Source organism: Rhineura floridana, chromosome 19 (genome assembly GCF_030035675.1).
Source record: "Rhineura floridana isolate rRhiFlo1 chromosome 19, rRhiFlo1.hap2, whole genome shotgun sequence".
NCBI lineage: Eukaryota > Metazoa > Chordata > Lepidosauria > Squamata > Rhineuridae > Rhineura > Rhineura floridana.
This window is the reverse complement of record NC_084498.1, coordinates 20724096-20834287: the sequence shown is the minus strand read 5'-3', so window position 1 is coordinate 20834287 and position 110192 is coordinate 20724096. Positions and strand designations below refer to the sequence as shown.

The 110192-nt window shown below is 46.6% G+C and overlaps 5 protein-coding genes and 2 non-coding genes across 14 annotated transcripts; 3 read left to right on the top strand and 4 right to left on the bottom strand.

Annotated features, from left to right (window-relative positions):
• Positions 1-6280: 6280 nt before the first annotated feature.
• Positions 6281-7339, top strand: LOC133373279 (testis-specific serine/threonine-protein kinase 1-like). The gene has a single exon (XM_061602806.1). The coding sequence runs from the start codon at positions 6281-6283 to the stop codon at positions 7337-7339; it is 1059 nt and encodes a 352-aa protein (XP_061458790.1).
• A 3587-nt stretch (positions 7340-10926) lies between these two features.
• On the bottom strand, positions 10927-28959 carry ESS2 (ess-2 splicing factor homolog). The gene is made up of 10 exons (XM_061602805.1): positions 28614-28959; positions 22378-22546; positions 21520-21615; positions 20925-21094; positions 20170-20290; positions 18278-18411; positions 16156-16258; positions 15372-15481; positions 14038-14153; positions 10927-11573 (listed from the first exon to the last, which is right to left on the bottom strand). Exons 1-10 carry the CDS (start codon positions 28767-28769, stop codon positions 11300-11302), a joined length of 1449 nt encoding a protein of 482 aa, XP_061458789.1. The 5' UTR covers positions 28770-28959; the 3' UTR covers positions 10927-11299.
• Positions 28960-31457: 2498 nt separating this feature from the next.
• TRNAA-UGC (transfer RNA alanine (anticodon UGC)) lies at positions 31458-31537 on the bottom strand. Its single transcript has one exon. It is a non-coding gene; the product is annotated as a tRNA-Ala (tRNA).
• Positions 31538-31629: 92 nt separating this feature from the next.
• On the bottom strand, positions 31630-49317 carry GSC2 (goosecoid homeobox 2). 2 transcript variants are annotated; one of them, XM_061602610.1, is made up of 3 exons: positions 49137-49317; positions 33052-33302; positions 31630-31881 (listed from the first exon to the last, which is right to left on the bottom strand). In XM_061602610.1, the coding sequence occupies exons 1-3, from the start codon at positions 49195-49197 to the stop codon at positions 31783-31785; spliced, it is 411 nt and encodes a 136-aa protein (XP_061458594.1). In that variant the 5' UTR covers positions 49198-49317; the 3' UTR covers positions 31630-31782. The 2 variants fall into 2 exon arrangements, with proteins under 2 accessions (XP_061458594.1, XP_061458593.1); XM_061602609.1 differs by lacking the exon at positions 49137-49317 and adding an exon at positions 38706-39103.
• LOC133373197 (tRNA (32-2'-O)-methyltransferase regulator THADA-like) lies at positions 49078-96782 on the top strand. 7 transcript variants are annotated; one of them, XR_009759624.1, is made up of 31 exons: positions 49078-49323; positions 52558-52735; positions 54073-54159; positions 55282-55309; positions 56841-56989; positions 58755-58877; positions 61337-61508; positions 62949-63091; positions 64978-65053; positions 67181-67317; positions 68761-68958; positions 69675-70386; positions 71136-71288; positions 71676-71785; positions 73567-73727; positions 74926-75092; positions 75824-76009; positions 77195-77343; positions 78155-78298; positions 79638-79742; positions 81252-81452; positions 82221-82371; positions 83149-83401; positions 84815-85051; positions 85835-86060; positions 87535-87741; positions 88468-88709; positions 90170-90346; positions 91603-91881; positions 93173-93290; positions 95434-95517. XR_009759624.1 is itself a non-coding variant. In XM_061602602.1 (31 exons), the coding sequence occupies exons 1-31, from the start codon at positions 49196-49198 to the stop codon at positions 95676-95678; spliced, it is 5727 nt and encodes a 1908-aa protein (XP_061458586.1). In that variant the 5' UTR covers positions 49078-49195; the 3' UTR covers positions 95679-96782. The 7 variants fall into 7 exon arrangements, 6 of the variants coding, with proteins under 6 accessions (XP_061458586.1, XP_061458585.1, XP_061458587.1 ...); XM_061602602.1 differs by having other exon boundaries at positions 77198-77343; positions 93085-93290; positions 95434-96782; XM_061602601.1 differs by having other exon boundaries at positions 93085-93290; positions 95434-96782.
• Positions 90664-90782, bottom strand: LOC133373611 (5S ribosomal RNA). The gene has a single exon (XR_009759714.1). It is a non-coding gene; the product is annotated as a 5S ribosomal RNA (ribosomal RNA).
• A 1354-nt stretch (positions 96783-98136) lies between the features above and the next one.
• LOC133373198 (uncharacterized) lies at positions 98137-106991 on the top strand. Its single transcript, XM_061602608.1, has 3 exons — positions 98137-98521; positions 101360-102310; positions 104699-106991. Exons 2-3 carry the CDS (start codon positions 101371-101373, stop codon positions 104902-104904), a joined length of 1146 nt encoding a protein of 381 aa, XP_061458592.1. The 5' UTR covers positions 98137-98521; positions 101360-101370; the 3' UTR covers positions 104905-106991.
• Positions 106992-110192: the final 3201 nt, after the last annotated feature.

The window sequence follows — 110192 nt, the reverse complement described above, 5'->3', positions numbered from 1 at the left end:
AACTATAATCTAAAACTGTGCATGCATTTGGTTTTTTGTTTGTTTAAACAGATTCCTTATTCAGTGTGGGCAGGAATTACAGCTAAATGACTCAGGCCTGGCATCAACATCCAACCCCATCACCAAGTATCCCTGGGCAGCCTGCTGGGGGCCCAACCCCTGGAAGAGCCCACTGGCACTCACACCTGCCTCTCAAACAGAGAGCCATCCACCTAGAATATTTTGCCCACCTAGAAATATATTTTGGACCGGTACCAGCCAAGATATTGTCTGTGCCCCTCCCCGCAACACACCAACCCCCCTGGGACAGAAGGAAAGGAGATCCCATCCATGTTTTACTCAGAAGTAAATCTCTCTCTTTTTTCCAATTGAGCTTACTGCCCAGCAAGCAGGCATACTATGGCAGCCCCAGAGGCAGAAATGTGACAGCAGCCCCTACATTACTTTCCAAAGCTGGAAGTCACTAAAAGGCTCTAGAACCTGTAGCCCTCCAGATGTTGCTGAACTATAACTTCCATCATCCCTGGCCATTGGCCAGCCTTGCTGGAGCTGGTGGGAGTTGGAGTTCAGCAACATCTGGAGGGCCACAGGTTCCCCACACCTGCTCTAAGATTTATTTATTTGCCTACATAGTTCCATCCGTGTGCATGTCACTATACAGAGTAGAAGGGAAAAGGTACCTTGCCCTGAGGAGCTTACAGTCTTACATTTCACACAGGGGAAATGGGGGATGAGGAAGAAGGAAATGGATTCCAGTATTGAGCAGGGGGTTGCAGTTGATGGCCTTATAGGCCCAACTCTACAATTCTATGATTCTGTGGAAGTGGGGAGACAGAATCTAGCAACAAAAGTGATTGGAAATGGCTCCCTAGACCTTTGGCTGTTTATTTCTTTCAGTTAATTATCAGTAGTACTCATAAATACATCATTAAAAGCATATATATCTTTCCTTGTCATTTTAATTTCCAGCAGAGTTCCTGGTTTGTTCCATAGTCCTGATTTGATATTTGGTAGGAAGTTAGAAAGCTGCCTTATACCGAATCAGACAGTGGGTCCATCTAGCTCAGTGAGGCCTACTCTGACAGGCAGTGGCTCTCCAGGGATCCAGATAACGGTTTCTCCCAGTCCCAGCCCTACCTGGAGATTGAACGTGGGACCTTCTGCATTCAAAACAGATGCTCTACCACTGGGCTACGGCCCTTTCCCATCTAGACTTCTTGGCCATTCCTGACTCGCATCAGACCACCGCCCGTGGCCCCAGAACAAGGGATGGGTGAGAAACTTGATCCAGTTCACATTTAAAAGCTACCCTACCTAATCCGCACTTTCCAAAACAATACACAGACCAAAATACAGCTATCCTTTGACATTTGCATTTCTTCAATTTTTGTAGTATAGTTATTGAGCCAAGTAATGTATACAAAAGTGCACATATTTGGAGAAAGGGTGATTAAAGATGCATATATATTAGTGAAAATAACGACACAAAATGCATTATTTGAGGGAAAATTGCTTTGCAAAAATGGGTGTATTGGGGAAACTTGCATACAACAGCGTTTCAGTGCAAATTTTGCTCCATGAACAGTACACATTTCTGCAGGCCGTTTCTCACACTGTAAAGCATTTTTGTACGTAACTGTCACAAATATATTCGTCCTTGTGCACGCTTTCCCCCAATATAATCAATTTTTGTAAAACATTGCTTGGTTGAAGGACTGTGTTGCAAGATTCGTATAAGTGTGAATTTTGGAGGACGGCTGTGCTTTGGTTCTCAGATTGTTTCAAAAAGGGCTAATTCAATAAAGTCAGCTTTAAATGTGAACCAAATTGAAATTCTCGCCCATCCCTAGCTCCCAATGCATATGCACATTTTTACCATGCACTTACACTCATTCACGGATAACACATTGTGGGCAGGGGACTACTGGTGGCCCCACTTCCAACATTCGCATATTTAGCGCTAATGGGAGAAAGGGGTCTATGTATGCATAGTTGTATACATGTAGGGCTCCATGCAGTAGGGAGCCCTTGGATGAAGAGGGTTTCCACTCACGTAGAGGAGCTCCACACACATATGGCCCCTCTAGATGTCACTCCAGGGCAGAAGCGCAGGGTCCCTTCATGATAGTCGCTCCATGCCCCCTCACAGTCATGCCCCCTTTTCCACCTTCCCTTGTCTCCCTTGCTCTTCATGTCGTCTCCGGGTCCACCAGACTCCAACAGATGTCCCTAGGAGCCCGTCAGCGCCCACAGCCTTAGCTACTGAGTAGAGTCTTCTCTGTTGCTGACTAACCTCCTTTTACTCTGATTGGCTCCAATCTGCATGAAAATGGCTAACATGCTCCCCTTTCATGATGATTGGCTCATACATAGAAACCTGGCTGGGACCCTGTTCCCCCAAAAGTAAAGGGTCAATGACCCCCTGTGACCCCGGATGACTACACTATTGCTCCAGGGCAGTCACGAAGCCTCTGAGCACTCCCCCATCTCACTGCACGCTCGGTCTTGAGGTGAGAGTGGCTTCCTTTTTATCCCTTGAGGAGTACATACAGCTGAAGGAGGAAATTGGAAAAGTGACATTCTTGCCCACTTCCTCTTTCTACTCTATGTGCTTTTCAATGCTCAGATTAATCCTACTGGATCCAACTTTTACCCAGATCACTTAGGAAAGTGAAACGAGTGGGGGCCAGAGCTCTGTTTCTCTGTGGGAGGAGGCTGAGTCAGCAGGGTGGAATGAGAAGTGGGCCATTCCCATGGCACTCACTCAAAAACCCAAATGTCCCCATGGGCTGAAAACGGTTGGTGATCCCTGCCTGAAGCCTATCAGGGTAGGCATCAGGGACAACGTTCCAGAGTTGGAGAGAAGCCACCTTATCCCTGGTGGCCACCCAACTCACCTCCAACGCCGAGGAGCAACCATAGGTCTCCGACAATGTTCTTGACAAGCAGGAAGGTTCCAAACTAGAGGAAGGGTCATAGCTCAGTGGCAGATCATCTGCTTTGCATGCAGAAGGTCCCAGGTTCAATCCCTGACATCTCCAGGTTGGGCTGAGAGACTCCCGCCTGAAACCCTGGAAAGCTGTTGGCAGTCAGTGTAGACAATACAGAGCCAGATGGACCCAATGGTGTGATTTGGTTAAGGGCCGCCTCCCATGTTCCCCGCCCCGTAGTCTCAAGGCTGCTCAAACTTCCCAGTGGTTGCGCACATGCACATTATTTATTTGAGGAAGGGCCATCTCTCACCAATAGAGCATCTGCTTTGCGTGCAGAAGGTCCCAGGTTCAATCCCTGTAATCTCCAGGTAGGGCTGGGAGAGAATCCCTGGAGAGCCACCACCAGTCAGTGTAGATGAGCTAGATGGACCAACGGTCTGCGGAAGGAGACGGTACTCTCATTGCCTACCTGAATTTCTGGACTGGTGGATTCACACAACTGTTCGGCCAGATCAGGCCACGGGTTGATGTTATCTCATGCGCTCATCCAAATGCTTCGCCACAGAAACGAAGGAGGCGAGTCGGACGTCAAGGCTTCAGACAGGCTCGCTCATGAACTGCGAACCGAGTTTACAGAAGGCGTCATTACAAACGATGGCGGGATTGCTGTCTTGCAATAAAGGGTAAAAAGGGCGCACTAAAGAGCCAAGGTCAGCCCCTGATATCTCCAGTTAGAAAGATCAGATAAGCACAGGGGTGGTGAACCTTTTTGTAGCCAGAGGGCCACATTCCCTTCAGGGCGATCTTCTGGGGGCCATATGTCTTTGGTGGGTGGGACCAGAAGCAAAGCTGGACACAACACCCAATGTGAAGGTTCCCCTTTCCATGCACACGTCCTTCTCTGTCTTCCAGCAAGGCAGGCAAGAAGCGTGATCAGAGTTTGAGGAGACATTCTAGCCAGGCGAAAACACTCAAGGGGGGTGCAAAGCAGGGCTGCTGAGGAGTGTGGCTCAGGAGGGGGTGCAGCCTGGAAAGAGTCCTAAGGGCTAATTAAAGAGGCCCGAAGACTGTGTTTAGTCCCTGGACCTGAGGCTCCCCATCCCTAGGACAACAGGTGACAACAGAAAAGATCTCAGGAGCCTGCTAGTTAATTTTAATATATAGAACAGCAGGGGTGTAGTGGTCCAGGGTTTTGGGGGGGTCTCAGACCCTTTACATTTTGGGGAGCAGGGTCCCAGCAGGGTCCTTATGTCTTCAGCATCCTATGAGACAATGGAATGGGAGTGTGTTAGCCACTGAGAAGAGTCTTCTAACATGCTTCCTTGTTCTTTCCTGCTGACGGTAGCCACTCAGAGCGAAAGGAGGTGAATCAGTCATTGGGAAGACTCTTCTCAGCAGCTAACACTCTCCCCTTTCATGCCAATTGGCTCCTAGGGATATCTGTTGTTGTGGGAGAAGGTATTAACAAGGATCTCATTCTCAACCCAGCAGCAAAAGTGGGGGGGGGCATGGCTGTGACTAACATGAAGGGACCCTGCACGTCTGAATTTACCACCATGCTACTGTATAACAGTCATCTTAATATGTCCATTGATTTTGGTTACCTCAAAACATGGAATTTGATTTCACTCTTCTATGTGTCAAATTTAATGAGATACAGAATTCCGAAAATGACGTTGTATGTGCCCTCTGCATCTCCAATGCATTATGGGAATCTTTTGAGAAGCTGACTTAGCAAGGACAACTTACCTCATCCATTAACAGGGCGTTTCACGTTGAACCATTGTATTGGCTACGTGGGTGGCCACCTACAGGGAAATTATCATTCAAACGCCAATGAAGTTTTCTGTACTTAGCGTGGATGTATTCCATAGATTCCCCTTGGGACTGTTCACTTTCACCAGCAATTCAAACACATGCTTGAGAAACGAATCCAATGTCTGAGCACCGGTAGAGGAATTTTGAGGGGTTGCTTGCCGGTATCATGAAGAAAACATCAAACGCTGCTGTACCTATAAACCAATCTGCAAAACCCAAGAGTTTCCCTTCCATGCAAGAGTTTCCCTTCTTCCTTCTTCCTGTAAGGCAAGAGCAGAGATTGGTTGGTGATTTTAAAAAAAAGTAATGCCTCATCTCAAAAGATAATTTCTCTTGATTATTCCTACTAGCTACTAGTTACCATATACAGTAATATCTCAGTTAATGAATCCTCCAGGAAATTTTAAGGAAGGCTTTTCTGAAGGTGAAACTGACCAGTTTTGCTATGCTGTGGATGTTTCAAGCCTGTGCCCCTGCTTTAAGGTGAAACTGACAGGTCTGTGTCTTTGCTTTGCTATGGATAATCTTTCAAGCCTATGCCTGTGCTTTAAGGTGAAACTGGCGCAGCCTGTGTCTTTGCTTTGCTATGGATAACAGCCTATGCCTGTGCTTTAAGGTGAAACTGGCGCAGCCTGTGTCTTTGCTTTGCTATGGATAACAGCCTATGCCTGTGCTTTAAGGTGAAACTGGCCAGCCTGTGTCTTTGCTTTGCTATGGATAACAGCCTATGCCTTTGCTTTAAGGTGAAACTGGCCAGTCTGTGTCTTTGCTTTGCTATGGATAACAGCCTATGCCTTTGCTTTAAGGTGAAACTGGCCAGCCTGTGTCTTTGCTTTGCTATGGATAACAGCCTATGCCTTTGCTTTAAGGTGAAACTGGCCAGCCTGTGTCTTTGCTTTGCTATGGATAACAGCCTATGCCTTTGCTTTAAGGTGAAACTGACCAGCCTGTGTCTTTGCTTTGCTATGGATAAACTTTCAAGCCTGTGGCTTTGTTTTGCTAGGGAGAAACTGACAGGCCCGTATGTTTGCTTTGCATTAAAGAGATCTCTGGCTTTCTCCCAGGGCTGGGGAGGGAAGGATCCAGTATGATTCAGAGGAGGAGGGGAGGGGAAAGGACTGGGAGTGGGTGGGTGCTGGGTAGGCACCCCTGAAAGCCCTTACTGAAGCTAGCCCCACTATCTATGAGTGGGTGTAGGAACCTATCCATGTTCTTTCCATGTTATTCCTACCTCTGGTACCAAGTTTCTGTTAAAGAAGTAATGTCCAGGAACTCATCTGCTTTGTTAACTGAGGTGTTGCTGTACAAGAGATGAACAAGGCACATTAATTCACTAACTACTCCTCTTACCTCCGCTTTGTGACATCACATGGAGACATCACCCATTAAACAATGCTCAGAGTTCCATGTCATCCAGCTTCCAAGAACCAGGCAATCCCCTGATGACCCAGCATGGAATACACACTAAGTGGCTGGAAGCATATGTCAACCATGTGACCGAACTTATCTTTACTGCTGCCTATAGCATCATGGACGATGCCGCCGTCCTTAAAAAAAGAGGCTATGCCATGGGGGCAAATTTAGGAGAAGGGTCTTACGCAAAGGTGAAATCTGCCTTCTCTGAACGATTGAGATTTGATGTTGCGGTAAAAATCATAGACCGAAGAAAAGCTCCTCCAGATTTCCTGGAGAGGTTTCTTCCAAGAGAAATAGACATCTTAGCCAAAGTGAATCACCGATCCATCATCAAAACCTATGAAATCTTTGAAACGTCAGATGGCAAGGTTTACATTGTGATGGAGCTGGGTGCCCAAGGGGATCTACTGGAATTCATCAAGACCAAAGGGGCGATGCCTGAAGACATCGCACGGAAGATGTTCCGTCAATTATGCGCTGCCATTAAGTACTGCCATGATGCCGACATTGTCCACCGGGACTTGAAATGTGAAAACCTGCTTCTGGATAAGGATTATCACATCAAGCTTTCGGACTTTGGCTTCTCCAAACGCTTGACTCGCGATGAAGAAGGCAAAATTGTCCACAGCAAAACCTTCTGTGGCTCTGCAGCTTATGCCGCCCCGGAAGTGCTACAAGGCATCCCCTACGAGCCCAAGGTTTACGACATGTGGAGCCTTGGCATCATTCTGTACATCATGGTCTGTGGCTCCATGCCTTACGACGACTCAAACATTCGGAAAATGCTGCGGCTACAAAAGGAACACAGAGTGCATTTCCCCAAGTCCAAAAACCTGACGGTGGAATGCAAAGATCTGGTTTATCGCATGCTCCAGCCCGATGTTAACCGTCGGCTTCGCATCGAAGAGGTCTTGAGCCACGTCTGGATGCAGCCTCTTAGAGCCAGGGCTGTTTCGACAACTTCTGTTGCAAAAAACGGAGAGTGCTCCCGGACTGTGGGTGAGCAGAAGTCAGACCACAAAACAGAAATGGAAGCCAGCAATAAATCCGAGTCCAAATTGGTCACACCAGCCCGCCTGGAAGCAGTAGAAGAAGTAGAGGAACAGTTTGAGAAGGAACAGCAAGACAACATGGAAGAGATGCTGGCCCAGTTTCAGGACACAGACATCTAACACCCCCGGGAACCAGCGGATGGATGCTCATCAACTCTGGGAGTAGACAATAGGTACCCCGAACATCCAGTCAAATGGACAAGGTGGTTTTGGTGGTGGTGGTGGGGAACATAAGAGATTAATGGAGGAAGCGATTAGAAAAAGAGACTAAAATGAAAAGAAACTTCTTTATAAGCACTTTTATATATAGAAGAAAGCAATGCTATTAAATACTTTTCTACATTGATAAATATTTTACTGTAATTGTCAGCTGCCTGTGAACCCCAAAGACCCATACTTCTGAAAAGGGCAGTGTTTTCAAAGCACCTTGGAATTCCCTCAGGTGCCTTTGAAAATGATGCGCTTGCATTCTCAGAGAGCTAAGAGAACCTCAAAGCCTTTCCCAGAATCCGTTTCACCTTAGTTTGTGTACCAACAGAAGCCCTTTTTTGACTCAACCCTGGCCAAACAGAAAACAGTACAATCTATATATTTTTTTAAAGAAAAGATAGATGTCAATGGGGAACCCCACATTTTAAGAGGGGTCAGCTTTCTTAATATGACTCCTGTTGGAAAGCCTTAAACCAGTCAGAGGCCTCTCTATTCCCATCTCTAAACTGGGATAATCATTGCTTGCTAAGCTGCCCCAGTTTGATTTGCTTGTTTCAGGTGTGGAGAATTTTTGGTCCTCCAGATGTCGTTGAACTACAGCTCCCATCATCCTTGGCCATTGGCTATGCTTGTCCGGGCTGATGGGAGTTGTAGTTCAGCAACATCTGGAGGGCAAATGGTTCTGCAACCCTGGGTTATTTTGATGTAGGAAATTTGGGGCTTACTGTGTTACAGTTTCAGCTCCCCAATCCAAGCTAATTAAGGTGTCCCTGTCCCAAAGGATGTTGTACAGCAGGGGCAAGCAATCTGTGCTGTTGGACTACCTCATCCCTATGTCCTTGCTGGCTGGGGCCGACGGGAGTTGGAGCCCAACAACATCTGGAAGCCCACATGTTCCCAATCCCTGCTCTAAAGCTTTGTGATGGAGAGGAATTCAATCCAGTAAGGTTGCTCTGGTCCACAGCAGCCAGATGAAGAGATGCCCCAACAGAGCCTTACATGGAATGGAAAAAGAAAGCCATGGAGACTTGCCAGTTAGAGTCAGAGCCACTCCACATCACACAGTTTTATCTCATGTTTTGGAATGGTGATGGGATTGCATTTTTGCCTTTTCAAACAAGATGCACTCACATGGCAGAACCTCCAGCCATTTCCCATCGCTGTTTCTTAGAAAACATTTGCTGCTGGACTGGCAAATTTGCCAAGGTTGCTTAGTTGCATCTGTCATTTTTCCAAGTGCAGAGACAACTTAGGTTTGGGGGTTTTTTTTACTGACCCCCAGTAATAGCCAGGAAGGTTGATTTGGCAATGCTTTGCCTATTCAAACTTACCATCCTTGCCCCACTGAGGTCTACATGAAGAAACAAATGCAAAAAGTATGTACAGTAGTAATGCAGGAACAGTATCTCAACGAATCCTGACCTGCTCAGATCTTTTGCATTGCCCACAGCCATTTTTCCCAGGTATTTCTCCACTGAGAATAAGCCCATCAACTAGGGCTTGGGAACCTGTGGTCCTCCAGACATAGCTGGATCACAACTCCCATTAGCTTCAACCAGCGCTGCCAACAGCCTGGGATGATGGGAGTCTAACAACCTCTGGAGGGCCACAGGTTCCCACATCTCTGCCATAGACTTCTTGGTTTAAAGTAGGTGTGGGGAACCTTTGGCCCTCCAGATGTTGCTGAACTACAACATGCTTGCTCAGGCTGATAGAGTTAGAGTTGAATTCCAACAGAAGGAGGAAGTCGAATCTCCGGTAAAAGGGGTCGAGGTCCACTCAGCCTTCCATCCATCCGTGGTCGGTAAAATGAGTACCCGGCATATGCTGGGGGGTAAAGAAAGGCCAGGGAAGGAACTGGCAATCCCACCCCATACATACGGTCTACCTAGTAAACGTCACAAGACGTCACCCTAAGAGTCGGAAACGACTCGCACTACAAGTGCGGGGACACCTTTACCTTTAGTTCCCCTGATGGACCTCCCAAATGTGTCATTTGCTAGGTTGGCCATTAAGAATCATCATGCTTTAAGGAGACCAGGCCTGGAAATGTTATAAACATTCTCAGTTCTCCCCTCTTCCTATACTGCCTACAAAAACAAAGCCGATTTAAGTGACAGATCAGAGATACCTTTGCCTTACTGTCTTTATTCTGTTTATCATGACAATACATGATGTGTAACTAATCCTTTTGCCTGTTTTTATTTTACAAGAATCAAAGCTAGGATGAAGGCAAAATTGAGTGCTGCTATCCTGAGTTAATAACCCATGCTTTATAAGATCATGGGGTCACATTATACCTTTGGATATAGGCAAGTGATATGCACGTGCGGTGAATTCTAAACACCACCTATCTCAGCACACCGGCAATCATGAACACATTGTTATCTTATTGGCTCACAGCAGGTGTGGGGAACCTTTGACCCTCTGATGTTGCTCAGTTACAACTCCCATCATACCAGGCCATTGGCCATGCTTGCTGGGGTGGATTTGTAGTTTGGCAACATCTGGTCATAAACCAAGAAAGTCACGGCTGTTTTGGTTTTGCAATATTTTTTAGTAAAGCCAACCCTGCTCAGTTTCCAGGATATCACACCTGAGCCGTTGTATAAATCTATGGTGCAGCCACATTTGGAATACTGTGTACAGTTCTGGTCGCCTCATCTCAAAAAGGATATTATAGAGTTGGAAAAGGTTCAGAAGAGGGCAACCAGAAGGATCAAGGGGATGGAGCGACTCCCTTACAAGGAAAGGTTGCAGCATTTAGGGCTTTTTAGTTTAGAGAAAAGGCAGGTCAAAGGATACATGATAGAAGTGTATAAAATTATGCATGGGATTCAGAAAGTGGATAGAGAAAAGTTTTTCTCCCTCTCTCATAATACTAGAACTTGTGGACATTCAAAGAAGCTGAATGTTGGAAAATTCAGGACAGACAAAAGGAAGTACTTCCTTACTCAGCGCATAGTTAAACTATGGAATTTGCTCCCACAAGATGCAGTAATGGCCACCAGCTTGGATGGCTTTAAAAGAAGATTAGACAAATTCATGGAGGACAGGGCTATCAATGGCTACTAGCCGTGATGGCTGTGCTCTGCCACCCTAGTCAGAGGCAGCATGCTTCTGAAAACCAGTTGCCGGAAGCCTCAGGAGGGGAGAGTGTTCCTGCACTCGGGTCCTGCTTGCGGGCTTCCCCCAGGCACCTGGTTGGCCACTGTGAGAACAGGATGCTGGACTAGATGGGCCACTGGCCTGTTCCAGCAGGCTCTTCTTATGTTCTTATGAGCATCCCATAACCTAGCCAGGCTTCTCATAGGCATGCGAGGGCAAACATCTGACCTTCCCATGCAGAGATGTGCATTGCCCATGTGCCATTAATAAAATGTAACTGAGAAGCAACCTGAAAGTCATTCCATTGATGAATATAAAGCGGGAAACTAGTTCTCATTTATTCATCAGAATTTCTCCTTCAGCAATGACTAGATTAGCATACCCACCAATTCAAATGTGCGCCACGCCTTTATTGAAAGGCTTTCGGTGTTCAATAAATAAAAAAACACTCCTGTACAGAGAGAATGAGGGACACCCAAACACAACCAGCAGTCCCCTTTGTAGAACCATCCCAAATACATTACAAGGGCTCATGCCGCATATGCTATTTTGTCCTTGGGTCCCAGGCTCAACTGGCACGGAAGATTACAGCAGGACATTTTTTGCTCAGCAAAAAGGCTTATTCCACTCTTGCTGCCTGCTAAGTGCTGGAGCAATGCGGGATTACAGGGTAGAAACAATCCTAAAATCCAGGCAGCCCTCCTTGTCAATACTGCACATATTTCACCATCAACGGCCTGTAGGCAAAAGAGAGAACAGTCTTCAGAAAAAATCCGACGCTTTGCGTCTTTTAGGGAGCTGCAGCAGATTGTCCGTGATCGAGGTAGGGTCCTGGGCCACTGGTGTCCTGGAGGTTGGGGTGACGGTGGGTGTATTCACCCCCCCTGCCGGAGTCTTGTAGCCAGGTGTGCCCAGGTGTGCAGGGGATGGGGTGTAGCTGGCTCGGAGGGCTTTGTCTGTGAATTTGCTGGCAGTCCTGTTTACTAAGCGCTGCATGGCTGGAGACATCGCTGGGTTTAGTCCTTTCGGGGTAAGGCTAGAAAAGACAGGCATTTTTAAAAAAGAATTTCAGATGAGAGACGACGGCATTGGTTTGCTAGAGGCGCGAGACTAGATAGGAGCCCATCTGCACTATATAATATACAAAGCGCTGTCATGGCAGTCCCCAAAGAATCCTGGGGGGAAACGTAGCTGGTTAAGGTGCTGAAAGTTGTTAGGAGATGCCTACCACAGAGCTCTAATTCCTCAAATTCCCTGGGAAGGGGGATTGATTGTTAAACTGCTCAGAAAATTGTGCCTCTGGGAGGGGAATAGGGGTCTCCTAACAACTCCTGGCATACTTCACAAACTAGTCCCCAGGATTCTCTGGGGGAAGCCATGACTGCTTAAAGTGGTACAACAGCACTAAATATGGATAGTGCAGATGGGGCCTAACTTGAAGGGCCATTTCTAGGGCTGAAGGTCTCGGTAACAGCCTAAACACAGAGGTCAGGTTTGGCTCAGAACCACAGTGTCCCTACACAGGATGGAAGGTGAGACCTGAACGTTCATGATTCACCCAGTTTCCGTTATCCTTCCACCTAAAAAAGGATGGAAATGAATGCAGGAATATAGCATATGTACCAGGACAGGTGTACAAGCGAATCAAACTTCATTTTATTGATAATTATTATATTTCACTTCTGCAAATCCTAATGGGAGACTGTTTTACTGGCTAGGAGCGGAGTAGAAATTTTAGAACTAATAAATCACTTCCTATCCTCACAGTCTGAAGACCAAAGCCCAAGTCTCACTGTACGTAATTTCTAGTCATATCTATGCTACATGTGCATAGAGGTAATTGTGTCCAATCTCTTGTTCTATGAAAGCTCTACAGTGCAGGATGCAGGTACAACATCTGGCCCTATATCTCCAAGTAAGGAGCAGAGCTAGGAGATGTCAGCAAATTCACCTGCTCACCCTTCCCTAACAGTCCTACTGACCGTAAGACCTAAGAGTCCTGGCAGAATTGGGAGAATTGTGGCTCACTGAATGACTTTCAGCCCACAGATCTTGGAGTGAGATCCCGATTCTTTCCTCTGAAGTTGGGTCATCCAACATCATGGTGACACCAGGTGGCTGGATTAACTGCTCATACTCTCTTATGCTTATCTTCATATTTAGCCGAAATATGCTTCCCTGCAATTTCCACCCACTGGTTCTATCTAGTCATTGCTGTTGTTATTAATTAAATTTATATTCTGCCCTTCCTCCCAGCAGGAGCCCAGAGTAGCAAACAAAAACACTAAAAGCACTCTAAACCATTTTAAAAAAAAGACTTTAAAAACATTAAAACATCTTTAAAAACATCTCTTTCAAAAAGCTTTAAAACCATCCTTAGGAAGCAATTCCAACACAGACGCAGACTGGGATAAGGTCTCTACTTAACAGATTTGTTGAAAGAGGAAGGTTTTCAGGAGGCACCAAAAAGCTAACAGAGTTATTTAAGGGGAGGGAATTCCAAAGTCTCAGTGCCTCAAGACTAAAGGCCCACTTCCTATGTTGGCAGAACGGACCTCCAGATAAGACGGTATCTGCAGGAGGCCCTCAACTGCAGAGCTCAATGATCGACTGGGAATATAAGGGGTAAGACGATCTTTCAGGTATCTTGGTCCCAAGCTGCATAGGTCCGAAAACCAGAACCTTGAACCCAGTAGGTAATGGGCAGCCAGGGCAATTTTTTCAGCAGCAGGGTAACATGTTGGTGATACCCTGCCCCAGTGAGCAGTTGTGCCACTGCAATTTTCACCAGCTGCAGCTTCCGGTCCAACCACAAGGGCAGCCCCACATACGAATGCATTACAAAAATCCAGCTTCGAGTCATGTCCCCTGGAACAACAGAGAACAAGTCTCCCCCAGGATACGTGATGAAAGCGTGGCTTGAAATAGAAAAAAAAAACAGACTATTGCTGAGCCTGCTGCACTGGAGCTGCATCTGCAATTATGAATCATAGTTCAGTGGGAAGAGCAAATGCTTTATGTGCAGAAGGTCCCAGTTTGATCTCCAGCATCCTTCGAGCTCAGGGAGCGGGGCTGAGAAAGTCCTCTGCTTAAAAGCCAGGGTGTGGCCACCAGTTTAAGAGCAGATGCTACTGGACTAGACAGCCCAATGGTCTGACTCAATGTAAGGATGCTTCATATGCTTATGTGCCTGTTCGGTGCAAAAAAACCCTAGCATTCTGAGCACAGAACATGTACCCCTGATTACACCCTTTACCTTCAAGACGTAGCCTGGTTCGCTCCTAAAGGTGCAGGAAGTTCATCTCCTTCCACAGCCAGCCAGAAGAAGAGAGAAACAGCACCAAGACATCCAATGTCTATTGCCCAAACCCAGGGCAGCCGCCCCAGCTCTCCAAAAATGGCAAAAGTCTTCCCGTTCTCCCACACTGTGTTTTTCCTCCCTCTAGCGCGCTGCAATTTAATTCCAGGGGAAAAGCCCCCTGAAGTTAGAGATGGCTCACCTGGCGAGGTTCTCCGTGACTCTTCTTAAAGCTTCCTGCTTCTTGGCACGGTTTTTAGCGGCCGCCTCGTTGGCCATCTTCAGCCCGAGCCTCTCCCTGCGGCCAGGCTCCAGGATCTGGGGAAAAGCAGCCAAGGCGGTTACCAGTGCCACATCTGCCCAGCCACAGTTGCACTTCTCCCTGACGCTTTTGCCAGGAACACAATTAAACCAGAGGAGGGGCAGCTATGGAACATGCTGGATTCCAAACCTCATCCCGGCATTAGGCACTACCAGGACAACACTGAAGCTCTACAACAAGGGTGGGCAACCTCAGGCCTGGGGGCCGAATGCAGCCCACTCTGTCTTGCCCTCGGAACTCTCCCCAGGCTGCACCCCTGGGGGCCCTTTTCACACCCTGAGAGTTTTTGCCCGAGTGGAATGTGTCCTTGAACTCTGATAATGTCTCTTGTCTGGATGGAGGATGGAGAAAGGGTTGTGTAGAAACTAGCCTTCTATACAAAAGTACAATTTATGTCTATTGTTGCTCCCCGCCCACTTTTGCCTCTGGCCCACCCATGACTGCCATGTGGCCCTTGGAAGGCTGTCCAGAAGGGAATGCAGCCCTTGGGATAAAAAAAGGTTCCCTGCCCCTGCTCTGATGGGAGTTCGGCTCCAGCAACATCTGGGGGGCACCACATTGGCTAGAGTGTCACTCTGTGAGGGGAATAGGGGTCTCCTAACAACGCTCAGCACTCTGTAACAAAACTGCAGTTTTCAAGATTCTCTGGGGGAAGCCAAGCCTGCTAAAATGGTATGATACTGCTTTAAATGTATAGCGCACACGGGGCCTTTGACTGTTTGACGACACACTTTTCCTCTCCGCCTTTGTCCCACTTATCGCAGCAAAGACAGAAGAGCTCTAAGCCTTTGGGGCCCAAATGGCTCCGCAATGGATGATGGGACTGAAAAGGCGGCAAAAAGATTCCCTATTTACATCATACAAAAAAGAGTCCCATGGTTAGAACAGAGCTAACTGCCTGCATGAAGTGATAGCTGCAGGTAACAGGCACACTTTGTTCCCTGTGCCGCCCCCCTCCCCCCAGCGACCAGCACACCTGGGGTGCAGAGAGACAGCAATTCACGTCTGGGCTTTGATCCACCCCAGAGTGGGCTAACACAGCAAGCGTTTCAGATTCTAGGGCAGCAACTTGCCAAACATGGCGTGCTATTTAAACCTATTTTTGCCCAGTCAAAAGCTAGAGAGTTACAACCACACTTGTGCACATCTGGATTCTGTAGAGTTTACACGACACACGATGTTGAGAGTCCCAGTTTCATGCTTCGAGTAAATACCTTGAAGGCCGGGCCAGGGGTCCTGTCCACATACGGTGTGTCTGAGCCTTCTAACCGCAAAGGGGTGCTTTCTATCTCACCCCATGTCATGAGAGGGGAGTCGTTCACACCTAGGAAGGTAGTTTCACAAGTTAGTCTGACAGGATGGACAAACAGCAGGCTCTTTGCTTAAGTTTCGCCAGTCAGTGCTTGAACTGTGGTTGTGGTGCGAAGGGAGGGAGGCCCTAAATGAAATCCATGAATCCTACTTCCCTGCCCTCAAAATGTGAGCCAAATCACAGCTCCCCACGTAGCCTTCTGAAAAAAGTAGGTAAGCAGGTCAGTAACAAAGATTTAAGGAGTTAGGCACCCTCTGCCCCCACGCCAGTAATTCTAGTAAGGCTGCAGTGTCCCAGGTGCTTAAGGCCCCAAAAACGCTTATGGCAAAGCCTCTTCAACACTCATTACATCATCAGTTCAGTTGTGTGGTTGAATGTGTGCGATTTCTCTCGACTATGTCCTCAGTATTACTACAGCATGACTTGAATCACTAGGTAAATATTTACTCCATAAGTCATCCCTCTGCTTCATTCTGTTGGGAGCCATAGCTATGTTTTCTTTCCCTAGACCTGAAGAATTAACTCCTATATCTGTAAATGTAATTTCCCAATGAAGAATTTTTCTCACCTTGTTTGCGCACTAGGGGCTAAGCATTTAGCCACATTTGCTAACAAAAGATCATTTCTGCCTTGTTGCTAGTTTACAAAACAATGCTCAGTGTTTTTTGCTTGTTTTTTCCTCTTACCAGGAGCAGGGGAAGGCGTGGCCACGAATCCGTATCCGTTAACCTTTGGAGATTCCTGGGGGATAAGTTCCTTCCCATCAGGGCCTACTTTACCCTGCTTGTACTAGATTTCAGAAAGAGAAAATGGCATTTAGTAACCATCACTTACACAGCACTTTAAAAGGTTATTATTTATTTACTTCATTTGTTGGTAGCCTCGTACCCAATGGTCTCTAGGCAACTTACAGCAGTTAGCATTTTATAACCACTTTTTAAAAACTTTTTAAATATTTATACCTCCCTATCTGAAGGGGCTTGCACTTTTAAAAGCCCACTGTTAAAAACAATGAAAATCAATAGAGGCAGCAGAGGGGTTGGACTCGATGGCCTTCTAGACCACTTCCAACTCTACAATTCTACATAATCCACTCCAATCAGAGAAGAGCTGCTGCAGAAATATAGATCACCCACGAAAACCCTGGAAGAATTAAAAAAATAACCTGCCATCTAATAAGTTGGTGCTTCATGAATCTTAGGGACCGCACAGGGGGCACCAAATGTTAGTGATAGAGATTTGCATGCAGAAGGTTTCAAGTTCCGTTTCCAACATCTCCCATTTACAAGGATCAGGTAGAACAAGGGTGGCAAACAGACGTTGCTGGACTACATCTCCTGTCCAATGGTGGGGCTGGCTGGAGCTAGTGGAGTTCATGAATATCTGAAGGGCCAAAGGTTCCCCAGCCCTGAAGTAGAAAGTGGTGAGAACGGCCTCTCTGCCTGAGACTCTGAAGAGCTGCTGCCAGTCAGAGAAGGCAATACCAGGCTAGATGGACAAACCGTCTGTCCTGTCCTATGTTTCCATGGGTTTCAGTGAGGGGGCATTAGCTCATTAGTAGAACATAGACTTTGCAAACGGGCGGCCCGAGGTTCAGTCCCCAGCATCTCCAGGTAGAAAGATCAGTAAGTAAGTGATGAGACACTCTTCTCTGCCAGACACCATGAAGAGCTGCTACAATCAGAGCAGACAATCATGGGCTAGAAAGACCATTGGTCTGACCTGACAGAAGACAGCTTCCTAGAGTTGTACCTGCCTGATGATATTTTGGCATACAGTGTGCAACAACTGGAAGCCCCCTCTCCATCATCACAACTCACTTATCTCCAAAACCAGGAAGCTGAAACCAGATCTTAGAGATTGGGAGGATTCATATGACAGGAAGTGGTCCTTCTATTTTTTATTTTTTTTACTGTTCCCTGTACCTCTCAGAGGCAGACCATTATTAATCCCCGCTAGAGAGATGTGGAACTTGCAACTCAGTGAGTTCAGAACTGAGCAGAGAATGTCTAGAAGTAAATGGGCTTTCACTCAACTTGCTTAAATTGCTCTAAGGCAGACCACACATCAAGTTTTTTAAAAAAAATCTGCTGGGGTGGGTGGGGTTTGTTTTGGTCTAGTTCGTAAACTGAAACGTCTGTTTGATTGTTTTATGTTTGGCCAAACACCTAATTGGAAGTGTTCATTGGCCATATTTGCATGTCATGCTAAAATCACGATTTAGCGCTGCCCCTCTCCTGCCGCTGGATGGCTGAGAGAACAGTCTGACCTTGCTATAAACTAGCTTATTTTGTCACCCAGACGAGGGGCTGTGGTTTAAGAGTAATTCAGTGTTAAGTTGGCTTGTTTGAAACTGAGCACGATCCCCAGTCTGGATGACATGGAAAGGCATGATTAAAAGAGGGGAGAAGTAAAAGTTTCCGAAGTTGTCCTCCCAGCTGCAGAAGGAGGGGGGCATTTGCATCAGGGGCTCGCTGCGGCTCCCTCCTGCTCATTCACCATGGTTTGGTGCAAATGCAGTCACTAACAACGAAGCGGAGTGAAATCTTCTGCAGCAGACTCTCTCCACTGGAACTGACCGCACAGGCTTCTCTTTCCTATATATGTTGCGTTTAATTGACAGAATAATTTTTAAGAGGCTTTGCTTTCAAGCTAGTACGGTTTGATTTTCTTCTCTCACGCCCGCGTGCATCGGGAGAAAATGTACAGCTTCTTTTTATCAGTTTGTAAGCTTGGGGAATCTGGGAGCACCCCCCTATTTTAAAACCAATAAAAAGGATGTGGAAAAAGTTAACTCGACTCTCCAACCTGAGCATTGAGGGCTGCCGCTTGCTGGAGCTGGGATTTGCTCAAGGCTTGGCTGAATGGATCCTTCAGGAAACGGGTGTTTCTGTGGACAACTTCCCGTGGCTTTTTAAACACATTCTCCTCATCGGGAACACCTGGAAAAAGCAAGATTTTGGCATGAGGCCGAGGCTGGCTATCAGACTGGTCAGCACAAGTCCTGCCATTTTCAGATTTAAAAAGGACAACATACCCCTTTATTAGCTCAGAAAACGATAAATGAACACTGAAAATGAAGAAAGGAACATACGCCTTCCCACAATTCCAGTTTCATCCTCCTTCAGTTCTTACACCATGGTGTGGACAAAGTGGATCCAAAGATTCTTCCTGTAATATTAGAACTGACTGGAACTGATTGGTAGGAGATTCAGGACCAACACAGGAAAAAGAACTTCTTCACATAGCGCATTATTAACCTATGGAATTCGCTGCCACAAGGTCTGACAAGGGCCACTGACTTAAGATGGCTTGAACAGGGGGTTAGAGAAGTGTAGAGAGCAGATCTATCTACAGCTACTATCCATGATATCTATATGGAACCTTGGGGTTAAAGGCAGCATAACCCCCCAATACAGGATCCTGGCTGAAGGCTCCACAAAAGCATCTCATTGGTCAGCGTGTGTAATAAGACACTTGACTAGGGAGAACTTCAGCCTGACGCAGCAGGCCTCTTCTTATGCTTTCACTGGCTGCATTTCACTCATAATTCAGCCAGCCTTTCTGGCTCATTGTGGTTTATCAGGTACAAGCAGTGGGCTTGTACGTGCAACCTCATCACTCCCATTTTGCTCCTCCCTTGGTGTGAGGAGGATAAAGAAACCAAGAAGCCTTGGCTTCATGTTGTGGTCCAAGCAAGGGATCAGGGTTTGCTGCTCCCTGATAAGCCGCAATCAGCAAGCCAACAACAAACCAGGGCTTCAGGTTTGGTAGCAATCGTGGCTTGCTAGACAAAGTTGCCGGAGATGGAAAGAGGAAGCGACTACTGAAAAGTCTGCACAATAAATAAAATATTAGATGTAAGGCTCTCCCTATTGGTCCTCATTTTATAGAAATCAGGGAGGAATGTGCCATAACTCATAAGAATGGAAGCAGAGCCTTGCTGGATCAGGCCAATGGCCCATGAAGCCTAGCATCCTGTTCTCACAGAGGCCAACCAGATACCTCTGGGAAGCCTGAAAAAAAGGACCTTTCATTATGTTTTCCTCGCATTATCCATTACATTGTTCAGTTTTTACACAAAAAAGGAGCATCCCCAAGCAAAGACAAGAAAGGTCAGAAATTTACACACAGAATAGGAAGGACCTGAGACATGCCAGCTAAGACCTGATAGGGATATTCAAGTTCATTCTTTGCGCATCTGCCCTCTCTGCATTTAAAGCGGGGCCAGGGCCCCCAAGTTATTTAATCTATACCCCATGTTTCAGCCAAGAGTGGCTTCCAAAGCAGCAATAGCCAAGATGGCAGAGTGGATGATGAAGGGTAGTAGGTTAAAACGGTGTATGTTTTATTAGATTGGTTTTAATTGTGTATCTTAATTTAATTGTACCCACTCTGAAATCATCTTAAAATAAAGGGTGGGATTGCAAATGTTATAAATAAATCTCTTTCTTTGGCCACAAACATTCTTCCTGCGTCTGGGTAGGAGAAAGTATGAAAAGTAGCTGCCAAGCACAGGGTTACCCAAATGGGCGGCTAGTACCAGTTACGCACACACACAAAATTAATATTGAAAAGGTACTGCAAGATAAGATGTACAGGGCAAGAGCTCTAGGGAACCCAACCCTGTGTTCTTACAGCGATCAGTCCATTTGGATGTCTCCATTTGCTGGAGACAAATGTGACATCACCTGCCTCACCTGGTGGATAATACATGAGGGAATTCTTAGCTTTATATTCCCACGTCTCCACCCCAGCTTTCCCGTTAGCCAGGGCCTGCTGCTCTTCTGCTGACGGAAGCATCAGCTGCTCCTGGTGCCGCTGAAAGAGAATTTTAAAAGATCTTCAATGAGCAGGGGCACAAGCGGGAGTACAGAAGGTTAAATGGTGCAAAATAAATGGGCCTGCAATTTTCTTGGGGAGTACAGAATTATTTTACATTATTTTGGTGCAGAGAATGCACATCCCCAATTATGTATTAATTACATTTCTATTATTATTTACTAGTTTAGATACTGCTTAAAGCCAAAAGAGGCTTCTATCCCAACTTCCTTCAAAAGAACTTAAGACAATGTACGTGGGGTATACACCGGTTCATCTACAACAGGTGTGGGGAACTTTTGGCCCTCCAGATGTTGAACTACAACTCCCATCAGCCCCAACAAGCATGACCAATGGCCAGGGATGATGGGAGTGGTAGTTAAGCAACCTCTGTAGGGCCAGAGGCCCCCACGCCTGCTCTACAGGTTCCAGGCAGTCCCCCACCACCAGACATACTTAGCTTCAGTGAGATTGCCGCAAAAGCTTCAGGCCACCACTCCTTATAGATGGGATCACAATCTAAAACCCCTCTGGCTTAAGAGAGGGCCATGTTGGTCCCCTCTGGCCAACAAAAGGCAAGCTTTCTACATCAAGCCATTAAATTTTTTTAGAAACATGAAACTCCTTCCCCCACCTGGGCAAATTCGTCTTCTGCTTCGTAGAGCCACGAATGCCTGGCTCTCTCTTTCTCTTCGGCAACATCCATGATCTGCTCAAATGAAGCGTTATCCTCACTGGTGTGTTTTGCCAAGAAGCTGTCCAGGCTGGGCAGAGCATCTTTGCTCTCTTCTTCTTCCGGTTCACCTGCAGGAAACAGGGAGGCAAACACAGACAGACTTCTCAGTCCTGACTTCATTCTTCAAAGAGTGGACTTCCCCATGCCTTTAAACAAGGCAGTGATGAGGGTACCAGAAGCTATGACATGAGGTGACAGCAGTTGTTACTAGAGGGAAGTTTCCCCAGGACTGGCCTTCACTGAGGCACTGGGATGTAGCTGTGGGCTTGACACAATTCTGGCAACTCCTTTTTAAAAAGTGATTTTTTTTTAAATAGTAAGCCCTCGTGGTTGCGAGTTTAGATTGGAACGTGAATAAACTTGGGATCTTTCGGCATGTAAACCATGTCCTCTTCTTATCCATGAACTGTAGAGATACTGGAAAGAATCACTCCATATTCTTCTGACGCTGAACCCAAATGGCACCCACACAAACAAAATTAGAATTGCTTACCTTCCTCCGGAGTTTTCACTGGGAGCTTGGGTTTATTCAACATGGAGGAGTCACCAGGACGAACCTCAGGTGTTTCAAAAGTGGCAGGAGTAACATCTATTCAAAAGAGGGGGGGGAAGGTGATTTATAAGTTTCAGGAAATCATTGCTGGGTAGTGTAGCACTAGGCTCAGGTTCAAATCTCAGCTGGGCCATGAAGCACACTTGGGCTATGCATCCTCTAGCCAGGCAACTACAGGGTTGCTGCGATCATAGAAGGGGGAGACCAGATACGCTGCTTTAAGCGCCTGAGAAAGAAAAATAATGAAACGCAAAACAAAAAAAGTCTGCTGCCACTTCAAAAGCTAACTTCTTCCATAAGAACAAAAAACATAGGCCTGACCAGGGACCTTTTATATTAGGGCTGGAGAATCCGTGGCCTTCAGCTCCAGCCAACATGGCTAAAGGCCAGGGGTGATGGGAGTTGGGAGTCCAGCAACATCTAAAAGGCCACAGATTCCCCGGTCCTGTTCTATACACAAAGGATATGCTCTGTCACTGAGCTAACAGTCTCTCCCTCCTAAAAGTAAACCATTGGGGGGGGGGAATGTCTGCTATTGGCATAAGCTTTCCATGCCACCAAAGAGATGGAAATGTAACAAAGATGATTCCAAAATGAGAACGTTTCCAGTGGGAATTGTTCCTCCTAAGGAACAGCATTACACACAAGATTTGGCGCTGTGTATAAAAATGCTCTATCAGGCATTCTCTGAAAATCATAAAAAAAAAAACCACACTCACCAAATGGCAAAACAACATGTTCAGAATTCTACGATAAACATCAACACAAAAGAGTTCAAGTGCCCAAAGAAATTCTTACACGGTGCAGGGGTGTCCTTGGAAGATCTCCCCAAGGATGAGCCAAATTTTATGGCTATTTGTCTCATTTTCTCCAGGTCACCACTTTCTTCAGCATCTAGATAGTCCTTCTGAGCACGTAGCTTCTCAACATCAGGGAAAAAATCCCTTTGGATGATTTTCTCCAGACTCTGTAATACACCAAATTTACAATAATGTTTCTCATACAATTTTTTTTGGGAGGGGAGGAAGGGGGGGTGCAGAGAGATAAAGATTTAAAGCAGTATATAATTGTGGTTTGCATTGCAGGATCCTGATAAAATGACTTAAGTGCAGCAGCTTGTTAACCCAAGGCCTGTTAAGTCTTCAACCCATGTGCTATATGCATCGCCATGATGAAGCTTTACATCTTACAAGGTATCCAAGAAATGCCTTGTTTGTACCCAAGGAAAAAGTTTTGCCCAAATGCTTTTAGCCCAGAGGGCAACTGGCCTCCATCATTCTGTCTCCAACAGTGAAGGGAAAACATAGCCATTCCGACTACAGCCTTACAACCTCAGTCAGTCTGATCGCTCTCACAGTGCAGATGAAGAAAGGACTAGTACAGGGAGAAAGCAGCTTGATTTAGCCCACTGTTTATTTATTAATTAAATTCATTACCAGCCCTTCACCCTGAGGTCCCACGTCGGGTTACAAAAAATTTAAAATATATCCTTAAAAACAATTTAGTTGAGTTCATGTCAAGAAATCCAAGTTCAAATCCCCGTTCAGCTATGAAGGTTACACTAGGCTACTCAAATGAACTTTCTGCCTAGCCTACTTTGCAAGGTTGTTGTGAGGATAAAAGGTGGGGTAGAAAAGAAGAATGTATACAGGCTTGAGCTCCTCAGAGCAGAGCAGGGGTGGGCAGACTTCGGACTTGTCAGATCCACTTTGATTTTTTACTAGAACCCCAAGATCTACCAATCAGAGCCAGGTCCAAAAGACATGAAGGTAGAATTAAAGGAACTGTGCCTTTCAGCAAACTCCGAGCCTAGAATTTTTTCCCCCAACATTGTAACTGAATGAAGCTCACAGTCCTTTCACACAGTTAGCTTTCTTCCTTTCAGCTGTCTGACTTAGGTGGGAAAAGCCATTTTGCTGTTGCTGCTGTTAAAACAATTGGGAGTCAGAAACGCTTGCCAATCTACTGCAGATCATCTAGGGTGGTATTCAATGCTAGTCTTACTCAAAGCAGACCCACTGAAATTAACACACATAACTAACTTAGGTTCATCAATTCCAATGAGTTTACTCCGAGTAAGACTTTGATGACTCCTGATCTACCTTCTACCCTCGCCTCCCTTGCAGAAAATTAAGTTTCCTGTACTGATTTTGAAAGCTTTACCAATTTATCTGCATTTCAACATTGATGACTTAAGGCAGGGGTAGCTAATGCACTGCCATCTAGATATTGTTGGACTCCACCTTCCATCAGGCCCAGCATGTCCAACAGTCAGGGATTAAGGCAGCTGTAGTCCAGCAGCATCTAGAGGGCACCACACTGGCAACCTCTGATTTCAGGCATGTCTGTTTTTAAATTGTTTTGTAGATTTTAGGTGTGTTTTTATTTACAATGTTATTTATACACTGCTTAGAGAGCTCTCTGATTAAGCAGTTTATAAATCTTCTAAATAAACAAATGCAGGATACAAAGTCCCTATAACAAACAAATATCCAAAGGTTCAAGTTGGGGGCATTCCACTTCAAAGCCTGGCAGTCTAGCCGCTCCACACCACCACCTTTCTATTCCCCACTTCAATGTATTTCTTTATTTTCATGGTGTTAACATCCTACCCTCCTTCCAGCACCTCCCAACTCAGGGTGGCTTGCCTGGATTCTTTGCCTCACACACACACACCCAACTGTATCCCCATGCCATAATTTTGTTGCAAGAAGCCCAGGAGACTGAGCTGAGAAAAGGCGAGTCAGAGGCAACACGGAAGTATATAAACTTATGCATGGCATGGAGAAAGTGGATAGAGAGAAGGTTTTCCTTGCTCTCCCGTAACACTGGACATCCAATGAAGCTGAATGGTGGAACATTCAGGCCAGGCAAAAGAAACAACTCCTTCACACAGCACATAGTTAAACTATGGAGTATGCTCCCATAAGAGGCAGTGATGGCCACCAATTTGGATGGCTTTAATAGAAGATTAAACAAATTCATGGAGGATAAGGCTATCAACGGCTACTAGCCACGATGGCTGTGGTCTGGCACCACAGAGGCAGCATGCTTCTGAAAACCAATTTCTGGAAACTGCAGGAGGGAAGCATGCTCTTGCACTCCGGTCCTGCTTGTGGGCACCTGGTTGGCCACTGTGAAAATGCTAGACTAGATGGGCCAATAGCCTGGTCCAAAGGGCTCTTCTTATGCTCTTATGTAACGGGTGGTATATAAATGGAATAAACAACATGACAACCACCCTGCAAGGTAGGCTGTACTGAGAAATATCCAGTGGCTGGCCCAAAGACTTTCTTGTTTCTTCTTCTTCTCCTTACTCCCTCACTGTAATCTTGTTGCAAAAAAAAAAAAAAAAGCCTAGGAGGCTGAGTTAACAGGGCGGGATCTGTAAATGTAACAAATAAAATAACAACAACCCTGAGAGGTAGGGTCGGCTGAGGGGAGGAGCCACACACAGCGACGTCATCCAGCGAGTTTTGTGGCTGAGGAGGACAGCTCTGAATAGCGATGCCAGGTCTCCGGCAAACAGCCGGAGACTCCGGCCCCGCCCCTGCTTTTCTCACCTCCGGCCAGAATTGCCCCCATGTTGTTTAATCTCCGGCTATTGTGGACTCCCAGGAGCGAGGAGCCAGTCATGCAGACGCCAATTTTCCCCTTGCTTCTTCTATCTGCTTTGCCTCCTCTCTCTCTCTCTCTCTCTCTCTCCTTTGCATGCAGACGTGCACACCTCAGGGGAAGGACTCCATTTGCCTTCCCAAGCACCACCTCTCATTCTCATTCGCTGCCCCTGAGGCCCAATGAGAGCCGAACCCAGGCTTCTTCCGTGGCGTGGAGCAAATTGGAGCAAGTAGGAGGTGAGTTGGCTGGCCGGCAAATGCCCCGGCTTTGAGGGTTTTAGGGAGTTCTAGCTGCTCTAGAGCTGATGAGCAGCTGTGGCCGGGGAGCAGTGGCATTCCAAGTGCAGGCAATAAGAGGATGACACATCGGGCGCTGCCTCTTTTCCAGCTCCAGCTCACCCAGGATAGCGTCCCACCTTCCCCCCCCCCGCATTTAGAGGCATCCTCTCTCCCTGTCCTTGACTTCCCTCCCCTTTCTCCCCTCCCCCTTTGATTTCTTTGTCTGTTTATTTATTTATTTTTATTTTGCGTGAGAAACATTGGTATTTCTCTCCCTCCCCCTTCTCTATCCCCCCTTCCGCTTCTTTCCCTCACTGATCCCAGGGCTCCCTCACCTCTTCTCTTGCATGCTTGGGAGCCTTTTTCTCCCAAGCACCAGCAGCCTGTAGCAGACTCACTCTCTGCTCGGGGTGGAGATACATGGGCTGGTGAAACCAGAAATTGCTCTCCACCCTTTCTTTCTTTCTTTCTTTCTTTCTTTCTTTCTTTCTTTCTTTCTTTCTTTCTTTCTCTGTAAGTGTTCATTTACTCAGAAAAACTTGCTGCAGCCTTGTGCCCCCTTTGGGAACCTCCTATGATAGTTACTTCCAAGAAAGCATGTTCTTCCTCCAGGATGAAGACTGCAATCCTAAACACGCTTGGGTGGGAGAAAGCCCACTGAATTTTGTGAGGATTGCTTTGGAGTAACTAGGCTTGGGATGGGCTTTAGAGTCTTTTCCTCTAAAATGAATTGGGTCAACCAGAAGAAAGACTTCATCTTATTTTTCTGTTCTAAACATCTCAGGGCAGAGACCCGTCTTTTTTGCTTGCTATAAACTGCATTAATTATTATTTATAATAATCTGCAATCGCTAGGGGCATTATCAGGGGAGGTTGAGCCCTGGGTCTTTTCTGCTAGACCCAGATCTGCTACTCCCCACTTTTTAAAAACACATGTTTATTTTTATTTTGCTCATAGGGCAGCAAACTACAGTGCCAGTGAGATCCCAGGCTGCATACACACCGTACATTTAAAGTGTGTGGCTTCCCACAAAGAATTGTGGAAATGTAGTTTACCCCTCACAGCTAAAATTTCAAGCACCCTTAACAAATAACAGTTCCCAGGATTCTTTGGGGAAGGAGAAACATGCTTTAAATATATTGTGTGTACACACACTATTTTAATTTGCCCAGAAGCACTGTATACATTTATGCAGATTGTTGCCCGGAGTTTTTCAAGAACTTAGCAACAAGGGTGTAGTCGTCCAGGGTCTCGGGGAGTCTTAGATGCCTTACTTTTTTGGGAGCAGGGTCTCAGCAGAATCCCTGTGTTTCCAGCATTCTATGAGCCAATCAACATGACTGGGGAGTGTGTTAGCCACTTAGAAGAGTCTTCTAACATGCATCCTTGTCCTTTCCTGCTGATTGGAGCAAATCAGAGTAAAAGGAGGTAAGTCACTGAGCAGACTCTTCTCAGTAGCTAATAAACTCCCCTTTCATGCCTATAGGCTCCTAGGGACCTCTGTTGTGGAAGAATGCATTAGCAAGGATCTCATTCTCAACCCAACAGCAGAAGAGGGAAAGGTGGGAGGGGTGTGGCTGTGACTTTCATGAAGGGACCCTGCACTCCTGAATTTGCCACTGCACTGCTGCTAGCAACACCCTTGGCCATTATACAGCAGATGCAAGTAACAGTCTCCCAGCCCTTTTGGCTAAAGGGTGGGGTATAAATGCCTTAAATAAATAAACACAAAAAGCAGCTACTCAGAGGAAAATTCAGCAGAGGATTAAGGGTTGTTTTCACCACTGCCATCCAATATAATCATCCCCCACTTCTTACTACAAACCAATACATGTCTACTCAGAACTAAGCTCCATTGGGTTCAATGGTACTTACTCCCAGGTAAGTGTGTATTGGATTGTAACTTAGTTACAAGCTTTGAACTAACTTCAGCTATTTAATTGTTTACACATGATCAGGTGTGTAGGTGTATAAATTCCTTTAAAATGTTGTGGGTTTGGCTCTGGTAAGTTTACCACTGGCAACCTTATGTTCTTTTATTTCAATTTTTTTTAAAAAGGGGGGGGCTTTGCTTGTTTTGTTTTTTTAGGCCTTCTGGATGGCTCTGAATTGCAACTCCCCAGGACCAGAGGCATAACTGGAAGTCCTATGGTTCCCTATGCCTGGTGTATTCCTTCCATGTGTTAATTTTTATTTTTTTGTTTTGGTATTGGGGCCCTACTTGTTAGCTTCTAGAGGAAACTAAAGCAGCTCACAACAAGAAATAATGCACATCCAACTCACATTTAAAGTGCATGACTTCCCCCAAAGAATCCTTGGAAGTGTAGTTTCCCCCTCGCAGTTAGAGTTCCCGCCACCCATGACAAACTACAGCATCCATCTGTGCTCCCATCTAACATCTCTGCAACACTAAGCTCCTTTCTTCCTATAATGGCCTGGCCTGAGGGCACGTAAACCCTTCTTGCCAGAAGCAAGTAAGCTAGATTAAATGTTCCCTGAAAGTGTTGAACTATGGCTTGGCAGACCAGGGTTTGAATCCTCAGACAGCCATGAAGCTGACTGGGTGACCTTGGACCAGTCACTGCCTCTCAGCCTCAGAGGAAGGCAATAGTAAACCACCTCTGAATACCACTTACCATGAAAACCCTATTCGGGACCGACGAAGGCAGTCCATTTCCATTTTGCATCCATGCTCCCTAAGCTTGTGAGAAGGAATGACCTTGTCACTTCAGCTGGACTTGGGAACACCCTCTTTTAGGTAAGATTTCTATTTTAATTTCCAATCAGAGAATTTTTTTTTTAATTGTATGCTCCAAGCAACTGTGGTTGATACTTAATGTATCATGCTTAATGGCATAATTAGGGCCCACCCATGACATCACTAGGGCCCACCCCGTGATGTCACTAGAGCCCGCCCCATGACATCACCAGGGCCCGCCCCATGATGTCACTAGGGCCCACCCCGTGACATTACTAGGGCCCGCCCCCGTTTTCTCAGATTTTTGGATGGTTCCGACCTGGCAACCCTAGCTCTGAACCGGGTATAGTCCGCCACTCTAACCACTACACCACACCAGCTCTCTCTACTCACCCACAACAAGCCAGGTCCCCCGCCGGACCCTCCCGTGTTCGCTCACCTGGATGTAGCTGTCCTCGTCCAGGACCCTCTTACGGCTCTTGGGGGCTTCCTGGGCCGCCTCCTTCGCCACAGCCACGGCGCGTGCCTCGGCCTGGACAGGCACCAGCGCCCGGGCCGAGGCGACGGAGCCTGCCACGGGAGCCGGCTCCTCCATCTCTCCCTGGACCCAGAAATCCCCCGTCGCCCCTGGCAACGGGGAGATAGAGGCTCCTTCCTTCGCCGTACACGCAAGGCCTTGGCGAGCGACGCGACGCCACTTCCGGAAACAGCGACGCAGACGCCAGGAAGTTGATAGCTTACTCCCGCCCTTCCTTTCTCAGCGCGCCTCACGCAAAGGGCGCGCGAAAAGGCTTAGGGGATTTGTAGTCTTGAGCGTGTAGTCACGAAACAACCCCGCCCCCGGGGTCGTGTCACGCCAGCCACAACCATAGAGACGGACCAAAATAAACGTTACAAAGGACCGATAACTTCCGGGTATGTTTGGAACCCTCCATGAGACCAATGTAGTTGCATATCGATACGTGAGCGGCGAAGGAGTTCAGTTTGAACCGCCTGGTCTAGATTTTAAAAAAGATTCCTCACATCTGCAAATAATAGTGACAGTAGTGAATCAAGATTTGGTTAAAAGAAATAGGGATTTTAGGTCTTGTGTGGATCATTGCTATTTTCATGGAAATGAACCCTATTAATGTGTAGACTTTTACAGACAGTGGCGGCTGATGGCTCCATGTCAGTAGGGCAGTGGAATCCGCTCCAGGTTTTAGTCCGAACTTTCAAGGAGCTGTCCAAGGTTTCAGCAACTTGGAAGTTCTTTGAAAGTTCAGACTAAAAGCTGGAGTGGATTCCACTGCCCTACTGACATGGAGCCACTAGCCGCCACACTTTCTAGAGCTTTGTCCTTGTGTCTTCTCTCCACTGGTGTTAAGTTCCATTGTGCTCTTTGGGGTTTATTCGCCAGGTAAGCATATATATAAGATTGCAGCCTTGGGATTCTCTCCCAGATCTTTGTCACTCCCCATCGCCATTGTGTGTTGCCCATTATTAGAGAAGGAAGAATCCGTCAAACAGGAGGTAGTGGCCACCAACCTGGATGGCTTCAAAAGCGGATTAGACAAATCCATGGAGGATGTGGGTATCTTCGGCTACTAGCCATGATGCCTATGTTCTGCCTCCACAGAGGCAGTATTTTTCTGAATACCAGTTGATGGGAATTGCAGGTGGGGAAAGAGCTACCGAACTCAGATGCTGCTTGTGGGCAGTGATGGCTGGTGGTTCCATGTCAGCAGGGCAGTGGAATTCCCCTCCGGGTTTTAGTCTGAACTTTCTAGGAGCTATCCAAGGAGCTGAAACCAATTCCCAAAGTAGGTTCAGCACCGTGGGCAGCTCCTTGAAAGTTCGGATTAAAACCAGAGTGGATTCCGCTGGCATGGAGTCACCAGCCGCCGCTGTTTGTCGGCTTCCCTTTGGGACATCTGGTTGGCCATTGTGAGTACAGGATGATGGAGTAGAAGGACCTTTGGCCTGATCCAGCAGGCCCTTATGTTCTTACGTCTGCATGAAAATTCCTGAATTTCCACGCACATTTCTCATACATATGTATATGTATATATGCATATGTAATAGAATGCCTTTTTGTATTGCATTTTTCACTAACATGCATGTTTTTGTACATAGTCTTTGGTTGGAGAACTGTACTGCAAAGTTCAGAGAAGTGGAAATTTCAAACGAGACCTCTGTTTACACATCGCTTCGGGAAATGCAAATTTGGAAAGTTCTCATTAAAACACAAAATAAACAAATTTCTCCCCCCATCTCTAGGTATTTTAATTTTTACATTCTTGTGGACCATGTACCTATAATGTGTGCTAAAAGTGAAAACATGTAAGATGTGCCAAACAGCCGTGTTTTAAAATTTTAACTGTAGACGGAAACATTTACTTTCCAAAACTTTCCTAGTGACAAATTTTCTTCTGGGCATCTCCAGTTTTGGTTGCTGGCAAATGAGCTAATTCGGACACTTTGTCAGTCCCAAGGACCAAACTACATGTTATGTTAGTCACACTTTTTTCATATAAAAATGCGGTCAAACCATCTGCTACTATTTCAAAGAAAAACAGCTAGAGGAACCTAATCCAGAATATGCTCCTAATCCAGACCAGACGAGTTTCCTACTGAAACCGCCCCCCCATGTTATTTCGCCTCAAAGGTGCTGTTGAATGCAAGCAACAGCCAGAGCATAGGCATTATAATGTGTAGATTGGCCCTGAGTCTAGATAGATCAGACTGAAAGTCTTGCAAAATTTGCTTACTGGACCTTGGATCTGATCTGTCTTGGAGGCTAAGGTTTAGGTAACTATTATGAGAGCTGCAAAGCTTGCCTCAATGTGGAAATGCATTTTGCTTTCATTTAGCAAGCTCAGTTTAGTCCCTGGACTGTTTACCTTCATTGTCAATAACTCAGGTGAAGAAGCCTTTTGACAAAGAAGAAACGGACCAGAATGTGATGGAACGTGAAAAATTACCTCTCGAGAGAAGATAAACCTTAAGAACTGAGTGTTCCTCACGCAAACAGGAGTAATTAGATGTGGCTGCTAAATTAAAGAGATTTTACTAGCTTCTCCTCTATGCGGTTTGTATTACCTTTCACACAGACATGCCCACACACACTTTGGACAGCTAAATGCATACTTGCAGGCTCCCCTTGTCTTCTTAAATTCTTATGCCAGATTCCTGCCGGCCTTTCCTGCATAGGACTGATCCCCTATTTCAGGCAGGCTGTCCACCAGACAACTGAAGTCATCTCATTCGTTGCTGCTCCTCAAGACGAACTCCCAGCCCTACCTGGAGAGACCAGGGATTGAACCTGGGACCTTATGCATGCAAGGCAGATGCTCTACCACTGAGCTACCACCCTTCCTCTCCCTTGCTATATACCTTCAAGAATCAAACAGGACTTAGGGATCATTTATTTTTATTCATCCTACAATGGGATAAAGCATTACATTTTTTCTTGAAAATATACCATCTTTTATTTTGCCTCTTAATAAATCCTCCCTGTTTTGCATCACTGTTCCATTTCTCCTCACTCTCTCCCGTTGAGATGCGCGGAAACCAAAGGGCCACCATCGCTCGCCAAATTCAGCCCAGGCAGACTTCACTCCCAATCATCAGCAGTTTCCCTCGGAAGGCTTCTTGGCCCCTTGAAGGACCAGCGCTGAAGCTCTCTTCTGGTGCCGCCATTTGGCTCGGCGGTTTTTAAACCAAACCTGTACATTTTGTAAAAAAAATATATATGTAAATGTATTGCCTTCAAGTCGATTCTGATTTATGGCGACCCTATGAATAGCGTTTTCATGAGGCTGAGAGGCAGTGACTGGCCCAAGGTCACCCAGTGAGCTTCATGGCTGTGCGTGGATTCGAACCCTGGTCTCCCAGGTTGTAGTCCAACAGGACCCCCCAAAAAAGAGAGGAACAGTTGGTCCATAATCCAACAGAGGATTAAAAAAAAAGTTATTCCAAAATCCAAGTTACAAATAGTCAAGATATACTAAATACTATGACAAATGTACAATCTGGCATCTCTGCCTAGAAAAACAAAAGGCTCATCTGCACTATACATTCAAAGCTGTATCATGCCACATTTATTATTATTATTATTGTTATTGTTATTGTTATTGTTACTATTATTATTATTCGCTTGTCCCCTGAAGGTCTCTAGGCCAACTTACAACATTAAAAACAAAAGTAAATATAAAAACAAAACAACAGAGTAACAACCCCCACATAGCCGCAGAAAACGTTGGCAGCACCATTCAGTTCTGTCCTACTCATCACAACCCAGGGTCAGCAAGAATCTTACCTCCGGTGGTGGCTGGAAGACTATCCATGAGAAAATGTGGCTCTTGGGCTGGATAAGACTCCTCGCCCCTGATTTAAGGGGTAAAAAAAACCTGCTGGCTGTTATCCAGTGGTGGCTGGTGTCCCTTGGGACTGGTGGGGCAGAAGGCAGAGAGCCCAACAGTAGGTGGAGCCAGAGCCAATGAGGGGCGGAGCCAACTCATTCTAGTTTTGTCCCCATCCTCCTCCCTGCTGAGTTCTAAAAGGGCAACACTGAGATTAAGAAGGAGGAAGCTGGCAGCCAGGGCCATCTCTTAGATATGCTGTAAGCGAGGAGATAGGCAGGTAGGAGCGGTGCTTTTTTTGTGATGGTACTCGCCAGTACAGAGTACTGGCAGCTCTTTTTTGTTGTTGTTGCCAACAACAATCATTTTGTGCCGGTGCACATGGCACTTTTATCAAGGTATGAGTACTGGCACCTCATGTTTTTACACCTACCCATAGAAAAGCACTGGGTAGGGGGATTGGCTGAGGGAAGACTGAGGTTGGTGGTGGGTTGCTGCTCTACTCACCCTAATGGACTAGCCTCCATGGCTTACCTCTACCCTCTCTTCTTTCAAGTGGATGCGGTTGGCCAGGTGCTCTCTGGTGATGACGTCTGGATATTGGTTCTGGTGGAAGAGGGCTTCCAGGGCCTGCAGTTGGTCTTCAGTGAAGATAGTGCGGTGACGGCGGGTCCGTCGCTGGATCTGGTGGAAAGTTTGCAGCTCGCTCTGGCTCCCCCGAGTGTTCTTGCATGGCCTGCCGACGGGATGGAAAACCCGCATGGGCCACGGAAACCTTGTGTCTGCTAAAGGGAAAAATTGGGATTCACTGGGTTTGCCTTTTGTGCAAAAGCAATGAAAAATAAAATAAAATAAAAATGACCCATCCACACTGTCACACTTATGCCAGGCTTTGCAGCGATACAGGGCTTGCCTGGGCTTGGTTCCCTTTGAAAGGAGGACACTGGAGGCCTATTGGCATTTTGTAATATTGCCTTTATTTACAAATAGACAGCTTGCACACAGGTGGAGGAACACTGCTGAAACACTTCAGCAAGACAGCCAAACCCTGCTGCTCCCACATCAGATCTCTAGGGTAGCAACAGGGAGCCTTTGGCTCTTCAAATGTTGTTGGACTACAGTTCCCATTGTCCCTATGCTGGTTGGGGCTAATGTGAATTGGCATTCAACAATGTCTGGAGGACCACTGGTTCCCCATCCCCACACTACAGAGTGAGGGCTTGTTCATACAGTAGCTAGTAAACACACAGCTTTTGCCATTGCGATACATTTACAAGGTTCACACATCCTACCTTCAAATCCGCTGTTTTCCGTTCACACTAGTCGGGTGTTCCTCTGGGAAGGATTGGTGTTGCTGTTTCATGCCCCCACCCCAAAATTTACATGTTTACTCCCTCTGCTGTATCACTATTGCTAAGGAAGGGGAAGGTGTTTTTTTGTCAGTGTTTCTTGTCAATTGCACACCTCTCCCTGCTGAAGTCCACAGCTTCCGGGTGCAATTGACACCATGGTGGTTAGAGGGGGGAGATGGTTTTTCTTTGGCTGTTTCATTGTTTCTTCTTGTCAATGGTATGCCTCTCCCAGCTGAAGCCCAGAGTGTTGGGGTGCAATTGATATGAAACTGATTAAGGGGGGGAAGGAAGGCTATAACAAATTCTGACATAGGAGAGGGAGGCGGAAGTGTCTTGTTAAGCAGCCGGAAACAAAATGGAATTCATGGACAGTTTAGTGGGCAGAGAAAGGGGAGTATCTGAAAGCGAGGATCTACCCACCCAGCAAAAAACATCAAAGCAAAGTGCCTACATGGAGGAACGCAGCAAAGCAAAGATGGTTTTTCCTTCACTTTTCGCATTTTCAGCGCATTAGGTTAATATGGATTTAAAGGCGGAAAACTGCATGATAGCTTCTGCTTGCCTGCAACGTCATGTGAACCATGCGAATTAAACGGGGATGAAAGTAGCATCAATCTCACAGTAAGCCACCATGCGTACAGGCCCTCAGCCAGAATCCTAAGATGCTTACAGCAACTAAACTGAGCTCTCTGGCTATCCTCCTGTCTTTATCAAACTGCAGTTCCTCCTCATTTGCAGATACTGGGCACTTCCAGACTGTCATTCTTTTCGGGTGGGATTCAGTCCCATACTGGCAAATTCAGGTTGCACAATTACAGTTGGCTGGGAGATCTTCTTGTGCAACAGATCCACTTCCCCAAAAGATCAGACTTTTTGCAACAAGCAAAGTGACGAGAAAACGCACGGAAAGTGTGGGATAACACTTGCTTTGATGCAACGTCGTTTAACCTCTCTGCAATCAAATCAGGAGGGATGCTCATTAAATAGCCAATGCCGTCTAATGTCCTTGCAAACAAATTAGGATCAGTGCTCAAGAAACAGGCCATCTGGAAAGTGGCCTCTGTCTGAAGAGCATTTTTCATCCTTTAACCTTCCCCTTTCCAAAAAAACTCCACACATTTGGGAATGGCTTTTATTTTATTTTTTGCATTTCTTAAAACAATTTCTTGGGGAGGGGGGTGAGATGATATTGTCAGTTTCACAACTACCCCTTATCTGTTTGCCAGTGAAACTGACAATGTGTTATTTGGCAGCAGTTTCCAACCTTGCCAGTTTTACCAGAGAGCAGAGGGAAAGCTTAGAATAACAGTGAGGTATTATCAGAGTGTAATCAGTGGTGTAGTGGCAAATGCAGAAGTCCCTTCATAATAGTCACAGCCACACCCCGTTCTAAGATTATAGAATAACCGGTCCGGGTTTGAATATTGCTTTGTGCTTCTCTATCACTGTCAGTGTTTGACTGTCCTTTCTCACTGTCAGAGATATTGCTTGAACGACTGGATTCGGTGTCTACACGTTTATCTCTTGCTGCATGTAGATGGGATGCTACCACCAGGTTCACTGTCTCTTCCGCAATTACTCTCCACAACTTGGCTTTCTTAAGCAGGAACTAACAGGAACTCCTTTCGCTCTGATTGGCTCCAGTCAGCGGGAAGGGACAAGGAAGCAACTAAGAAGACTCTTCTCAGTGGCTAACACAGTCCCCTTTCATTCTGTTTATTTATTTATTTATTTATTTATTATTAAATTTGTTAGTCGCCCATCTGGCTGGTTGTCCATCTGGCTGGTTGTTTGGCTCATATGATACTGGAAGCATAGGGAGCCTGCTGGGACCTGGCTCCCACAAAGGTAAGGGGTCTAAGACCCCCCTGAGACGTTGCATGACTACCCTCCCCTGTGTAATATGGGCATGTGAACGTGCAGCGGATTTGTGGTGACATTTAAAAGCATGAACTTGTGAACAGCAGTAAAGTGCATTGCCTGAAGCTGGGAAAGGGTGTTTAAAGTGCATTAAAAATCCCTATTGAGTGATGGATTAGTTCATTTATCTTTGTCTGTCCCCTTACCCATGACACTTAGGCACCGTCTGCACTGTGCATTTAAGGCAGTATCATTTTGTTTAAAGCAGTATGATGCTGCAGTGTGAATGCCTGGTGTGGACGTGCCCCAAATATGGTGTGCACATGTCAAGTAAGTTTATTTTACATTCAGTTGTTGCTAGCACATGTCCACAACCATGCGATATATTGGAATTGCAAAGGTTCGGCATGGTGTAAATGTGCAAGTTCGTTACACATTTCTCCCAAGGCTTTTTTTTTTTTTTTTTTTACAGAAAGTACATTCTAGGAAGACAGCAATAGGTCAAGCCCCAATCACGACTCTTTCCCAGGAGAGTCTGGTTACGCCAGCTTAAGACCTACCTACGTGGCCATAGAAAATCAGATGGCAATTCAGGAGCAAGGGAAATTTAGATAATCAAAACAGATTGCACTGCAAGCAGTCAAACCAGGCAAAGTCTGAAGACACACGTTGCAGCCACCTTGCTGAAGTTAAGCGGGTCTGGGTCTGGATGGGAGACCCCTAGGCAACCACATCTACTGCCTTGGGTTCCATGGAACAAAGGCAGGATGTAAGTGAAATAAATGCCTAAAAAAAAAGAAGTGAAGTGAGCATCCTCTGCTGCCCTTGAACAACATTGAACCATAGGAAGCTGCCTGGGTGTATTCTAACATGCAGCTAGACACATTTTGTGCAGTGTCGGGAAAAAATTGTGCAGTGTGAAATACTTTTTTGCGCAGTTGAGCCTATGGGATTTAATAAGGAGCTGAGAAGTTTCTAAAAAAAGAAATAGATGAGAAAAGATGAAAAGAAACTGAAGATATAAACTGGTTTCTTTCAAATCTTCATAATCTTATACTACTTGTTAGTGCTTTTTTTTCTGGTAAAAAATGAGGTGCCGGTAATCGTGTCTTGATAAAAGCACTGTGGATGCTCACAGAAAATGGCTGGCATGGGCAGCAAAAAAAAAAAAAAGAGGTGCAGGTACTCTCTACTGATGAGTATTGTCACCCAAGAAAAGTCCGGCTCATAGTACATCATGGGACAAATGACTTGACTAATTGGCGGCGGGCAGTGTGCTGGCTGCTTGTGCAGTAGGAATAAAAGCCTAGAATAAACCCTGGAAGCTGCATTAGAGTCAGACCCTTGGTCCATCCAGCTCGGTATTGCCTACACTGACTGGCAGCAGCTCTCTAGGATTTCGGACCGGGATCTCTTCCAGCCCTACCTGGAGATGCTGGGGGTTGAATCGGGGTCCTTCTGCATTCAAGGCAGATGAGTTACCACTGAGCTACAGTGCTCAGCATCTGCCCCAACCTTGTTGAGAAACACACAAGGCAATGAGTTACAACAGGGATGACCCTCCAAATGTCACTGGACTCCAACTCCCATCAGCCCCAGCCAGTATGGCCAATGATTAGGGGTGATGGGGGTTGTAGTCTAGCAACGTCTGGGTCCAAATTCCTGTGTTATATAGTCCAAGGGCCATAACACTATATAGCTTCCTAGCTGTGCTGAAGGCAGCTACACAATGAAACTCTCCGCCATGAGGTCCATCACACAGTGACATCATAAAACAAAAAGGTGGTGTAGACAGTGACATCATCACCTTTTTGTTTTATAAAGGTTAGAGTGTTGGACTAAGACCCGGGAGACCATGGTTCAAATCTCCACGCAGCTATAAAGCTTGTTGGGTGATCTTGAGCCAGTCACAGTCTCTCAGCCTATCCTACCTCACAGGGCTGTTGGGAGGATAAGATGGAAGGGGAGACTCATGCACCTTTGATTCACTTGGAACATAGAAAACTGCATTCTACTGAGTCAGACTCTTGGTCCATCTAGCTCAGTATAGCCTACACTGATGGGCAGCACCTCTCCAGGATTTCAGACAGGGTTCCCTTCCAGCCCTACCTGGAGATTCCAGGGATTGAACCTGGGACCTTCTGTATGCAAAGCAGATGCTCTACCCACCGAGCTACATCCCTTCCCCTACAGGTGAGATTTAAATGTAATTGTCGAGTCCAGCTTGTTCTGGAATCTCCCCCGGATGAAAGCAGCCAACTTATGAGTGCTGTCAGAGCCCCAAAACCTCATCTTTCCTTCAGAGAGGTCTCCGTGAGTCCCTGGCTCATCGTTTAGGAGGGTTGGGACTCTTCTCATCACCAAGTTCTCCTTGGGGTTACTGGGTAAAGTTCTTCCTTCTCTCTCCCTGGATACCTGCTCCTGGAAGGAGTTTACTTCCCTGGCTTGCCACTGGGTTTTAAAAAAAAAGTCCTCATGAGATGTCATCTGCACATTAAGTGTGCATTTCTCTGAATATACCCAGGTTTGTATGCAGTTTTGCCTAACAGAGACGTTTCTGCCAAGCAATTCCCCCTCATATAATGCATTTCTGGATGTTATTTTTCACAACCACGTGCCTTTCTGTGCACCCTTTACACCCAGCATTTTGTAAGCATTACTTGGATGGAGAACTATATGGGAAAATTCAGGGAAGGGCAAATTTCGAAGGATCGCTGTGTTTCGGTTCGGTTTTGTTTCAGAAAGTGCGGATTCGGTAGATTCTCAAACTGAATCACATTGCCCACCCCCCACCCCATCCCTCACTGCTCCTATTGCCTCTAGCTCCGGACAGCAGGCAGAGGAGGGAAAGCACATCCCACACAGCTGTGGGGCTCTGCAGAGGCAAGGTTCAGCTGGGTCAGAGCCTCTGACCATTCCCAGCTTGCAGGCGGCCTCTATCAGTAAGAACAAACAAGCAAACATGAGGATACTCACCGAGCCAGTTTGTAGCCTCTTGCCATGAATAGGTGCTGTTATGAAAGCAGCAGCAACAGCCACATTGCCCAAGGTCCATCTCTACCTCTTCCACCTCTTCCTCATCCTGCAGAGACCCAGCGGCAAGGCCCCCCAGCGTGCATAGCCCTTTGGGTTCACAGTCCAAGATCCCTCGGAAGCAAAACGGGAGAAGGACTGGGGGTCTTCTCTCTGCTGGGCCAGAGAGGATATTCTCGATGGAGAAAGAACATGGCTTTTTGAGGGTCCGCTTCCCGAGGTCTACATCTGAAGGTGTTTCAGCAGACATCAGGAGACTTCAGCAGTGCCTGGGAACCAAAACAGGCTGCCCTTCTACGGGAGAGACCTAACTCTTCAAAGATGGAACCTGGGAACTTGTTTTGAAAATAACAACCACTAAGAAAACATGCCTAACAATTCACCTTGTTTGTGGGGGCCTGTGCTTCTTTAATTCCAACCTCCTGTGCCTTTTTAAATTTTATATACACTTGCAGACAAGCAAGATCACCCGCCCACTTAAGCTAGCAGTTTGATAACCAATGGCATCCTAAATATATACGTATATATCTATATAATCCTTCTTGGAAAGAAAACCATAAACCCCTGCTGGAATAAAATAAATTCTAACTAATCTTGACAGCTTTGTGAAGGGTTAGTGTGGATCTAAGATTTAGCTAATCCGACAGAAATGACTCTGGAAGGAAATCTGATTTCTCTATCTCGAGTGTAGATTTTAGGTGGTTATGACGCCCATTGTGTCTGAATCCTCCAGTGCAAGACAGGGGGAGAAAAGCTGTTTTTCAGGCCCACAAATGGCCCAGAAGGATTAACTCCTTTTTAAAAAAGAGAAGCAAATGATCCTTTTCTTTGGCCAAATGAAAGCCTTCCCATCAAAAGGGAACTGTCATATCGCACAATATGGAGAGGGCAGCAGTACAGAGAGAGTTTAGCTTGATGATCAAAAGTCTACCCCGAAAGCCAAAACACTTTGCAAGCTGAGGACTTTTCCTGAAAGCCAATTTATTTGCTGCTTCCGAGATCGAGAAAAGTTGTCAAGTTGTGTGATACTCTCCCAAATATACATTATCTAAAACAAGATTTTTAATATATAACAAGGCAATCCTGGCCAGTTTTTGACAATTTCATCTCGGGTCAGGACTGACTTGCACATATATTAAAAAGATTCAACCCGTTGTTTGCGAGGAGAGAGGGAGCGCAGAATCAAAACCTCACAGCCAGTAGCATAGTGGCAGATTCAGAAGTGGAGGGTCCCTTCATGTTAGTCACAGCTGCGCCCCCCCCTTTTTTTTTCTGCTGGGTTGAGAATGAGGTCCATGTTAATGCCTTCTCCCATAACAACAGACGTCCCTAGGAGCCAATCAGCATGAAAGGAGAGAGTATTAGCTATTGAGAAGAATCTTCTCTGTGGCTAAGACACTCCTCTTTCATGCTGATTGGCTCGTAGGATGCTGGTGACATAGGGACTCTGCTGGGATCTGGCTCCCAAAAAAGTAAGGGGTCTAAGATCCGCCGAGACCCTGGATGACTAGACCCTACTCACAACTTTTTGGATAGCTTTTGGATACCCAGGCCTTTAAATATATTTTATATCTTTTAAATTCTTAATTCTTAATGTGCAAGTGATAGTAATATTTATTTCTGCTTTTCTTGTGATTGTTTTTAGCTTGCTGTGTCAGGAGTAGGAAGCCTTTTTCAGCTCAAGGGCTGCTTTCCCTTTGGGGCAACCTTCTGAGGGCCACACACTGGTAGGTGGGGCCAGAGGCAAAAGTGTCATGCAGTAATGATGATACAGAGCTGGAAGTGCGGAAGCACCAGCCAGAGGCGGCTCTTGAGCTAGGCCAGTAAGGCCATTGCCTTGGGCCCCACATTGAAAGGGGCCCCCTGGGGCGCTCTGAGTCCTTCCCCAGCCTAGCATCACGCTGACTCTTCTAGATGCCTCCCCTCCCCTCTGTATGTTGTGTGTCTCTCAGCCAGCCGTAAAGCAGACTGACCCTTGCCACTGCCAACGTGGAACCTGTATTGCAATGTTCCTGATGCCAAGACTGTGCTCACTCACCCATCGCCACCAGCACCGTGAGGCTGATCGGGCACCGACCTTTGACATTCACACCTCTGTACTTGACAAAATGGCAAGCGCCATTTTTCGCGCCCTTACTGCTTGCCTTTGATGGCTTGTTGTGGGGCTCAAAGGAGATTCTGTGGCTAGAACTGTGATCTGAGCCTTGGCAGAAGAAGCTGGGGGACGATTCCTTTAGGGCTTTTGGCATCCTTAAGATGGTTCTCTGCTGATCTGACTGCTGGAGATCAGGGGACCATCAAGGCTGTCAGACAGGAGCCCCCAGAAGGACCTCTTGGACCCCCAGAGCCTGTAGGGCCACAGCCCAGACACTCACAGGTGCCTTCCCCTAAACATGAGCCAGCAGATGTCTTCCACAGCACATTAGTGGTCCAATGGCATGCAGAGTGCCGCAGGAGGGAGGCTATGGAACGGAGGAGGAGTGCCCGTCTCAGATCAGAGCTCTCCTTAATACTAGAACTCGTGGACATTCAAAGAAGCTGAATGTTGGGAGATTCAGGACAGACAAAAGGAAGTACTTCTTTACTCAGCACATAGTTAAACTATGGAATTTGCTCCCACAAGATGCAGTAATGGCCACCAGCTTGGATGGCTTTAAAAGAAGATTAGACAAATTCATGGAGGACAGGGCTATCAGTGGCTACTAGCCATGACGGCTGTGCTCTGCCACCCTAGTCAGAGGCAGTATGCTTCTGAAAACCAGTTGCCGGAAGCCTCAGGAGGGAAGAGTGTTCTTGCACTCGGGTCCTGCTTGCGGGCTTCCCCCGGGCACCTGGTTGGCCACAGTGAGAACAGGATGCTGGACTAGATGGGCCACTGGCCTGATCCAGCAGGCTCTTGTTATGTTCTTATGTTCTTATTAGGTCCTGCTTGCGGGCTTTCCCCGGGCACCTGGTTGGCCACTGTGAGAACAGGATGCTGGACTAGATGGGCCACTGGCCTGATCCAGCAGGCTCTTCTTATGTTCTTATGTTCTTATTAGGTCCTGCTTGCGGGCTTCCCCCAGGCACCTGGTTGGCCACTGTGAGAACAGGATGCTGGACTAGATGGGCCACTGGCCTGATCCAGCAGGCTCTTCTTATGTTCTTATGTTCTTATTAGGTCCTGCTTGCGGGCTTCCCCCGGGCACCTGGTTGGCCATTGTGAGAACAGGATGCTGGACTAGATGGGCCACTGGCCTGATCCAGCAGGCTCTTCTTATGTTCTTATGTTCTTATTAGGTCCTGCTTGCGGGCTTCCCCCGGGCACCTGGTTGGCCACTGTGAGAACAGGATGCTGGACTAGATGGGCCACTGGCCTGATCCAGCAGGCTCTTCTTATGTTCTTATGTTCTTATCAGAGGGTTGGCCCTTTGAGGCTCAGAAGTGCTCCACCAGGGGATGGAGCCTGGAGGAGGTCATCTGGTCTGGAGACAGAGGCTTACAAGCCCTCAGTCAGCACCCAACCTTCATCAGAACAAGTTGCTTACTCAGAGCTCTCCTTGGTTCTGCAACGTCAGCCCAGCCTTGTTTTATGGGTTACTGGAGCCTTTCCCAAACGTTGAATGTAGCTGGACTACAGTTCCCATCATTCCTGACCATTGGTCCTGCTGGCTGGGGCTGATGGGAGTTGGAGTCCAACAACGTCTGGAGACCCAAAAGTTGGGAAATGCTGGGTTATTGTATGGCTTTTGTTGTGATGTATTCATTTTACGTCATCCTCTGTGGTCTTAAAAGTTTGTAAGTCGCTTGGAAACTGGCAAGTGAGATGGCAAGTGACTAAGAGCCCCTCCAGACATCCTTTTGATTGTGCATTCATGATGATTTGTGATCATGATGGTATCGGGGATGTTACATGCAAGCCTGCTTTCAGTACAACCGGCCCCATCTGCACTCTCCATTTAAACCAGGACCATACCAGTCATGGCTTCCCCCAAAGAATCCTGGGAACTATCTTTTGTTAAGGGTGCTGAGAGTTGCTAGGAGACTGCTGTTGCCCTCAAAGAGCAACAATTCCCAGAGGAGTTTAATAATCAATCCCTGTTTCCCAGGGAATTCAGAGAACTATCTCTGTGAGAGGAATGGGGGTCACCTAACAACCATCAGGACCCCTCATAAACTACAGTCCCCCTGGATCCTTTGAGGGAAGCCATGATGGTTTAAAGTGCTATGATATCGCTTTAAACGCAGAATGCAGATAGGGTTTTCTGCAAACATTTCAGGGTGGACATACTGCTTGGTTTCCAGTCCCTCAACTTCCTGCTGAAATCCTGTAACTTTTCATTCCACATATTTATTTATTTATTTTATTTATTATCACATTTATCTCCCGCCTATCCTCCAAGTGGCTCAAGGTGGCATACGTGTTTCTCCCCCTCTCCATTTTATCCTCACAACAATCCTGCGAGGCAGGTTAGGCTGAGAGTCAGTGACTGAGCCCAAGGTTGCCCAGTGAGCTTCATGGCCAAGTGGGGATTTGAACCCTGGTCTCCTGGGTCATCATCCCGACACTCTAACCGCTTCACCACACTGGCTCTCTGTTCTGATGTTGTGGTGGTAGTCTCGCTTTTGTTGCCGTATAGCACAACAACGGTGCTCCTCCAGGCAACAATAATGTGGTAGTAAAACAGTGTCGACATGTGGACAGTCCAGTATAAATCCACCACTAATGCACTATTATTGTGTCAATAACAAGGGTCACCTCCACACCATACATTTAAGGCACATTTATACCACTTCAACAGTCCTGGCTTCCTCCAAAGAATCCTGGGAAGTGTAGTTTACCCCTCACAGAGCTACAATTCCCAGCACAAGAAAAACATAAGAAGCTGCCTTATACTGTTTTATTCAGGCCCCTGGTCCATCTAGCTCAGTATTGTCGACACAGACTGGCAGCGGCTCTTCAGAATTCCAGGGAGGGAATCTTTCCCAACCCTACCTGGGGATTGAACCTGGGACCTTCTGCACGGAAAGTGGATGCTCTTACCACTGAGCTATGGCCCCTCCACCCTTAACAGCCCGTAGTTTGCAGGATTTTTTTGCGTGGAGCCATGTTCTTTCAGTGTGCTTTGTGTGCTGTGGATTTCATCACGTTACAAAAGGCACTTGCAAAATAGCACCACTCGGGGGGGGGGGGAACTAATGAATTGAATAGATGATGATGAAGAAGAAAGGATATTTTGTTGAAGAGCAACCTATTTCCCCACAGGTATGAAAGCAGGATGGGGGGGGGTTGTACCAGCAACATTCATACAATCTGAAGAAGATTAATTCTCTCCTCCATACACACACACACACACACACACATGCCCCATGTGCAACAAAGATTTTCTCCTGTAACCCCCACCCTGAGACTGCCCTTCCCGCCTCCCTTAACCATAGAGGGCCCTATGCACTTAGCCTATTAGTCTTCCCACTGATTGCTTTCTTTCATTCTTCCTATACCTTTCACTTTGGGGAAAATAGACTGGTAATGCTCCTTTTATCAAAGAATTATGGGATTTAAGACCCAGATTTCACAAAGAGGACTTTTGATAACAGCCGGTAATCAAAACCCAATCGGCAGGCACTGCTTTGCGCCCTGGTCCCTGGAAAGGGCGAATAAGTAAGCGGGGGATTTATACTGATGTTGTGTTTACCGAGATAAGATCGCTCGGGTTATTCCATATTAGAAAAAAGGAAAGAAAGAGGGAAATAAAACAAGAGAGGTTGAAGGGAAAATGTAGACAAGCCGGAGACAATGTGCAGATATGGATGAAGAGAATAGATAGAGGGGCCTTTATCGTTTTTGTATGGGGTAAAAGAGATTCTAAAACCATTATAAGGATTAACCAAAAAAAAGAGAAGACGTTAATCTGCTTTAGCTATTCATTTGTCAAAAGTGAATTCATAGGTTTGGAAAATCCTTCCTGTGCTGAACTCCAAGATGGCCCCCCTCTCCTCTCTAGCAACAGGGCCCTCTGACCGGGAGGAAAAGAAGTGCTTGTTTTCCCCAGTAGAGTTCATTTAAAATAAAACAGAACATCGGTCCTTAAAGAATCATTTGAATAGCATAACTCTGGGGTGGGGGTGGGGTAAGCTTTTCAGCCCAAGGGCCGCATTCCCATCTGGGCAACCTTCTAGGGGCCACATGTCAGCGGTGGGCAGGGCCAGAGGTCAAAGTGGGCAGAGCAGCAAATGTGCAAAAGGCTAGTTTCTATACACACCCCTCTCTGTCCTCCAATCAAGAGGCATTATTGGAAGTGAAGGGAAAGAGGGTGGGGCCGGGGAGGGGATGTGCCATGGGGGCAGTCCCAAAAGCCGAAACTTTGGGTGACCGTTGGGACTGTAAGGGTGCCTCCTCCACCTGCACTTAACCACAAACGTTACAAAACACCATTAACCCTCCAGTGGCTTGCCAAAGAACAGCACACCTGAGTGCAGCGATGGGCGAGAATTTCGATTCCAAATTGATCAAGCTTGCACTTCCTGAAACAATATGATGACTAAAAAGCAGCCATCCTTCTGTACTCGCATTTGCTCGAATTCTGCAATGCAGTTTGCCGACCGAACAATGTTTACAAAAATGCGCATGTGAGAGGAAAGTGTGCATAAAAATGAATCTGCGAGTGAAAATGACATACAAAAATGCCCCCGAGGATGAGAAATGGTATATATTAGGAGAAATTCACATTAAAATGCTGGCGAACTTTCATGAGGATTTAAGAAAAAGATATCACAAATTGCTGCAGAAATGTGGAGAACTGAATTTAAGATTGGAAACTGAGAGGACTGAAATTGACAGATCTTTCCATCCCTACCTGAGTGAGAACTGCGCCGCTGGAGCCTCTCATTGCTTGGAGAAACGGGGTGCCCAGAGCACTGTCATTTTGCCTTGATCATTAGCTCAAAGCCAGATGCATCTACTTTCCATTCAAGGAAAACAAGACGAGGCCTTGTCGTTGGTGCCACTACAGGAGCTGCCTGGTTGGCACTGACCCATGACAGGGCCTTTCCAGTGGTGTCTTCCTATTTGTGGACTGCCTCCTCCAATGAGGTGCGTCTGTCACTATTGATTTTCAGGAGGAAGTTAAACACATTCCAGTTTACCCCGGCATTTGGTGGCTGAAGGGGACTGTCCCTGGAACATGGAGGTCACTGGATGGAAGAATGTTTTAAAGCTATTATTGTGTTTTAGAATGTTTTTAAACTGTTTTAAAAATGTTTTTCTTTCTGATGCTGATTGTTTTGTTTTCTTGTTTGCTACCCTGGGTTCTTTTGGGAGGACAGGTGGGATATAAATGTAATAAAAAAAAATAAGAGTTGACATTAGACTTAGGAATGAGATGCACCTTTAGCCTACATTTCAAAATCCACTTTTCAATTTGTTGCCACATATATTTTTATGATGGTAGCACCACTGTTGAAATCCAGCTTAGGTCTGGCTGAAACCCCGTATTAGTTATTGATCCACCTGCGGAAGACCAATGATCTAGAGAAGCTGGAGGAAAGAGAAGCTGGGCCCTTTTGAAATCACTCCTGCTACTTCCAATGTCCAGGCTGTGAGTGCCAATGTCTACATAGCCAAAATGGCAAAATCTACACATAAGAGGGATGCACCCGCTGGCATGATGGAAAAACCCTGAGGTGTGCAGAAATACAACAAGGTCACATCCACACCATACATGTAAAGCACATTTAAATCACATGGGTTTCCCCAAAGTGTCCTGGGAACTGTAGTTTGTTAAGGGTGCTGGGAATTATAGCTCTGTGTGAGGTAAACTACAGTTCCCAGGATGCTCTTGAGGGAAGCCATGTGCTTTAACTATATGGTGTCAATATGACCCAAATCTATAGGGGGAAAGTCAGGGGGGAACCCCCAAAAACATTGCAGTGAGGACTGAGTATGTTCAGTGGAAATGCTGACTGAGTGTTGGGGTGGGGGGAAGGAATAGGATAGCTGGAATCCTGAAAAAAGAACAATGTTTTGTTGTACACAGTGCAATGCTATTGTCTGTGTGTTTAAAGTATTGATAAGCCACACTTTTGATAAACGTACATCAAGGTGGCTTACAACATACAAGCCACAATCAAATTTAAAAACCCATAAAAACATCATTAAAAATATGAAAAGCATCAATAAATAATGCCTTGGTTGGAGGAAAAAAATCACATTACAAAGGCCTGTCTAAAAAGTTCAGTTTTCAAGGATGTCTGAAAGAGAGTAGAGGTGGTTCCCACTGAGTTTCTATGGACAGGGAGTTCCACCAGGCAGGGCCTGCCACACTGAAGACTCAGTCCCTGGTGGGGGCCAACTGAACCTCAGGGGTATGGCCGCATGGGGAACCACCAAAAGTGCCCCATCAGAAGGTCTCCATATCGAGATGGAACACATGGAGTCAGGAGGTCCTTAAAGTTGTGGTTGCAATCATCATCTTACATTAGGGATGGGGAATACATTTGATTTTGTTTGCATTTTAATAAGAAACGACCAAATTCACAATTCTACAACACTTGCCAAAACACTATGAGAACTGAGACACAGCTGTCCTTTGAAATTCACACTTCCCCACATTTTGCAAGGCAGGACTCCAACCAAACAATGTATAAAAATGTATATATTAGGGAGAAAGTGTGCATAAAAATGCATATACTACTGAAAATAACATAAAAATGAGGACAATTATTAAGGAAAATTCCTTGGAAAAATGAGTATAGCTGCATACAAAAATGTCTGTGTTAGGAGAAATTTGCACTAAAACGCTGATGGATTTTCATGAGAATAATTTTTTAAAAAAAAACAGCCTGCAAATTGCTGCAGAAATGAGGGGAACTGAATTTAAGAGGAAAAGAGAAATTGACATTCGCCCATCCCTATCTAGCCGCTCTAGAATAAATGCTATCTGGGCAGCTCGCAAAGCAAAAATCAAATGCCGCACAAAACAATCAGAAGCAGAACTAATTCACTCAAACACAGTTTAAAGCTTAATTTTGTCTCAAGGCTGACTAGTTCACATTAAACACATTTATAAAAGGCATTTTCAGGGAGCACAAATAGAGATGAGAAAAAGAGAGATTTACTAGACACAGGTTCCAGATTGGAGAGTTTGCTATCTATCTGCCTCTCAGTCACTCATTTGTTATCTCAGGATAACACTCCATGCATCTGGCAAACTGGGCTCTAATCCATGAACATTTCTGTCACAGTGAAGGTGCAACATTTGCCTACTGAACTCCCTTCTGAGCAGACATATGTAGGATTGTCCTGTAAATCTGTCTTCAAGGTGCCACAAGGCTCTGTGTATGTGTGCGCTAACTAAAGGAGCAGATGGCAATTGTTCTTGATCTCTGGCTGTGTCCCCCTCCCCTTCACGTGTATAGTCATCTGGGGTCACAGGGGTCATAGACCCCTTACTTTTGTGGGGAGCGGGATCCCAGCCAGGTCCTTATGTATGAGCCAATGAGCATGAAAAGAGAGACTGTTAGCCACTGAGAAGAGCCCTTGTCCTTTTGTGCCAATTGGAGCCAATCACAGTGAAAGGAGGTGAGCCAGCCACTGAGAAGACTCTTCTTAGTAGCTAACACACAGCCTACCGTTTCATGCTGATTGGCTCCTAGGGATGACTGTTGTAGTGGAATGTGAACTCATGAGACAACAGGGAGAGCGAGGGAGACAAGGGAAAGTGATAAAGGAGGCGTGACTGTGACAGGGTGTGGCATGACTGTCATGAAGGGACCCTGCACTTCTGAACCTGCCACTACACTATGGACATCTATGCAAAGATACTGCAGCAGGATAACTCCTATGAATAAAAGTTGACAAGTGAAGCTGTATTCTGTAGAATACATAAGATTCTTCCCCAACGTATTGTTCATGGTGCTCTGTAGTCATCTTTCTCTGTTTTGTGTATTTAAGTTAAAAAAGAAATATAAATACTTATAAAACAACAGCAATCATAATACTTGTAAGGCATAGTAATAACAATAATTGAAAACCATAGATTGGGAAGGGCCATAGCTCAATGGCAAAGAACCTGCTTTGCGTGCACAAGGTCCCAGGTTCAACCCCTGGCATCTTTAGGTAGGGCTGGGAAAGATTCCCTGCCTGAAATTCTGGGGAGCTGCTGCGACAATACTGAGACGGACGGGACCTTTGGTTTGACTCAAGTATAAGGCAAGGGCTGCAAGGACCAGAGTCGTCCTATGAACACTAGATGGGGCTGACGTGCCCTGCAGTCTCTCTCTTTCACGCACACACATGCACACACAGAGACAGATTGTCCGGGCAGTTTCCCACGTTACCCTCCATGCTGCACACTCTATGGTAGCAGCCTTCCTCCTCCTCCTCCCAGCCTTAACCTGAAGCTGTGCGGATGCTCCCGGGGTTCTGATCTTGCTTTTGCGCGCCATCCCCGACCATGAGCGCAGAGCAGGCGCTTGAGGAAGGCCTGAGGTTCTATAAGGCGCTGCTGGGACAGGCGGAAGGACTCAGGGGAACCTGCCAGGTTTGTCTTCTCGTCATGGAGAAACTCAAGCAGTTTGCAGGGTAAGCTTGCGGGCTGAAGTGGACGCACGTGGTTTTTGCAGAGGGGCGTGCGTGCGAGCGCAAAACATGATTATGAATACAGGAAGCCGCCTTATCCTGAATCAGACCATTGCTCCATCTGGCTTAGGATTGGCTACACAGACTGGCTGCTGCTATCCAGGGTTTCAGCGGCAGGAGTCTCTTTCAGCTCAGTTGGAGATACTGGGGATTATTATTATTAGTTGCTGTTGTTATGTACCTTCAAGTCGATTACGACTTACGGCGACCCTATGAATCAATGACCTCCAAGAGCATCTGTCCTGAGCCACCCTGTTCAGACCTTGTAAGTTCAGGTCTGTGGCTTCCAGTCACATGCAATCCATCAGCAGTTAAATAAATGCAGCTACGTAAATGAGCTCTTGAAATTAACACTGTAAAAAAATGCAATCCCTCATAATAAAAATGTGTGCCAGTTATTAAATTGCAGATAATTTTATTATAAGGGATTGGATTAGCATTCTTCTTTTCATCATTCTTACTTTAGTGGACATACATAGTAAAGAATATAAAATAAAATAAAGTTTTAAAAACAAAAGAAATTAACATTGTATCTGATAGAGAGCAAAGAGGATTGAATCTTTAACATAATCCAGAACTATATACAACACTGAAAAAAGAGGTGTTGGTTTCTATATTTCTGTTATATTTTGTTGTTGTTATGTGCCTTCAAGTCGATTGTATGGTGACCCTATGAATCAGCAACCTCCAAGAGCATCTGTTATAAACCACCCTGTTCAGATCTTGTAAATTCAGGTCTGTGGCTTCCTTTATGGAATCAATCCATCTCTTGTTTGGCCTTCCTCTTTTTCTACTCTCTTCTGTTTTTCCCAGCATTATTGTCTTTTCTAGTGAATCCTGTTTTCTCATGATGTGCCCAAAGTATGATAACCTCAGTTTCATCATTTTAGCTACTAGTGATTGTTGTTGTTGTTATGTGCCTTCAAGTCGACTATGACTTACGGCGACCCTGTGAATCAGTGACCCCCCGATAGCATCTGCCGTCAACCACCCTGTTCAGATCTTACAAGTTCAGGTCTGTAGCTTCCTTTATGGAATCAACCCATCTCTTGTTTGGTCTTTCTACTCCCTTCTGTTTTCCCCAGCATTATTGTCTTTTCTGAATCATGTCTTCTCTTGATGTGTCCAAAGTTCGTACCTCAGTTTCATCATTTTAGCTTCTAGTGACAGTTCTGGTTTAATTTGTTCTGACACCCAATTATTGGTCTTTTTCACGGTCCATGGTATGTGCAAATCTCTCCTCCAACACCACATTTCAAAGGAGTTGTTTTTTCTCTTATCTGCTTTTTTCATTGTCCAAGTTTCACATCCAAACATAGAGATCGGGAATACCATGGTCTGAATGATCCTGACTTTAGAGTTCAGTGATACATCTTTGCATTTGAAACAACAACAACGATAATAATAATGCCTGCCCTTCACCAATAGGTCCCGGGGCAGGTTACAAAATCTAAACTACAATATTAAAAAGAATTAAAATAAATTTCAGTCACAAGAAGCATACATTTCAGGAGCCGACGGCCTGGGTTAAAGAGGTGTGTCTTTAGCATTTGTCAAGATCTGTATAGCAAAGGTGACAAATGCACCTCTGGATTGAACCTGGGACCTTCTGCATGCAAGGAAGATGCCCTGAGGTACGGCCCTTCTCCTATTATTATTATTATTATTATATTTTATTTTATTTATTTTTATTTTATTTTATTTTTTATTATTATTAAACTTGTCAGTCACTTGTTATACAAAAAGATCTTCAAACAACCTAAATCATATTTAAGAGCATACGTTTAGGCAAAAATACATCATAATGCAAAACACATTTGCACAAAATAAATGCAATTTATAAAAAAAATTGCACAAAGACAACTGCCAATAACAGCACAATTAGCCAAAATTGTAGTGGTGGTTTTGACTTCTGAAGTATAAGTCCCTCTGGAGTGACTATCCTGTGACCTGCAAGCGTAATACTCCTTAGTGTTTCAGTTTGCCCACAGTCCTGTGTTTGTTGTCTGTGGTTTGACAGTCTGAGGTTCTATAGGTGTAGATTTCCCCATCATGGGTTTGCAGTGAGGGGGTGGAGCATTTTTTTCTGCCTGCATGGCGTGCGGATGTTTAAAGGTATTGGAGAGGGGCTGGCGCTTAGTGGTAAAACACATGCTTTGGATTTTTATTTATTTATTTATATTTCAGAAGATTTATATCACACTTAATCAACAAACAAGCAAATCTTGCAGCAGTTTGCATCAAATAATATAAACGATTATTAAGCAAATACTGATAAAAAATCAGCAGGTTTTGAAATCAAGCAGTCATAAAATAATAATTAACAATATAGATGCCAGCAGTTTTAAAAACAAACTTAACATAACAAAAGTACATGTTTGGGTACGCTTGCCTTAATTTAAAAAGTTTTTAACAGGCATTGAAAACAAGGCAATGAAGACGCCAATCTCGTCTTCGAGGGGCTTTGTACGTTCAAGTGTTTTTGCCCTTTTGAGTGGTGCTGCTCCAATTACAGCAAGAGAATGCTTGTGGCGTGCTGTGAATGTTGACCTGCACTATACAAATGCGCCTCTTTTGATTTAAACCAGCAGAACTGGCAAAACGCACGTCTAGTCACCAGACTGGACCCTCTCTCACTTTCTTCCCTTGGGCCCCATCCACACAACCTCTCTACGGGAAGGCACATAAGGCAAGTGGAGAGCACTGTTTAGTTCTCACTGTTGCCTCTGATTGCATGCTCAGAGCGGGCAGGCGAAGAGGCAGCGACAGCCAGGTGGAAGAGGTGCCGAACGGCCAGGGAGGGACTCTGCATGAGGGCAGTGGGCCCCATGAAGGCTTGCAGGCCTTGATGGGAGGCTAACAGTGGAGGCTGGCCTGCTGGGGCACATGGAGCACCGCCCCACCAACCTCAGCCTGCTCCCAGCCTGTTCTCACCAGGTTTTCCTACTTAGCCAGTGTGGTGTTGTGGTTGGAGTGTCGGACTGGGGCCTGGAAGATGAGAGGGTTCAAATCCCCACTTGGCCATGAAGGAAGTTGTGGTCCTACACCAGCTGGAAGGCCACGTGTTCCCACCCCTGTGGTGTATCGATGCACCATAGAAATAATTATTTGAACAAACACGTTATAGGGTAACTGAGGTTTAACCCGATCACCAAGCTGGGTTCTCATCTTTTTCAGAGCTTCCGTGAAGAGATGTAGAGATAAACATCTGGAGGAGGCTTTCCAGCAGTTGGCGGGAATGGGCAACGGACTGTGGGAACTGGACCATGGCAATGTGATGCCTCTGGTGCGCTGCGTACTCGCTTGCCAAATGGAGACAACGAGCAGCTCTGGCTCTTTCCATCGACTCGAGAAGGTGTGTGTGTGTGCCAGTTGGATTCAGGGGCAGCACAGCGTATAGACGAACCATGAAATTCCCTGCCACGAGCTATGGTGATAGACGGTCACTCGGACGGCTTTAAAAAGGGATGGGGTGGGGGAAATCATGAAAGAAACGGCTATGAGTGGCCGCAAGTCTTGGTGGCTGTAGGCTACTTCCAGGATCAGAGGTTGTATGATTCCTGGGCACTAGATGTTGAGGCACAACAAAGGAGAAAGCTGTTGCACACATGGCCTGCTTCTGGGCTGCACATAGGCATCTGGTTGACCACTTGGGGAAACAGGATGCAGGAATCGATAGACCACCGGTAGCCAGCATGGTGCCAGTCCAGATATGGCTGAACTCCAACTCCCATCAGCCCCAGCCAGCATCACCAATCATCAAGGATGATGGGAGTTGTGCTGTAGCAGTGTCTGGAGCGTATCACATTGACTACCCTTGAGACAGACTTTTGGTTCAATCCCGTAATACTCAAGTGCTCTTCCCGTCAGATAGGCCGTTTTCTTGGTTTTCAATCCGTCATTGGCCAATAGACCCAGATGTGCTTCTTTCTACGATCCCTGAAAGGCGGCCTGTCTAGGAAACCTGACAGTACAAACTGGTAGAGGACAAGGAGATTGGCCTCGTCATTGCAGCACTGGGCTCCTTCTGGGAGGAAGGGCAGAACATGAATTTAACAAATAAATAATAAACAATAGTTCAGAGGTGCAGAAAAGCCCAGGACATTTTTTTGACCCCCAGGAGCAATTGGATCTTTCAAAGAGAGGAACAATTTCTAACTTACATGAGAAGAGCTTGGCTGCTGGGTCAGACCAAAGGCCCATCCAGTCCACCATCCTGTTCTCAGGGTGGCCAACAAGATGCCTCCGGAAGCCTGCAAGCAGAATTCACACTATTCCTGTGATTGTAATTTGTTTTAACTGTTTGCAGTATTGAATGTTAAACTGTCATCACTTGCCCTGGGACCTGCTGGTGAAGGGTGTTTAATGAATGTAATAATAATTATCACAATCTTCATCATCTGAGTGTGCCAGTGCTCCCCCCCCCACTTGAGAATCCCAGCCACTGGCCTTCAGGGGTATAATGCCTCTGAGAATGGAGGCAGACCTTAGCCATCGTGCCTTAGTAGCCATTGACAGCCTTATTATTTGCAGAGAATAATTTTTGACATCTGTTATGGAAGCGTTGGTGTTTCAGGCATTACTGGAGCTATAAAAGATTTCCTAAAGTAAAATGTAGGATATGTGTATGTCTTTGGGGGGAGATGTCAGTAATCATTTGATGAAAGATCTGGCTTCTCTCTTCTCCCTTAGATCGTTGTAAAACTGTCAGAAGAGAATGGGCCCTTGGTCTCTGAACAGGTGAATCGGTGTATGGGTGGCTTGACTGAAGGCACAGAGGTGAGAGAGAGAGAGAATTGGTTTATTTCACACCCTTGAAAATACAGCCCTCTTCAGATGCTGTTACTTTCCTGGATTAACACCCAGGAGTATAGTCGTCCAGGGTCTTGGGGGGGTCTTAGACCCCTTACTTTTTTGGGAGCAGGGTTTCTGTGACTCCAGTATCCTACAAGCCAATCGGTATGAAAGGGGAGTGTGTTAACCACTAAGAAGAGTCTTCTAACATGCTTCTTTGTCCTTTCCTGCTGACTGAAGCCAATCAGAGTGAAAGGAGGCAAGTCAAACACTGAGAAGACTCTTCTCCGTAGCTCTCCTCTTTCATACTTCCCGTCTCCTAGGGCTGTCTGTTGTTGTGGGAGAAGGCATGAACAAGGATTCTCAACCCTGCAGCAAAAAACTTGGGGTGTTGCTGTGGCTAACATGAAGGGATCCTGCACTTCTCAATGTGCCACTGCACTACTGTTAACATCACATGGAGAAACGCTGGCGCCTCGGCCCTGCTCTAAGGGGACCAGAGGTTTTGCCCCCTTCCATCAGACAAAAGAGTGTGAGGTATCAACTGCTATCTAAGGAAGAATACCAGGAAGGGAAGTTCAGGTGCATCCTTCCCCAACCTGGTGCCCTCCAGACGTTTGTTGGGACTACAACTCCCATCAGCCCCAGCCAGCTTGGCCAGTGGTGAAGGATGACGGGAGTTGTAGTCCAGCAACATGATCCTCTCCTAACCGTTGTTTGGGAAGGGTCATTGCACTCAGTGATTAGAGCATCTGCTTTGCACACAGAAGGCCCCGGGTTCAGTCCACAGCATTTCCAGATAGGGCTGGGAGAGGATTGCTGCCAGTCAGTGTAGGCAATACTGAGCTGGATGGACCAATGGTCTGGCTTTAAGGTGTTGGACTACGACCTGGGAGACCAGGGTTCGAATCCCCACATAGCCATGAAGCACACTGGGTGATCCTGGGCCAGTCACTGCCACTCAGCCTCAGAGGGAGGCAAGGTAAACCATCTCTGAATACCGCTTACCGTGAAAACCCGATTTGTAGGGTCGCCATAAGTCGGGATCGACCTGAAGGCAGGCTATTTCCCTGTGTTCTTATGTAATATCCCTCTTTCCCTTTTCAGGCAATGTCTTCTGGAGATCTCCAGACAGGTCAGTCTCTTGACATTTCTTTCTACCCCTGGCCTCTTCAGTGCCACATTTGATACCCATGGAACGCAAGCGATTAGGAACTTATTCCCCCAAAGTGCTAACTTTCCAGGTGCAGGAAGCAATCCAAGGAGCACGCTGTGACGTGGTACATCCTCGCCGACTCAAGGATATTTATAAATATACCCCCCCCCTTTTTTAAGAAGCTGCCAGAAAAAATTCTAAGCTGCACTAAACTCAGCAAAAAAAATTGCAACTCTCTCAGTAATACATTGGAATCCTTTATGGAGGAAGGGCAAGTTCTAAATTTAAATAACAACAATGGAAGAAACGTCCCTTAAGTAAAACAACTTAAAATGTATAGAAGATCTTCCTGGGAGAGTTCTTAATTGGGAGGGGGGGGAAATCAGGCTGCGTATACACCATACATTTAAAGCACAAAGAATCTTGGGAACTGTACTTCTGTTAAGGGTGCTGGGAATTGTGTAGCTCTGTGATGGATAAGGTACAGTTCCCAGAATTCTTGGCAGAGGAGAAGCCATGCGCTTCAAATGTATGGTATATATGCAGCCTCAGCCTTTTTCTTCACATACTACATGAGTTACAGTGCAAAATAACTTAATCAGCAGACTCTTATTGCTCCAGTTCTACACAGGCACAGACGATCATTAACTAAGATCTTGTTAAATTGTCCATTTATCACTGCAGAAGGCAGCGCACTGAAGCGAGCGAGCATAAATCCGCTCCTATATTTGGAGTTAGTCTGTGCAAGAAAGAAGCTCTAAGGATTCCATAATTTTGGGGACGATTTTAAATTGGTTCTTCAAAACTCTTTTCGGCACTGGTTAGGCCTCATCTTGGGTCTTGCGTCCAGTCCTGGGCACCGCACTTTAAGAAGGGTGCAGAGAAACTGGAACGGGTTCAGAGGAGGGCAACAAGGAGGTTCAGGGGACTGGAAACAAAGCCCTATGAGGAGACGCTGAAAGAATTGGGCATGTTTAGCCTGGAGAAGAGAAGACTGAGGGGAGATATGATAGCGCTATTCAAGTACATGAAAGGTTGTCACACAGAGGAGGGCCGGGATCTCTTCTCGATCGTCCCAGAGTGCAGGACACGGAATAATGGGCTCAAGTTACAGGAAGCCAGATTTCAGCTGAACATCAGGAAAAACTTCCTAACTGTTAGAGCGGTACGACAATGCAACCAATGACCTAGAGAGGCGGTGGGCTGTCCAACACTGGAGGCATTCAAGAGGCAGCTGGACAGCCGCCTGTTGGGGATGCTTTAAGTTGGATTCCTGCATCGATCAGGGGGTTGGACTCGATGGCCTTATAGGCCCCTAGCATCTCGCCGATTCTATGATTCTAACCAGGGATAGCCAACATGGTGTCCTCCAGATGTTGACCATTGGCCATGCCGGCTGGAGTTCATGAGAGCTGGAGTCCAGCAATCTCTGGAGGCCGCCACATCGGCTACCCTGTTCTAAATATTGAACATGCCGGCAGCAGCACTTCTTTGCTCTCTCACTCCTCAGTGTGCATGTTTGTTGAGGGGAGCGCGCTGGGACGAAGCTACTGGAGAAGCAACCTCATGCCGCTCCTGAGATGTGTTGCTGCCACGTTTGATTTGATACTGCAGGAGCAGGGAGCCAGGAATGAGGAATGGCATTACATCACGGCTAAGGTAAGAAGCTTATCGCAGGCTGCGGAGTCGGTGTGGCAGCTCTGAACTTTTGAGGAGCTGTCCAAGGTGCTGAAACCCATTCCCAAAATAGGTTTCAGTATTTTGGACAGGTCCTTGGAAGTCCAGACTACAACCTGAAGCAAATTCCACTGACACGAAGCCACCACCGTCCAGGGCTTTAGGCTGTAATCCTGGATGCACTTATTCATTCATTCATTCATACATTCAGTTTATATCCCACCCTTCCTCCCAGTAGGAGCCCAGGGTGGCAAACGAAAACACTAGAATATCATAAAAACAGACTTTGAAAGTTATTAAAACACAACATCTTTAAAAATATATTTTAAAAAATCTTTCAAAACATCTTTTTTAAAAAGTTCGCATGGAGGTAAGTCCCACTGAACTCAGTGGGACTTGCTTCTGGGTAGGCATGTCTCGGATTGTACTGTTACTAGATTTTCAGGCCAGTCTGATACATATTTATTCCAAAGGAAGCACCAGTGAGTTCAGTGGGATTATAAGTGTGTATAGGAACATAGGAACCTGCTTTATCTGAGCAAGACCATTGTTCAGTCCAACTCAGTGTTGTCTACACCGGGTGTGGGGAACCTTTGGCCTTCCAGATGGTGCCAAACTACAACTCTCATCATCCCTGGTTGTGGGCCATGCTTGCTGGGGCTGGTGGGAGTCTGGAGGGCCAAAGGTTCCCTACATCTAGTTCACCCCAATGTTCTTCAGCCTTGGGTCCCCAGATGCCGCTGGACTACAGCTCCCATCACCCCAGCCCAAGCTAGCCAATGGTCAGGGAAGATGTTGTAGTGACTTCTGGGGACCTAAACCTGAAGAGCTTTGATCTGCATGGACTGGCAGCCGCTCTCCAGGGTTTCAGAAAAGGTTCTCTCCCAGCCCTACTTGGAGATGCCGGGGATTGAACCTGGGAACTTCTGCATGCAAAACAGGTACTCTCCCACTGAGCCACAGTCTTCCCCTTCAAAGGGAGCTGCTGTATACTGAGTTAGACTCTTGGTCCATCTACTTTCTCCATCTCCAATATATTATCCACACTGGTTGTTTGTGACTCTCCGTAGTTTCAGCAGAGGGTCTCTCCCAGCCCTACCTGGAGATGCCGGAGGTTGAATCTGGGACCTTCTGGGGCAGGTGGCTGTGCATTTGGGGAAACAGCCTCACATGCCAAATTGGGACCCATGCTATTTAGGCCCAGAGGCCAGAGATTCCCCAACCCTAATAGGAAGGTGGAAGTCAACACCTGCTCCGAGGAGACACAGTGACATTAATACACATGCCAAGCTTAGTGTCATGAATTTCACTGGGTCTACTCTGAGTAGGACTACAACCCATAGACTGAGATCCTATCCAAGCAGTTACCTGGAAAATAGGTGCTGCAGAGTAGGCTTTTCATCTTGCCATAGAGAGGACAGACAGGCCTGTAAACCTTAAACATGGTTCTTTTACTTCAGAACATAAGCCGTGACTTGCTACAGCAAGAAGCAAGGGAGAAAGGGTGAAAGTAAAGCTAAACTCACAATTCGGGAAGGCAATTTTCTGTTCCTAGGCATAGATTCATTAACCCTTTCATTGGCTGCTGCTTCTCAATACAGTGGGTGTTCACGGCAGACTGTCGCTTATTCCGTCCTGCTGAACACAGTGGGATGGGCTTCGAAGTACTATATTAGCTGGATTGGACTCTTTGAGCAGAAGAAAATGGACCACCTGATATGTTTCATCTTCTTTGTTACCTCTCTAGATGTGTCTGCAGCTTTTCAAATGGATGCCAGAGGAGTTTTTGCCCCTTGCGTGGGATGAAACCGAGAACAACAGGACTCTGCAAAGGATCCTGAGCTCTTTGGTGCAAACCATTGCGCGAAAGGTGGCTGTTTATTACCTTCTCTTAGTCCTTGATGGTCTCCTTTAAAAAAAAAAAAGAATCGCACTTGTCAGTCAAGGTGTGTTTAAATTTCATTGGCAAGGAGGAAGGCATACTTAAGACCAGTGGAGACTGGTGACTCCGATGCTAGTGGGGTACTGAATCTGCTCCGGGTTTTAGTCCGAACTTTCAAGGAGCTGTCCTTGAACATTCAGACTAAAACCCAGAGCAGATTCATTGCCCCACTGACATCGGGGCCACCAGTCTGTACGGTTTAAGACTCTGGAATGCCCTTAAGACTCTGGAAGTGTGTAACTTAAGAGACTCTGAAGTGCCTTGTTGGAGGATTCAGGAGAGACGAAAGGAAGGACTTCTTCACACACCAACACATAGTTAAAACTGTGTAATTTGCTTCCACAGGAGGCAGTGATGGCGACAAACTTGGGTCGCTTTAAAAGAGGATTAGACAGATTCATGGAGGATAAAGCTATCAACGGCTACTGGCCATGATAGTTATGTTCTACCTCCACCGTTGGAGGCAGTATGTCTCTGAATACCAGTTACCAGGCAGGACAAGTGGGGAAAGCACTATTGCACTGTGGTCCTGCTTGCAGACTTCTCATAGGCATCCTGAGAGGACAGGATACTGGACTAGATGGGCCACTGGCCTGATCCAGTAGCCAGGCTCTTCTTATGTTCTTATCAGATCACATTCTACCTAGGCCAACGAGCTCTCCAAGGGACCCCATCACCGGGCAGGCACTGGATGGCCCACCAGAAACTGACCGGTGACCCACCCAAAGGACCACAGTCTACTTTCTTCCTCATGAAGAGGACAATGAAGACAGTCGGCAGTATGGAAAACTAGTCCTTTGTGGAGAGGTTGAAGGATCTGGATGTGTTTGACCTAGAAGAGAGAGGCCTGAAGTCACATCCATACTGGGGATGGAACGTTCTGTCCATTTCAGCTCTCTCCGTTTCTCATTTTTCCAAACATAAAGTCAATTCTCCAAATTTCTGCAGCAATTTGTGATTTTTTTTTGAAAAAAAGTCCTCGTGAAAACTCTTCAGCATTTTTTGTGCGAATTTCTCCTAACACACACATTTTTGTAAGCATCTTCTCCTAATGTAATGCATTTCTTTATGTTCTTTTCGATCATGTATTCATTGTTATGCACACTTTCCCTTAATAGATGCATTATTGTAAACATTGGTTGGTTGGTTGGAGAACTGCATTGCAAAATTCTGATACATGCAAATTTCGAAGGATGGCTGTGTTTTGGTTCTCAAATTGTTTCAGAAAAGGCGAAGTGGATAGATTTGGCTTTAAGTGCGACAGAAATCAAATTTCTCCCCCATCCCTTGTTTATTTACTTATATTTATATATATCCCGCCCTTCCTCCTAGAAGGAGCCCAAGGCAGCAGTCCACACCAAACATTTAAAGCACTATTATGCCACTTCAGCAGTGACGGAGAGTCCATAGAACTAGTTTGTTAAGGGCGCTGGGGATTGTAGCTCTGTGAGGTCAGAACTGTAGCAAACTACGGTTCCCGAGATTTTCCATAACAAAGTGGTATAATAGCACTTTAAACATGTGGTGTGGATGTGACCTGAGAAGGAACATATAATAGCACTCTTCAAATCCCAGAAGAGCTGTCATGCAGAAGAGGGCAAAGGCTCATTCACTGCTGTCCCAAAGACAAGATCTAGGGGAGCTTTAATTTACAGGATGGTAGAGCCAGTGTGGTGTAGTAGTTAAGGTGTTGGACTACGACCTGGGAGACCAGGGTTCGAATCCCCACACAGCCATGAAGCTCACTGGGTGACCTTGGGCCAGTCACTAGCTCTCTGCCTCATGAAAACCCTATTCATAGGGTCGCCATAAGTCGGAGTCGACTTGAAGGCAGTACATTTACATTTTAGATTTCGACTGAACGTTAAAAGAAGCTTCCTGATGCGCACAGCAGTTCAACCGTGGAACTGGGATCAGTCTCTTCTGCTGAAGTCTTCAAGCATAAACTGGACAGGCATCTGTTGAGGATGTTTGGGATTATATCTCATATGGCACTGTTATTAAAATCAGCGGTATACTTGTTCCGCCAGTAAAATATTTTGCATGGTTGTTGCGCCCCTGAATGCATAAGCAGTTTGCCGGTCACTTTGTTACAGGATAGATTGCGTCATCTGTTGCACAATGAGTTTCTGCTGGTGCAGCTGCAGCTCTGGATTCTTGTGCAACATTAAAACGCACCCAGTTGGCTAACGCAAGAGCCCTTGCAGCAGTGGGCAGAGAGTACTGGATAGAGCTCTTTGGGTCTCTGAGGTTTCTGCCCTGAGGAAAGGGCTGGACTCTATGGCCTACAGAAACCCCTCCAACTCTACCATTCTAAAATGTGTACCCCTTTGTGCAGAAAATCATCATCATCTTGTTTACGATGTTTGCCTCTCCCTCGATCTTAGGCAGCCTGCAAGGACACCCGTCTGCTGGCTGGCACTGCGGTGGGTATGTTGGTCAACACAGCACCTGAGTCCCAGAAAGGAGCCAGCGCGGTCCTGGGTCTCTATCAGCTGCTGAGTCTAGATGGATGTCCCATTGAGCCAAGGCAAGATGCAAAAGTGGATGACCACAAAGGTACGTACAGGCTTAACATTTCTTGGTGCACAAATTGCTCTGTGTTTCGACTTGTGAGCCTACTAGCTTGCCTTGCATGGACCCGTTTGGGTACAAATGAAATGCATCTCCAAACATGCTCCATCTACAGACACAATGTGGCTTTCCCACAATCCTTGTGTTGACGCTCATTGATAAGACTGACACATCGTGGCATTTGTCTAAGTGATGCTAACCCAAACCTTTGTTCTGGTCAGTGAGGATTCATCACAGCATTGTTTTAATGTGGTTTTCTAAAATCCTTGCTTTGATAGTCATTGATAAGACTGACACATTGCTGAGTTTGACCAACTGATAATAACCCACAACTTGGTTCTGATCAATGAGGGTCAATGAGGGTTCATCACAATACAGTTTTTTATGTAGTTTTCCAGCAAAAATGTGTTGTTTTCTAGCATCTTTTCTTCAATGGTCATGCTCATCTAACTGAAGATAACTCTCCATTTTGTTCTGGTCAACGAGGGTCAGTAAGAGTTCATCACAGCATTGTTTTATTTATGTGGTTTTCCAACAAAATTTCTAACATCCTTTCTTCAATGGTCATTGATAAGACTATCGCACTGAAGAGCTTGCCAAACTGACGGTAACCCACAAGTTGGTTCTGGTCAGTGAGGGTTAATTTTGGCTTTTAGGGACATAGGCACACTGGGTTCAGCTGAGGCTGGTGACTAAAGATGATGGTTGAAGCAGAGGGCAAAGAACAGGAAAGAGGGGTGGGTGGGTAACAGAGGGCAGGTCGTCAAGAGTCTTGGGGTCTAAAACTTGGGGGGGAAGAATCCTGCAGATAGAGGATAGCAGATACATATTTCTGGCAGATTAGGGTAGAGCTTAGTGGTGGAGCCTGGTTATGTCTAGTGACTTAGGGGTGAAGCCTCATTTAATATCTGAGCGGCTAATCAGGAGGTGGCTCTGCTAGTGATTAGCTATGGCTCCACCTACTGTTGGCCTCCCTGCCTTCCGCCCTTCCAGCCTCGATAGGCCTCAGCCACCATTGCCTATTATTGTGCAGCTGAACAGGGCCAGCGTTATTGTGTTAGTCAAGACAATCCAATCCAATGTACTGCCTTCAAGTCAATTCCGACTTACGGCGACCCTATGAGTAGGGTTTTCATGAGTTTGAGAGGCAGTGACTGGCCCAAGGTCACCCAGTGAGCTTCATGGCTGGGTGGGGATTTGAACCCTGGTCTCCCAGGTCGTAGCCCAACAACTTAACCACTACGCCACGCTGGCTCAACTAACACGGTGTTAGTCAAAGCACCATGTTAATGCTAGGAAGCACTTCTGTTCTTGAGCCCATCACAAATAATGCTCCTTCGTATCTTGATGGGCAGGATAAATCCGACTTGATGATGCATTTATTGACTGACAACGGATGATGGTTGCTGTTTTTTTCATGCCCAGGCAAATGCCGGTTTGGGGCACTCATTGTATCCCCATCTTCTTGGAGCTCGGATGGATTGGAGAGGATGGTGCTGACCCGCGGCTTATTAGCCTGCTGCAAGAAGAAGATCCTGAGCTGCCAACTGGATGATGGCACATGGCAGGTAGAGTTTGTTCTGTTCCAGGCTTCCAAAAGCCATACGGCAAATTTTGGTGAGCGTTAGGGGCTCCGGGGAAGGGTGGTCCCTCTTGGAGTGTTAAGCCCAGCAACCTCTGCAGTGGCAAGGAAGAGTCTAAGGCAGGTGTGGATTGATGGGAAGCTGCCTTATGCTGAGTCAGACCATTGGTCCATCAAGCTCAGTATTGTCTTCACTGACGGACAGCAGCTGGCCAGGGATTCAGGCCAGGGTCTCTCCCAGTCCTATCTGGAAATGCCAGGGATGGAACCTGGGCTCTTCTGCATGCAAAGCAGATGCTCTGCCCACTGAACTACGACCCTTCAACCTGTGGTCCTCCAGATGTTGCTGGACTACATCTCCCGTCACCCCTGACCATTAGCCACGCTGGCTGGGGCTGATGGGAATTGGAGTCCAGTGATATCTGAAAGGCCACAAGTTGTCCAACCTTGGTCTAGGAGAGAAAGCAACCATTGTGAGGCTCACCTTTGTTCTCTTGCCCCTTCCCGGTGTATATCAGGGGTGTGTTGGTGTACATGCTGTGTTTTCCAAGGGTTCTGGAGGGGGGGGGAGGCAAAATGTATCATCCAAGGGAGGATTTGAACTAGCAACCCTGGGAATTTTTATTTTATTTATTTATATACTGCTTGAGTGTAAAAAACACACAACCTCTAAGCGGTATACAAAAGATATTAAAAGTATTGACAAAACAGTAAAAAACAAGTAATTGACAGCATTTTTTAAACAGTTAAAACAGGGACAGGCTAAACAGATTAAAACACATCAGCATCTGTTTGTCTGGATGGGCTTGCCTTAACAAAAACAAGCGTTATATTTTTATTGCCTAAGCAAAAAAGTGTTGTATTTTTAAATGTGCTCGGGCCTGCTTGCGTGGCCAGCACCAGAGGGCTCCCTTGACTACGTCTGTGTTCCTCCTGCGTTGGGGGCGTGTCTCTGCGTCTGATTGGCTTGCCGGGGTCTTTGCCTGTTCTAGCACTTGATTGGCAGTGATGATGTTCCCATGGATGCCAAGGGGGCGTCTGCAATTTTGGATTCCCCCAACTGGTCTCCATTTCCTCTCTCAGACTGGCTGAGTATAGGACACACAATGGAAGCTGGTCCATTAGGGCAAGTGGGGCTCTGCCTTCAGCCAGCCCCCACTTGCCACACCTGCCTGTCAGCTCCCTCCTCGTTAGTCTCAATGTTGCCCCTTGTAGAACTCAGCAGGGAGGAGGACGGGGACGAAACTAGAATTAGTCGGCTCCGCCTCTCATTAGCTCTGGCTCCGCCTACGGATGGGCTCCCTGCCTTCTGCCCCACCAGACACCACTGCATAATCCCCCTCTGGTGTAGTTAGGATATAGGATTGCTCTGTATGTATATTATATACAATTAGCATTAGGAATAACCTTTTTATATTGCTCTTCGAATTACAGCATGTGGCTCTTTTGGCACCGCAAAGGTTTTCCACTTAAACACATTGGGCACTGAGAACCAATGTGGTGTAGTGGTTAGGGCATTGGACTAGCACCTGGGAGACCAGGGTTCAAATCCTCACTCAGCCACAAAGTTCATTGGATGACCTTGGGCCCAGTCACTGTCTCTTAGCTTAACCTACCTAATGGAGTTGTTGTGAGGATAAAAATGTGGAGGGGAGGAATCACCTCGGAGGAAAGGTGGCATGTAAATGTAATATGAAATAAATTAAAAAATGACGATTTTATTATTAAAATTCCCTGTCTTCTTCCAATACCATTTTGAGGTTGTTTTTTTGTCTTGTTTTGTTTTCCTTAACACCCATCCTGAAAATTCAACACTTATTGCTTTCTCCTCCACTCCATTTTTCCTTAATCTAGTTATATCCCCTTCTGCAGGCCTGTCTGTTGCTGGATGTCCTGTTTCCGGCTATTTTAGTCCTGAGAGAAGAGCCAAATTACTGCTCTTTCCAAGGTAGGTGGAGCTGTGCCTCTGCCCAGTTCAGATTTTGCATCCAAAGAACACTGTGGAAGTAAAATAAACAGGATGCAGAGGATTCTGGGTATCTGAAAATATTGGTTCTGCCTGTGTCTGGAAAGTGTAAAAACTTCTGAGCATAGGAAAACAACTGATAGACCAGATGGCTGAGCAAACATGCCTTTGTGTTTTTTGTCTGTCCTTGAAGCACATTCTTCACGACAGTACAGTAGGGCCCCACTCATACAGCGGGTTACGTTCCGGACCCCCGCTGTAAAGCGAAAACCGCTGTAAAGCGGAACCCATTGAATAGAATGGCGCACGATGCCCGAAAACCACCATAAAAGCGGAACAAGCACCGTATGAGTGGGGCTTTAGTCTAATTGCATCTAATTGAGACCTCTGTATTAGCGAATCGCTGTAAAGCGAATCGCTGTAAAGCGGGGCCCTACAGTATAACCAGTTTCAAAGTGTTACAACTCTAGTTAGCAAGTACTCCCTTAGCAACATGGCCCGGTACTCCCTAACAACCTGTCCTAGCAATTTATCGATAATCAGAATGCTTTGAACTAAACGAATTCCATGTCTGTTACGCATGCTCAAAATGTGAGAGTTTCATCTACTGAAGTCTGTTCTCTGAAAAACTATAAAGGCCTGCGCCATTTTGTAGAGAGGCAGAGTCAGTTGCCATTTTCTGCTTGGCTCTACAGCGCTGCATGAATGAACTTGAAATCTACATCAGTTATAAAAGTCTCCGAGTGAATTCCTCCACAGCACCGAATTCCCAAACAAGAAAGACATAGTCGGTGATGCACTGAGGTCATATTTAGAACAGGGGTGGGGAACCTTTCTCAGCCCGAGGGCCACATCCCATAATCAGCAACCTTCCAGAGGCCATATGCCAGTGGTGGGCGGGGCCAAAGGCAAAAGTGGGTGGAGCAACAGATGCCACTCTTTACTGCTAGACTACTTTCCAAACACAAGACAAGTCAGAGGTTTCTCCACAGACTCATCTCTCCACCCTCCGTACAGGCAAGCAGGAGGGATTATCGCAATTCGAGGACACGTCGAGCTAGGCAAATGTGCTCGTGGAGGGTGCAGAGCAGGGCTGGAAAGAGGCAGAGCCTAGGGAAAGTCTTGAGGGCCTGATAGGGAGGCTTGGAGAGCCATATACACTGGAGGGAAAACCCCAATACCGAATCAAATTAATTCTTTATAGACCCTTGGCAAAACAGAAACATTTTCATCAGGCAGCGAAATATCAAAATTGTAAGGAGCCTTTCTCCTTTCAATAGGAGCAGAGTTCCAAAATACTGGTGCCACTATGCTGAAACTGGTAGCAGGCACCAGGGCCTCAAATGCCAATTTTAACACTTGGCTTGCAGTGTTTTCTCTGTGGCGGGTTTATTTTGATCCGCATTAGGAACACAGGAAGCTGCCTTACTAGCTCAGTATTGTCTACACTGGCTGGCAGCGGCTCTCCAGGACTTTAGACAGGGGTCTCGCACAGCCCTGCCTGGAGATGCTGGGGATTGAGCCTGGGACCCTTGGCACACAAAGCAGATGCTTTGCCACTGAGTTATGGCCCTTCCCTTTAAAAAAAAAGAGTAAGATTCTAGTCCTCATCGTCCTAAATAAAGGGCTGAATTAAACAGGAACATGAGAGGGCTGCCTTGTATGAAGTCAGATATTGGTCCATCCAGCGCAGTATCATCTATGCAGACTGGCAGTGGAAATCCAGGCTTTCAAACATGGCGTGTCTCCCAGCCCAACCTAGAGATGCCAGGGATTGAGCCAGGGGCCTTCTGTGTGCAAGACATGTGCAATTCCCTTGCCATCAGTTCCCAGATGCCCCTTTTGTTGCTGCCGTCCATAATTAAGCTAGGAATGTGGAACCTGTGGCCCTCTGGAGGTTGCTGGACTACAACTCCCATGGCCCCTGACCATTGGCCATGCTGGCTGAGCCTGATGGGAGTTGGAGTCCCACAGCATCCAGAGGGCTGCCAGTTCCTGCTTTAAAGCATTGTGAATACGGAACCAGGGAGCGACAGTCTTTTGGATGTGATCTTCCCCAGCCCTTTCCAAATGAACTCTGTGCAAATTATCCCGGGCCTCCATTTGCAGTGTTTTATCTATGGCTTCGGCGTGTCCGAGAAAGTCTGGATGACATCTGGGAAGCGAAGGGGGGCCGAATGCTGGCAGACCGTTCTAGACTGCTTGAGACACTGAGCCACTTCCTCTGGAACAACGCAGAGAGCCCGGTAACTTCTCTTAAATTCCCTTTTCCATGCTTACATCATGCCATTCGCTGTCACAGCAGCGCTCAGGGAGGCTGATGTTATTCTTTAAAAAAAAAAAAAATCCAGAATAACTACCTTCCACAAAGACATCCTCTTGCAGCGGAAAGAGCTGAGCAATTTCCTGAATGCTCCGGGGAATGTAAAGGGTAGGGCTGCAAAGTTTAACACATTTTAGCTGATTAGAGGGGAGAGCAACTGACATGGTGCCCTCCAGGTGTTGCTGGACGTCCAACTCCCATCAGCCCCTGCTAGAGTGATAACTGGCCGTGGAAGATGGGAGTCGTAGGCCACAACACAAGAAAGGATATACTACCCAAAACAACAACACTCAACTCAAAAACTAAGTTGGGTAATAATAATAATAAATCAATAAACTGCCTCCAAGTTGATTCTGACTTATGGCGACCCTACGAATAGAGTTTTTGTGGTAAGCGGTATTCAGAGGTGGTTTGCCATTGCCTTCCTCTGACAATAACAACAGTGACATTTATTTATTTAGTTGTTACGTTTATACCCCACCATTCTTTCACCGTGGAACCCAAGGTGGCGCACGTGTGGGTCCCAGTTGGTGGAACTCCTTAGTCAACGGGAGTTTTGTGTATCACGCGGAGACATTTCCACAGGCGTCTTTCTGATGAAAAGTGGCAGTCTCCACTTTGGAAGCCTTCTGACTTATCCTAATGACCCTCAACAACAAACTGGCGAGTATAGGATGGCACCCATTTTTTAAAAAAAGTCGTAAATCAACTAACATTTTTACCCAGTGAATTATCCCGCGAGAGTCAGTGGCCGCCACAACTTGGATGGCTTTAAAAGCAGATTAGAGAAGGCCATGAAGGATACTGCTATCGATGGTTACTAGCCACAGTGGCTATGTTCTGCCTCCACTGTCGGAGGCAGTGTGTCTCTGATTACCAGTTGCTGGGAATCACAGGTGGAGAGGGCGCTGTGGCAATCAGGTCCTGCTTGCAGGCTTCCCAGAGGCATGCGGGACTAGATGGGCCACTGGCCTGATCAAGCAGTGCTTTTCTTATGTTCTTCATTGGGTGGAAAATTGTGTGTGTGTGTGTGTATTAGTGCAAGCACGTATGGAAAAAACTAAAGATGGCAACCACCAGGTTAAGAGAGGCAATTTCCCTTATCTCACATGTGGGCAGGCCTCTTTTAAGATGATACTTCTGACGATCTGTGGGCATACTGTCTAAAAGCAAAGGGAGTCTACTTCTGACTTCAGAATTTCTTTTCCCCATTTGCAAATGTATGCAAATGTATAGTTTAACCAACTAAAACACGTAGGATTAATTGATGTAAAGAAATTATCAGGTCCTAACCTCAGCAAAGAGTAAGCTGTGTCTGTTCCATGCATGGTAATTTTGCTTCCCATCTCCTTCCTCCGATATTCAGGTGGAGGGGGTATCTGAGTTCATTCACAGCTCCTTCCAGCTCCTCTTGGAGATCTATAGTCTGGAGTGCGATCACTTTGAAGACTCTGAGAGACCCCTCTATGGGCAATTCCTGCAGAGAGTCCTCCTGATGCCTTGGCAGGCTAGAGCCCGATATTTTCCTCTCATTTCTATTCTGCCCTATCTGGGCCCTGAAAAGGTAAGTTTGGGGAAAGGCCCTAGCTCACTGGCAGAGCATCTGCTTTGCATGCAGAAGGCCCCGGGTTCAATCCCTGGGATCTCCACATAGGGCTGGGAAAGACTCCCTGCCTGAAACCATGGAAATAATACTGAGCTAGACGGACCGACGGTCCAACTCCGTATAAGGCAGTTTCCTACGTTCTTAAGTGTGTGTGTAAGTGAGCCCATGGTACTTTGCAAATGGAAGGGGATAAGTGGTTAGTTGCTCCCTTTGTTCATTTAAAATACAAAGTAAAAAAATAGGGTTATATCCACTGTTATTCAGAGCAGACCCATAGAATATAATGAAGACAACTAACCCTGGCCCACTTACTTTCATGGGTCTACTTTGAGTAGAGTTAGTTGAATACAACCCATACCCATTTTATTGTAATACCGCAAACCTCCTTCTTGTTTCTCAGTGGCCTTGTTTTGGCTCCCATTGTTGTTGGCACTTGCCACCTGAGTTTGCTATTAGAGGGACCCATATGCTGCACTGAGCTCTTTGTCAGAGTGGTGTCTTGCCAGAGACAATTTATTATGCCAAAAGCTAAGGTGCTTTACGGATCTGGAGATAATACTTGCACAAATGGAGTGAAAGTTACAGATTTATTAGCAATTAAGAAAAGCATACAGGCAACAGAAATAAATCAACCTCACGTTCCTTCTACTGTTGGGAACCCTTTCTTTGCTCAGGTTCTGGATACCTACAAGGATCTCTCGCAGCACCTCTTGAACTGCCTTTCAACCAACCACCTGTGCCCTGTCGCCTCCGATTTGTACAAATCAATCCTGCAACTGCAGCGCAAAGCTTGGGCTGAGGGACAGGAGCATGTCCCGGAGGAGGAAGAGCTGGCCCAGAAGTGGGGCCGTCACTGGCTGCCAGCCCTCTCCAGCGCCTTGACCTCTCCCATCTCTTCCCTTCAGAACAACACCTCCAACTATCTCCTGGGCTGGACCTTGCGCCTTTTCCCTGCCTCTTATGCTTTGCTGGCCAAAAGCTTTAGAAGCAGGGATCCCTCTCAGCTGCGGGCCTGGGTCACTTTGCTGAACGTCCAGAAGACGATTGTGGGGGTCTTGCCTGCAGATCCAGAGAGCCTGGAGAGGCTCTCCTCCTGCCTCTTCTCCAAAGAAGAGAACGTTCGCCTAGCAACATTGGGCCTTCTCTGCTCTGCCCCCAGGACCAGCCAGGCCTTATCTGAGATGGAGGTCCAACTCCTGAAGGAATCCTTGCCATTGAGCATGAATTGTGACTCCTCATCTTTCCGACAGTTCCTCCAAGCCATGGTCAAGAAGGCTCTGGTCAGGTTAAGGGACAGCTCCCTCGCCGTGCTTCGGCAGAAAGCAGTGGGTGAGAAAGAAGGCTTGGCTGGGAAGGATCCAGAAAGGCCCCTGGGACAAGCGGTGGGTGAGTTGGCCTGTTCTTCATGCACCTTTTTTGAGGCTGTGCCAATCTCAGGATGGTCTGCTAAGGTCCAATCTGCCTTAGCAATCGCTGGAGTTACCTATGCAAAGCCAAAGATGGAGCAAGGGTTTTTTTCCCCCATGAGTAGGTCCTTGGAAGGAGGGTGTCTGCTTAAGCAAGTAGTGGGGAGCCTCCAGCCTATGGTTCTAATTAGGTCTGCCACGCCTCCCCATTTGGCCTGCAAAGTTGCTTTGGCCAGGGTGCATCCACCTGCACTGCATATATGTTGTCAGATGTAGGGCAGGTAAAGATGCAACTGGGCCAAAGGGGGGGGGTGGAGGTTGCAAGCACAGACAATCAACTGATCATCAGGGCTTCCATGCACAGCACTGCATAAAAGCAGACTACTAGATGCCATTGTGGTGCTTTAGTGATTGATGCGGGGGGGGGGTCTCATCTGTCAAACTTGGCCTTCTTGAGAGCTTCCCATTAGGGTGTCTGGTTGGCCACTGTGAGAACAGGCGGCCGAACTAGACGGCCCATTGTCCTGATGCCACGCAGCCTCTTCTGATGTTCTTAAATAACTAATTGCTGCCTTCCTTTCTTCTAAGACTGTCCTAATTCTCAGGCAGCGTTTGTGGTCGGGTGCTTTTCTGCCTCCCCTCTTCCCTAGCCTGATATTTCCAACCTTTCCCGTCACCCTGCTTAGTGTCCCCCCCCCCCGCCTCGTTAAAATCTCTTTCCTTCCACAGAGTTTGTTGAGTGGCTGCTGCAGCTTTGCATCTCTTCTCTGAGGTCGGGGTCCAGCTTCCAGAGGAAGAAAACGGCCCTTCTTCTCCTGGCTGCCATCATGGAGACCTGCACAGACACTTGGAGTCCGGAGAGAAAGAAGGGGCAGCCTCCTCGTACGTTGCTCTAGGCCAGGGGTTGGGAAGCTGTGGCCCTCCAGTGAAATGTGGGTGCATCAAAAACAAGTTAAAATCCGCTCACGCTTACTTCTCTCTCATACACACTGGTGGTTAAAACAAAGCCCAGGCAGTCTAGGCTTGCATCAGTTCTAGAAAGCATATAAACGTTAGCTTTGAAGCACATACAGGGAAGGCAATTAATACATAACTAATAATAATAATAGATCTTTTCAGGCATTCATAATGGGGCTTAGCTAAATACAGAAAGAGGAGAGAGTGTGCAGTAATGCACGTCACAAAGGTTTTGCTCCTGTTATATTCAGTGTGGTTTCTCCACTTTTCAGCCTGCTTATTTTCTCTCTCCTATAATATATGTTTCTGCAGGCAACGTGGTTGCGCTGCTAAGCTGGGCGAGAAGCCAGGGCTGCTGGGACTTTTTCTCAAGAAGCCACGCCTTGACACTGCTGAGCTGCTTGCAGGACAGTACGAACGAGGTACATGGCCCACCCCTCGTCACTTGACTCCTGGGCATTTCTGTCTCCGAACAACAACAGGAATTGCAGATGCGTCGGGGGATTGCCAAAGCAGCTCCTGTGGGCACAGTGGTGCCCGTGAGTTCTTGCTCTGGCAGCCACAAAGTCTCAGTCATGAGGCAATGAGGGTGGTTACCTCTTTCTTCCTTGGGAAAATACATGGAGCTGAAGGAGGAAGTTGGAAAAGTGACACTCTGTCTCACTTTCTTGTTCAGCTGTATGTGCTTTTCAAGGCTCAGATTAATTTCTGCCGTGTCCGACTTTTACACAGCACTCTTGGAAAAGTGAAGTGGGTGCACACACGCTTTGTTTCTTTAGTGGGGGAGGGGAAGAGAAGTGACCAGAGGGTGGCACCCGCAACACTCTTTCAAAAATCCAAATATGCCCACAGGCCTAAAAAGGTTGGTGACCCCTGGTATATGGCTCAGCTTCAGAGTCTAGTGGTGTAGTTTGGGACCAGCTTCTAGGTTCACCAAACACAGAATTGGCTTTCTTTCTTTCTTTCTTTCTTTCTTTCTTTCTTTCTTTCTTTCTTTCTTTCTTTCTTTCTTTCTTTCTTTCTTTCTTTCTTTCTTTCTTTCTTTCCTTCCTTCTTTCTTTCTTTCTTTCTTTCTTTCTTTCTTTCTTTCTTTCCTTCTTTCTTTCTTTCCTTCTTTCTTTCTTTCTTTCTTTCTTTCTTTCTTTCTTTCTTTCTTTCTTTCTTTCTTTCTTTCTTTCTTTCCTTCTTTCTTTCTTTCCTTCTTTCTTTCTTTCTTTCTTTCCTTCTTTCTTTCTTTCTTTCTTTCTTTCTTTCTTTCTTTCTTTCCTTCTTTCTTTCTTTCTTTCTTTCTTTCTTTCTTTCTTTCTTTCTTTCTTTCCCTCTCTCTGTCTTTCTTTCTTTCTTTCTTTCTTTCTTTCTTCCGTCCTTCCTTCCGTCCTTCCTACCGTCCTTCCTTCCTTCCTTCCTTCCTTCCTTCCTTCCTTCCTTCCTTCCTTCCTTCCTTCCTTCCTTCCTTCCTTCCTTCCTTCCTTTCTTCCTTCCTTCCTTGGAATTGAAAGTTCTTGCTAACCCCAGATTAAATATACAGCACACCTGGGCAACTCAGAGAAGAATATAAGAAGAGCCGAGTTAGATTAGGTCAAAAGTCCATCCAGTCAAGCATCTTTTGCATGCTGGCCAAGCTGTCCCAAGTGATGGCCGTTGCAGTATGAGGGTTCTGGCCCAAACGGGAATTCAGAGTAAAACCCCAGGTTCCAATAAGACAAGAATGCTGGTGTGCAATGAACACTAATGCACTTTTAAGACAGTACTTGCTGCCTAACTGGTAATGAGTCCAGTGAAGATAACTTTACCTCGGGGTCACAGATCAAGATCTTTCTCTCCTTTTGATTGATTGATTGATTGTAACATCAGACACCCATTTCTGAATAGGTTTAAAAACTTGCAATGTCTTTATCAGTTAGCTGGGTCCAATGAATGTTCTCACTTTATCTACTGTGGGTCTCCCATTCTGTGAGGAACACAGGAAGCTGCCTTCTGCTAAAATCAGACCACTGGTCCATCTAGCTCAGTATTGTCTACACAGACTGGCAGCAGCTCATCAGGATTTTAAACCAAGGTCTGTCCCAGCCTTACCTGAAGATACCAGGGATTGAACCTGCAGCCTTTCTGCGTGCAAAGCAGATGGTCTGCCATTGAGCTATGGCTGTCTTCCCCATTTCTCTCTGTTCTCCACCTGGTTCTCTCCCTTATTTCTCTGCAGATCCGTGAGTTGGCATCGGAGTTGCTTGTCCGCTATTTTCCACCAGCTTTCCCAGAATCCATTGCTGTGGCTCTGTTCGAGCAAGCAAAGGAAGCCATGAGCAGCCCCAGAGTTCCGGAGGCGGAGGCAGGAGCAGTGCTAATGAAAACTATCCTCCAAAAGTAGACTCTTTTCTTCTTTGAAACTTTCCTTTTTAACAACACCTTTTCAAATTTACAGAATTTACCCGTCTGCACCAGTGCGCTCGTGGGAGGTCTGGATTTTGGTTTGTTCTCTGTTGCTCCAGTACCAGACTATTCATCCTTCCTGTACACAAACACTTCCTCCTCTTGGGATGGTGGAGGTTGTTTGCATTTCCTCGAAATCCTGAGTTTGTAAAGTTACAAAGTTACCATTAGGGCGCTCACCATTAACCTTGATTTAATATGCTCCAACATGATAAGAAAAGGTCAATCCCTCTTTTCAAATAAATAAACAGCAGAGGCAGTTAGCAAAGCTACTATAGTGAATTTGTATGAATTTTAGCATTGGAAATGACCATAGAGGCAATCTTGCCCAGCCCCCATCCGATGCAGAAAGTACAGTAAACACAGATGGCTGCCTGGCATCTGCTTAAACACCTCCAGTGATGGAAAGCCTGCTGAGTGTCAAACAGTTCTTATTGTTAGGTAATTTAGCCTAATGTTTTGCTGATATCTGCGCTTTCCACCCATTGGTTTTGGTCAAACCTTCTGGAGCAACAGAGAGCAAGTTTGCTCCATCTGCTGTGTGACAGCCAATCAGTTAATTGAGGACCGCTATCACGTCTCTCCTTAATCTAGATACCACCAAGCGACCCTAGTACTTTTGGGGAGCAAAGGTGGGGAACCTTTTTCAGCCCAAGGGCCACATTCTCTTCCAGACAACCTTCCAGGAGTCTGCATGCCAGTGGTGGGCAGGGCCAGTGGCAAAAGTGGGCAAAGTAATAAATGTGAATTTTGCCTTTGTACAGTAGTCCAGTTTCTGCACAGCCCTCTCTGTACTCCATCCAAGCAAGCAAGCGGCATGATCTTATTTTGAAAGCACATTTCAGCCAGGCAAAAACATGCAAAGAGGGTGCAATGCAGTGCTGGGGGAGACACTTGGGAAGGGGTGTGGCCTGAGGAGAGGGCTGAGGGGCAGATAGACCTGGATAGACATAGTTGGCCCCTCAGGCTTGAGTTTCCCCCATCCCTGTTTTGGGATATACTTTATTGTTGTTCCTCAGCATCTCATCTCTTCCTTGTCCAGAGCATCTTAATAAGCATGAGTGTTTGCTTTGTTGAGGGAGGATTCCTAATCTTCCTCTTCTAACAGCCTTTGCTATTTTTGCTCCACCAGATCAGACAGTCTTATGTTGAAACGAACCTTGCCAGAGGCAATGGAAGAACCGTCTGTTCAGTGTCTCTCTCTGGCCTTCCTCAAGCATCTCCTCAATGTGCTGGGTGTACATTTTGCCAGAGCTCGCCACGATTTGTTACTGGCAGCCCGCACCTCATCAATACACGGTCAGCACCTTAGAGTTTGGGTGTTTGCTCAAAGGAGGCAAGAATCTTTTGAGAGTTTGGGGGGGACAATGACTGCAACAGGGCCTTCTCGGTGGTGGTTTCCTGTTTATGGAACGCCCTCCTTGGTGAGCTGCATCTGTCCCCCTCTTTGGGGGGTGGGTTAACATTTTAACGTTTAGGGGTTTTTTTAAGAATTTTCCTCTTCACCCAGGAATTTGGTGGCTGACACACACTGAGTTGTATCCATCTAAGTTTTACTCAGAGTAGACCCATTGAAATTAATGGACCTAAGTTAGCCAGGTTCATTAATTTCAGTGGGTCTACTCTGAGTAGCACTAGCACTGGATACAGCTCTGGCACCATTGGAATTCTTAGTGGCCCTACTACTTTGTTTTTTAAAATTTTCTTGAAAATGTTGTTTTTAATTGCTTTATTGTCTGCCACCCTGAGGTGCTTTTGGGAGGAAAGACGGGATAAAAATCAAAATACTACTGCTACTAATTATTATAATCCTCACAGAGCTGTGAAGCTGACTGGATAACCTTGGGACAATCTGTCTCTCAGTCTTGCCCTACCTCACATGGCTGTTGTGAAGATATTGTGGGAGAACTCTAAAGAAAAACTTTAGTGGGGGGCGAACCCGACAGAGAACAGCCCCTCCCACTAAGAGGCATGGAGTGTTGCCTGGCGGTGGGGGGAGAGACTTTAACCAGAATGTTGTGTCCCAGCAGGGGTGATTTCTGCTCTGAGGCGATGTCTGCTCGAAGTCCCAGAGGTGGCAGCCTCTGTGTTGAAGGCAGAGCTGGTACAGCATTGGCGGTTATTCCTTGGCAGTTTGGTGAGCACCGTGAGGAATGTCAGCAGTTTCCTGCTAGGGGTGTTACAGAGCAAGCGGTCATCGAGCTTTGACCAACAAGGTGAGACCAGCCGGGGGTAGAGGGATGAGAGCCAGTAGCCAGCCCACCTGGCTGTTTGTTTATTTATTTATTAAATGTATATCCTGCCGTTCCTCCCAGAAGCTGCTAAGGGTGGCAGACGAGCAACAAAGCACTGAACACATCTATGAAACATCTTTAAAACAAAACAACTTTTTTTAAAAAAAAAAATTTAAATTAAAACTCTTTAAAACCATCTTTAGAACAATTTCAATGTAGATGCGGACTGGGATAAGTTCTCTACTTAAAAGGCTTGTTGAAAGAGGAAGATCTTCAGTAGGCACCGAAAAGATAACAGAGATGGCGCCTGTCTAATATTTAAAGGAAGGAAATTCCAAAGGGAAGGTGGCACTACATTAAAGGTCCATTTCCTATGTTGTACGGAGCAGACCTCCTGATGAGATGGTATCTGCGGGAGGCAGTCACCTGCAGGGCACAGTGATCGACTAGGTATATAAGGCGTAAGACAGTCTTTCAGGTATCCTGGTCCCAAGCTGTCTAGGGCTTTATACACCGCAACCAGCACCTTGAACTTAGCCTGGCTATTGTCATTTTACATGGGTCTCAAACCTGTGTGCAGGGATCAGGGATCCTGCTTGATGGGGAAGATTTTGATCAGGTAAAGTGCTCAGTTAAAACCTCTTTTCCCCCATCACCATGCCCCTGACCTAGTTCACCTTCTCTCTCCCCAACCCAGCTGCATCAAGGATGGGCAACCTCAATCCCCAGGGTCCAAATGTGGCCCTCCAGGCCTCTCTAACTGTCCCTTGGAACTCTCCCAGGCCACACCTCTTCTCCTGAGGCCACATCCCTCACTGGCTTGGCTTCCTGACTGTCTGCCTGGCTGGAGTGTGTCCTTATGCTCTGATCATTCCTCTTGTTTCTCTGGAGGGATGATAGAGAAGGGTGTCTGAGTGTGTGTAGAAACTAGCCTACTGGACCAAGGTAACATTTACATTCATTGCCACTCCCACTTTTGCCCCAGGCTCCACCCATCATTGGCACGTGGCCCTTGGAAGGTTACCCAAGAAGTGTTGTGGCTCTTCAGCTGAAAAAAGGTTCCTCATCCTGTATTACATTTTGGAAAGAACAGGTTCCTAAAGTGTAGTTTAGCCGCCATTTCTCAGCATTCCAGGCATGACTTCTCCTCCTTGATTCTGTTTGCAGCAGCTGCACCTTCATTTGCAGAAATGGGGGATGCGATTGGTTTCCTTATCGAGCAGGGAAAGGGCCCCGGACTGCACAACGAGGACGACTTTGTTCTACTCTCGGAGGAACACAGCCTGATCCTGACCTGCTGCTGGGTCTCAGTGAAAGTGAGCAGTTTTGACAGTGCTTCCATGCATATGGGAGGGGGGGATGGTGGAAACCACCAAAAACACAGGAGGGGGAACCTTTTTCCTATGAAAGGCCGTTGACCCGGGAGAAAAGCACATAGCTGATGATGTGCCCCTCCACCTTTAATTGGTATGCACCTCCGACATCAATCGGCCGAGCTGGAGCAACAGGTTGGAAGGTTGCGTTGCTCAGTTTGGAATGGTGCTCTAAACAGTTTGCAGTCCAGCTTCTGTGCGGGAAGGGAACATTGTCAAGTTTGGCTGGGATCAGAACCACAGAGAGCAACAGGGTGAGGGCTGGGGAGAGATCCCAGTATGTTGAGAAGCTAAGCAATGAGGAATCCAGAGGAAGCTAATGGAAGCTTGTAGAGTAGTGAATGGACTCTGGGGGCGGAGGAGGGAGAACCCAAAGAAGTGAAGGAAGTGCTGAAGAAGGCTTAAGGAATAGATGAGAGGCAACAGAAATTGAAGCGGGATGGGGCTAGTTGGAGAGGAGGATCTGAAGGAACTTCACAGCACTTTAGATGAGGAGGGGCTATTCTCCTATGGGGTGAGAGAGGGGAGTATTAGGGAGGCTGGTCAGGGGACTGAAGAAAGTAGGACAAAGTAGAGAACAGGCTGGAAAGTACCATAAAGTGCCATAAAGACTAACACTGCACCATGCAAATTGTGCACGTATCCTAGCTCTCTGGGGGAATCAGATGCATTGGCCACATCTCCAACACCGAAGAACGGAGAATTACCTTATTCGTTAGACTTTCCCCCACCTTATATTCTTTTAACTCCCAAGGAAATTGGGCTGCTTTTGGGAGGCCTAGCAGAGAAGATTCTGCCTCTAGCACCCCCTGCTGCATGTGGACACCTCCTGCCGCTCCAGGTTGTAAAGATGGCCGCTGAGGTGTTCCAGGAAATCTTGCTGACGTGCCGGCACTGGGTAAGACCAACTTCCTGCTGGTACCACTAAATCAAAACGGGCTTGAATCTAAGGCTGGGTGGGAGAATCACTTTGGGATTCCAATTTTTTAATCACTGAAAAGCCTGCTTTGTTTCATGTGTTTTGTTTTGGTATTTTAGGTGGTTTAGAATACCGCTTACCATGAAAACCCTGTTCATAGTTCGCCATAAGTCGGAATTGACTTGAAGGCAGTCCATTTCATTTTAATTTTTCTTCTTTTTTTTCCCGGAGGTGGTGGCAGCAGGGGAGTGATCCTCAGCAGCTACTCTTGGTGGCTGCCATTTGGTTTTCCCCCAGAATGACTTGGTGCAGTGTCATTCTGAGGGATTTGGGGAGGGTTGTGTGTGTGAGAGGGGGGAATGGTGGACATCACCAAAACATAGAGGCTACCAGTGAAGGCTGCCATTTTGTTGTGGTGGCTACCATTTTCACCCTCAATATACTCCCTAACAAGGCTGGCTCAGGGCATTGTGGGGCAAACAAAATGGTGACCACTTGGAATGGCTGTTCATGCCTGCTGCTGAAGGCAGCTAGTGTTTCAGTAGCTCTGCTAGATAACAGATGCAAGTGCGTTCTCTATTGTCTTTCCAGTGCTTGGTGAAGACGGCCCTCTTCCAACCATCTCTTTCTGATGGTATTACTAAGGCTACATCCACACCAGACATTTATTCCATGTTAAACAGTCATGGCTTCCCCTAAAGAATCCTGGGAAGTGTAGTTTGTGAAGGGTGCTGAGAATGGCTAGAAGACCATTATTTCTCTTACAGAGTTACAATTCCCAGAATTCTCTGGAAAGGGGCTCACTGTTAAACCACTCTAGCCGCTGAAGCTCTGTCGGCAATAGAAGTCTCCTAACAACTCTCAGCACCCTTTACAAACTAAACTTCCCAGGATCCTTTGGGAGAAGACATGACTGTTTAAAGTGGAATAAATGTCTGGGAATGTAGATGTGGCCTCAATCAAAACAGGCTCACATCACAGAGTTCCAATTCCCAGAGTTCCCTGACAGTTAAACCACTCTGGGAATTGAAGCTCCATGACGTGAATAGGGGTCTCCTGACTACTCTCAGCACCCTTAACAAACTACACTTCTCAGGATTCTTTGGGGAAAGCCATGTCTATTTAAAGTGGTATAATGCGGCTTCAAATGTATAGTGCAGATGGGGTCTTACTTTACCTCCTCTCCTTCCCTCCTATTTATTCCTCTCACTATCTGCATGTCTGGATTCTTGATCAATGTTCCCTGGATTTTGACAGTTGCCTTCTGGCTGCTTTCTGCTGAGCAAGAAAAGCTGACTCTTTGATTTCTTTTCTCTAGGGAGCAGTAGAAGGCTGCAGCTTGGGGTTCACTAAATTCTGTACCACCTTGCTAAGCCATCCTGACCCAGAGCTGCAAGATATCCCAAGGACCGTGCTAGAGCAGGTACCAGTTTGACTGCTTTAACGTCATCTATCAGTTAAAATGCGGAAAGCTGCCTGATATCGAGTCAGGCCATTGGCCCATCAAGCTGAACGTTGCCTTCGCTGCGTGGCAAGTCCTGTCCGGGGTTTCCGGTGGGGGACATTTCCAGCTCTGCCTGGAGCTGTCAGGGATTGAACCTGACACCTTCTGCATGCAAAGCAGGTGCTCTGTTGCTGACTTGCGGGCCTTCCCCTTGGAAAATGCAGGTTGGCCCTGTGTCTCCACATGTTGCATATGTTCTGATCCTTCGGTTCTTGGAATCTAAACCTAACATTTAGCTAGGGCCAGAGGTAACCAACGTGGTGCCAGTGGAGGCTAGCCCATTAGGGTGAACAGGGCACTGCCCCACCAACCTCAGATTGCTCATAGCCAGACCCCACCTGCCTTCTTCCTTACTTGGATCCAGTGCAGGGGAAGGCACTGGCCGTCATCTTCTTCCTCCTTAGTTTCATCAGTGTTGCCATTACAGAACTCAGTAGGCAAAATGGAATTACTTGCCTCTGCCCGTCATTGGCTCTGGCTCCAACTACTGTTGGGCTCTCTCTCTTCCGCCCTGCCAGCTTCAGTGGGCACCAGCCACTACTCCTTGTGCTGGACCCCAGCCCCCATGATCCCTGACCATTGGCCATGCTAGCTGGAGCTAATGGGAGCAGTAGTCTAAAACATGTAGAGAGTCCAATCTGCATAACATAGAAATGAGGCCTTTAGTTCTGTGGCGCCTACCCTTGGGAATTCCCTCCCCTTAAATATTAGACAGGCGCCATCTGTGTTGTCTTTTCAGCGCCTGCTGAAGACCTTCCTCTTTCAACAAGCCTTTTAAGTAGACACCTTATCCCAGTCTCCATCTGTGTTGTCTTTTCAGCGCCTACTGAAAACCTTCCTCTTTCAGCAAGCCTTTTAAGTAGAGACCTTATCCCAATCTGTGTCTGTGTTGGAATTGCTTTTAAAAGACTTTTTCAAAGCTTTTTAAAGATGTTTTGTTGTTTTGGCCAGGATCCTCCTGACCACAATGCACCAAAAGAAATAAAAAGATGTTTTAAAGATGCTGCCGCTATTATTATTATTATTATTATTATTATTTAAATATCTGTCCGCCCCTTCCTCCCAGAAGGAGCCCAGGGTAGAAAACAAAACTACTAAAAGCTCTCTAAAACATCTTAAAAACAAAAGACTTTAAAACGTATTAAAACAAAACATCTTTAAAAACAATTTTTTAAAAAAAATCTTTTTTTAAAAAAGTAGTTCCAACATAGATGCAGACTGGGATAAGGTCTCTAGAGAAAAGCAGTGTTTTCTCGCTTGCTTGCCGCCCTGGGCTTCTTCTGGGAGGAAGGGTGGGATATAAATTTAATAAATAAATAGACATCTAGAGGGCACCTTATTGGCTACCTCTGAACTAGGGTCGCTTAACCACTTCTCACCCTTGGGTTTTAGAGGTTCTTCTCTTCTGTTTCACCTTTTTCTCCCCAGGGCTTGGCTTTATTAAACAGTCCGAGGAGTTGCTCCGTCACGCGCAGGGCCGCCGGTTTCCCCATGCTCTTTCTGTGCATTGTGGTCGGGGAAGACCCCGCCAAGCCACGCCCTCTTCTGGCAAGTTGCCTTGAGAGGCTGCTGGCCTTAGCTGGTGAGCCTCTCCCCAAAGACTGGGACCAGACGGTGGACTTGCCTCAGGTAAAGAAACAGAACTGCTTACCCAGGAAAGTAAACTGAGTTTCTTTGCAGCCCCAGAGCAGAAGAAGGCCTGCACACTTAAACACACGGCCCAACCCGATTTGGAAGGGTGCTAATCAAATCAGTAGCAGCTGGTATGGATCTTATGAGCCTAACAAACCGTACCATGAGATGGTCCTTCCGACTGGATTAGACACAGGCCCCGTCTGCACTATATGCTGAAATCAGGCTCATGCCACTTTGAACAGCCATGGCTTCTCCCATAGAATCATGGGAGCTGTAATTTTGTTAAGGATGCTGAGGGTTGCTAGGAGACCCCCCCCCCATTCCCAGAGGTCCCTGGGCAGAAGGGCTGATTTTTAAACCACTCTTGAAATTGTAGCTCTACGCAGGGAATAGGGGTCTCCTAACAACTCTAACCCCCCTAACAAACTATAGCTCCCAGGATTCTTTGGGGGAAGCCACGGCTGGTTAAAGTGGTATAATACTGGTTTAAATGCAAAGTGGAGATGAGGCCACACACACCATAGAATCATAGAATAGTAGAGTTGGAAGGGGGTCTATAAAGCCATCGAGTCTGACCCCCTGCGCGGTACAGAAATCCATCTTATGGTGACTGTCCAGCTGCCTCTTGGATACCTCTAGTGTTGGAGAGCCTCATTTGGTCTGATTCAGCAGGGCTCTTCTAAAGATTTAGCAACAAGGACCTCCAGATACCAAAATCCAGGTCCGACCACAACGTGCTCTCTTTCTGTTTATCCTGCGTAGGTGTCAGCTGTTCATGTGCTGCAAACTCTGGTCCGTGGCTCTGGACTTGGCACGGCCCTGCACCAGTACATCACGCCCATGGTGACATTGTTTCTTGAGGCACTTGGCTCCCCTAGCTGGGCCATGAGAAATGCCGCCATCCAGCTCTTTGGTAAGCTCTTCCCTTCCCAATACCCCGGGGGTGAGGAGCCTTTCTTAGTCCAAGGGCCACATTCCCTTCTGTACACGCCCATATCCATCTATAGATATATTTACAGTTGAGGCTAGTCCACTAGGGCCAGTGGGGCACCGCCCCACCATCCTGAGTCTTGATTCCTCCAAGCCCACCTGCCTCCTTACTTACAGGCAGTCCAGTGGGTGTCCCTGGTGTCTGCTCTCTCCTTCATAGTCTCAGTGTTGCCCTTGTAAAGCAGGGAGGAGGATGGGGACAGAACTAGAATGAGTTGCCTCTTGCTGTCATTGGCTCTGTCGCCTGTCTATGGCTCTGGCTCCGCCTACTGTTGGGCTCCGTGCTTTACGCCCTACCAGTTCCAATGGCCACCAGCCACCGCTGGGTATGTATCTCTTTAGATATGGATACATTCCTATAGAGAGATAAATATAAATTTTCCATCAGTGTTTTCTTTATTTAATCGTTTATTATTGCATTTATATCCCGCCTTTCCTCCAAGAAGCTCAAGGTGGCCTACAAACATGGTTGCCCCTGCCCCATTTTCTCCTCACAACAACCCTGTGAGGTGGGTTAGGCTGAGAGGCAGTGACCAGGCCCAAGGTCAACCAGTGAGCTTCATGGCCGAGCGGGATTTGAACCCTAGCTTCCCAGGTCCCAGTCCAACACTCTAACCACTTTGCCACACTGCTTCTACCACCACTGCGTGACCTGGATACAACCTTATGTCTTCTTTTTCCTGCTTTGTATTTCTCTTAGGTGCCTTGACCGTTCGTCTGCTTGGTCAAAAGCGGAGTCAAGAGGGCAGATGTGATCAGGATGGGGTGAGCCCTGAGGCCCTTTTCAGCCGTTACCCTCATCTGAAAAGCATCCTCCTCAGGGAATTGGCTATGGCTGCAGAGGTGTCTGTCTCCAGCGGGCCCCAGAGAGGGAAGTTTCACCTCTGCCCCTCCCTCTATGCCGTCCTCACCTTTCTGGCAAAACTCCATCCTAGCACAGATACCCAGAACAGGTAGGGAACCTAAACCAGGGGAAACAGCAGACACCTCCCGTGGGGGGATGGGGGGCACCAAGGGTCAAACTGAAGTCAGTTTTGTGCGGGGGGGTTTTAGTTTATATACCACCGTTGAGGAACTTTGGGCCCTCCAGATGTCACTAGACTAGACTACAGCTCCCATAATCCTCAGCCATTGGCCGTGCTGGTTGGGGTTCATGGGAACTGAAGTCCATCAACATCTGGAGAACCAAAGGTTCCCCAGCCCTGTTATATAAACACACACACACACACACACACACAGAAAAGGCTAGATAGAGAAATCTATAGATATAATTCAGAAGTGGGGAATCTTCGGCCAGGGGGCCAAATGCGGCCCTCCAAGCTTCTCTATCTGGCCCTCAGAACTCTCCTGAGGCCACACCAGTCACTGGCCCTGCTTTGCACCCTATGGATTGTAGCGCTAAGTTAAAGTCACTTAGCAGTACGCTTGTTCCGCCGGTGAAATGTTTTGCATCGGCAGAACGTTGTCGTGCAAGAGAATGCATAAGCAGGTGGCTGGTAACTTTGTTGCATGATATATTGCGCCTTCTGTTGCACGACAAGCGTCTACTGGCGCAGCTATTGCGCTGGATTCCCCTTTTGCGCAGCGCTAAAACTCGCCTGTCGGCTAGCGCAAGAACCTGTCCACTAGTGGACAGAGAATGCTGGATACAGCTCCAGGTGTTTTGGCCTGGCTGGAACATGCTCTTGAACTTGGATCATGCCTCTCGCTTGCCTGGACGGAGGAGCAGAGAAGGGCATGTGCAGAAACTAACCTACAGCACAAAGGTGAAATTTATGTTCAAGGCTCCGCCCATTTTTGCTCCAGGCCCTGCCCACCACTGGTATGTGGCCCTCGGAAGATTGCCCAGAAGGGAATGCGGCCCTCGGCTGAAAAAAGTCACCTGCCCCTGATATATTAAATACAGTTAGCAAACACATTCTCCGATTATGGATTCGTATATAGCCAAAATGACTTGGTGGGAATTCCAAGGTTGGCATGGAAATAGAAGGGGGGGAAATCTAATGGAGCAAAAGAAAAAAAAACTACCTCCAAAACATCCCAATGAGGATTGAGTATGCTCAGCGGGCATGGAATGCTGACTGAGTGGTGCGTGGGTGAGGGGGATGGAAAACTGGGTGGAGGCAGGGCAGAATGGAATGGAGTCTCCTGGAAAAGGGCATGGCTGATGGGCTGGAACCCTGAATGACGGAAACACTCCACGCTGCAACATTGTGTTGCAGGTCCCACTTGTACATACCGTGTGTGCCTGTGTGTGTACATATATAAAAGCTGATGGTTACACCCAGAAAAGGGTGGCCCTGCCCTGTGATCCGGAAGGAATCCAAGCCAGAAATCTACACCTCTTGTCAATCCTTCCTCTGCAGAGACACCGTCTGCTTCCTAGAGCCCCTCGTTCAGCTTTCCGGAAACCCCATTTACGCCGTGAGGTCGATGGCAGCCAAAGCTCTGGTGCCGCTTGTTCCTGCAACGGAATATGGGGAGGTCCTTTTCCAACTGGCCTCAGGTTTACCGCTGCCGGGCGACGCGCTGTGCCATAACACTCTGCATGGATGTCTGCTGCAGATCCAGGCCTTGCTGGCTCAAGCGCTTAGCGTGAGCTGGTAAGTAGCTTCCTAACAGTGCAGACCCACCACGTGTCTCCTCAAGAGGTAAGCCACACTGAATTCAAGGGGAGCTTACTCTGAGGTAAGCATCTGTAGAATAGCACCCTAATCCTGCATACATGCCATACACCTAAAGCACGTGGCTTCCCCGAAAGAATCCTGGGAACTGTAGTTTGCCTCCCACGGAGTTATGATTCCCAGCACCCTTAGCAAACGGCAGTTCTCAGGACTCCTGATACGTGCTTTAAATGTGCTTTTAATGTATGCTGTGTTTCATTTGCACACCTTCTGTCTATATCTGAGTTGGGTGGGGAGGATCTTCAGGTCCAGGGGCTAATACAGCCCTCCAATAATAATAATAATAATAATTATAATAATAATAATTATTATTATTATTATTATTTCCCACATTTCCTCTAAGGAGCTCAAGATGGTGTATAAACATGGTTCTCTTCTTCCCAATTTTATCCTCACAAGAGCTCTACAAGAGCCTCTCAGGCTGAAAAGGGTGTCCCACCCTTGCTCTATATCGGGTGTGGGGAACCTTTGGCCCTCCAGATGTTGCTGAACTACACCTCCCATCATCCCTAACCAACGACCATGCTTGCTGGGGCTGATGGGAGTTGTAGTTCAGCAACATCCAGAGAGCCAAAGGTTCCCAGTGCCTGGTCTACTTGATGTCAGGGGGGAAAGTCTCTGCTAGGCATCCTTTAAGGATGACTGATGATGCCATCAGTTGGTTTGTGCCCTGATAATACGGTGTTCTCCATTTCCTTTCAGTCTGCTCCCTGATAGGCTGCTCTCCATCTCTCGCCAGATGGAAGACTGTATCTGGCTGCTCACGTCCAGACAGCAATGCCCCCTGGTCCGCACCGCCTACCTCCAAGCTGTCTCCCTTCTGGTTGGAAGCTGTTCTGAAAGTTTTACACAGAGAATTTGGGAGATTGTGAGCAGTGAGCTGGCCAACACAAAGCCTATACTGAAGCCTGGCTTATCTCAAGTCCAGGTATATCTGTGTTAGCCAAGGATGTGGTCATTTGGGCTAAATGAACAAACAGATAGGCAGGGTGATGGTGGTAATAGTGGAAGACATTAGTCCATCTGGAGGTGCACAATAAAAATCGGAGGATGTGAGGCAGGAGTCGCCAACCTTTTGGGGTGGGTGAGCACGTTTTAAATTTCGAGAAAGTGGCGTGGGCACCAGTCACAAAATGGCTACCATGGGGCATGGCCTAACACAAAATGGCTGTCACATCTAAAAGTTCAGAAGAGGCAGGAACATAAAATGGGGCAGGCATGCCCCCAATCCTATCCATTGTGGATTTTTGAGGGTATATTTACTTAGACCATTCACAGCCGACATGGTGGGTACTGGCACCTATAGATGCCCCTATATAAAGAATAGGGATGAGATGGGATTACTGAAAATATCTGGGGAATATTGATGCCCACAATGGGATTTTAATATTCTTGCTACTGCAGAAATATTTAGTCATGTTTATTATTTCACTATCTTTCCAAAGACCTTAAGGCATCATACATGGTTCTCTCACTTTCAGTTTTACCTTCACAACAACCCTGCAAGGTAGACCCAGAGTCACACAGGCTTCATGGCTGAGTAGGGATTTGAGGTCTCCAACCATCCTTGTCCCCATCTGCACTATACGTTTAAAGCACTATTATGCCACTTTAAACAGCTCTGGCTTCCCCCAAAGAATGTGAAGGGTGCTGAGAGTTGTTAGGAGACCCCTGTTCCCGTCACAGAGCTACAATTCTCAGAGCGGTTTAAGCGTCACTCCCTCTTCCCAGGAAACTCTGGGAATTGTAGATCTGTGAGCGGAAGAGGAGTCTCCTAACAACCCTTGGCACTCTTCACAAAACCACACTTCCCAGGATTCTCTGGGGGAAGCCATGACTGTTTGGAATAATAAGTGGAATCATAGTAGAATGAATGCATGGTGTGAATGTGGCCTGTGACCAGGTGAGCGGGCACAGAGAACAATCTGCTGTCCCGGTGCTACCTGTTGACAGGGAACATCAAGACCCTTGCTGCTTTCCATTATTATTACTATCGTTATTATTATTCCACATCAGATTTGAGAGAAATTTCTGAGCGGTTTACAACATTCTAAAACTATCCCAGATAAAGCTCCGGTACAAAAAAACCACAATAACAAATCCACGTTTCAGAAGAGCACAGACCAATTAGGGAACATTTTCAAAAACCATTTTAAACTTTAAACTGGACTTGGACAGGACACCCCTTCCAATCGAGGATGGCCCTCTGCACAGTCGGCCACCTGGCCAGCCTGACCTTAAATCTCTGCCAATTTGAACACGACGATTGCAATCCACCTCTCACGATACTGCTTTAAATGAAGAGTGCAGATGGGGCCAACCCCCAGGCGGCTACACCATACTGGCTGTCTGAATACACCCGAACCCGCGCCCGTTCTTAGCTTTTCTTGCTTCTCTCCCAGATTGGTTCTGCTGCATTCTGCCAACGGGCTGTTGGCTTCCTTTGCTGTGAGGCAATGAGATCAGGGTGTCCTGAGAGAGTTGGTGAACTTTGCTTGCTCCTACAAAGCGGAAACATCGATGTGCAAGTCGCCCTCCTGACCTGGGTGATCGAAAACGAGGAGCGAAGCGGCCTGAATTCTAGCAAGGGGCTGCAGCTGACGCTATTGGTGAGGTTATGGCTTTATGGTGCCGTTTTTGCAAGGGAGGTGGGTGGGAATCCTGCTTTAACAGCCTCCCAAACCTCTTCTGAAGCAGCAGGTGAGGAACTGTGGACCAGGGATCCAGGGCTGACTTATCCAGTAGGCACAGTGCCTAGGGCCCACAATACTTTAAGGGGCCCACAAAAATGTTTTAATTTCTTTTAAAATCAGAAGAAAAAAATGAACTTTTAGGGTCGAAGAAAATGTTTTAATTTTTTTCTCACATCAGGGAAAAAAGGAAACTTTTAGGGCCCACGAAAATCTATTAAATTTTGTCTAAAACAGAAAAAAAAACATGGAAGTATTTAAAGTTATATCAAAAATAATTTTTAATATTGATATTATTATGGAGGAAGGGGCCCACAAAGGCAAAAGTGCCTAGGGCCCACGGAAGTCATAATGCGTCCCTGCAGGGATCCCCCATCCTGTTTTAAGTTTCATTTCATTGATTCATTTGTTTTGTTTTTATGTTAGTAAATTCATTCTGCAATAAGTCTTTGCCGTGCTCTATAAATATATGTGTATACATCCTTAACAAGTGTTTTGGTCACCGTCCTTTGGTCATCCCCTACAATGGGAGGGGGGTGTTCTGAACACCCCTCTCCTTTTCAAGCCCCATTGAATTTTCAAGTGTATCAGATTTGTACAATCTTCCATCCTTATTCTAAACATGTTTCTCTTCTGTTGACTTAGGAGAAACTAGGTCATGTGCTGAAAGAGAAGACTGATAGTGTGCTTCTGAAGTTATACCTGGAAGCTTTTGTGCACCTCTATAGTAACCTGTCCTCTCAGAACCTGCCTTTTTCTCACAAGCCACTGGGTGCTGTTCTCACAGAGAGCAAGGAAATCCTGCTGTCTATGGTGGAAAGTGATGATCTCAGCCCAGAATGTCTGAGATATGCGCTATGCGTTCTCTCTTTGCTCCTGACTCCGAGGCAAGTAGATTAATTTATCAGTCAGGATCATTCAGAGCATGGTGTTCCTGTTCTCTATGGCTAGATGTGAAAGTTGGACAGTGAAAAAAGTGGATAAGAAAATAATCAACTCTTTTGAAATGTGGTGTTGGAGGAGAGCTTTGCACATACCGTGGACTGCAAAAAAGACAAATAATTGGGTGTTAGAACAAATTAAACCAGAACTATCACTAGAAGCTAAAATGATGAAACTGAGATTATCATACTTTGGACACATCATGAGAAGACCTGATTGACTAGAAAAGACAATAATGCTGGGAAAAACAGAAGGGGGTAGAAAAAGAGGAAAACCAAACAGGAGATGGATTGACTCCATAAAGGAAGCCACAGAGTGGAACTTACAAGATCTGAATGAGTCATAATCACCTTGAAGGCATATATAACAACAGTTCGAGATGGGGAAACTGTGACCCTCCAGATGTTGGTGGACTACAATATCCATCATCCCTGACCATTGGCCATGCTGGCTGAGGCTGATGAGAGCTGTAGTCCAGCAACATCTGCAGGCCCTCAGTTTCCCCACACCTGTTCTAGGTTCAAAAGTGTCCAAAGGCACTCATTTCATGAGCCTGAGAGGTGACTGAATTCAATTTGCAAAAGTCATATGCTAGGAAAATGATCTCATAAAATCCTAAGGACCAAATAGTAGAGAGATATTGGGTTTTATTTTATTGTTGTCTAATGTTGGCTGCCCATTAGCTACTGGGCTAAGGTCAAAGTGCTGGTTTTGGTGTATAAAGCCCTAAACAGCTTGGGACCTGAATACCCAAAACAGCATGTCACCTTTTATATATGTAGTTGATCACTGTGCTCTGGAGGTGGGGGCCTTCTGCAGATACCATCTTATCAGGAGGTCCGTTCCACACAAGATAGGAAGCAGACCTTTAGTGTAGTGACACCGACCCTTTGGAATTCCCTCCCCTTAAATATTAGACAGGCTCTTCCAACAAGCTGTTTAAGTACAGACCTTATCCCAGTCTGCTGTTCGCTGTGCGTTTGGATACCCCTTAAGATATAACTAAAATTTGCATGATGGCTGCTAACATCAAGGGGCAGTTTTTTGTCTAGGTTTGGATATCGTTGGACACCTCTGTGAATCGATAGCGACTGAACCTTTCAAAACAGCACTGATTTTAACCAAATTTTGCATGGTGGTTCCTGAGATCAAGGAGCCAGTGTCTATGTTTGGGTACAGTCAGATGCCATCAAGATGGCGGACTGCACCTTTCACTGATTTTAACCACTGACTTCAAAACTATGCTGATTTTTTGGGGGGGTTGTTTCTTAGAATTCCTGAGTAACACCAGGTCCATGGCTGCTAGTATGTCATATAGGATGGGATCTGGCTGGTCGGAAAGAAGTGGATTGATGTTGGAATTCATTCTCTCGCTTATTACGAACGTTCTTTCCTCCCATGACAGCGCTGAGGATTATCCTTTGTTGGAACAGTGGTGCTCAGTAATAGAACGGTGTAGTGACCCCCTATCTTCAGAGGTGCTCAGAATGGCTGCAGCAAAGTCACTGAAAATCGCAGGAGTAGAGTTGCTCCAGAAAGCCGGGGAATCCTCCAGCTCATCCCTACGTGCCATTGCTCTGCGGTATGTACCTACCGAGTGAGGGTACTGGTGGCCAGCTTTCTTGGTGGTGGCTCCCTATTTGTGGAATGCCATCCCTAGTAAATGCCGTCAACAGAATGTAGCCAAATAGAACAAGAACAAAGCCCTGCATCTAGAGCACTAAGAGACAATTGGAATGGAGCAGACAATATCATTCCTGCATTGATTTACTTTGTTGTTGTTGTGATATGCCTCCATAAGATTGCGACTTATGTGACCCTATGAATCTTTTTTGGATATATTCATAGGGTTTTCATGGTAAGAGGTATTCAGAGGTGGTTTACCATTGCCTTCCTCTAAGCCTACGGCACCCGGTATTCCCAGGCAGTCTCCCATCCAAGTACTAAACAGGCCTGACCCTGCTTAGCTTCCAAGATCAGACGAGATCGGGTGTGTTCAATGTAGTATGGCCGTAGACAGACACTGAGTCATTATTAAACCCTTTATGTCAGGTACAGAGAACCTTTGACCTTCCAGTTGTTGCTGAATGACAACTCCCATGGGTGGCGGCGGGTGGCTCCATGTCAGTGGAATCAACTCTGGATTTTAGTCTGAACTTTCAACTATCTGTCCAAGGTGCTGAAACTATTTGGGGGGAATAGGTTTCAGCACCTTGGCCAGCTCCTTGAAAGTTTGGACTGAAACCCAGAGCAGGTTTAGTTTCAGCACCTTGGACAACTCCTTGAAAGTTTGGACTAAAACCCAGAGCAGGTTTAGTTTCAGCACAGTGGACAACTCCTTGAAAGTTTGGACTAAAACCCAGAGCAGGTTTAGTTTCAGCACAGTGGACAACTCCTTGAAAGTTTGGACTAAAACCCAGAGCAGGTTTAGTTTCAGCACAGTGGACAACTCCTTGAAAGCTCAGACTAGTACCCAAAGAGGATTCCACTGCCCCACTGACAAGGATCCACCAGCCACCACTGACTTCCCTCATCCCTGGCCATTGGCCGGGCTTGCTGGGGCTGATGGGAGTTGCCGTTCAGCAACATCTGGAGGGCCAAAGGTACCCCATACCTGCCTTACGTAGACATTGGCAGTCATTATTCAGGGTTCATTTTGTACATAACCTCTCCGCATATTAACAAGGGATAGCAGGAGCTGTATAATTTGCCTAGGTCACTTTACATATATGTTTTTTTATCAAAATTAAGAAAAAGAAATTGTGGGTGGTTTTTTTTAAAAAAAATATTGAATAACTAAAGTCTTGCTTTTGTATTTGAATTTAATCGCCTCCTCAGCCTGACTGATGCGGCTGTTTGCCTGCTTCAGGACGAAGACCAGGAGGTGAGGCAGGAAGCCTCTATTTTTGCCAGCCTCGTGGTGCAGCAACAGCAGATTGCCTCAGGCCTTGCGCCTCAGAGCAGTTGCGTTTTGCTTCAGAGCAACAAAGGCCTCCTTTGCCTCCTGGAGTTCCTGCTGGAGAAGTTCGGGAATTGCCCAGAAGCCTTTGCGACTCTGGTGCGTCATCTTCCCACAGCGGATCTCAGCGAGGCCTTGACAGAGCTGGAGGCCCAAGGGTGAGGCATAGGAGGAGGGCATGGAGAACTTTGTCGCAGATGCGGAAGAGGAATGAATTTTTAGTTTTTGTAGGAACATTGGTGACTGTTTTGCACTGAGTTAGACCCACGTAGGCTTTGGAATGTTGAAAGTGTGGCAAGAACAACTGTTTGGGTTCTTTTTCCATTTCAGAAGGAAGATAGAGTCCAGATCCTCCAGCTGCCTAGCCTTGCCTATCTTTACCTTTGCTCTTCTCTACCTTCCTCCCATTGTAAACTGATATTCTCAGGGAAACTGACCTCTCTTCTGACCCTCCTTCCTGTTTACTTCTTTTTCGACTGATCAGGGAGAGAGGAGACATCTCTGTCTCTGTTCTCTCTCCTGAACTATGAGGGCAATACCCAAGTCTGGGCATTGCATCTCCAACTTAGTTGGATATGGCTTTCCTATCTACAAAGTAGCTTTTCTTCTTAAAGTCTCAGTGATTTAAATGCTGGGTAAAAGCCTGCATACTGGCACACGCAGCTCAGAATGCTGAATTAGGCTGCATTCACACTGTACATTTATTCCACTATTATTCCACTTTAAAAAGTCATGACTTCCCCCAAAGAATCCTGGGAAGTGTAGTTTGTGAAGGGTGCTGAGAGTTGTTAGGAGACTCCTAATCTCCTTACAGAGCTACAATTCTCAGAGTCCCCTGGGAAGAGGGATTGACTGTTAAACCACTCAGGGAATTGTAGCTCTCTGAGGAAAATAGGAGCCTCCTAACAACTCTCAGCCCTCTTCACAAACCACACTTCCCAGGATTCTTTGGGGGAAGCCATGAGTATTTAAAGTGGAATAATAGTGGAATAAATGTCTGGTGTGAATGTGGCCTTAGCCTGCATCCGCATGACATGAACCTCTCCCCAGGCCACATATGGCCCTCACTGGGCTTTCTTTACACCCTGGATGATTCTGCCCAACTACAATGTATGCTGGAACTCTGATCATGCCTCTTGATTACCTGGACAGAGGATCGCAAGGGTGCGTGGGCAGGTGTGGGAACTAGCTTACTGTACAAAGGTGACATTTACATTTGCTCCTCCACCCACTTCCCTCTGGCCCCTGGAAGGTTTCCTAGAAGGGAAAGTGGCCCTCGGGACGACAAGGGTTCCCCAGCCATGCTTTACATCAGGGAATCAAATACGGTGGCTTTCCAAACACATCACTCTCTTTTTCAGGGGTGCCAGTCTTTATAAAGAGGACGAGCCAAATGTTTACGCAGAGCCCGCAATCCTTTCCCAAACGCTGCTGCCGTTTCTTTTCCAGCTGCTTGGGAGAGCTTCCATCTCTCCGAGGCTTTGGGAGGCAATGCAGCGCTGGCTAAAAGCCACTGGGCCCGTGGTCTTCTGCAGCCTCCATCGCTGCAGGCTGTGGTGGGGCCAAGGTGAGTGTTGAGTTCAAACCAGTATCCTAGCCAGCCAACAGGCCACTTATCCATCAACAGATTTATGGGAAGCCAAGAACTGACTCTAAGCCGGGGTTGGGAGCCTGCGGCCTTCCAGATGTTGTTGGGCTACAACTCGCATCACCCTCGACCACTGGCTTTGTTGCAGGGACCACCTTATATTTTAATATCTTGTTCAGCGCTTAGAAAACTCAGGCTGCAGGTTGGATACTTTGCTGTTTCCTCACGTGAACGACGACAAAACTTTCTGCAAGCAGAAACATAGCATGTCAAGGAGAAAGGTTCACGCCCAGCCATCCTCTTCAGTGCTAACTTACTCCTTGCAGTATTTTTTTTCATTGTTGCTTCTTTGTGTTTTAACCTCGGTGAGTATTCAAAGCAGTCTGAAGTGGGTCAGTTCGTTCTACCACTCCAGGCTTCGGCAGTCTCATTCTGCTGCATGAAAAAAACCACGGCCCAGGAATGTAGAAGTTGAGGGAGAGATCAAGGCTGAATAAGGAATCCTTGTGCTTAAAAATGTATAAAAAACACCCTTGCAGATGGCTCTATTGTTTGGAACACCCTGGGGATTTCCTCTCTGCCTAACACAATGGTCTCAATCAGCCTCCTGCAGTTTGGTGCCCTCCAAACGCAGTGGCGTCTAGTGCCCATTGAGACTGGTGGGGCGGAAGGCAGGGAGCCCAAGCAGTAGGCGGAGTCAGAGCCAGTGGCAGACAGAACTACCCCGATTGGTTGTAAGTAAGAACACACTGAGGCTGCATTCAGCCATGGGGCTTATTGCGTTAATTTGACAGGTTAAAATGCCAGCGCTTCTGTCCTGATTTCTAAAATCCCTTTCACACGGCAGTACCTGTTGCGTTAAGGAACGGTGGCTTTTTCAGCCGATATACCGGCATTTCGCGCAACCGTCTCTCACACTGCTGCAGCAAACAGCGCCTTGTTTTCGTCCCACACCTGCAATGCACATGCACACTGCAGTTCCCCCGTGATTCACTGCTTCTTTGGGTCTGGACACGGGCGTGTGTGGGGAAAAGGAAGGGAGCGCTGCTACCTGTGCCTGTGCTGGAATACTGGTGCAATTTTCGTCAGGCAAAAAAAAAAACCTGGCACGCACCTAAAGGGGAGGAACACATTGCATGCTGGGATGCCTATGATATGAGCGGCTGAAGCTAGCACAACGCTTCCGCGATCTTCCGAGTTCCCAGGCTTGCAAACGGATTATTTCTGGTATTATTTATCACAAAAATTAGTGCTAAACTTCCACTACATTTCTGGAACTAGCTTTCACATTGTTTGAAAGGTCAAATATAATGCACAAGTTACCAGGTAAGAAATTGTTGGAATGCAATAAAGTGCAGTGTGAAAGCAGCCTCAGGTGGGGGCAGGCTAAGGTTAGTGGAGCAGAGCCCTGTCCCCCCCCCTCTAACAGAGTAGCCTCCACTCATGGTGCCCTAAATACAGTTGACTCGTCACAACAATGAATGAATGGGGAACTGATGGTCAATTACCGATTATTGGACGCTGATGGTCACGTGGGGAAGCCCTATTTTCCTAGGCCTTGTTTGCGTCCCCTTTTGTTTGTTTGTTTATTGCATCTGTATCCCACCTTTTTCTTCAGGGACCTCAAGGTGGTTTACATGGTTCACCCCCTCCTCATTTAATCCCCACAACAACCCTGTGAGGCAGGTTAGGCTGAGAGATATAGCAACTGGCCCAAGGTCACCCAGTGAGCTTCACAGCCCAGCAGGGATTTGAACCCAGGTCTCCCAGGTCCTAGTCCGACACTCTAACTGCTATACCATACTGGCTGTCATCTGCTGAGTTCTAAAAGGGCAACATTGTGACTAAGGAGGAGGAGAACGCTGAGAGCCAGGGCTACCCCCTGAACTGGTTGTAAGAAAGAAGGCAGACAGGTGGAGGCCGGATGAGGGTCGACTGAGGTTGGTCGGGCAGTGCCCCCTTTGCCCTAATAGACCAGCCTCCACCGTAGATGTATTCAACTACAACTCCTATCAGTCCTGGTCAGTACAGCCATGGGAATTGTAGTCCAAAAACTTTGGAGGGCACCAGTTTGGGGAAGGGTTGATCTCAGCGTTCAACCATATCATCTTGTGTTTTTCAGCTGACAGCATTTCTCTGCACCTGAAGGCTCTGGGTTGCCCAAAGGTGGACATTGCCGTCACAGCACTGCTGGTCAAAGCTGCCCTTGTAGTGCACATATTGGAGGTCCAGGAAAGGAGAAGCCAACCCAGCATCGAAAGGATAGGCTTCACTTCCCAGGAGCTGAGATGTGCAATTTTGTCCATTCAGAAGCTTCTCGCTCAATGTGGAATGGTCCTTATGATCGACATAGAGATGGAGCGATAGCCATTCTGAACATCTGTTCCAGTGAATCACCGAGGCCTTTTTGTTACCGCGATGGAGAAAGAGCTTGGAGATCGCCATCACGCCCTCTTGCCTAGAACACAGGGCCTTGCTATCCCAAAATTTTGTTGAGGCAGGCCACCTCCAAATGGCCACAAGCAAGCAAAATAACCATCTTTCAGCTCAAAGATGCTTGCAAGCTTCTACGTTGGTAGCCGTGTGTGTCGGAGCTGAGCTATGGGTACCTGTTGAGTAGGAGGTGGAAAGTCAAGCCAGGAAAGACCATTACTGCCCAAGCAAAGGACAGGAAGCCTCCATAGGTCTTCCTGTTCAGGCAAGCCAATGGTCAGCCTTGGTGGACGAAGTCACATCAGTACCCGGTAACATGAAGGTGCAAGGAAGCTTTGGCCCTCCAGATGTTGCTGAACGACAACTCCCATCTTCCCTGGCCATGCTTGCTAGGGCTGGCGGGAGTTGTCATACAGCAACATCTGGAGGGCCAAAGGCTCCCCACGCCTGCTTTACTGGCTAGAGAAATGTTCCCATTTGCAGCCCAGGGGCTCGCTACAACAGGGCAACTGTGCAAATAGCCAGGAGTTCCAAGTACTAGGCGCCAGGAGTTCCAAGTACTAGGCACCAGGAGCTGCTGACATGAGCAACAAAATTGTCCTAGACCAGGAGAGGGAAGTGTTCGGACCTCCAGATGTTAGATTCCAACACCCATCATCTCTGGACATGCTGGCTTAGGCTGATAGGAGTTGTTGGAGTCCAACAATATCCAGAGGGCCCCAGGTTCCTTAGCCTACTAAATGGCACCCTATTCCTCCAGTTGCCCAAGCACTGTGCTTCTAGGATAATGAGGACTGTCTGCAGATTAAGAGTGCTACATCGGAGTGAGTTTTTGCTGAGACACCGTTTCAGATTTCCCTCATTTGCCTAAACCATACCGCATTTGGTCCAAGATTCGCTTGCTTGGTTCTCGTTATAAGGAGCTCAAGATGGCACGGAAGGCTGAGCAAAATGAACCTGCAGCGTATTTTCTCATTTTAATAAAGTGGTTTTTATCAGGCCATGGCTGTCAGTTAATGCATATTCCTAGGACTGTGCGTGGGTTTGGTTTTATTTATTTTATTTTTGTTTTATTATTACAATTTACAGCCCACCTTTCCACCAAGCAGCTCAAGGTGGCGTACATGGTTCTCCTCCCTCTCCGTTTTATTCTTGCAACAGCCCTGTAAGGTAGTTTAGGCTGAGAGATTGTGACTGGCCCTGGGTCACCCAGTGAGCCTCACGGCCGAGGGGGGATTTGAACCCTAGTCTCCCAGGTCCTAGTCCAACACTTTAACCACTCTACCACATTAGCTCTCAGTTTTCAGTCTTAACAGCCTTAAGAGCCTGATGTCACGATGAGCCACAGTTTGACTTAAACTAATCGTGAATGTGCCTCTTCCCTGGCCCCTGCATGGCTCAAACAAGCCATAATGTAGTTTGTTGCATCATCCAAACCTGGGCCACGGTGGATGGTTTGTCTCAAACAAACCATGAGCGGGTAAGCCTGAAATAAACTACGGCTTGTTCGAGCCCCGCGGACACTTTGAAGACACTACAAAGGCAAAATACATTCATTCACAATTGCACCATGACTCAAGGCAGGGCCAGACAATCTTTTTCAGCCAAGGGCCGTTTCCTTCGTGGGAAACCTTCTGGGGGCCGCATGCGGGTTGTGGGCATGCGACGCTTAACTTTATACAGTAAATTACATTCCAGCTATCCAGAAACAGGTTGGGATTACAGGTGGCACTAGAGGCAGATATAACCACTAATTTGTGCACAGCCTATGTCACACAGGTTGCACAACTACAGTTGATTGGTTGGTCTTGCACAACAAACCCTCCACCCCCCCCTAAAAAAATCAGACTTTTTGCAATAAGGAAAGCAATGGGGAAATGCCCTTGGAAATGTGGAGTAACGCTTGCTTTGATGCAACATCTAACCTTCCCACAAACAAATCAGGATCAATGCTCATTAAACAGAGCACCTAGAAGCACCAAAGGTGATGGGAGTCGTAGGCTAGCAGCATCTGGAGAGCTGCAGTTTCCCCTCTTCCACCAGATTTAAGGTATGGATCACTGAACATTTTTCAATCCTATATCCACTAATCGTGGAGGAAGCCCCGGTGAACTGAGTGGGGCTTACTTCACAGTAAATATCGCAGACTCCTCCAAACTGGATACCCTCCCGGCTTTTGGAAGTACAAATCCCATCATCCCTGACAGTGGGCCATGCTGCCTGAGGGTGCCGGCAGTTCTTGTCTGAAAGGCCACGTCCCCTACAGACCCGCTTAAGTGTTGAGATCAGACGATCAGAGGCGGATTCTGGGCGCTCCGCTCGCGGGGACTTGTGCGAGCCAGAGCTGGGGCCGCTCCTCTTCCTCTGACCGAAAGGTGGGAGGAAACGCCACCGAGCGAGAAAAGCTGGAAGAAATACCGCGTGGTTTCGCCAGAGCCATTTCCTCTTCCTTCCGCTCCTCCTCTTCTTTTTTTTTAATAATAATTATTATTACTATCATTTGATTAAATGCCTGGAGCGAAATCTCCTCCCGCGTCGCCTCCTCTTTGCAATCTGTGGCATCTGAACTTTGCACACGCTCAGGGGGCGCTCCCCGTAGCTTGATTGCTCCCGAAGTCGCGGAGGTAGGAAGCGGTCAGAAGAACGGCGGGGACTGGGCGGCCCCCTACCCCACCCCTCGTTCTTCGCTTTGGGGGCGTGTGAGGAGGAGGAGGAGGACGATGAAGGCGTGAAACCCTAAAAAAAAAGTCAGAAGGCAGCGGACAAGGAAGACGGGGGTAAGATAGATTCATGGGCATAGATCCATTTGTTTTTAGCAAAGCTCTCAGGGCGGTAGGAAGACATCAGCACAAACGTCACACTTGTCCAAGCCACAGTTTTGGAAAACTGAACCTAAAACCTCAGCAAAAGCAGATTTTTTTTTAAAAGCCCAGATAATTTTTATTACTTGTTAAAATACAGTCTGCGTCTGTGTTGGAATTGCTTTTTAAGATGCTTTTAAAGCTTTTTTAAAAAGCTTTTTTTAAAGATGTTTTGTTTTAAGATGTTTTTAAAGATGTTTTCTTTTAATATATTTTAATGTCTGTTTTTATGGTGTTTTAGAGTGTTTTTAGTGTTTTTGTTTGCCACCCTGGGCTCCTACTGGGAGGAAGAGCGGGATATAAATTATTATTATTATTATTATTATTATTATTATTATTAAGCCTGGGGAATTCTTGGATGTGACCCCTCAATTGCTAAACTGATTTGATTGCAATAGCAATCCTCTAAAATGCAAAGAGAGGATTAGGGATTTATTGACAGCAGCGCGGCTTACTTTGGCCAGGTTCTGGAGAGATCTTGTTGGAGCGACAATTGATTACCGACATAAGGAAATTTGGCAATTGGCAGTAGCGGACGAAAATAACATAAACTAATAGTTTCAAGGGGTCAAGCAAAAAATATTTTATAGGGGAATGGTATGATTTTGTTTGTTTTGTTAATGATAAAACTAATATGATTCCATCAATACAATGTATAAGAATATAGAATGCCTAATACAAATTGGCCTAATTTCTTAAGTGGTATTTCAAAATATATAAACTGATTTTGTTCAGTAAACCATACACAGATATTTGAAATGTATGACAGCTCAGCTCCTCAGCATATATTATTATTATTATTAATTTCCATTTATAGACCGCTTACTATCTAAGATCTCAAAACAGTTTACAATAGAATACACAAGGTACAATAAAAAACATATCAAATTAATTTACAAAGCAAAATATATAAACAATATACATATACATAAACATATACATAAACACAGCATAAAACTCAGAATTCACCAAGGGAATTTTACTCTCCTATAGGAATTAATAAAAGTCAGACATGCTATGGCCATATTGTGCCCTTATTTTCCATCTCATTGAGAAACAAATATAATGCAAGTGGTCTGATACTACACGGTTATGGGTTCTGCTACTTACCTGAATACTTACCTGAGAAGACTTCCTTTGTTTAATTCTAGAGTTTTTCTTTAGTTGTTAATAAATAAAACTGAAAGGGACTTTTGGGTTCTGGGATTTTAATGTGGAATATGACCTCAAGCGAAATCATTACCTGTATGTGATGCATGTTGTGGGGCCATGTTGAATCCGCTCACTGCTTCTCTGGAATAATTGTGTGTCTTCTTTCTGGAAAATACAAAATGTTAATAAAAACTATTTAAAAAAAAGAAAAAAGAAAGCCTGGGGAAAGTTTCTGGTCCCAGAGAAGAAGAAATTAGAGCATTCGAGCATCCGCCTTGCATGCAGAAAGTCCCGGATTTAATCCCCGGCATCTCTAGGTAGGGCTGGGAGACCCTCCCCATGTGAAACCCTAAAAATCTGCTGCCAGTCAGTGCCGATATTGCGAGCTAGGTGGTGCAGTGGTATAAGTGGACAAGCAAGGAGGGAGGCACCCAAAAGTACTGCAGACAGGGAGCCCTCAGAATGCCTTGCCAGTGAAAAGCCAACGGTGGAAGCAAAAGTGTTTTTATTGCTGCCCAACGCGTTTAGGGTGGAAAGAACCCTTTAACAAGGGCAGTCTGTAAAAGCATATATATACACAGCATTAAAGTCAATTGTCAATCATACTATAAATATTAATATATTTATACATTAACCTGTTAAAAATGAACAATTCCATGATATACGAAACACTGGCTGCAAAAGCTCTAATCAATAAGGAATCATAGAATAGAAGAGTTGGAAGGGGCCTCTAAGGCCATCAAGTCCAACCCCCTGTGCAATGCAGGAATCCAAATCAAAGCATTCCCGACAGATGGCTGGAAAAAAGGGACAAGTGAGATGGAACATAATACAAAATAAAACTTAACTTAAAAACTTCACATATGAATACATGACACCAAAATGAATTCAATGAACTCGAGAAATTAAAAAAAAACCCAAACAATTTTTTTGGGGGGGGAACCCTAAGGGAGTCGGCATCCCCAAAACAGCCCATTGTGGACGGAGTGTGTTCACTGGCTATGGATTTTTTTAAAAAATGGAAACCCATATGGGGGACAGAGTGGAGTATTGTAGAAGAGAGCATGGTTGACCTACTGGAAAAATGAGCAGGGGCACTTCACGCTGCAACAATTTGTTGCTGGTTGCTTTGTTTAAAGCCTTTATTTTGCTTTTTTAATAGGTTTTTTAAATGTTTCTCATCAGTTAGCACCCACTGCTTTGGAAGCCTATATAGGATGGAATCAATGAGTGAACGCAGCATTCACCTAACCGAAAGGAATCTTCAGCAATATGTAATGAAGCGGAGAGAGGGGTGATATTAAGAGATGTGAGAGCCGTGCTTCCTGGTGTGAGCATAGCAATGTTTCAAAATTGACCCTATTTTCAGCTGTGAAATCAGGCATGCGGAACCTGTGGCTCTCCGGATGTTGCTGAACTACAACTCCCATCACCACCAGCAAGCATGGCCAACGGTCAGGGATGAAGGGGGTTGCCGTTCAGCAACATCAGAAAAGCAAGGGTTGCCCGCTCTGCTTTGATCAGATTGATACGCACGGCTACATGCTGTCCATCCACACTCGTTTCAATGTTCCAAGATTCTGTTTGTGTTTTGAAATGCAGGGACCGACACGATGACCACCAAGGCGAAGAGGATCAAATTTTCTGACGAGGAGAAGTTCTTGATCCTAGAAGAATTCGCTCTCCGCAAAGACATCCTGATCGCAAAGAGCGGCCGCTGCAGCAACACCACCGACCGCCAACGAGCGTGGGAGGAGATCGCTGCGGCTGTCAACTCTCTGAACCCGCTGATACAGCGCACGCCAGAAGAGATCCGCAAGAAGTGGAAGAACATGGTAGTGGATGCCCGCAAAGGGCTGACAGTGGAGAAGCATCCTTTGCTGAGGAGGCAGCCCCGGGAGCGTCTCTTCCACAATATCTTTGCTCTCCTCAATCAGACGGACAACGCACTGCCCAACCCGTTGCTTTATGGCTGCAGGTTGAGAAACGAGCCTTCAGGCAGCCCTCCCGGGAGTGCGTCGCCAACACGCAGGACCGAGGTGCCGTCAGGCTCACCGTGCATTTTGTATCTCCGCAGCAACAGCCACTACCAGCAGCCTTGCAAGATCGAGGCTCTCCGAGACTCCAAAGCCAGCAAGGAGTCTCTGCGGATTGAATCGCCAAGGCAGAACCTTGGCGCAATTGCACCGCTGCAATACGGCGAGGGGCTCGATTGTCATACAGAGGGATGTCAAGAGAGTGAGGGAAAGGCATTGGGAGAGCCCTGCAAGGGTGTCTCGTTGAACTGTGTTCATCACGCGGATGAGCCACACCATGGACAAATCCCCAGGATGCATCTGCCCCTGAGCCATGAATCCGGGGGGTCTGGTGTTTATAGAATTCCGGGACCCAGGATCTGCTCATCCGACCTCACTCTGACTTGTAAGCTTGAGCGCCCCCTAAGCCCTGTGCAGGAATGGCCTTGCCTCAGGGCAGCTTGCAGCCCCCTGACACAAAGCAGTGGTATCAGCAGCTTGGGTCCCGAAAGCACCCACTCCTCAACAGATGATAACGGTGAGGGTTGCTACCAAATTCCATAGAATTCAGAGGGAAATGCATGCATGTTTGTTACAGGGGAACCTTTGTCAGTCTGAGGGCCGCATTCCCTTCAAGGCAACCTTCCAGGGGCCACATGCCTGTGGGTGGGCGGGGCCAGAGGCAGAAGTGGGCAGAGCAACAGATGTGAATTTTACCTTTGCGCAGTAGGCTAGTTTCTAAACACGCTCGCGCACCCATCTCAATCCTCCATTCAGAGAAGCAGGAGGCATTATCCTAGTACAAGGACATATTCCAGCCAGGCAAAAGCACTTGCAGTGCAAAGTAGGACTCAGGGAGGGTGTGGCCTGGGGAGAGGGGGTGTGGCATATGAAGAGTTCCACAGGCCAGATAGAGAGGCCTGAAGGGCCGCATTTGGCCCCCGGGCCTAAGGTTTACTTATTTATGTTTATAAACATGTTTGTATACCACTATTTCATTTCAGAAAACATCAAAGTAATTTACAGACTGAATCACCAAGGCAGAACCTTGGCGCAATTGCAACGCTGCAATACGCAATTGCAATTTTAAAAGTATAATAAAAACCAGTAAAAATCCAGTAAAAACAAGATCAACAGTTGTACAGCATATTTTTAGACATATATTCCTTCCTTCAGGGCACCTAAGGTGGCTTATATAGTTCTCCTTAATCCAATTTTCTATCCTCACAAACAACCCTTGTGAGGTAGGTTCATCATGGCTGGCCCAAGGCCACTCTGTGAGCTTCATGGCTGAGTGGGGATTTGAACCCTACCCTATGCTACACTGCCTCACTGTGTTGAGTTACCTCACAGCATTCAGCTCCGCTCATGCTGAATTGCATTCCAGGAAAGCCGGCAGATTCAGCCGTGCTTTGCAGCTGATCCGAGGAGAGTGCCGGCTACATGTCCATTTATTTTATTTTAGTACATTTACATCATGGGAATTCAAGGGTTTCCTAGGCAATTTCTCATCCTGGCACTGAACAGACCTAGGCCTAGTTAGCTTCAATAAGGCGTCTGTTAGATGTGCTCTCAGACCGTGCTCTGGGGCTGCGTAAACAGCATTAAACCATTAGTGTTGTTCTCATGCAAGGTTGTTGGTGGGTTTTTAACTGTGCAGTTGGACCCCTAAAAAAATGGGAAGTTTGGAAAACAATTGCGCCGTTGGATAGCTGATAATGTGCACTTTGAAAAATGGGGAGGGAATTAGTTATGTTAGACATATGTGTTCATTGAGTACTTAAAGGACAATGTCAGAGACACGAATTATGTAAGGGCAGAATGCACTCAGTTTCCATACTTAGAATCATAGAATAATAGAGTTGGAAGGGGCCTATAAGGCCATCAAGTCCAACCGCCCAGACTATATTGAAACCCATCTTTTTGGCTGGAGCCTCCTCTTCTTCACCTTCATCTTTGGCCAGGTAATGCCTTGCTGCATCTTTGTAAATGCCTTTAAAGTACTCCTGGTTAGTTACTGAACTGGGGCAGATTCAGTCGGCACCTTGTTGGCGCTGGCCCATGACAGGCCCTTTTCAGTGGTGGCCTCCTGTCTGTGGAATGCCTTCCCCAGTGAAGTGTGTATTAATTTTCAGAGAAATCTGAAAATCTTTCTGTTTACCCAGTCAATAGATGGCTGAAAGGGACTGTTCCTGGCAACCTGAAGATCACTGGTGAAAGAATGTTTTTAAGCTGTGTTTTAGCATATTTTAACCGTTTTACAATATTCCCAGTGATGTTTTAAAATGTTTTTAATTTGTTTTGGAATATTTTTAATTGTTTTTAGTATGTTATTTGTTTTCTTGTTTAATTGTTTTGTCTGTGTTTGACACCCTGGGCTCCTGAGGGAAGAGAGGCAGGACATAAATTCTATTTTTTTTATTATTATTTTAAATGAATCATCGCTATGTAGTAGATAAGAACTACTGACTCCTACAGAAAAATCACAACTTATACAGGGTGTAAACAAGGAGCAAAGCAAACTTTGTGTTCAGCTTTCTTTTCTTTTTTTAATGTGGGGTATCCAAGGAAGAATTTGTGCAGTTGGAAAACCTGCGTTTAAAAAACCCTCTTCTCATGCATGCATATTTCACTTGCACTGAACAGCAGGTTCTGTACTTCTAAAGTTGCATATGCTGGAAGTATGTGAATGCAGCTTTCAGACTGTAGGACCCACGAGTGAAAGTACACCTATATTGACGGTTGGGGGAGGACATCTGTGGCCTGTAAGTGAAGCAAGCAATTGCAAATAAGGCAGTATGGTAGGTCAGATGGGCTTGTTGAAGTCTTGGCTGTTTCGTCAAAGTTCAGCCTTGCTGGCCTTTTGGACAGTTTGCACTGGCTCTCTGCTTTAATTCTCTTTTTCTGGGCTTCTCTTTGCCCACAGCTGAAGATTCGCAGCCTGACCAGAGGGGTTGCAACATGCCAACCGGAGGGCCTTCGAGAGAGCTTTCGGAGAAGCAGAGCCGGCTATATGCAGAGGTTCTGGAGTTGCAGAAGGAGACCCTGCAGCTACAGAAGGAAAAGATCCTCTTGGAGAAAGAGAAACTGTTGCTGGAAATCCTCAAGCTCAGACGTGAGCTGGGCATGTGAACAGGTTAACTGGGAAGTTCTCTTCTCTAATGGCGCTTTGCGCCAGGTCCTTGACACAGCTTAGACAGAGGGAGGGAAGGGCTTAGAGCCAGACTCAGTGCGGGAATGTGTGAAATAATCACCATCGCCGTGCCTTTGAGCATGCACAGAGTGCCTTCTTCATCACCAAGCACCCACCAAGCACCGCTTGGCATTGGGATCAGGCTTAAATCCTGGCACCTCCCGCCTCTTTAGCCCACGGAATCTGTGGCCCTCCAAATATTGTTGGACTATAGCATGCATGATCCCTGACCATTGGCCATCAGCAGTCATTGGCCATCCCTGACCATTGGCTGGGGCAGATGGAGTCCAACAGCCCTAGAACAGGGATGGTGAACCTGTGGCTCTCGCTAGACTCTTAATTCCCATCAGCCTCAGCCAGTGCGGTCAAGGGCCAGGGGCGGCCCCAGGCTTCCCCCCCCCCGCCCCCGCCCTATCTAAATGTGCTATACTGAGTCAGTCTGTTGATTCTTCCATCCCAGTAACTGTCTTCTCAGACTGGCAGCCATTTTCCAGGGTCTCATTCTTTCTGAGTCCTCCTGCATAGGAGGAAGGACCAGAGCTCATCTCTTGCACGCAGAAGGTCCCAGATTCGACCCTTGGCGTCGTCTCTAGCTGCTGTTTTTACAGGATCAGGTCACAGCAAAGACGTCTGCTTGAAATGGTCAGTCAGAGCAGTGGGTAGATCAGGGACGGGGAACGTGGCGCTCTAGCTTGTGGTTGGGCTCCACCTTCCAGCATCCCTGATCTTTGGCCAGGATGGCTGGGGCAGATGGTGGCGCTGGAGCCCAGAAACATCCTGGAGGAGTGGAGGCTGCCCCATTGGGGCAGTGTCCCGCCAACCTCAGCCTGTCCGCAGCCAGCCCTCAGCTGCCTGCCTTTCTTGCAATCAGCCCTGGTTTGTGGCCCTGCCTGTCATCTCAGTGTTGCCCTAGTACGGAGGAGAGGATGGGGACAAGACTAGAATGAGCTGGCTCTGTCTGTCATTGGCCCAGGCTCCTCCCACTGTGGCTCTCCCTCCCTTCCGCCCTATTAGTATCAATGGGCAGCAGCCACCACTGATCTGGAGGGCCAAAGGTTCCCATCCCTGGTGTGGAAAAATAAGGGGCAAGATGGACCTGATATAAGGCAGTTTGGTATGTACCTGAGACCCTTTTAACTGAAGGTCCTGGGGGTTGAATCTAGGCTCTTCCTGTGTGCATGTGTTTCATGAGCTATAGAACTCATGGATGCATGTGCGCCATGAGCTATAGAACTTCCTGCATGCATGTGCATCATGAGCCATAGAATTCCCCCCCCCTTCAAAAATGGGTCAATGAGTGGCTGGAGGAGGGCCGCATTCCCCTTCTGAGCGACCTTCCGAGGGCCTTGTGGCAGCAGTGGGCAGGGCCAGAGGCAAAAGTGGGCGGGGAAGGAGATGATACTCTTTACTTTGTGCAGGAGGCTGCACCCCGGTCGTGCAAAAGTCAGAGGTTTCTAAAGATATGAAGGCCCAGAAAAAAAACTGGGGGGGGGGGGAAACGGTGGGAAACTCTGTGTGTGTGTGTGTTTTTGCCCAGTCTTTCCAGGCCTTCACATCTCTAGTTTCTACACAACTGTGCTCACACCCACCTCTCCATCCAGGCAAGCGAGAAGCATTAGCACAGTTCGAGGACATGTTCCAGCTAGGCTGCCCATCAAAAAAGGAAGTTGTGGAGCAAAGCAAGTGAATGGGGTAGCCTGGGGGTGGAGGTGGCCTAGGGAGAATTCCGAGGTCCAGACAGAGAGGCCTGGGGGGCCACTTTCACTCCCCCCCCCAGCCTGAGATTCTCCACCCCTGTTATTGCATTGGCAGAACAGTCCATTATGTGGACAAGCCTATGCGCATGCACATTAAATACGTGGTTGTCCGAGCGGGAGGGGGGAACATGGCTTGGCTTCCCTCTCATGCAGTCATGGAATGTGTTTGTGGGGGGGGAATGGAGGTATCTGCCTCTTGACCTTATTTTAAAAGCATTGGCTGATCCCTGAAAATTCTCATCCTAATAAACAAGAGAGGATAAACACAATGAATGTCTCTTTGTTTTTCGTGGCCTGTGGGTTTCTTCCCCAGTCTTCTTTCATAAAGTTTCTCTCTGTAAATCTCATGGACTAGAAACTTGTTTTTATTTTTATGGATCCCAGGAGTCCAATAGGAGCACACACAGAGAACGCAAAGAGATATAAATGGATAGCTATAGATATACAATTGCACCCTTAAGCCTTTTTAAAATATAAAGAATTGTTAGCCTTAACTTTCCATCAAAGAGAAGGAGAGAGAGCTGATATACATGTAGGTATTATATACATATGTATGTCTTGGCAATCTAAGATACTAGGTTGTAAAACTGATCTTTATGGCAATGATTAAACCATGGTAATAAAAAAAAGACAAACCACAGTCTGCAGGAGGAAAGGATAACAGGACTAGCAGTAGATAATAATATTCAGATAAAAGCTGAAGAAATAAGAGAGTTTCTCCTTGGCACCTAAAAGATCACAAGGTTGGTGGCAGACCGATAAGAACCTAAGAAGAGCCCTGCTGGATCAGGCCAGTGGCCCACCTAGACCAGCATCCTGTTCTCACAGTGGCACCAGGTGCCCATTATGGGAAGCCCACAAGCAGAACCTGAGCGCAAGAGCGCTCTCCCCACCTGCCATTTCCAGCAACTGGCATTGAGAAGCATGCTGCCTCCAACCATGGAGGAAGAGCATAACCATCAGGGTTAGTAGCCAATGATAGCCTTATTCCCCCATGAATTTGTCTAGTCCTCTTTTAAAGCCACCCAAATTGGTGGCCATTGCCGCCTTTCGTGGGAGTGTATTCCATAGTTCTGTGCTGGGTGAAACAGTGCTTTCTTTTGTCCTAAATTTTCCAACATTCAGGTTCATTGGATGACCCCAAGTTCTAGTGTTGAGAGAAAGAGAGGGAGAAAAACCTTTCTCTATCCAAAGAGATTCTAAAAGAAATTCTAAAGACTGGAGCCGCTACTGACAAGGCCCTGTCGCCAGATTCAGCATCCAACTAGCCATGGGAAATGGGTGGGGTCAAGAGTAGGGCCTCTGTATATTAACTGAGTTAGGGGGTGAGGAATCTGGCTTTGTGGGACTACAACTCCCATCGTCCCTGACCACTGACCATACCGGCTAGGGCTGATGGGAGTTGGAGTCCAACAACACCTAGAGGGCCAGAGGATCCCCCGCCCTAATGTAAGGGAAGAGGCAGGTTTGTGAAGGAAAGCCATCTTAATGCTGATTTATAATTGATTGTCACAGCCCTTTTTTGCTTCTACTCTTCACAGGAAGAAGCAATGAGCTATAAATGTCCTGATCTCCCTCTTTCAACAAGCCTTTTAAGTAGAGACCTTATCCCAGTGTGCGTCTGTGCTGGAATTGTTTGTTAAGATGTTTCTAAAGATGTTTTTAAGGATGTTTTGTTTCGGCATGTTTTTAAAGACATTTTAATATATTTTAAAAGTCTGTTTTTACAATGTTTTAGAATGTTTTTAGTCTTTTTGCTTGCTGCCCTGGGCTCCTACTGGGAGGAAGAGCGGGATAGAAATGTAATAACTAAACAAATGATTGTGGGTCATGCTTGGCCTGTCGTTGGGAAAGGCCCGTAGCCAGTGGTAGACCATCTGCGTTGCACGCAGAAGGTCCCAGTTTCAATCCTCAACATCTTCAGGCAGGTGTCATGTCTAGTCCTCATTTGGTACCAGACACAAGGTCCTCAGAGGACGGACCAGCCACCCCACAGGATGACGATTTGAGAAGCAGGCAGAGCCCTGCGTCCAATGTTGAAGATCTCCTTGAAGGGCCTTCCAGGTTGAAACCTGATGAAGAATCTCCAGAACTGTGAGAAGATAAGATGGAGCAGCTCCCTGTTCTCAAGAGTGCTGGTGCCAAAAATGTCAGATCCAGGCTGGAGAACATCATCACAATAAGTGCCTGTAGATCATTGGTCTACTGGTGAGTAAGCAATCCCTGATGCTCCTTCACTGCCACCAGCTGGGATTAGGGTGTGGTTTAGGAGGCCTGAGCCTTCCAGTGTTTGGAAAGGACGCAAGTCGCTGCCTCCTTGTTTTGTGGTTTCTGGTTCTAGTCTCCTGACCTTGCTGTGTTGTACCTGGCTCAAAGTCCAGTGATATTGTGGTGCAGTGGTTGGACTGGGACCTGGGAGACGATGAAGCTCACTGGGTGACCTTGGGCCAGGCACTGCCTCTCAGCCTAACCTACCTCGCGGGGTTGTTGTGAGGAGAAAATGGAGAGGGGGAAACCATGTACACCATTTAAGAGCTCTTTGGAGGAAGGGTGGTATAACAACAACAACAACAACAATAATAATAATAATAATAAAAATATTGACCTGGAATTTCCCCTTCACTTTGTCTCTGGACCTAAACTGATTTTCTGTGCTTCACCTTGGTTTATTTGGTCTGTGCTCCATCTCCAACCGTGCCTTCATTGCTGAGTACTTTGGTGAATGCTTTTACCTCATGTAGACCCTGGGGCAGCCCCTGGAGTATGACAGGAACTGCCCCCCCTTGCCTGAAGCCTTGGAGAGCTGCTGCCAGTCAGTGAAGACAATACTAAGCTAGATGGACCAACTGGGTCTGACTTGGTAGAAGGTGGCTTCCTGTATTCCTGGGACTAGTGCGTCTTTTGATGTACCTTTGTATGATCATGAGGGTTAGAAACTTCCTTTAACAAGAAAGATAAAATTCATTCCAGCAGGAAATGTCCCCTGCCCAATACAGTTGCCTGACAATCAATGCCAGGGAGCACCCACCCACCCAATCGTGTATCGTCACCCCCCAAGAAGAGGGGAGGTTTGACCCTACAGCAAAGTTGGGTTGAACTTCTAACAGTTAAGTTCCTGCAGGATCAAGTCAGTGGCCTGTCTAGTCCTGCAATGTGTTCTCACAGTGGCGAAACCCGATACCCCAGTGGGTATCAGCCAAATGCAACAGCACACTTCCACTTGAGGTTCCGAGAAACTAGCATGGAGAGACATACTGCCTCCAACCATGGAGGTAGAACATAGCCATCATGTGACCATTTGGACTAGCCTTAGAGGAAGCGTTCAGGAGAGAGCCTTCTCGTTTATCAAAAGACCATTCCTAGAATTGACTCCCATGGATGAAACATCAACTGTCCACACGGGCTATTAGCTAGCACTTAGCTTTGTAAACACTGTGACGGCACGTACTGGCACTTTAAGCCTACTAAAT

Coding starts and splice junctions, on each gene's coding strand:
- LOC133373279 (XM_061602806.1), top strand. CDS start 6,281: ATGGACGATGCCGCCGTCCTTAAAAAAAGAGGCTATGCCATGGGGGCA.
- ESS2 (XM_061602805.1), bottom strand. CDS start 28,769: ATGGAGGAGCCGGCTCCCGTGGCAGGCTCCGTCGCCTCGGCCCGGGCG. Junction 18,412..20,169: donor CCTCATGTATTATCCACCAG/GTGAGGCAGGTG, acceptor TGCTTTTTCCAG/GTGTTCCCGATGAGGAGAAT. Junction 14,154..15,371: donor CCCCTGGCCCGGCCTTCAAG/GTATTTACTCGA, acceptor GCTTTTCCCCAG/ATCCTGGAGCCTGGCCGCAG.
- GSC2 (XM_061602609.1), bottom strand. CDS start 39,012: ATGTCTGCTGAAACACCTTCAGATGTAGACCTCGGGAAGCGGACCCTC. Junction 33,303..38,705: donor AGAGGCTACAAACTGGCTCG/GTGAGTATCCTC, acceptor TTTTCCCTTTAG/CAGACACAAGGTTTCCGTGG. Junction 31,882..33,051: donor TGAAAGAAGAGAGGGTAGAG/GTAAGCCATGGA, acceptor CAAAATGTACAG/GTTTGGTTTAAAAACCGCCG.
- LOC133373197 (XM_061602601.1), top strand. CDS start 49,196: ATGAGCGCAGAGCAGGCGCTTGAGGAAGGCCTGAGGTTCTATAAGGCG. Junction 65,054..67,180: donor AAATTACTGCTCTTTCCAAG/GTAGGTGGAGCT, acceptor CTCCATTTGCAG/TGTTTTATCTATGGCTTCGG. Junction 79,743..81,251: donor CAAGGACCGTGCTAGAGCAG/GTACCAGTTTGA, acceptor TTTTCTCCCCAG/GGCTTGGCTTTATTAAACAG.
- LOC133373198 (XM_061602608.1), top strand. CDS start 101,371: ATGACCACCAAGGCGAAGAGGATCAAATTTTCTGACGAGGAGAAGTTC. Junction 102,311..104,698: donor CTCCTCAACAGATGATAACG/GTGAGGGTTGCT, acceptor CTTTGCCCACAG/CTGAAGATTCGCAGCCTGAC.